The 137,236-nt window shown below is 41.2% G+C and overlaps 1 protein-coding gene across 1 annotated transcript; it reads left to right on the forward strand.

Moving 5' to 3' along the window:
* Nucleotides 1-7,065: 7,065 nt before the first annotated feature.
* myo15b (myosin XVB) lies at nt 7,066-116,727 on the forward strand. The gene is given in 67 exon segments (XM_061094468.1): nt 7,066-7,112; nt 8,247-9,875; nt 10,051-10,099; nt 10,562-10,626; nt 11,094-11,157; nt 13,090-13,199; nt 13,290-13,364; nt 25,226-25,319; nt 25,440-25,543; nt 25,667-25,730; nt 26,632-26,745; nt 26,877-27,038; nt 27,114-27,227; nt 28,573-28,631; nt 35,281-35,404; nt 35,497-35,592; nt 42,506-42,637; nt 43,751-43,876; nt 43,960-44,037; nt 45,900-46,048; nt 46,450-46,495; nt 46,606-46,730; nt 47,074-47,188; nt 47,268-47,443; nt 56,804-56,897; nt 59,111-59,170; nt 59,294-59,351; nt 59,457-59,581; nt 66,395-66,490; nt 66,578-66,813; nt 68,559-68,728; nt 70,327-70,399; nt 70,503-70,685; nt 70,799-70,908; nt 71,228-71,295; nt 71,513-71,597; nt 72,329-72,361; nt 72,502-72,582; nt 72,960-73,063; nt 73,204-73,443; nt 79,046-79,124; nt 79,362-79,490; nt 85,500-85,617; nt 86,468-86,555; nt 88,500-88,719; nt 88,860-88,966; nt 89,995-90,054; nt 90,132-90,207; nt 90,380-90,498; nt 90,972-91,087; nt 94,113-94,254; nt 94,405-94,516; nt 94,648-94,930; nt 95,035-95,098; nt 96,370-96,442; nt 96,528-96,604; nt 96,694-96,770; nt 98,035-98,165; nt 98,288-98,382; nt 98,473-98,550; nt 98,640-98,736; nt 100,774-100,922; nt 101,032-101,162; nt 110,428-110,561; nt 110,657-110,790; nt 115,619-115,759; nt 116,113-116,727. Coding segments are annotated over 67 exon segments (8,850 nt in total). The 3' UTR covers nt 116,200-116,727.
* The last annotated feature ends 20,509 nt before the right edge of the window (nt 116,728-137,236 follow it).

Raw genomic sequence — 137,236 nt, forward strand, 5'->3', positions numbered from 1 at the left:
TGCACAACAAACTAACAAAAAGTCGACATGACAATAGTACATGAAGCAGCACAGGAGAGACATAGAACGAGCTACAAAAAGCATACAAACAAGATAGCATACAAAGTAAGTTGCAGGACAAATTCACAGACACGCTGACACAAGGAGGCAAGAGCAGGCGGGTCAAGTTTAGTGCTGGCACTTTCTCGCTATCCCAAAGTTGCTGGCATGCTTTTCAGATGTACCAGTTAGCTTTGTAGTTAGCATGGCGGCTCCGTTTAGCTTAGCTCTCACCTTAACTCAGGGACTGTGCGCTCGTCTTCTCCGCCTCGACTAGTCCACACCGGGCCCGCGGCTCTGCTTACACACGCACTCATCTTCTCCTCCAGGGAAAAGTGTCGACTTCAGCAAGTTATTTACCCCGAAGACAGAGTCACTCGTACGGAACAAACTTAACACAAGCCGGAGTTACATGTCTGCGGGACACTCGACGCTGCACGGCGTTTACGAGGCTGTGATTGGACGAGCCCATCAGCTGATGACGCGAGCGGGTGACGTGAGGTTTTCACAGTTTCCTTATCTTAAAGCAGCGGTTACTTCATATGGGATGAGTATGTGACTGAGGCCCAGTTTATTTTTTCTGGTGTTTAGTAAATTTACACACATGATTCACGCTGTTCTGTGTTCGTAACCTTATAGTTGAATGCACTTATTGTAAGTCGCTTTGGATAAAAGTGTTGACTGTTTTAATGGAATACTGAGAAAGTTGAATAACAACAATTAGACAATTGAAGTTCAAATTATGAGGGAATTTCAGCTCTATATTGTGTCTTCTTTATATTTAAAATAATAATCAAACTGAGTGGAGATGTATGTTGTAGCCAAACAGCCGGCTGCTGTGTTTTGTCACTGTGCAGTCCATGGGGGATTAAATATTACACTGAAAAAATAAATCATTAAATCAATGAATGTTTCATAGCAATTTTGAAAGTAGTGGTGAAAAGGTACCATTTATAATTCATGGAAAACAGCTTAGTTTGCCGTTGACATGTGAATTTGATGCCAGTATTTTGGGAGGACAGATATTTTTATGGAAAGCCAGTAGAAGTTTGGAGCTTACAGGACACAGATGATCATACCCAGCATAATTTCTTTGCTGGTAGAGGTGTGGTTTACACTTCCTCTGTGCATTTAACCAGCACAATTGAAAAAGTGACTGTAATCATGCCACTCTGTACAGTTGTTGAGATTTAGGATTGTTTTGGATGACAATAAAAATGTGAAATAAAGTGCATTGTTTCATTTCTTTTGACTGCATTGACCTTTGTTCGTGGTATACAATATAATTCATTATAGCACACTTACTTACTTAAGAACAATTTAAAATTTCAGGTTTAATATTTATTTTAAGCCTGGTTTACTCAGCCAGATAGTTTGTTTGGTGCCTCTTACAAAAAGGTGTTATCTGCTCTCAGGGAAACTGATTTGCATTTGTGAAGCTCAGAGCATTGTCATTTGCATGTGAAAGCGTCCTCTAGGCGTTGGAGCAGGGGGGTCACCTCACAACAGCTCTCAGGCTTGACAACTGCAGGAAACTTGAGCGTTTCCTTTGCTGCCTGCAGATACGTGTGAAAGTCGTTAACCGAAGGATGTGCCAACACTTTCCTGTGACACAGATTGACACAAACGCTTCTTTCCATGCAGTGCCCAGTGTGGACGAGTCAAGGGGGAGAAGACGGGCGCACAGTACCAAAGTTACGGTAAGACCTATGCTACAGAGGGAAGCCATTGCTAACTGCTAAGCTAACTCTTAGATCTGAATAGCGTGTTAACAACTGTTGGATGAGCGAAAAAGTTGCTAAAAGAAGAACAGAGTATCGAGTGCTTGGGCAGAACTAGTGCATTTTTAAATATGTATGAACTGCTTTAAATGTAACAGTTTGCTCTCGTTAATTTTTTTCATAAACGTGACTTTTTGTTCTGTTGTATTTTGTAGGAAAATCTCTGTCTCTTCACACCTCTGATGCAATTGGCCGGCACCACGAAATGGGTCGAGGGTAAGATTAAAAAAGAGACGCTATGCTGTTTAAAATACATTCTCAAGGTTTACTTTATCTGATCCATTTCATCATTGTGTTTTCACAGCCTGAGTCAACACAACAAGGAAGTCACTGCACATTAGGCCGAGACTCTAGCTGCAAGTCCGGATTTGCAGTGCGGAAAATGACGCCATTGTATGTAAGAAACTGTTTTAGTGTAATTGTGTTTTTTTGCTGTGGATCTTCCAACGGGGATGCAGCGAGGGTATTTCCGTTTATTAATAATGTACTCATGTTGTTTTCCCGCTGCCTGTACTATGATGTACTAAGACACACTATGAGCCAGTATGAAGTAGGGACGGGAATCGGCAGGGACCTCCCGATACGATCACGATACTTAGGTGGCGATACGATATGTATTGCGATTCTGTAAGTATTGGGATTCGATATTACGATTTCTTGCAATTTCTTTTGGTTATTTTTTTTTTCAATACTGGACCATGGAAAACAGTTGAATCATACCTTCAAATACAACACAGTCAAATTCACTTAGAGCTTAACAAGCTTTATTTCAAATATTAACATTAACTTAATGACTACCGGGCAGCCAATAGAGAAAAAAAAATAAAAATGTGCCCTATTATTGTATAGCCCCTGTCAACTGCAAACAAACTGACATATTAAGAAATGTATGCCACTTAGGCTACTTTTAAACAATAAATAAAAGGTAAATTAAATAGAATGAATAAAAGTTTACTTAAAATATAAACTTCAAAATAAACAAAAAGGCTCTGCTTCACTGTTGTTTGCATGTAGGCTAAAGCTAGTGCTTGGGTATGTTTAGATTCTTGTGCAAAAACAAGAGCTGGTCAACATGCTCTCGGGTGAGGTTGCTCCTCTCCCCCCCTTTTTGTTGTTTAATAGCGGTCAGCGACTGCCGGTGTCGCTGACTCACTGATTGATTGACTGACTTGTGTGATCCTTTTTTTCTTTCATTTTTTGAAGTGGACTATTTGTCCACTAGCTGTGCTTCTAGCCGGAAGGAAATCATGAATGAAAAGATTGCATTACGCCTGTAAGCGGCAACGTTTTTTTCTGCCTTGAATAAAATAATAAAAAGTAGGCTACAGAAACTAGAATTGTATTTTCATTGTAATTTTTTTTCCTTCTTAAATTTATGTTTTAAGTATACCTTAGCCATTTATGTGATATTTTAATTATTTACTGTTATTTTATACTGCGAAATGTGTTCAGTTTGGGGAAGGTTCTTGTATGTATGTAAATTGATTTAAATGTATAAAAAAAAACAAAAAAACTCCTTTCCATTTGTTAAGAGTTCAGTTGCATAAACATCTTCACAGACACACACACACAGAGAAGCTAAAATTGAAAATCACAACAAACTGTGCTTATTGTACTGATTGTGTTTACTGCTGATTGAAGCGGGACAGGTGACATGGATCCATCCTTCCACAGCCAGGAGCTCACCGACCTGTGTGCCACACTTCAAATAAGACTGGAAGCTACACTGGATCTCACAGCTACACACCACAGACGTCTACACACTGGGGCAGATTAAATAATAATATATATTAATTTATCTATTATTAGTAACAACTTTATATTAATTATTATTATTGTGTGGGAGTGATTTACCTACGTGTGTACTGCAATGATCCAGGGTGACCAATAGCAGCAGATCTATCAGCCAACCACGAGTGACTTTTCGTTTCAAAGTTCTGTGGTTTCATCCAATGGTGAATTGAGAGAAGTTCTCACCAGCGGCTTCACTCCGACTCATATGCTAATTAGATCGCACCTTCGCTCCGCGACCCCCCGGTGGCTCTCCCCCTTCTCCAAGAAAAACAAAACTTGGGTGAAAAGAACGTAGAAACTTCGGAGAGAGCCACATGTGAGGGATCCCTCTCCAAGGAAGGACAGAAGTGCAGGATATGCCACTTGTAAAGGAGAACATCAGAAAGATAAGGGTATTTGCATCATTGATTAGAATAAACACTTTGTAGCATAATGGAAGGTCAATCAATTGATGGAATATTGTCAGTTATGGTCATGTTTGGTTTTGGTTTTGGTAAATGGTTTTGTATTTATATAGCGCTTTTCTAGTCTTGATGACCACTCAAAGCGCTTTACAGTACAGTTTTACATTCACCCATTCACACACACATTCATACAGTGCATCTATTCGCAGCACTTTGTTATTCTATTCTATGGAGCCACAGCCGCCCGAGTATCTGAGGAGAAATATTGTATATCAAGCAGTCTTGTTGTAATAATAGTCCATGGTCAGCAGCCACTATGATCATGATCCACCATGAAAATCGGATGCCATTATAGTCCACAGTCATTGTTCACTGCCGCCATTAGGATCCAACATCAGCTGTCACCTCAATCTTGGTCCACCACCATTATTATCACGATCAGCTAGCAAGATACCGGATTTTCCATTACGATCACAATCTCTGATACGTGATCCACAGATCATAATCCACGATGTGGCCGCAGCCCTGGATCTGCGGATAATAAAGTAAAGGGACTCCTGGGAAGAAGTCAAGTCAGTAACATGTATTGATAAGATATTAATTTCTTTGATGTGATAAAGATGGAGAAGAGGAAGAAGAAGCTGGGAAGAGTAGCTCTGTGTGTCAGGTACAAGTCTTAGGCTAGTGGGGTTAACTATCCATGGATGTCTCGGGCCCAAGCCATCAGGATCCAGGCATATCAGAATTGAGTTACACATTAACATTGTCCACAAACACAGTACATCACACATGACATTACATCAAGACAGTATTCCGAAAATGTCATCACTTTTTAATCCTTTCTTTTTATACTTTAAGAAGTCTAATGCTATACCTGCCGGGCTCTGGAAAACCAACATTTTTTAACAAAACATTTGACCTACAGATCTGGTACCATACTTTTTTTTCACGCAGTCAATATTTGGATTATCAGGATACTTATGATCCTTTTTCTTAAACTTTTTCTGGATTTAAACCCATCTTAACTTAATTAAATAAGATTTTATACATGTTATTTTATTCATTGTTGGTGTTGAGATAAAGGAAAGGGAGGGACAAATGAAATATATAAATACAGCCCACACACCCTGCATGATCATACACACCACAAAGAAACTCAACTGTCCAAAACGTGACACCAGCATCATGTTGCAGAGGGGGAAAAAAAGAGATCATACATACAGGGGCGGCTGAGGGTAGAGTATTCATTCCTCAGTCTTGCCCATCTGCATGACGAAGTGTCCTTGGGCAAGATACTGAACCCCTTAATGGCCGCTCATAGATGTTAAATGCACTAATTGTAAGTCGCTTTGGATAAAAGCGTCTGCCAAATGACATGTAATGTAATGTACATACTCACACCCTTGTGTCAGATAACACAAACTACAAAAAGCAGGCAAGCAATTAAGATGAGTAAATGTCTACTAATCAAATGATAATTTCAAAAGTAACCACAGACCTGCCATCTTACCAACAGATTGAGTTAATTCCCAATTCACTCCTGCACTTTATCAGACTCTCTTCTAAACAGATCCGCAGACAGCCAATTTAAATCATTTGGAAAGAGAAAACAACATTCAGTTACAATTTCCGCGCACTTAAATTATGCCAAATAATGTCTCCTTAATTATTTTAAAGTCAAAGTCATATCTATGTTTCCTGGAATAGGGCATCAAAAGCTTCTCTCAAAAGAGGTTGAGGTTTCTTAAATTGTCTATCAAGTGCCCTTGCTGGGAAATAATCACACTGTCCTTGAAACAGCCAGAGGTTAAGACCCTCCTAGTAATGTGCTGGTAATAATCTAGAATATATTGTATACAATGTATGGAAACAATCTTACCACAGTTAAGTCAGGCAAGCGTCTCGTTGAACAAAGGTTACATATTTCTTTTATAGCATTTGTGGAAGCCATGAACTAAAAAAGGGTCAGTCCAACACAAGAAATGTGTATTATGTATTTGACACAGAGACCCGTAACTGGACAGGTTGGTGCCGGGAGGCCCAAATACCAGAAAAGAAAAACTGTATCCATAGATCATGGTGAAATACATGTGGTAAAATGAAAGTCCGACCACAAAATCATGAAACCCAAAACCAATCAACCCATAAGTCATGCATTTCTTTACTATATACAAGTCTCAAATATACATTTGAATAGATTTCACTATTCATTTATCTAAAACATCTTAATTTTGCCTGTCATGCTAGATTGTACTCATCATCACGCCATCCACTACTCTTTAATCACCCACCTCAAATCTGTTACGTGCTTCGGTTCCCTAAAATCAATCAATCAATCAATCAAATTTTATATGTATAGCCCATATTCACAAATCACAATTTGTCTCATAGGGAAGGTGTGACATCCTCTGCCCTTAACCCCTCAACAAACTTTTTTTTTTTTTTTACAACTTTATTTATCATTTTTCCATATTGAAAACAGTGACATCATTAGTTAGGCATTTCTTACAAAAGTTGTGCACCTGCCCCCCACCCCAAAAGTACTTATTTAATGGGGTAAAGTTAACATTAAATTTTGCCGACGATATAGAGTCTGAGTCAAATTGATCAGTTGGACAGAGTGGAATTGATGTGAAGGTCAAATAGATTAATATTCCAGTACAAAAGGACAGACATTCACTCTCAGATTAAAAACAAGTCATTAAACCTCTTTCTCTCTCCTCCATCAGCACCCATTGTTGATCACTTGAAGCAGGACCTATCACCTTTCCTCCCAAGCATTCACCAGCTGGTCATATGAAGAATGGAGCAGTATGGCCTGACAGATAAAGCTGAATTATTTAGAGGGGACCTTGTGTATGTGTATGCGCATTGGTGCATGCCAGCTCACCTTTGTCAAGGGGGCATGGTGCATATTCATAACCACACTCAATCTTATTGGGTGTATGCATTTGTCACTTTATATCTACTTGATAATGGGGTGTAACTACCCCCCAGTTTGTTTGTTAGTATCAGTAAAACCAGCACTTGAGGACAAGCCAGAGCACATGGCGGCCCCCAGCCATGCCTTAGTTCACCCGAGAAGCCTGGTAAGGTATATTAAGTTGAACTGAGCTCTTACTGCTGTCCCCCCCAAGGCACATGGGCTACACAGTTATATTAAGGCAGACCGAAAGATAGCATCTCACTGCCATGTTTGTGGTTGCAATGGAAAAGGATAACCATTTTCAGCCAGAAGCAGTACGGAAAATCCATTTTGAATGAATTTTGCTTTCTTCCTGGTTTGTTTCAATATTTAAAATTTAAGATTATCTTAATCGAGAGCAACCCAGTCTAAATGCTGATGGTTTGATCAAGGGACCAATTTTCAATGAGCTTTACAAATGTGATCGCCAAACTATTCTGTACTTTTATTGAAAGGCCAATACAATTAAATCGGTTTGTGGGATGTGGTCAGATGTTTTCTGATATTTTAAAACCGAAGTTTACACAGTCTTTTTTCATTTTCTTAGTCAATATGGAAAATAACACCCCTAATACAAATTATAAAATTTTGTTATTCTGTCACCATCTTAAACTTAAGAATGAATTGTCATGTCCCCAGTCAAGTATTAAGGTCAGAAAAATAGCAAAGGGCACAGGCATCCAAAAAAGGAAATCAACATAAAAATGTGAAGCATAACAAAAGGAATGAAGCAAATGGTACATCACCACCTCATCATGAAAAAGATGCTAAAATACAGCTGGCATAAATAAGACTACCAAACTTGTTCAACCAATCAATAATCAATCAATAGTCAATAACAAGTTAACTGTCAAAGTGACAAGTGATGAGGAATCAGTGAGCATTGCAAAAGGTTCAGTAGATGCTACTGAGCAGGAAACCTGTAATAATTAGGAGGAGGGGCTGTGACGCAGTGCCACCTGAGAAAGGGGAGTAAAAGGGGTGGTGAGGAGACAGAGCCATCAGATACTCAAAGATATACAGAACAGACAACAAACGAGGAACGAGACAGTTTTCAGAAGAAGCAAGAATTGCGGAACCAGTGGCATCCATTGCAGAGGAAGAGGTAAATGAAGTTGACCTATTTAAGGACTTAATCAGTGATGGGGCTAAAGACAACGAGATAACCCTGGACTTATCTTACAAGCGAACACCTGATAAAACCTACAGAAGATGCGGACTGACTCCACATCCCTCCAAACATGTACAAGTGCCAACATACAGGATGGTTAAAAAAACTAAGATGGATAAGCAAGTCGAGAGAGAAGAAAAACAGAGGGTTGAAGTAGAAAAGAAAAGGTTAAAAAAGGAAGCAAATCATAAAGCCAGTAAACCAAAAAAGAAGACACGGAAAGAGGACAAATCCACTTCTGGAAGAGAGGATATAAAATCAGTAATATGTATTTCCCTCAACAAGGTTGACACAGAAAAGAGCAGGACATTGGTAGAAAAGAAAATAGAGAATGCCGACCTAGAACATGAGGAGAAGACTGAGCCGACGCTGACCAAAGACGAAATATTGCTGCTCAAGGGCAAAGATAAAGACCTGAGAGCCAGTCTGGAGCCTGAGGAGCAGCAGGATGCCCAAAGTTCTGTGAAAGGGCAGCGACAGCGTTTGCTTTTTCGCAATGTCAAGATGAAATCTCTCCAAGACAAAGCAAATAAGATGTTAGCAAATCCTGATATGGAAACATCAGCGAGTGAGACCATTGATGAGGGGTCCAGTAAACCCAAGGATGTTTTAAAAGCAGGAATAAATATTGTGGCATCTCCTCATCGTGTGTCTGGTTGGATTCAGAAGAAGCTCAACTTTAAAAAGAAGCTTTCTGTTTGGACTAAAGCCATTGGGGTCTCTCACTGGCTGTCTTTTCAGGCCATAAAACAAAAACAAAGCACCAGAAAATCTAAAGGAAATGTTCTGAATTACAGGATGGCCATGAGAGTTGCCAGTAACACCAGGCTGGTCAGAAAGAAAAACAAGAGCTCTCCTGAGGTTGAAATTGTTAAAGAGAAAACTGACCTGCAGAGAAAGGAAGTGGAGGGAGGCGAAGAAGTATTCCCAGCTGAGGTAGAAGCCAAATATGCTGTAGTACTCCCCAGGATGAACATTGTGGGCAGGAAAAAGACACTCATAGCACCCCTTCGAACTGCTGGACCTCCCACTTCATCATGTACCCCTGAGTCACCTGGAGAGCCCGTTACCTTAGAGTTCAAACCCAACAAAATTGGTGCCAGGCTTGTATTCCCTGTAAAACCAGATCCCACCTTGCTTAGGTCCACTCATAAAACCTTTCCAGCACTTACATTAGACGGGAATGTTGCTGGGAAGGTCCCTGGGTCCAGTGGTTCGATGAAAAGAACATCCAACACTGAGCATAAAGGCAGGACAGCTGCTCTAGACATTGAGGATGGAGTCACTGAGCAACAGGCTGCCAGGGGGAGACTGGACCAATTCCAGATCAACTTAACCAAGATGTCATTGTCAGGGGGAATGATAGGTGATGGATTGACATGGGCCCAAGGGCCAGAGCCAGAGAGAGAGGATACAGCTGCGATACCTAGTTCAACCACTCAGCTGTTATCAATTGGGGAGGCAAATGCAGTGATGTTCGGTGGCGGCTCCTTGTATGAAGAAGAGACAAACAAGGAAGTAGCCAAGCTGATGGATGTGGGTGGTATACATACTATCACCCAACCAGAGGTGCACTGGGCTGGGAACCTGCAGATGAGTGGGGACCCTCAGGTTTGTATTATATTTTATGTATTATATATATTTTTTCTGTTTAAATAAATGCTGAAGGGGGGGCGTATAGCTCACCTGGTAGACCTGCCACCCCAATGAGGCTACGTGCCTCCACAGCGGCCTGGGCTTGATTCTGTTCGGTGGCCTTTTGCTGCAGGTCCTCCCAACTCTCTCTAAACCCCCTTCACAGCCATTTCTCTGTCCTATCTGAAATAAGGCCCAATAAATTTACTTAAGACAAAAAGCTGAAGTAAAACCACCAGTAAGATAAAGTATGAAATACCATTGGAATTTAGAGTACCCGTCACAGGAGAGTCGAGTTGTCATCACACAGGTATTTTATTTATAACGTCCAGTTCGCTCCCTTCGCCATAAAACAGCTGAAGTGTGGTTTTGTATACACATGCACAACATATATATATGTTTTATATTTGTACTGGAACACAAAACAAGAGAACCTCAGTATTTGCCATTTCACAATTTTGTCTCTCCTCTCGTAGCCTTTTTCCATAAACTATAATTATTCTTTATCAAAAATATCATCGTGTAAATTGACTCTATTGTTGTAATTCGACTATCACACTGCTATACTATTCCACTCCTCTGCTTGATGAGAAGAGTAAAATATTTTGAATCAGATAAGTGCAGAATCGAAACACATAAAAGGCTCTAATTCACATTTTGAAAAAATCAAATTAAATTCAATGCTGGCTGTGGAGAGAAGAGAATAACTAAATTGTTGGAAATTGTTTGTCCTCAGGTAAGAAAGTAATGTAAATGTCGCTGTCTTTTTCAGGCGGTAATGCCAGGAAGCAGAATACCTGTAGAGGTGGATGAGGTGGAAGATCTATCTCATTTGAAGTGAGTTTAAACACACACACACACATCACAATACAAAGTTTTTTGGGATGTTTTAATTTACTTCAATAATCAAATAAAAAAGGTTACTCCACAAGCCATGTAAGAACCAGCTAATTATTTAATGTGTGAATAAATAGGTATCATTCTCATTCAGTAGAGCAAGCAAGGGATAACATTCCTTTTTAGAAGTGAAATTCTGCCTAGCCAGGAGGTAAAGTGAGAGGTCCAATTTTCCAGGTCCTGTTTGATTTGAAAAAATAAAGACATTAAATTGGCTTTGAACATCTGGTGAATCTCCTTTTAATCGATAATCCCACACACAAGTCCTGTGAAGATAGGAAAGGGAAAAGGAGAGCTGGGGACATAAAGCCACCCATCTAGAGGCACTTCAGATTTTGAAAAAATGTTTTTATATCCAGAGAAGGTACATTTATGCATAGTTTTAACCTGTTTCTCTATGTTCTTAGAGAGGTTTGTGAGAGCTCTGTGATTTTGAATTTGAAGAAGAGGTTCCACTGCGACTGTATTTATGTAAGTTTCATTACTGACCAAACACAATGATAATACATGTTTAATAGCTTCACACATGCCTTTTACAGAAGACTTAAAAAAACAATTTTTTCTTCAGCCTTTGACTAGATCTTACTCCTGCATGCTCATAATTTAGTTTTTGCTATTTCCTTCAAATGTCTTATGTCTTATAAAATCTGCTTAAAAAAAAACATTTAACATGTTTTTATTTTTAATCTATTTTGGATGTAAAGCCCTTTGAGTTTCATTTTTTGTATGAAAGGTGCTATACAAATAATCATTTCTAACGTGCCGGTATAGTCTGAGCTTCAAAGGCCCATAGTCAGCCTGATGCATGTTGTAAGCATTTTGAAGAGAATAGACATTCAAGCACACATGTTCCAGGCCAGGATGCTCTATCATGCAGTTTGTGGGGGACTGAACTTGGTTTATCCTCTTAAGAACCTGATGAGCAGAAAAAAACAAGACACTTTGGTACCACAACATAACGACTTTGTGCAGATTATTTGATAGTCTAACTTGTGTGTCTCCATGCAGCACACGTTCTGTCTATCGGCTGGCATCATGGCACAATTACCACAGGTGCACCTGTAGAGGAAAAAGCGACATTACTAGCGAAATAACGGCACGTGACCTTATTATAATATAAACTTTATGACAACAAAAGCAAAATGCAAATGTACCTACCACACGATTATACACTTAATGCGATACGCCTTATTTTTTCTCAAACATTTGCAAGCTGGGCCCCCCCCCAGAGCAAACTCTGCAGGGTGTCGTCTCAGTGAGGGTGAGCGCTGACCATCCCTGCAGTTCCTTTTATACGCGGAAGCATACGTGCAACTCGCGTTCAAATGATAACACTCCCCTTTTGATTGGTGGATCAGGAACGAAACAGTATTTGATTTGTTTGTGTCAGTCAAGCCCCTTGCATTTCGCCACTGAGGGAGCTTTCACTAACAAGTGACAGGTCGGCGGTCTTTTTTTTTTTTTTTCTCCGTCTGTGACATCACGCCCCCCCTGGAGAGTGTTCGCGCCCCCCCCAGCAGTCCATAATGTTGCGCTACGTGTTAATGGAGTGAACATTTGTGAGCAGATGGAATTGCCGGTCGGTTCAGGTTTGCTGCTAGCGTAGCCTGTAAATTTCCGCACTTTCTCTCACACCGCTTGCGGCGTCTCTTTACCCAGTCAGGGACAGCAGTCGGATCCGATGATGTTGGCATTCAGCAAAACAAACCAAGGTTGCGAAGTTTCTGATGAGCTGTAGGTTTTTCATAGTCTCTACCGATGTCTAGCAGAACACATGTGTACCTCGAAGTAGACATATATACTTGGAAACATTCAAATACATTGTGATGGTATGCAATTATTACCACAATCTTATTATTGTAATATAATGTGCAATATTCAATATGATGTTCAATATCTCATATTAATCCCTTTATCATTTCTGCTTGCTTTTAAAAAAAATTTGTTTCTCTCTTGTAAATTGCCTATTTTAAGTATATTTTATTCTCATTTCCATTCAAATAAGAATATTCTACATTACTCTGCATACACTTTATCTTTATACTTTATTATTTTTCATGGTATTCAGCCAGCCAGCATTTGGCATTCAGCCAACATGGTAAGGAACCAGCAAGAGAGATGACAAAATGTATTCATGCTAGATAAATTTGAAGCCAAAAAGCTGTTATTATGTTGGTATAAATAAATAAATCAAGTCAGATACAACCATAACTAAACTACTATTATCAGCGCCGATATTTTGCAACAATTTACCTACAAAGCTTGTCAAAATTGTTTTTAGAAATTTTCCTTGAAAATTACATGATTTGTTTGCGTCCTTGGGTCCCTTGAAAGGCGCTATATAAATGCAAGCTATCATTTTAATATGTAGATTCATTGAATGTTTTTCATCTTTTCCCCTAGACATACATTGGAAACATGCTACTTTCCATTAACCCCTATAAGCTTCTTAACATCTACACAGCTGAGCTGAGACAGCAATATCAGGGGAAACAGCAGCAGAAAAACCCACCGTAAGAAAATACTTCTCAGATTGCACAACATACTAAATCGTCTCTCTTGAAACACAACTATGTTTGCCTTTCTGTTGTTCTCTGCTTCAGCCATGTGTATGCCATAGCTGAGGACACCTTCACACAGTCTCAGGCCTCAACACAGGAGCAGTGCATCATTATAAGGTACTGACAGGAAACTCGATTATATTAGTTTGAAAGTATATTGATATGTAGTTTTGCCAAGTAGTTTTATCTTTCCAAAATGGAAAGAAGAAGGCCTGTGATATAGTGTTTCATTGACAACAAATCATGCAAATGGATAAAAAGCTGGCCTTGAACAAGTATGTGTATTCAAATCTTAATATATATTATTCCTCTAAGTCAGAGGTCTTCAACAGGGGGTCCGCGACCCCTAGGGGGTCCGCGGAGGTACTGCAGGGGGGTCGCGAAATCTTTGGTTGATAAGACAATTTTTTAAATTTTTTATAATATATATATATTTTTTTTTTTTCACGAATTTAAATGTCTTTCAAAACACATTAACATGCATCTTACATATTGTGAGGCTGATTTGAGCCTCTGCCTGACAACCTCCATCCATCCAAGATTAGATAAGTTGTGTGCTACCCATCAGGGTCCGACATCTCACTAATGTGGGAGTATGTGTGCCATCCACAGATAGCTTGAGGATTCACTGTCTCTTCTACATGTATGTTTAAAATAAAAACATGAATCTGTGAATTACTTTATTAGCTCAGTGTTGTATGCAAGATGTACAGTGGGTACGGAAAGTATTCAGACCCCTTTAAATATTTCACTCTTTGTTTCATTGCAGCAACTTGCAAAAATAAAAAGAGTTCATATTATTCCTCATTAATGTACACTCAGCACCCCATCTTGACAGAATATATATATATATATTAGGGCTGGGCAAGTTAACTCGTTTAATCGAGTTAACTCAAGTGATGAGTTAACTTGATTAATTATTTTATCTCGCATTAACTCAGGTTTGATTATTTATTGTTTTATTGTGAAAGTCAGGCTTTTATTTTGTGAAAGTCTGTTGCTGACTGCTGCAGAACAGGAACAAAGAAAATAATTGGCGGATAAACAATCGAGTTAACTCATCACTTGAGTTAACTCGATTAAAATGAGTTAACTTGCCCAGCCCTAATATATATCATAAGTATTCAGACCCTTTGCTGTGACACTCATATTGAACTCACATGCTGTCCATTTCTTCTGATCCTCCTTGAGATGGTTCTACTCCTTCATTGGAGTCCAGCTGTGTTTAATTAAACTGATTGGACTTGATTAGGAAAGGCACACACCTGTCTATATAAGACCTTACAGCTCACAGTGCATGTCAGAGCAAATGAGAATCATGAGGTCGAAGGAACTGCCCAAGGAGCTCAGAGACAGAATTGTGGCAAGGCACAGATCTGGCCATGGTAACAAAAGAATTTCTGCAGCACTCAAGGTTCCTAAGAGCACAGTGGCCTCCATAATCCTTAAATGGAAGAAGTTTGGGACGACCAGAACTCTTCCTAGACCTGGCCGTCCAGCCAAACTGGGCAATCGTGGGAGAAGTCAGTTGATATTGTGATATTTCAGTTTTTCTTTTTTAATAAATTTGCAAAAATTTCTACATTTCAGTTTTTTTCTGTCAAGATGGGGTGCTGAGTGTACATTGATGAGAAATAAAATGAACTTTTTTGATTTTAGCAAATGGCTGCAATGAAACAGAGTGAAAAATTTAAAGGGGTCTGAATACTTTCTGTACCCACTGTATGTTTATAAATGGCAGTGTCATGGCCACCCTGTACCATGCACATGTTTAAATTAAAAACATGAATATATGAACCCGTGTAATATTTGAATAGCTTAGTATTGAATGCACAATATCAGGGTAGTTATGTTTATACATGGCACTAGGCCCAGTTTAATATAAAACACAATTTTATACAATATATATAGTAGGGGGTCCCTGCTCAATCTCTCCACCCGTTTGGGGGTCCTTGGCCTGAAAAACGTTGAAGACCCCTGATCTAAACGATTAATTTTCCTCCAAAAAAATCATATTGACCATTTGATTTTCATAGCGCCGCGCCGCACCCCGCAGCGCCAAAGAAAGCCCGGCGCCTCCTCTCCGCCCCTCTGTTAAACCTTTGTGCGGTTCACATGGGCTGCGATGCACCTCGCGCCCTGCACTGATGGTTACGGTGTCGAGTTCGTTTAATAGAGTGTGTGAGACAGACTGTCTACTAATGCTGACATCTCTATTCGGGTCGTCACTTCCGTGTCTGACCCCGCCCCCCACATTCATTGCCTCCTCCTATTGGTCCACAACATCCAACACAAGGGCTTCCTATAAGCTAAACCTACATATCAATCAACTGTTGTGAATAACATTGAACGATACCAGTCTTTTTTTTTCTCTCGCCGCGAGCGTAACGCTCCAGGAAAGACATTGGAAAATGATTTTAAACGATATTAATATTTTATATGATATAAATGATCAAATATGCATTCCATACTTTGTATTCCCCTTCTGTTGTCCTGGAGTTTTTATTTCCCTGATCATAGAATTAAATGACCCCCTCTGCACATCCACTACCAGCACAGAAGCAGATAGACAGTGAGAGGAAGAGGGAAAGAGAGAGGGGGGGGGGGCTATGAAGACCATCATCATTAACCAGTACATTTAACGGGTTACATACAACAACAAGTGGAGGAAGCAGAATCGCGGGCTGACCGGCGCTGAGAAATGCGCTTCCCGTGTGAACAGCCGGGCGCCAGCGTGCTTCAGAATAGAGCTGCGCGGAGCTGCGCAGTGCTTTTGCGTCCGGTGTAAACCCGGCGTCACAAAGTGATATTGAAGAAGAACATTTGTTATAATGAATTGAAACGTAATCTAAAAGGTAAATTCATAATTTGTGTGGGTCCGATGCGTTGACTTAAAATATTGATGTCGAAGCATTTTCAGTGTCGATGTCATCGATGACGTCGACTAATCATGGCAGCCCTAGTTAAAGATTCACGATTCAAGATTCAAGATTTTTATTGTCAAATGCACAGAGATAAAATGAAGCAGTTGCTGCCAATGAAATACTTGAGTCACAGGCTCTCTTTAAGCAATGCTCAAGTAATTACAACCAAAACAAATAAAATAAAAATAGAAATAGTATGAAATAGAATAAAAAAGAATATCAAACATTTTAAATGGAAAATAAAATATATATATCTAAATATATATGTGAAGAGAAAAATAAAACAACAATAGTGCAATTTGTGCAGTAGTGCAAATACGCAAATATGCCACCTGTAGAAGTTGCAGAGGATCCTGGCATCCATGTGGAGCCTCCGCAGCCTGCGGAGGAAGAAGAGCCGCTGTCTGGCTGTCTTCCTGATGGAGTCTGTGTGATGGGTCCATGTCAGGTCGTCACTGATGTGGACCCCGAGGAACTTGAAGCTGCTGACTCGCTCCACCGTGGTCCCGTTGATGAAGAGGGGGGCGTGTTCCACTCCTTGTCCCTTCCTGTAGTCCACGATCAGCTCCTTCTTTTTGCCGACGTTGAGATGGAGGTTATTGTCCTGGCACCAAGATGTCAGGACTCTGACCTCCTCTCTGTAGGCCTTCTCATCGTCGCCGGTGATCAGGCCTATGACTGTGGTGTCGTCAGCGAACTTGACAATAGTGTTGGAGCTGTGGGTGGCCACGCAGTCATGCGTGAACAGGGAGTACAGGAGAGGACTGAGCACGCAGCCCTGGGGGGCACCGGTGTTGAGGGTCAGGGTGGAGGATGTGGAGCTGCCGATCTGCACCGCCTGTGGCCTGCCCGTCAGAAAGTTCAGTATCCACTCACAGAGGGCGATGTTGAGCCCAAGGTCTCTGAGCTTGGTGACGAGCTTCAGGGGCACAATGGTGTTGAATGATGAACTGTAGTCGATGAACAGCATTCTCACATATGTGTCCCTCTGGTCCAGGTGGGAGAGGGCAGTGTGGAGGGTGAGGGAGATGGCATCTGCAGTCGACCTATTTGGCTTGTAGGCAAACTGCAGAGGATCCAGAGAGTCAGGGAGGGAGGAGGTGATGAAGGGTTGGACTAGCCGCTCAAAGCGCTTCATTATGATGGAAGTAAGTGCTACTGGGCGGTAGTCATTCAGGCAGAGGATTTTAGTTTTCTTGTTAACAGGGACAATGATGGTCTTCTTGAAACATGCGGGGACTACAGACTGGAGCAGAGACATGTTGAAGATGTCTGTGAACACATCTGCCAGCTGATCTGCCCACAACTTGAGAGCTCGGCCAGGGATGCCATCAGGTCCAGGTGCCTTGCGTGTGTTGATCCGGTTGAGAGATCTCCACACGTCTGCCCTGGATATGACGGGGGGGCAGCGGTCCTCCTGGGCCTCTTCGATCTCCACAGCCGGGGGGCTGCTCTCAAAGTGGGCGTAATAAGTGTTCAGATCCTCTGGGAGAGATGCAGACACAACATCAGCATGGTCTAGGCTTTGTAGTCTGTGATGGTTCTCAGTCCAGCCCACATGCCCTTGTATTGGGACTCCACTTTGTCCCTGTACAGTCTCTTAGCACTGCTAATAGCACTCCGGAGCGAGTACCTGGACTTCCTGTATTCCTCCAGATCCCCTGAGACGTAGGCAACGGTCCTTGCTTTTAGTTTAGCATGGACGTCACAATTAATCCAGGGCTTCTGGTTTGGAAATGTTCGTACAGAATTCCTGGGTACGACGTCATCGATGCATTTGCTGATGTAGCAGATGACCGCGTCCGTGTACGTGTTGATGTCGTCATCCTGGAACACGCACCACTCCGTCTTCCTGAAGCAGTCCTGAAGAGCCGGGTCTGATTGGTTGGTCAACCGCTGAATGGTCCGAGTCACCGGTCTGTCACGCTTCAGTTTCTGCCTATAGGAAGGCAGCAGCAGAACTGAAACATGATCTGATTTGCCGAATGGGGGGGGGTGAGGGCCTTATACGCACCCCGGAAGGGAGTGTAAACATGGTCCAGCGTGTTTCGCGCCGCGCGTCAGACAGCTGATGTGCTGTTAGTATCTCGGCAGGACTTTCCTCATCTTGGCGTTGTTAAAATCCCCGGCCACAATAAACGCAGCCTCGGGCCGTGATGTCTCTGTCCTGTCGATAACCGCATGCAGCTCGTCCAGCGCCAGGTTGGTGTCTGCGTGTGGCGGGATGTACACAGCTGTTATGATGACCGATGTGAACTCCCGCGGGATGTAATAAGGCCGTCATCTGATCATGAGGTGCTCCAGGTCTGGAGGACAGCCCGAAGAAATAGTCTCCACATCCGAGCACCACAGATTGTTCACCATGAAGCAGACACCTCCTCCCTTGCTCTTCCCCGAGTTAATTGTCCAGTCCTGGCGGTGAATGGAGACCCCCTCGGGAACAATGGCGGAATCCGGGATCGAGGGGTCCAGCCAAGTCTCCGTGAAAACCATCACGTTACAAAACTTGATGTCCCGTTGAAAAGCCATCCTGCTACGAAGTTCATCCAGCTTGTCACCCTTAAGTCTAAAGATGTCTCCCACAGCATCCCGATATATCTCCCTCTACTTGCGTCACCCATTCCAACAGCACATCCATGAATGGCTACAATCGCTGTCACTCTCTTTTACATGTAGGTGTTTGCATCCATTTGGGCAGTTAAGCCTTAAGTAGTGTTAAACGCGTGTTCGTTTATCCTTTAAGAGAAGAAGAGCCGAATTCGGTTTGCTCAAAGTATTTATTTAGGAAACAATGAACAGGTTACAGCAAAGCAATGGGCCTCCAGTACACTAGTTGTATCAGAGCACCATGAACATCTGGCATCTGTTCATTTTATAACCGTAGTTCTTCGTTCCTCCTCCTCGGAAGTGCGCACGCGCAATCCATCCTCCTGACTTTTCGAATACGGAAGTAGACAGGGAGATACTGCCAATGACGTTCCTACTACTCTGATAGTTGCTAGGCACACTGACACTGTGCAATAACCCTGGATCTTTATAATAAACACTGTACAGTTTCTCCCGAAATTATATTATATTATATATAATATATATTAAAGTTATATTTAATTATGGTTATCTTATTTCACTTCACTGTATAACCGTTATTCACATACCGTGTTATACCTGCACTTCTTTTCTTAGACTGTCGCACTGTTTGTATTTTGTATTGTTTTTGTGACTGTTCGTATTGTAAATTCCCTGTTTGTGCGAACTTACTTGGCCAATAAACCTGATTCTGATTCTGAACTCTATCCTGATGTTGTTTCCTAACCTAGCCTTGAGTAGAAAATGTCCTGCTCCTTGCCATCTCGGCTGCACCAAATGAGCCATAACAAACTCTCTCTAGTCTCTCCTATCAGGACAGCTGTGAGACTGACCATCATTGTGACGCACACACATTTATAATTTGTAGATTAAACATAAGGAGAGGAAAAGGTTATTATAAAATCATTTGTACCAAGGCCTTATATCTAGCTAAAACTACTCATATCTTTTATGTTAAGAGTACAAATATAATTTGAAATGCTTATATCTTTATTTGGTTGGAGTTCAATCAGACACAGACTATAGTTAAAAATTTGCAATCCCAACAGTAGTCACTCCTGAATCACATTGTGTCCTTACGTCTTTCCACTGGTGAAATATGCAAAAGAGTTGAAGTTGGTGCCTCTCTTTCTGGCGCATCTGAGTAGATATGAAAGTCCCTCAACGTAGACACTTCAATGTACTGTTGGTTGGTCCTTTATCTATAACCTGACCTTTTGTAGTGATTTAAGAGAGAAGGGAGTATGTTTGGAGTTAGACAGGCACTATTCTCCTGTACAGATATAATGTGTAATATATACTATATACATAATTAGGGTTGGGTACCGAGAACCGGTTCCAATACAACCGGTACCTACCCGGACCGAAATGCAACGCAGATTTCGGTGCCTCATTTCGATGCCTGAGCCAATTGAAGACTGAGGTCTTTGTTCCTCCCGCCTCCTCACACTTCCACTCCTTCCTTCACGGGAAGGGGCGCCTCCCGTCGGGCCCTCGCATGAGTCGAGTGCGGCCGCCGGTGCACAAACAATTGTCTTCGCGCTGCTCGCGTTATGCGTGCGTCAGGGCTTCCGTGCAGGTGTGGGAGGATCTCCTTGGAAGACCTCTCCCCCGCGCTGGCTTTTCCCCGCCCGGGCGCATTTCCTCCATGGCGGTGCGCCGCGACTGGCTCTGGGTCGGCTTGGAAAGGCTGGGGGCAGGAGGAACGAAGACCACGCCGAGAAAGGTTTCACAAAAGCGTCTTAAGTATCGGTTCAGGCACCGGAAAGGAAGAAAAAAAACCCGATACCCATCCCTATACATTATATATGTGGCATAGACAGGATGGTCAAAAATTCCTCAACAATGGTTATAATTTTATTTGTAAAGAAGCTCACGAAACCATTGTTCCTGAGAGTTAGAGGAATAGATGGATCAGTAGAGGTGTGACTCTTTTTCAGCCTGGCTAAAGTGCTGAGGAGGAACATGGAGTTGTTCTTATTTTATTCTCTCAATAATGAATAATAGGAAGCATTCTTCAGGCATTTCTGAGAGCTTTCTTGTTATTTATATTGTTATCTCTCCAGACTTGGCGGAAATCATCCTGGGTGGTGGAAAGCCGCTTCCTCTCCAGCTTACTGTCTGTTATAAAACAGGTGTTTGAGAATTATACCATGGAGCTAATCTCCTCTGATTGGGGTTGTTTGTATTGAAGTTGCTGTACTATTATCAAAGTTGTCAACTAGTGTGGGAGTTAAGTTTTGATAACTTTCCTGTATTGAACTGATACATGGCTGTTAATTGTTTCCAGTATCTTCTGATAAACACAGACTGTAATATAATTGCTATCCAGAATCAGAGTAGTCAATAATCGTATATTCAAGTGTCATTTAAAAAGTGATAAGACAGAAGAGGGTTTTAGGGAAATATTATAAAATTTCAATGTCTATTCCAATAACCAGAGCTGGTTGCTCAGCGTGTGTGTCGTTCTATGTGGACAATCTATTGAAAACATACTTACCAATAAATTGTCCACATGAAGCGACAGTGGTGAATAGGGAGCTTCAGTTTAGGACTAAGACTAATTTTTGTACTGACTGGACTAAAGGCCGATATATGCTTCTCCGTTTTGACTGACAGGGACAGGGGAATGTCCTCTCCGAGCGCCTCGGAGAGCTTTTCGTGTACCTCTGATTTGTCTAACTATCCGTGGGCATTTTGGAGAGCCTAGGGCAGGGGTCACTAACTGGCGGACCGCGGTCCGGGTCCGGACCCAGAAGCCGTCCCCTACGGACCCGGACCTACAGCCAGAACAGAAGGCGCTTCTGTTTTTTAACCGGCGCAGCTTTTGTAGTCATTACGGTAGTGGTTTAGCGGAGCTTCCGTTTTTTCTAACAGGCGCAGCTTTTGTAGTTATTACGGTAGTGGTTTAGCGGATGAGGAAGCGCATTGACCAATTGCATGCGAGTAAAGCCATCCCACGTGATACTACTCAGCCAATCAAGTCTGTGCATTCACGGCGGTAAACATTGCGACGCTGCCGACAGATGACAGAGTTAGAGGCAAGTTAGACACGAAAAGACGGTAGAAAGAAAAGGAAAGATAGCGGTACGGGTAGAGAGAAACAGAGAAGTGAGCCGGAGAAAAGGAGAGAAGCAGGAGTGAGACGGAGAAAAGTAAAGACACAGGAGTGAGACGGAGAAAAGGAGAGAAGCAGGAGTGAGACGGAGAAAAGTAAAGACACAGGAGTGAGACGGAGAAAAGGAAAGAAGCAGGAGTGAGACGGAGAAAAGGAAAGAAGCAGGAGTGAGACGGAGAAAAGTAAAGACACAGGAGTGAGACGGAGAAAAGGAGAGAAGCAGGAGTGAGACGGAGAAAAGTATAGACACAGGAGTGAGACGGAGAAAAGGAAAGAAGCAGGAGTGAGACGGAGAAAAGGAAAGAAGCAGGAGTGAGAAGGAGAAAAGGAAAGAAGCAGGAGTGAGAAGGAGAGAAGCAGGAGTGAGACGGAGAAAAGGAAAGAAGCAGGAGTGAGACGGAGAGAAGGAGAGAAGCAGGAGTGAGACGGAGAAAAGGAAAATAAACAGGAGTGAGCCGGAAAGAAGGAGAGAAACAGGAGTGAGCCGGAGAAAACGTAAGATACACATGTCGCTCTCCAAAAAAAGAAAAGTGGACAGCGGAAATAGAGCATTCAATCCGGAATGGACAGACTAATTTCTGTTCATTCTTCCCACTGGGAGCACTAAACCAGTGTGTCTCATATGTTCAGAGACTGTGGCACTTATTAAAAGTGCCAATGTGAAACGCCATTATGAGACAAAACATAAAGGTTTTGAACAAACATACCCACCTAAATCTGAAGTGAGATCACAGAAAATAAGTGGTCTCAGAGCCCAATATGACCAGTCCACCAGGATCCTGAGCCACTCATTCACTGCCCAACAACGTGCTCATGAGTGTTCCCTCAAGAGTTGCTTGGATTTTGGGTCAACACAAAAAGCCATTTACTGATGGAGGGGTTATCAAAGAATGCATGAGTGCAGTTGCCGAAACACTTTTTGACGGAAAACAACAACAAGAGGTTGGTGATAAAATAAAGCAAATACCCATGTCAGCCTCATCTGCCACAAAGAGAAGTGAACTATTAACTGAGGATGTGCTAACCCAGCTAGATGAAGCCATGAAGAAGGCACCGTGTGTAGGCTTAGCCGTGGATGAGTCCATTGACGTGTGTGACAGTGCTCAGCTGTTGGTATATGTCAGGTTTTTCAGCACCGACCAGAAAGCGTTCTGTGAAGACCTGTTAGGTGTCACTCCCCTTCAGACCAGTACAAGAGGTGAAGACATCTACCTTGCTGTTAAGGAAATGTTAAAAAAGAGAGGGATACATCCACAACAAGTGGTTTCAATTACCACAGATGGAGCCCCTGCAATGACAGGGAGAGAGAAAGGAGCTGTAGCAAGACTGAAAGAGGACAATCCTGAGCTCATAGCTTACCATTGTATTATTCACCAATCTGTCCTCTGCGCCTCCCTGTCAGATGAGCATGCTGAGGGGATGAACACAATTATGAAAATGATCAATTTTCTCAGGGCATCCTCTTCCTACCAGCATCGCATGCTAAGGGAATTCCTTAGAGAAGTTGATGCCGATGCTGATGACCTTTTGCTGCACAATAATGTGAGATGGCTCAGTAAAGGCAGGGTGTTAGAGCGCTCTTGGTCCATCAGAAGGGAAGTTGCAGCTTTCTTGGCAGAGCTAAGAAGTCAGAAGGCAACACAGTTTTCTCTCTTTTTAGAAAATGAGAAACAGATGGATAATGTGGCCTTTTTGGTTGATATCACTTCGCATCTGAAGGAACTGAATTTGAGGCTACAGGGCAAGGACAATTCAATTTGTGAACTGATGACAGCTGTCCGCTCCTTTCAGAGGAAACTTGAGGTGTTCAAGGAAGACCTGCAGGGAGACTGTGCACACTTCCCAGCAGTGCAGGAACAGGTTCAGGGACAGAGAGATGTGTCTGCGTTTGTTGGCTTTATTGATAAGCTGATTGTAAACTTCAGCAACCGTTTTGACAGCTTCAGCTTTGGACAGCCGCTCACCATGTTCATTCAGAACCCATTTCTCATCACAGATGTCAGGGGGTTCTCAAAGGAGGTCACACAGCACTTTAACTGGGTAAACGCTGGGCCTCTCCAGATGCAATTGGTTGATCTCCAAGCAGATGTGGCCCTGAAAGAGCAGTTTGCAAGAACTGACCCTTCCACTTTCTGGCTCCAAATGGTCTCAGAGACAGCTTTCTCAGCTCTGAGGAAAGTAGCCCTGCACATCTTGACCATGTTTGGCTCAACATACAACTGCGAGGCAGCTTTCTCCACAATGAACATTATCAAAACTAAATATCGTTCAAGGCTCACTAATGAGCACCTCCACATATGTATGAGAATGGCCCTGACTCCATTCCGGCCCAGATTTAAAATCCTGGCAGGACAAGCTAGAGCTCAATTCTCTCACTGAGCAAAAAAGTGGAGGAGTGGGATATAGTAAGAGGGGAAGTCAGTCATTCTAAAACTGTTCAATTGTTATCATCTGTGAAATTGGTTGAGACTGTTAAGTCAAGTTGTGAAACAGAAAAAGGGAAATTCAAGCGTTTGCTTCCTTTATTTTATTTTTCTGAAGTTAAGCACTTTAGTTGCACATTTTTATTTATTATTTATTTATTATTTATTTTGAAATGCAGTCCTACTTTTATTTAGTTAATGATATATTCCTGCAATCATACATATATGTTCAGTTCTATGTTACGTGATAATAAATATTGTCAAAAAGTTTTATTATCGTACTGAATTCATTTGATTTGACTGTCAGGTATTGAGTACATGCAGTTGCTGATACAACTACTAGGCTACTTAAATATATATCACACTAAATAGTTAGAAATTATGATCTTCCGGACCTTTGCTTCAAGAAATTTTCTCAAACTGGACCTCTTTAAATTTTAGTTGAATACCCCTGGCCTAGGGTCTTTGGCTGTGATTGGTCCGCTAACAACATAATTTCCGTCTTTTCCGGAATTTCACATTTCCGGACCTCAAACTTCCTGTTTCATTCCGTATATCAGAATACCGCCACTTAAAAAGAAGGTAAATAAACAAACGTGGACTGCTTCTACTTATATATAGACATCATGAGGTAGGCTTCTCTAAGCTCGTCTTCCGTTGCGCCACCTACTGTTCTGGCGGTGAATTGTTTTCAGCACGGACAGCCTTTGGAGAAGCATTTATGAAAAAGATTCCGTGGGATCCTTGCATCCCTCCGTGCGCAACCTAGTGGGAGTAGCATATTTCAGCCTTTACTTTTCGTAAACCTTGCAATGTTACAATACGTGAAAACCCAATGACATTCCCATCAGCCCCAGCTTATTTGTGTTTATTAATAATTTGCTTACATGCTTACATGTTAAACAAATTCTTCATGTTCTTCTGTAGTGGCCAGAGTGGTTCAGGGAAAACAGAGGCAACCAAGCTGATAGTACATTACCTAAGCACCATGTACCAGGGCAGAAACAACAATCTACGACAGGTAAATATTGGTCAGAAATGCACAAAAACACTTGAGTTGGTAGCAATGCACATCATTATGTATATGTTACAGTCCTTCAAATCCCTAATTCACTTCCCTTATTTTCTCTTCTTTGACCAGCCCATGAAGGTCTTTCCAATTCTTGAGAGTTTTGGCAATGCCAAGACCATCCTCAACGACAACTCCAGTCGCTTTGGCAAGTACCTCCACATCCACATTCTCAAGTGAGTCCAGCTAATTTTAACCTTTGTATCATTTTATATTTCACATATTGTTTCTTTGTTGCTTCTCATCTAAATTGGTTTCAGCTTTTTTATTTGCTATCCATGTCTTATCTTTGTTAAAAGTGGTGTTGTTGTCGGGACCTCATTGTCCAGATATCTCCTGGAGAAATCTAGGGTTATATTTCAGGTGAGAATATTAAGTGTGGTGTGGTGTTTGTTCAAAATAGGAATCATGGAAGAGTCCATCATTTTACATTCACTGGGAAAGCAAATGTTCAACTAGGTTCACTGCTGTTGTATGCCTCTGCCAATCAGTAGTTTCAGTGTACATACTTTTTCATCAATTGATAAAATCAGTCAGACAAACATGAGACAGAGTCTTATAGCCTGTTAGTGTTATTACAATTTAAAATCTACAAAATAAGGTTTTCAATTCAAATATCAACATGCTGCACCTAAAGCTTATCAGGACAAACTCAAATTATAGCCTTTTCTGTATCAAGGTGGCCCCTTCTGGCTCCACTTAGCAGCGCCACTGCACTGAGGCCCATTACTCTGCTAGTCAACAAATGCTTCTGCTCCTTGGATGTTTTGCAATCACTAGAATTGATCGTTATAAAAAACGGCTGATTTCATATTTATGTTCCTAGATAAAAGGGCCTTGCTTCTTCTGCAAAAATGAACTTAAAACACAGTCTCACGAGGCAAGGCCTCAACCCGCAGAGGCCTGGGTTTGATTCCGACATGTGGCCATTTATGCATGTCCTCCCCACTCTCTCTCTGTCCCCCCTTCACAAGCTTGCTTTCCTATCCATTAAAGGCAATAAAAAGCCCCAAAAATATATATATAAAAAAACAACAACATCCTAATCTGCAGGAAAAACTTCTGTATGCAGGAGTGTGTGTGTGTTAATATTTACACATACAGAGAGACTCCAACAACTCAATGTAAACATTTGCTATCGTGTTGTTTTCAATGTTCTGTTAATTGCTATTATTTACTTGTATTGTTTATTTTTTTATTCATCGTTTCAGTTCATAAACTCCATTTATGCCAATGTCTAGTTCTGGTCTCATTTCCCTTAAAGGCCAATGAGGAGAGGAACTACCATGTATTTTATGAGATCCTAGCAGGGATGAACGACTGGGACAAGCAGGAGCTCTACCTACAGGGACCTGAGACCTATTACTACCTAAATCAAGTACAGCACACATAGTTAACACTGAATGATCATCTATGGCTTTTCTCTTACATGGTCTTGCTCCCTTGTCACTCATTAAATGTGTAACACGCATATATATATATATACATTCTTTATCTGTTCTTCACTAGGGTGTTGCCTGTAAGTTGAATGGGAAGCAGGACAAACAGGACTTCCAGCTTTTGGTTCATTGCTTTGAGACCATTGGACTCCATGCTAACCAGGTCTCCACAATTTGGGCAATTCTGTCCTCAATTCTGCAGCTAGGCAACATCTGCTTCAGCTCATATGAGGTGTGTGTGTGTGTGTGTTTTAGTGTTAGTCAAATCCAGTTTGGTGTGGTTTCATACATTAAGGTGTTGTTTCAGCATGAGTCCTTTGAGGTGTCCCACATCTTCAGCGATGCTGAGACCAGAAGAGTTGGCTCCTTGTTGCAGATTTCCTCAGAAGCCCTGCAGACCATCATCACTCACAGAGTCACAGTCAGTAGCGCCTCATGCACCAGTCATGCTTTTTCTGGCTTAATTGTTCATGTATCTGTAAATGTGCACACTGATCAGCAGTGTTGGGGAGTAACGGAATACATGTAACGGCGTTACGTATTTAGAATACAAATTATGAGTAACTGTATTCCGTTACAGTTACAAATTAAATAGATGGCATTCAGAATACAGTTACATTGTTGAAATCAGTGGATTACATGACGGTACTTCTCGAGTTTATTCACTCTCTCGTAAATCCACCGGCGGCAAAGCCCCCAGGAAGCAGCTGGAGACCAGGGCTGCCGTAAGAGCGCCCGGGCCCCCGGCGGCGTGAAGGAGCCTCACCGCTACCGGCCCGGGACCGTTACAGGCCCGGGACCGAGGCTCTGAGAGAGTTCCGTCGCTACCAGAAATCTACGGAGCTGCTGATCCGCAAGCTGCCCTTCCAGCACCTGGTGAGAGAAGACCGACCTGCGCTTCCAGAGCTCCGCTGTCATGGCTCTGCAGGAGGCCAGCGAGGCACGCCGGGTTCACACCGGACGCTGAAGCGCCGGGCAGCGCTGATAATATCACCCGTTGACCCAGTAGCATAAAAGCATATGGTCACTTGTTTCTCCAACATTAACTGCAACAGCGTCGCAATTTAATTTCATCCATCTTCAAGAGCTTCTCCGCTGTTTGCTCCGTTCAATGTCGGGTGTCGAGGGTAAATTACGTATTCTCCGCCCCCCCCCCCCTCTCTTTTTATCTTTATGACTGCTTGTGTGGCTGTAGTGGATGGGCAGAGGGGGGCATTTAATAATGTGATCGGTAAAATTGGTAAAATTAAAACTCCAGGACAACAGAAGGGGATAACAAACTATGGGATGCATACTTTATCATTTATATCATATAATATGTCATCAATATCGTTTAAAATAATTTTTCAGTGTGTTTCATGGAGAGATACGCTCGCGTCAAGCGCAAAAAATAGACTCGACGCCGAAACGATCGCTGCACGGCGCGAGGCAGCCTTGGCGCAGGGGGGGGGGGTTCAGCCTCCGGTGGGGCCGGCACAGAGGTGGGAGTGGATGGGAGCCGGACATCCAGCTGCCCCGCCGCATCTTGCGGAGAGAGAGTTTAAACTGCTGCTGCTCCACTGACTATAACAACGCCGCAATCATACACTTCAAAAATGCAATACAAACCGGAAGTATTCCAAGTATTCAGAATACGTTACTCAGATTAGTTAATGTAATGGAATATGTTACAGATTACATTTTTGGGCATGTATTCTGTATTCTGTAATGGAATACGTTTTGAAAGTATCCTTCCCAACACTGCTGATCAGTACTGTCATCTACAGGAGACAACCTATGAAAAGATCTACTGCCCCCTGTCTGTGGAACGTGCCATAGAATCCCGGTAAGTACAGTTCATCTAATGGTGTTGCAGACTGGAGGTAACCACAATTTTTCTTGGCTTCTATCCATTCAACCATTAATTTCCTCACATTTCTTTTAGACCTTTCAGTGGCAACAGGCCAAGGATGGTATCCCGTGTCCTTCTCTCGATCCATGTCCTGCAGATCTTCCTGGATTATTCCAAGGCCTACCTTGTTTAAATTATATAGTATAGGTAATCACTCAGGTGTGGGGTTGCCTTATTGTCTTCTTCAAGGTGGATGTGCCTGGACCACTCCACAAGGAGGAATTCAGGAGGCACTCTAATTAGATGTTCAAACCATCTCAAATGGTTCCTTTTAACACCAGTGATGGCACACTGGTGGTTGTGTTAATTATTGTTACAAGACATATTGATGCACCCACCCTCACATAGTATGATTGTTGCCATTGGTATTATATATATATTATGTTGGTAAGCCTTAGGAACACTATTGCTTTGTTATTACATTTAATTTATATTTACAATATATAAAAACTATAGTTTTAGTTATTATTTTGACCTCTTATGAAGAGGAGAACAAAATACAATGGCATGTGTAGGCTTACTTTGAATAAATAACTTTAATAAAACTTTAGGTTACTGTCAGAGCTCAGTTTGTGCGTCCCATTCAAGAGGCGAAGAGACATGTTTCAGATGTGGGATTGTTCAACACCACACCAATGTCTCACAAGCACTCACACACAGTTTGTGTCAATAAAGAGTTTTTCACTGACGCATCCAGGCTCACAGCCGAGGGCGCAGGGTTACAAAAACAAAAAAACTTAAAAACGACACACAGAGGTGCAGAGCACACTGTTGTCCCCCCTAACAAGGGGTAAGAAGCGTCCCACCTGTGGTGAAACGTCCCATTCCGCTCATCCCGAGCCTATCAGACCGCGCATGCGCAGTGATACTCGGAGGTGTACAGCTGGTGCGGGCCCCCAGAGATCGTCTGTGTCAGACAGAGCTTCACTCCACCCTCACTTTGAGGCTAGAGAGTTGGAAAGCATGCACAGTGTCAGAGTGGATATTGAAAACACTGGCCAAAGGCTACAGGCTTCAATTCGCCACAATGCCTCCCCGTTTCCGCGGCCTCATCGCTTCCCGTGCGCAGGGAGAGTCGGCCCGGGTGTTATGGGAAGAAATATCAGCTCTATTAAACAAAAATGCCATACGAATAGTGAATACAAGTTTCGCATGCTGACACATTCAACGCTGATACGTTTGATCCGGCCGGGGACTGGTTCACATCAATCGATCTGAAAGACGCATATTTTCACATTCCCATTTATCCTCCGCACAGGAGATATCTGAGGTTCGCTTTCCAGGACACAGTGTACGAGTACCTGGTACTCCCATTCAGCATGTCACTGAGCCCGAGGGTGTTTGTGAAATGTGTCGACGCCGCTATAGCCCCCCTCAGGGAGCGGGGCATACGCGTGGCCACTTATCTGGACGACTGGCTGCTGCTGGCGGGCTCAGAGCAAGAGGCGGCGGCGCACACAGGCATTGTGCTGGCACACCTAGCCGATCTGGGGTTTGTGGTGAACAGGGAAAAGAGCATGTTAACACCGAGACAGGACATTGCCTTTCTGGGTCTCACGTTAAATTCACTGACCTACACGGCTCGCCTATCAGCCGAGAGAGTGCATACTTTCAGGTCCACTCTCTCTCATTTTGCCGTAACACGTCTGGTCACGTACGGACTGTGTCTCCGGTTACTGGGACTGATGGCCTCAACCATATTGGTGGTGAGGCTGGGCAGGCTGTTCATGAGAGATTTCCAGCGTTGGGTGGCTTCTCTCAGACTGGATCCTGTGCGCCACAGACGCCGCAGTGTCACGGTTTGCGCGTCCTGCGTCAGCGCGCTGCGACCATGGCAACAGCCGTCTCTGTTGACAGCGGGTGTGCGCATGGGCGCAATATCTGCCAGAAAAGTGGTGACAACAGACGCCAGCCTGTCAGGCTGGGGCGGTGTGTTCGAGGGCAGATCCGTGAATGGGATGTGGAGCACAGATCTCAAACATGCCCATATAAATTATCTGGAGTTAATGGCAGTGTTTCTGACGCTGAAATATTTTCTGCCGTTCCTCCGGGGGCATCATGTGTTGGTGAGGACGGACAATACGACCACGGTGACGTATATAAATCGCCAGGGGGGTCTACGTTCTCTACAGTTACACACTCTTGCACGCAGACTGATATAATGGGGCGAGGTGCATCTCCTAGTGATGGGAAGTTCGGATCTTTTTACCGACCCGGTTCAGATTCGTTCAGTAAAAGGAACGAATCTTTTTTCGAGTCACTCGTTCATTTCAACAGGGGGGGGGGGGGGGGGGGGGGCTGCGCAACGGGATTGTTCCATAGGCTCAGTCAAGGAAGCAGAATTGATTCGTTCACTTCCCTACTGGGTCTTTCGGGTACGAGTCTTTGGATCATTTTTCACGTGACCTGCATTGGTTCAGTAGAGGAGCGCTGGAGCTGGAGTGAAGGGCGTTCACTGTCTCCCGGAGAAATGAACACTCTGTGTTTTTAGTATAGAAAGACGTGAATTATATTCGTTCACAAGTCATAATGACTGGTTTTGTTATTTACACTTACAGTTTACTACAGATCATATTTTTTAAAGTAAACCTATTAAATACAGTACAACATTACAGTTTGTATGGTTTGAAATTGTCATTTATTATCATACTGGCATTTAATTATCACGGCAAACAATTACACTGCACTAAACTGTAAGTGTTAATGTAAAGTGAAAATAACAAAACCAGATTGTTTGAGGATTGGTGTGCTTGGGCACAGGAAATCCCTTTTCAGTGACCAGTTGGTACAAACCTGTCCTTCCTGCAGGACTTGATTGATTAAAAGAGGGCATTTTCTACTGTCAAAGTTTACTTGGCAGCTATTTCCGCTTGCCATGTTGGATTTGATTGAAAACCAGTGGGCCAACACCCCCTGGTTTGTCCTTTTATGAAGGGTGTACGGAGGTTGCTGCCCATCTCTAAGACTATGTCACCATCTTGGGATCTAGCAGTGGTGCTTGGTGCCCTCTCTAGTCATCCTTTTGAACCACTGGATAACGTGGACATGAAAACGTTATCCCTGAAGGTGGCTCTGTTATTGGCTTTGGCTACAGCTAAATGAGTGAGTGATATTCACGCTTTATCTGTACATCCAGCATGTATGCGGTTCACCCCCGGGAACCTTGGGGTGACACTGAGGCCGAATCCTGCTTTTGTTCCAAAGTTTGTTGCTCCCCAGTGGAACTGGCAGCTTTTCAACCACCTCCCTATGGTTCTGCAGAGCAGCAGCGGTTACACATGCTGTGCCCTGTCCGTGCCTTACACACTTATGTGGAAAGGACAAGGAACTTTAAGAAAGGGGATCAGTTGTTTGTGTCCTGGGCTAAGCCCCACTCCTAAGTGAGGGGGGGACTGGTGGTCAGTCACCGAGATAAGCTTGTCTGGCAATACGGGAGTCTCCATATCCCATAGTGAGACATCGAAAGGAATGCTAAGAAAGAGAACTTTAGGTTACTGTCGTAACCCCGGTTCTCTGAGTAGCATGAGTGAGATGTCTCACCAGACCGCCCTTCTTGCTGCTGGGGTGAAGCGAGAAGAGGTGTGCTTGTTTTGAATGACGTGTGACGCCGCGTCCACCGTATTTAAGGTGCGGCACCTTGACGCGGACGTCACGACTGCCAGCCTATCAGGGCTGGCGAATTGTTATAAGTGCTTCTGTGAATACGCGCGAGGGGCGTATCCCATAATGAGATTTCTCACTCATGCTACTCAGAGAACCGGGGTTACAACAGTAACCTAAAGTTTTTTGCTCATCTCCAGCGTACTTTCCAGCAAATGCTTTGTGCTTGCTCTTGAAATGTCTTTCAACATTACATTTTTTGTTGTTTGCTAATTCCTCGCCACACATCAAGCATACAGGTAAGCCAGCATCGTTGGCAGTGAAATCAAATGAATCTGTCCACGCAGAATTAAACTCTCTATTTTCCTCTCAGACTTTTCTTTTTGGGGATTTTCTCCATGGTTAGTTTACTGAGGCCGGTGGTCGGAAACTCTAGATTAGCCACTTGCAGGGAAGAGCGCCGGGCCGTAGACGTAATAAGATGTGTCACATATTTAAGTTGACCAGATATTAAATCAAAAAGTGAGCGCAGGTCAGACTGGAGCGGACACAGAAACTGAAGCTTGATACAAACCAACTGCAGCTTCTGCTCTGACCAAGAAGCTGCAGTGCTGATCTCTGAGCAGCTGAGACCAGATAAACTCTGTGGACTTTCCATTGAGAGTCTCTCTGAGCGAGTGAGCGGGGCGGGTCTGATTTGGATTGTGCATAATGTTAAAAAAAAGTGATGATCCTCCTGTGAATGACAGTATGAATCCCAAATATACAGCACAAGTTTCAAGTCCATTGCCTACTATATTAAGCTGCTGAAACCCAGCAAGTGCACTACGTAGAACAAAACTCATGACTCTGAAAGAGAAAATGCCAAAATGGTGGTGATATTTCAAGAGGTCTTGGCGTTAAAGGGACCTGACTGTACCCCTTTAATAGATCAGATTTACTCATATACTTTGCTACACCAACTTAGTGAATACAGTGCTCAACACAAGGGAATGGATAGGAGTCTGGCTTTGTTACTTCATTTACTTTGCGGTAATCCGTTTGTGGTGACTTGTTGGATTTCTCAAATAGCAAACAGGGAGAAGCCCATCTAGAGGAGGGAAAAGCAATGTTTTGAAACAGTTTTTTCTGACTATCCATTTACCTCTCACCTGTCCTCTAAAGGCCGGCGCATGCTTCTGCAACGGCGTCTGCGGCTTTTCGCGCAGTTGTGACACAGGACTCATTGAACACCTGTCCATTGTACCAATCACAGCCTTGCCGGCTACGTGATGCTTGCGGAGCTTTGCCATCTAGTTAGAAAAATTGGGCTTACGTAAGCACGTAAGCACGTAAGAAGGGATACATAAGTACTTAAGGGGCCCGGAAGGGCTCTTACGCTTCCGGGCCCGTGAAAACGCAGAAGGATGCGCCGGCCTTTAGACAAGACAAAATCTTGCCCACATGATACTTCAAAAGACCTCGCAGTAAGGCATCATCAGGCGCTCTCCCTCTCTAAATGCACTACAGAACAGGCAGTCAAAACTGGACACTCTTCTGAGGAAGCAGGGTCTGAAAATCAGACTTACCCTGAGATGATCCATGAACATATGGTTTAAACAAGTTTTTGTGACAAAGTAGATTCTTCTTCCTGTAGTCTGGGGTAGCAATAAGATACTTTTCGGCAGGCAGTTGACGTACCACTGTGTATGGCCCAACTCATTTTGATTGAAATGTTGGCCCCACAATTGTCAATAAAGCTAGTATTTGGTCAATCTCACTAAACTAAACTAACTTGAAGCTTGCGGGGGTTGGCTCAAAGAACTCGACAAGACACAGGTGAACAAGTCAGGCAAACACTCAGGGTGATGATAGGGAACAGGTGAGGGGGAAAAAGAGCGGGAAGCAGCAGAGGGCGGAGTCTCCAGACAATAACAGAAAACACATGGCCTGACAACGTAAACACAACAAGCACATGACAACCTAAATACACACGGGGAAAACAAATGGAATAACAAAACACATGCAGGAGGCACAAAGTAAAAAGTCTTAGATCGCCGTGATCTTAACAACCGCAGTATTTATTTATTTAAGCAAACAGGCTGATTACTTCACATATCAGTAGATCCTAACTTCCACTCTGGGATATTATTTGGAAATAGAAGTGTGAAAGGGAATAGTTTTTATATATTTTTGTGAGTGATCTCCAGTGTGCCCTGTGCACCTGATGGCACAGTCACGTTCAATGCAGCGATTTTACAAACAATTGTCCTTAATGATACACTCAAAGTGTTTGAAGACATTATTAAAAACTATTAATCACTCTCCTATTTAATAGATTTGAATGTTATTAGCTGTTAGTAATTTTCTATCTTTTTCAATTGAAAGTTCTTAAGGAACAGATATGTCACACAAGCCCAATGAACTCTGTTGGTTTTAATGTTAATGATGAAAGGATCGATAATCTGGCTTCAATTCACCTCCTCATGTCTGCATCATCAATTTCCACTCTCCAAAATGTTTGTATGCTTGGGTCAGAGTTTTTGTGGAAATGTGGAAATTATCCCGTCAAATTGTTTTTTATAAATCCCAACGTTTGTGTGAGAAGTGGCGTGCGCACGTTTCAGGTTATAAATGAGGCCCCTGCCCATGATGACATGACATGTATTTCATTGCATGTTGTTACGCTCCAGCTAGTGGCAACAGGAAGTGTTGCTAAATGTGCTAAAAATTATGTCAACTGCTACATACTCCATACTGGAAATAACATCTCACTCTTTCACAGTGTCACAGTGGTTGCTGAATTACATCAATCAGCATTGAATATCACTGACATCTTCAGGGCTATATCTTCAGACAGTAGTACTACCCAAGACAACTGAATTGATGTTGTGTAAAAATGCTGGAGCAGCCTGGAAATTATTGTGTATCAAACTTTTAACTTGTGAGTTTGTACTTTTAAACTTGAAAGGTGCATGTGCCTCTCTCTTTCCCTCTCTTATAGAGATGCCATTGCCAAAGCCTTGTATTTGGTTTTGTTTGACTGGTTGTTGGAGCAGATCAATGACTGGCTGAGTCCCTCAAAGATGGACAGCACAGTGGGGGTTCTGGACATTTATGGGTTTGAGGTCAGTATCCTGGACTGACATCTGGAGACATAAAGTAAAGAATATTTTGTGGTGTTGGATACAACATCAAAGATTCTCTGTTATTTTTGTAGGACTTGGAAGTCAACAGCTTCGAGCAGCTGTGTATCAACTTTGCCAATGAGCAGCTGCAGCACTTTGTCAACAAGGCATTGATCTCTCAGGAGCAGGTAAATTGGATTAAGGCTATGTGAATGTTCAACTGACCCTCTGGGACCTTCTTAAATAAGGCAGACCTTGTAAATGGATTATTACTAAAAACATTACTGATGTAGATCAGTTAAGCTGCTCATAATACAATTGCTTTTGGGTTGAGAGTTAAAAAAAACATGAATTAAATCCTTCTATTAATTGTTTACTTCCTGAACGATTTTGTGATGTAACCTGACCAAAATCCATCTATTAACATTTACCATCCTGAATCCAGCCATATAATAAAATATACATATACTTATATATTAGGGATGAGCGAGTACAGCATTAACTGTATCTGTATCTGTTAACATATGAATTATCCGTATACGTACTCGGAGTGTGCGTGTGTGTGCGTGCGTGCGTGGCGCGCGTGCGTGTGTGTGCGTGTGTGTGTGCGTGCGTGTGTGTGTGAGTGTGTGTATGAGTGAGTAAGAGAGAGACAGAGAGAGAGAGGGGGGCGGGGAGACTGTGTTCTATGGATCAAATAGTCCCATGCTGTTTGCTATTTCCCGGGGACAAGATTGACAGGAGACGCGGATCTCTCCTGCTTTTGATTAGGATAATTAAAACAAACACGGTATAATCACATTCATGTGAACAAGAGCGATGCAGCGAAAAAAAAAAAAAAAATCTCCGACAGGCAGAGACGCAACGCGAGTCGCTTTCTACCAGCACCATGTCTGAACGAACCCACGTTTAACAGAACTCTACTGGTTAATAAGTAAGTGCAAACTGAAATAAAAACAAACTTCAAGCTGTAGAAACCCTAAACGTTAACGGAAAAGACCCGCGAACCTGAGTGACTGAGAGCTGTTCTGTGAGCGAGAGAGCAGAGCGGTGTGTGAAGGGGAGGAGCGCTGTGACGCTGTGTGAGGATTTTCATTCAGTCCGAGCACAGATATTGACTCGTATTACTCGTATAATACTCGTGCTCGGCAAAAGTGCTTTATCCGTACCGGATACTCGTTTCAGCCGAGTATCCGGCTCATCTCTAATATATATACCTTCATAACAACATGACTTTTAATGACTCACTGGCCAAAGCGATTATATACAACCTGGTTTATCAAGAGAAGATTCCTGGTGGGCTGGGCTGTTTGTTTGGCTGCAATTGCTGGTTACAGGGTCACTTAAGACAATAACTTTATAAATGAATGAATGAATCACACATCAGCATTTTTTTTCATTGTAATATTTTATAACAGTAGGTATAATTTGATTGGTCAATAATGAAGTGGAGTAGAGACTTGGTTCTTCCTCGATGGTGCGCATGTGTAGTCCTCCCTCTTGGCATTGGAATAAGGATATGACGAGCAGCCGCTCCCAATCTCACTCCTTCTCTGATAGTTGCTGGACAAAATGTTCACTTCACTACAAGCCTTGACACAGCTGACGCCTTGTGGGTCGAAGATGTTGTTCATTGAAGTAAAGAATATTGTGTTCCTGCTCTATTGGCTGAATGTTCTGTTTGTCTAAACATTTGCATACTCCGAACCAAAACAACGCAACTCTGTCCCGCAGAACCTGGGGCAGCTGCTTGAACTCTGTGTGATGTTGAATATGCTAAGGGAGATATGCTTTAATTAAAAAAGATAAGTATGAGAACAAGTTCAAGACAGCGGCTCTTATCAGACCTTTTATCAAGACAGGTGTGAGACTGACCAGCGTTGTGACGCACACACATTTCTAGCTAACCTCAAGATAATTACTAAGCAGCAAAGGTTATTATAAATCATTTGTGTGAAGGCTATATATCTGGCCCAAACTGCTCCTGCCCCACCCTCCTGCTTTATTGTTTAGAGTAACGTTCCATAAACATTTTCACAGACACACACACACAGAGAAGCTAAAATTTAAAATCCAAACAGTAGCTTGTTTGAACATGTCTCATACTTTAGAGTGAATCAAACACTAATTAAATGTCAAGTACTGTACTTATCCTAATAACTTCTGATTAGTGTTGAACTTTATTGTCAAACTGTAAAGTGAGGAAAGGTCAGTGGGGGAGTGAAGAGGAAGCAGAATCCAACAGGTGACGCTGACACAGAACAGGCAGCCAGACATTTAATGTGCGTCTGTCCTAGTTCTGAAGCAGCGGTGGTAATGCAGCTGCAGGACATGGTATGTAGTACTAAAGAATGAACATAGCAGAAAGCATGAATCGATTATGTTCTGTCACTGCATTGCAGTGTTAATTTTGGCAGCTATTTTTGATTCAGTCTTAGGCTTAGGGTTTAGACCAGGGGTCTTCAACGTTTTTCAGGCCAAGGACCCCCAAACAGGTGGAGAGATAGAGCAGGGACCCCCTACTATATATATTGTATAAAATTGTGCCATGTATAAACATAACTACCCTGATATTGTGCATTCAATACTAAGCTAATCAAATATTACACGGGTTCATATATTCATGTTTTTAATTTAAACATGTGCAAGGTACAGGGTGGCCATGACACTGCCATTTATAAACATACAGTGAGTACGGAAAGTATTCAGACCCCTTTAAATTTGTCACTCTGTTTCATTGCAGCCGTTTGCTAAAATCAAAAAAGTTCATTTTATTTCTCATCAATGTACACTCAGCAGCCCATCTTGACAGAAAAAAACAGAGATGAAGAAATTTTTCCAAATTTATTAAAAAAGAAAAACTGAAATATCACATCATATTCAGACCCTTTGCTCAGTATTGAGTAGAAGCACCCTTTTGAGCTAGTACAGCCATGAGTCTTCTTGGGAATATTGCAACAAGTTTTTCACACCTGGATTTGGGGATCCTCTGCCATTCTTCCTTGGAGGTCCTCTCCAGTTCCGTCAGGTTGGATGGTGAACGTTGGTGGACAGCCATGTTCAGGTCTCTGGCTGGGCCAGTCTGTTTAGGGTCATTGCCTTGTTGGAAGGTGAACCTTCGGCCCAGTCTGAGGTCCAGAGCACTCTGGAAGAGGTTTTCTTCCAGGATATCTCTGTACTTGGCCGCATTCATCTTTCCTTCAATTGCAACCAGTCGTACCCGGTCACACTGGTTGAAAATCACTGGGCTATATGACTTCACTCCCAGAGACGCAAGAATAAATCAAATATATATTTTACTATTGTTACGTCCCCCAAGCTGTCTAGGATGGGGGGACAAACAATTAGTAAATAATAACCGGGCACCAGGGGTTAATTTGTCATGCCGGAACAGGATCCGGCACCTCTTGGTTTTGGCCTGCCCGTGTTCCGGGACTTATTTGTGCTGATCCGGTACCTCTCGTATAGAAACAAATATTAATACAGAGCTGACAACTCTCACGCTTTCGGCGTGTGACACACATCCAATTTGTCACGCCAAAAAAAAAAGTGATTTCTTACAAGTGGCCAATACGTCGATCGCGAATGCTGTGTGGGCCGGCGCCGCCACGCCCACCCCCCTGACAAGAGGTCCGCCGCGGACGAGGTTCGCTAGATCGTCCAGGGCGGGGGTGCGGTGGCGGCTAAAGACACACCGCCGCTGATGTGACGTTTTGTAATAAATCTCTCATTTGATTTTTGTGTTTGCAACTTGTACAACAAGTTTTTAAAATCCTCTAATAACATTAACTCCCGCATTGAGGACAGATCTTGGACTTTGCAGGCTGTACACCACCGGTCAAAAAGCATCCCCTTTTCTCTAGCAAAGTCCAGATACGTTTGGTTGGTCATTTTTTTTAAATTTCGAAAACGCTGCCTGTAAGCCTCTGGTACAAGCTCATACGCCCCCAAAATAGCACTTTTGACTTTATCATATTCTAATCAATCTTCCACCGACAGAGAAGAACAAGCCTCCTGAGCTTTACCAGTTAATTTACACTGCAACAAGATCGCCCACACATTTTCAGGCCAGTGCAAAGCCGCAGCAATCCGCTCAAATGCACTGAAGTACCCCTCAATTTCAGCCTCACAGAACGCCGGAACCAACGAAATGTGTCTGCTCACATCAAACGCCATCGTGGAACTCGCAAACTCCGTGTCCCCTGTGGGAACATGTCGGGACCCTCCCGCCTGCAGATCCAACTGCCGCATCTTTATTGCCGTCTCTGCCTCAAGTTTTTTTAATTCTAGCTCCGAACGAATCTAACCGTTTCAAATCCAGCTCCCTGCTCCGCAAGTGAAACTCCCGTTCTCGCTCCTCCTTCTCCAGCTGGAGGCGAGCTAAACGAAGCTTTACCAGGACATCTAATTTAGATCCCGGAGACGACTCTACAGATAACGGGTCATATGGCGGCATTGTGAAGGGCTTTGGTGTTGTTCCCTTAGGGTGGACAACAGGGGTTTCACTTACAGGCTGCCCCGTCCCCTCACTTAATTCTGCCTCGTGGGACGCGGACAAACTGATAATCCCCTTGGTAATGAGGACATCCAGTAACACAGCTTTCAGCTCCGCTTTGGCCAAAGAAATAGGTACAGTTATCTCATAAAACTCACTCAAAGTCACTCTTTTTGCATCGGTCAAATTGACCCAATGTCGGGGTGGATATAAACTCCTCCACATCAAACGCCGCCATCTCGAAGACGCACAGCAAATCAAAACTTCAGAAACAAAAAATAGAAATGTCTGATATCACCCTCAGTGACCACCAACCTTACACAGAAACCAAAACTTCCCCGGCACCTGCCTAGTAAATCTTGTCCCTCACTTGTCTTCGGGAGCAGTGCCGGGCTCGAGGCGATTTAAAGGCTCTTATCAGCGGCCGAAACCCTGACACGCCTGCCCCCTTTGGAGAACGCCGTCTCCGCCCAGGATTGACTCCTAAAAATAATAAACGGAAAACAATAAATGAGTGCCCGCAGGAAAAGCTGCACCAGCTCAACTGGACACTCCCCTAGCTACACCGAGACTACCTGTTCACACGTTACGGAAGGCTACACACTGGGCAATATTTGACATCAATTTTTATCACTTCACACTGTGAGAGAGGGGGAGAGAGAAAAGGAAAACACGGCACGTAACAACTATAAATGACAAAATAGTAACGCACAGTGACTTGGACAAGTAACTTTAATCTGATTACTGATTTGGAAAGAGTAACGCGTTAGATCACTCGTTACTGAAAAAAAGTTGTCAGATTAGAGTAACGCGTTACTAAGTAATGTGTTACCGGCATCACTGGTTACAACTATTGAACCTTTAACCTACAGCTATTTAGACCTGCAGATGAAAACATTTAAATGTCAAAATTTAGACCACCTACAGGCATGTAGTACTAAAATCAATGGTCTTGTAGTCTGTGTTTTCATCTAAGTGTAGCCCTGTATAAAAATCATTAGGATACAGTACATAAAATTAATCTCAAAATAGCATAACAAATGTTGTATTAAAAGAGAAAGTTCATGATAATTAGATAAGTTCTTATTATTAAAAATACTAGTTAGAATAAGGATAAATACAGGATAAAATGTAATAAATATAATAGGTACAGTTAATAAGTTTAGCTATTTACAGTTTAAAAGTAAATCAATAAATAGATGTATGGTTAAAAGGCTCTGTGATTGAGAAGACGAGAGACTTATTGATTTGAGTGCTTTTAATGTGAAATCTAACTTTTTCTCAGTTGTGTGTCAGTCATTCAGTTTCTGCATTTCTCATTGGGTAGTAGCAAAGTCACAGCCAATCCAAGTCATCCGTCTTGGTATGGGGCGGGACTTGAAGTGCAGGTGGTGGTTTAGCATGCCTTGAGCAGGTGGGTTAGAGAGAGAGATAGTGTCCAGAGTCCTGAGGAAAAGTGTAGTGCTGTGGGAAACATTTAAGAGGTGTCGTGCAGGTCGGCTACTCGTGGTCCTGATATTAACTCTTCTATGTAACCTGCCAAAGGTAAATATAATGTGTATGCCTTAAATTGTGAGCTGTAACTTAATGTTGTAGTGGAAAAGACCGAAGTGTAATGCAATTAGCCACCCGCTAGCTTAGCATCACGTGTTGGATATCATAGCTTTAGCACTGTTGTTGTTTTCAATGCTAAAACGGGCTAACATTAAGTCAGTACGATTTAGTGTGATGATATTATGGCTCAACAGAGTTCATGTAATCAAAGGAGACGGACGTCTGTGAAGAGAGAGAGAAACTGAGATTGCTGGTGGATGGACCCTGCTATTTTCTTCTTCCCTGGATTTTCATTGCTGTGTGTGCTGCCTGTGTTTGGATTGTGACTGCCATCATCACCCCTATCTGTGACATTACCCTATTGCTCCTCGTTTGGACCTGTGAGTATTGAACTGATATGACAATGCACGTGCTTTTTATTTTCTGCTCTTGGCTGAGTGAAGTGGCCATAACAGTTTTCAGGCCTCACCGCACCCGAGCATCACTACAGGCCTGCAACTGAGTCTACAGTTTATAATTTCTGGAGTAGGCCCACATGTGATGTTTGTGAGTTAATTTAAAGTTGATAGGAATTGTTTTGTTTTGATTCAGAGACCTGTGAAAGGTAAATATTTTATTTAACTTTGTCAGTGAGTTAAAGGGTACATTGAGAATCCATAGGAACGGTTTAAACAATTTAAAGAGACCCTGCATTTGAGAATATTTCTCAGTTAAATTTCATATAACTGTTTTATTTTGTAAATATTTTACTTCCTGAGAGAGGAGCTCACAACAATTTCATTTATTTCATATTGTAAATAAACACCTGTGAAGGTTTTGACTTTTAAAATACAGTTGTGGTGGTCTTTAATATTAATTAGAGGAATTTAAACAAAAGATAAGATTCGTTTCAAATATTCTTCTGAGATCATATTCATTTTATTGTGTTTACGAACTCAGGCCCAGGAGATCTGGGTTACATAAGTAATAGGTAAACTGGTAAATGAAAACAAGAACTAGCATTCTTTAAACCAAAGAGCACCCACTGCAGTTTAACTGTGTGTGTCCTATAGGAAGAATACAGTGCAGAACAGATCCAGTGGAACTTCATGCATCTCAAGCACTTCAACTCCTGTCTGGAGCTGATTTCCTCTAGGCCACAAGGCATCCTGCATATATTGGACGAGCAGACTTGCCTCCCCCAGGTACAGATATGCACACAAGCACACACACATTCATAAATATACATATATCCCTCTTGGAATCCTTCGGGTTTTCACCTTATTCAATGTTTAAAATCTCTAACAAATGGGTTTGATCACTTTTCCAAATGTATTGGGGACAACTGGGTAAACATATCATTAACATATTATATGTTTTCAATGTGAACGCATTTGTGTTCTTTGGGATCTGTAGGGTCAGCTACAACAGCCTGACCCAAGGATGTATCAAACATGTTTGAGGTTTCAATATTATTCTACACAGTTTTGTTGTGGCTGTTTAGATGATATTGAGGTCATCTTAACATGCAACTTTATAAACTTCTAATAATCTAAAAACACTTAATCTACTCAATCATATAAGATGCCGGCCCTATATCTGCCACGATAGTTTACAGGCTTTATTGCTATGGCTGTAAATATTCCACCTAGTGCCAACACCAAGCTTCAACTGGACGCCCTGCTAACCACCATCGGTAAATCACTGAATGCTTACCCTGATGGCATTTTAACATGTGACATATGCCACGAGAGGTCCTAACACACTGGACCATGTCTATAGCAATGCTAAGGAAGGATACAGAGTCTCCAGCCTTCCCCATCTGAGCCTGTGTCCTTCATCCGATCCCTAACAGATGATGGACTGTGGATTTTGGTGGCCCCTAATTGTGGTGGTGGATCCTGATCGTGGTGGCAGCTGATCGTGGACTATTATTTTTAACGAGACTGATGATATACAATAGGCCTACTCACATGCTCTGTCATAACTTACAATAACTCCTCAATTCATATACTTTATATTATGTTACAAACTGTTTATTCTAATCAATGCTGTTAATTCTCCATTACACGTGGCATCTATCACACTTCTGTCCCTCCTGGGAGTGGGATCCCTCACGTGGCTCTATCTGAGGTTTCTTGTTTTTTTCCACTGTTTAAAAGTTTTTTTGTTTTTCTTGTTTAAGGGCAGAGGATGTCACACCTTGTTAAGCTCTATTAGACAAATTGTGATTTGTGAATGTAGGCTATGCAAATAAAATTTCAATGATAGATTGAACATTAAGGGCTTTCTTTTTTTTCCATTTTTTTATTTTTCAGGCCACTGACCACACCTTCCTCCAAAAATGCCACTACCACCATGGGAACAGCCCCCACTATGCCAAGCCCAAAAGCCCACTTCCAGTTTTTACTATTTATCACTATGCTGGAGCTGTCACTTATCAGGTACCAGGCAAAGCACAACAATTTATAGCAGCTGATGCAGTGACAACAATTCTACTTACAATAATGCTCTTTTCTTTTGTTAGGTTCAGAATTTCCTGAATAAGAACCATGACCAGTTCAAGACAGAAGTGGTGGAACTTTTTGCCAGGAGTCAGTTAAAGGTAAAATCTAGAAACTTACACAAGTTCTCAATGTGGGCCCATTTGCTTAGCATAGCATAGCAAAGCTGAATGTTTGGAATTGGTTAACAGGCAAAATATTGAAAGTATCATGAATTAAAAAGACAACAATTTCAGTAGCTCTTCTCCACCCATTTCAATTTTAATACATACATACATTTCTTCATAGCAACACCATTACCCTAAGGATGATTAATTATTTTAAATACATAACAACCCAGTCACAGTAGACTGACCTAGAGTGAAGGACACAGGTTCAGTTAAACAGTGGGGAGAGGGGAGTGATCCGACTGTGTGCAAATATAGGCATGATCAGTTGGTACAAACATTGTAATGCAATGTCACCTGGGTCAAAAGGAGGGAAAAACAGGGGATTTACATTGACCCTTTTCAGACCTGGTATGAACAATCTTCCTGAGTGATCCGTTAGCAAGTGGTCAGCGCTCAGCCCAGGTCTAGACGCACCCCAATTTTTTCATCTGAGTCTTGAGATCTGATCACTCATACCACATTCTGGTGTGATCTGAGTGATGAAAGCGTCAGGCAAGGGCAATGGGTGAGATGGGAAGGTGTGGAAAAAAGAAAGATCTCCTGGATAGACCAATGGACGATAGGGACATTCACAAGTTTCTACCTTCACCTTGATGTCTTTCCATCTCCCAATAATCTCAGCAAGTAGTGGGGACAGGATCCGACATATCCTCTATTCCCAACTTCAACAACACTAAAGGACATCCCGGTGGGATAAAAGACCAGACTCACTCAAGGCCAAAACACATATTAACAGGTCCTACAGCCCTGGAAATATGGAAAACATATGTCAACACAGGCAAACAAAGCTGCCACCGGGGTCTCCCAACAGCAGCCAGAGACAAACTATTCAGGTCTCAACATGCCTCATTAGAGGAGAACGGCAAACACAAATTGTCCAGTAGTCTCAGTTGGCATCGTGGCAGCTCACCTCAGCTCTGTCCATGTGTCTTTCACTGTCTCATGTGGGAGGATGCAGTGTAGGAGGCTTATTAGCGTGAATCTGTGGAGCTGGCTAATGCTCAACAATATGGCTGGAAAAAAAAGGTCTAGCCAGTTGAGGAAGGTTGCTGAGGGTTTGTACCCAGATCAACTACAAGACTGCTTAAGATAGGAGTACATAGGAAGACCAACCATCTGCTATAGACTTCTCCAGAGTGCTGAGGAGAGCAGTCAGAGGGCTTGGATGAAGATGATTGGGCACCAACTGAGTGGATGGCATCTAGGGACCCTAAGATTCACTGATTAACCATTTGGAGGTATAAAAACATTCTGTAGAGAAAGTGTCCAGTACTGAGTATCTTACTCAAGGATCTCAGGTGTGTGATAAGTATGTCACCTGAGACATATACTTCTATGTAACAGATGTCATAATGACAAAGAGAAGTTCTTTTGTTTTTTTGACATGCATGGGAGTGAAGTTTACTTAAGCAAATTGTACGTACAGAAATGTCAGACAGATCAACAATTTAGTTATTCTCTGCTGATAATTAAGAGATAAAAAAGTCTGACCTTTCATGAAAATGAATTCTTATTAATTAATTAATTTGTTTTGTTGAAAATGGTGTCTTTATGTCTTGTACAGTAAAAATGATCAACAAGCTACGCACAAAAAATGTTTTAAAGTGTAAATGATTTATAGCTGGTATCATGACCAGCAGTAGTCTAAAGACTAAAAATATTTAGGGAAATACATTGTACAATGATTTTAAATATGAGAAACCAGTTATTTCAAAAACATCCATAGGAACCAAAGAACACACTAACACCCAACAAAGAAATTTTTTTTTACTTCATATGGCCGTGTTCAGCAGATGGTGTCAGAGATGTTCCAGAAGGTTCACGATGATTACATTCAGCAGAGAGAGCTTGGCTGGAGAAGGAAAGGCCTTCGCCAGCAGCACTTTACTGCTGCCTCACACTTCCTCCAGTCCTTGAATGAACTCATCAACCGCCTGGAGAGGTACCAACACACAAATAATTCTATCAGTAAAAACCTTTGAAGGGGATACAGTTTGACTACATGCATTTAGCAGCTGTAGTTTCTTGGGGTCATTTATTTAAATATATGTAATGGAATATAAAGTTCCATGACAAATATATCCAACAAATTAATTTGGTGTGAATCATCACTCTACAAGAGATTTCGCAAGATTGACTGGATGGCTCTGATGAGGATGTTTCTTGAATATGTGTTAATCATGTGTACTGCTGCTGGTTAATACTCATACGATGTGCCAAACATTTTTCGTGGCTTTTAAGATAATGAAATACTAAACAGCTCTCAGTTGCAGGCATGTCTAAAGAGGAAACAACTTCTTGATAAGTAATATTTGTCTTTGCTTTTTCTCACTTTATAACCAGATGCAAAACTACGTTTATTCGTTGTCTGAAGCCAAACTATGTTAAGGTGACCTCAATTGATTAATTTAAATGTCATCTAGTATTATGATATCAGGTACCGACAGTATTTTCCTGGACAAACAATGCATGCATTGGTTCTCACATATCTTCTATCAGCTTCCAGGTATCTTTGATGTGGACTATATGTCAGCCCAGCTGAGGCATGGAGGGATGTTGGAGACTATCCACATTCGGAAAGAGGGTTTTCCCATCCGGCTTCAATACTCCAACTTCATAGAAAGGTGTTGCAAATATACAAAGCCTCCCTGCCTACATCATTAATAGAGTACTTGTTACTTAAAGATGTATAGCACTTCACAACAACTGATTTATTCTAATTGTGGGAATATTTAAAACATTTGCAAGCAGCAACAGTGTAAAGCAAAGAGTTTCCCACAGTGGATCTGTTATTTCTTAGAGGCTTCTTTTATTTAGAGAACCCTCCACAACAAAAGTAATTAATTTGTATGGAGGAACAGAGATGATCTGTCGAAGTTGTGTTATGGTGCTGACGCTCTCAAATTATTTGCATCATTGGGGTATAAGGGCTTCCAAGATGAGCTTGCCATATGATCCTTTTCACAGGTATGGGCTTCTGTTGACCCAGCAATTGAGTGAGGTGTCAGACAAAGAACAGACAATGGCTTTGCTGTACATGGTTGGTGCAGAGGAAGAACACTACAGACTGGGTCTCACCAAGGTACCTATTTGCTTATTAATGAGTTTCATTGGAAGATTTACTATACATATCAACATTTACAGACTTATATTTGTGTTAGCTGTTCCTCAAGGAGCTTCTGTACAAGCAGCTGGAGGAGAAGTGGAACAGCACTCAGACCTGGGCTGCCATCACCATCCAGAGGAACATCAGGGGCTTCCTCTGCAGAAGGAACTTCAAGTTCTTCAGACAGAAAGCCATTGTCATTCAGAGCCACATTCGAGGACACCAGGCCAGGTATAGAGAGCAGAGAGACCAGTGAGGAATAGAAGGTTGATAAAAGCTGTGACAAAATCTCTGGATTTTCAGGAGATGATGTCAATAAAATACATATTGTACTTGTGATTCTTGGTTTTGAGTCTTTGACTGTGGTAAGCTGACTGATGGTACAAAGGAGCCCCCTAAGTGCTTTGAGCCAAGTAGCTGGATGAGTCTGATGCTGAATGTGCTCCTTACTTACTTCAGTTTGGTACAGAGGTGATGAGAAGGGTCGTTGATAGCTTTCAGCTTTCCTCTCATCTTGTTATCTGTTACTGGCTCCACATTGTATTACAATGAAAATGATTCAAAAGCACATAATCTGATCTTTGACCTCATGAATTCTATTGTTTTTTTCAAAATAAAATATCAATTTGGATTCTTGTAACCTATTTCCTAAAAGTTGGGACAGTAAGACATTTTCCACTTTGTAATATTGCCATTCCTTTTCACAACACTTAAAAGACATTTAGGGACTGAAGACACCAAGTGATGAAGCGTTTTAGGTGTAATTTTGTCCCATTCTTCTAGCAAACAAGTCTTACGGTGTGCAGCAGTAAGGGGTCTCCGTTGTCGCATTTTGAAATGCAGAATGTGGCATAAACTCTATATGGGACAAGTCGGGACTGCATACAGGCCAGTCGAGCACCCGCACCTCTTCTTCCGCAGCTATGCTTTTTGTGTGTGAAGAATGTGGTTATACATTGTCTTGTTGAAAAATTTCCCTAGAAAATGAGAATCTTGAAGGCAGCATATGCTTTTTTTTTTTAAATCTCGATGTACCTTTCGGCATTAATGGTGCCATCACATCACAGACGCTGGCTTTTGGACTTGTTGCTGGTAACAGTCTGGATGTTCCTTTCCATCTTTGGTCCGTTGCACACGGCATCCGTTTCTTTAAAAAAAGACGTGAAATACTGACTCGTCTGACCACAATACACATTACTACTGTGTTATGGTTTATTCCACATGCCTTCTGTTATGGAAGTTTTCTGTAAGCTGGTGAAAAGAGAACTCAGGGAGTTTACTTTAATGTAGACTTTATGCATCAAGGAGACTAGAAGGTAGGGCTGGGCGATATGGGAAAAAATGTTATCACGATATGTTTTTCCATATTGATCGATCTCGATTCTTAACATGATATGTAGTTTTTGATCAGTTTCCTGAAGCCGTCCCTCTCCACTGTGCTCAGCGGCATCATATCTGTAGCTAAGCAATAAGTAATAGCGCTCGTTATATTTTTTCCCCGCTTCGATTGTTTTCATATGGGGCAATGGCTGCAAAACACGACTGGATGGACTGTTGTTTTGCTAACATAGCATCGCTAACGTTAGCGATGCTAAGGGGAGACGTAGTGGTCTTGCCTGTCTCTTTGTTTGGTGTCGTGCAAACTTGAGCCCGCAGAGTCAAACTCTCTGTTTAATCACTGGGATGGTGCCGTCTCAGGTGATTGAAAAGGTTTGTGGTGTTTCCCGTCCTGGCTGGTACCGACCGCCGGCATATTTTGCAGACCGGCTTCGTATGCTCCTCGTCCTTTTAGCCGTATCCAAACCACGTCCTCACAACTGACGTCGAGTTACGCTTTTTTTCGAAAATGTCTTCGGTTCCGGGTGATGTAGGGATGTCGCTCTCACATTCGGCATTATTTTCGCTGTCCCCGACTTCAGTTTCACTCATTTTTTCAACTTCGTTCTCTCATGTTCTCTCTCTCGCAACTGCAGCAGCTCTCACGATGGGAAGTGGGCGTGTCGTGTCCTAACTGCAGACGGCAGCCGGCAGACTCCAACACTGTTGTTGCGCTTACTTTTGCCACGTGAGATCGAATACATGTCACGAGGAGATAATCGAAATCGATCAAAATTTTATCGCGATCCCGAATCGGGATCGAAAAATCGCCCAGCCCTACTAGAAGGTGGGGCAATATACAAACGCTGACAGAGTAACATGAACAATTGTCTCCACCAAGTCTTAAAATGTCTCCCACAGCATCCCCATTTACTGTATCTTCCTCTACTTCTGTCACCCATTCCAACAGCACATCCATGAATGGTGAGAAAAGCTGACACTCTATGTTAGATGTAGGTGTTCGCATCCTATTGGATTGTTAAGTCTAAATATGCATTCCTAAATCACATTGAATCCTTACGTCTTGCTACTGGTGAAATACGCAAAAGAGTCAAAGTTGGTGAGAGTTGAAGTTGGTGTCTCTCTGTCTGGAGCATCTGAGTTAGATATGAAAGTCACCCAGCGTAGACACTACAATTTACTGTTGGTTGGCTCTTTATCTATAAGCTGACCTTGGGTACTGCTTGGAGAGAGAAGGTGGCAGGATCAGGGAATTAGAATGGTTGCGACAACTCCACCAAAGGGAATTTCAGCCCCAGAAATTATAAGGCTGTGTTTTAAAAAAAAAACCTTTTCACAAAGGTTTGAAACATCCAACAGGTCATTGAGAAAGTTTCATTAACTAAATGCATTTATGAAAAAAAAAATTACTAGGGGCACCAGCTTCTATATTAATAATCAGTCTCAGATCATGAAGTCATGAATTTGATTCAATGGATCTTGTTCTCTACTTAAACAAATGCAATAACCAGATACAAACGGCTCATAATGCAAAGAAAATACAAAATGGAATAAATTAAACATCTTGATATCTGGCAATGAAATTGAAAGGTGACTATTTGGGTGATTGTGGCAGATTATGTGATAAAAGGGATTCTGCTGTAATAACGTTATCGACAATTTATCAATTGATAAGAATAAGCTTAACTTCGTCATACAAATACTGGGAAAAATTGGGGATGGTCATATGATATAAGTATATGATTCACTGGTCTTCTGATAAGCTGGCTGATCTCTCGCAGGGAAGTAACTTAAACACGCACATAACTTTAAGTAAATCCAAAGGGTAACTTTAACTGTGAGACACTAAAAAAGGAAAAACGGTAAACTAAATAAGTAGTAGAAGTAAGGTAAAAGTAAGGAAAAAGAGTCTTTGTCTGACCACTGTTTAATGGGGGCGGTCACACTAAAGACTCTTCACTTTTGGAAGATAAGTAATGATTTTTAATATTTAGGATTGATTTGAAGGTTCTTGTAATAACTCGAGGCTCAGCATAGGCTGGCCATTTGTTACATTTCGCAGCTCTGACTCCCTACTATCCCAGTAGTGGTCCCTAGGTCAAGGCTGACTACTCAGGGTGACAGGGCTTTCTCTGTCAGGGCCTAGAGGCTCTGTAACTCCCTGCCTGACAAGATTAGGCGCGCCAACTCATTGCCTATCTTCAAATCACTGCTCAAATCTAATTTTTATAGGATAGCATTTATTAACATCCGATTTGTAAATCTGGTACCACTGTGTCGTTGGAAGTCCTTTATTCCTTTTATATTTTATCGCAGCCACATGTGATGTTGTTTCTTAAATAGGTAAGCTTTTGACTCTACTGCCTATAAGTGTTTGTGTGTAGTTTAGGTTTATCTTGTAAAGGCTTAGAGGTAGTGATGTCTTATCTACTGAGCTTGGCTCTCACATGGCTTTCATAGACCTGCCATTCAATCCACTAGCCCTGTTTTCCTGGACCAGCTGTAAGCCTGTTTAGTGTGTATTTTATTTGTATTTTCTGAATGGCCCCACCTTAGAGTCGTTATTTTAATCCTTGCATGAGCTGTGACACTAAAGAAAACAATAATTTTAGTTAGCAAAAATAGGTCAAATAAAAAAACATAAAAAGTATTTTAACAAAGTAGAAAATAATTTTCGTCTGAACTTAATAAAACCAATTATCAGCACACTGTTACATCATTGTCAAGTGGACAACAGCGTAGCGTACTTCTGACGATTTAACCATCTGTCTGTAGTCAGAGGTGAGAGTTTAAAGGAGACATATTATGCCCATTTAACCACAGTTGATATGGTTCCTTGGGGTCTTAATGAAATGTCTGTAACATATTTTGGTCAAAATACCTCAAGGATCATTTAAAACCGCACCCTTTTTACCCTGTCTAAAACAGTCCTCCTCAGATTGAGCTGTTTTGAGGGCCCCGCCCCCACTTTACCCCGCCCCTTCACCCCTCCCCCTTCTCCCCCCTCCCCCTCCCATGGAGGTGTAGGACATAAAGTTTTTTACCTCCATTAATTAGTCTGTGTTTGAATGTGTTCTCACTACAGAATGCATTCAACATCTATAGGGCAGATTATGGGCATTTACGTCTAAGAGGAATAGAGCAGTAAGTTCAGTTTTTTTTATGCATGAGATATCAGTCATTTCTGCAATACAAATATGACTGAGGAATAAACTACAATAAATTACTCTTCCCTCTGTATTACTTTGCTAACTGCTCATCTTACACGTGTCAATTGTTGACATGTAACATATAAAACACTAAAAGCACACAACTGTGTCTATACACTTTTATTGTCAGAAAGATTGCTAGACAGAATGACACAGAGCTTTTCAAACATAGTTATTAAATGTACTGGCTGGGACAGAGGTAATAAATACAAAAAATACCAAGTATAATAAAAACATTGATTATAAAAATACACTTTGTGCCATCAGTAGCCATACTGTAAACAAAGGAACACTTTATATTTGTGTGTCACCTTTTATTCTTTATTATGTTGCTTGGCGACACCCAGCATTTTCATTGAAATGCAGGGCTGCCAGGTAGAGACTTTGGGGAGAAAATAATATTAATAAGAGCATGTGTGTATGCGTGTATAATAGTTTGTATAATAAATAATAAGTATACATTTCTTTGAAAAAATAATCGTACTGTTACCTGCATAACATTCCAAGAAAAGGAAAGACAACGTTTTTGGGTGCAAAACGCAGAATGACGCCATGGAAAGACTCCAACGACGAGGTCTGGTAGTGAGGGCTCAGCTTCTCCACATCTTTCAGAACCCTCTTGTTAGTCAACACCTTCTTTAATCTGCAGAAGGCTGGTGTCCCTGTAAAAAAAGGGGGGAAAACATAACTATAGATTCAAAGTGATTATGGCATTTGTTATTTGAAATGTTTATTTTTTTATATATATATATATATATATATATATATATATATATATATATATATATTATATCAACACAAGCCTTACATTTGCAATGCAAATTTGGTGAACATACCTGCTGTCAACCATCTGCTCTTGTTCCTAGAAGTGTGTTGCGGATGCAAACACTGGGGGAAAACAGGGTGTTCATGGGAGTGGATGTCTTGGACATGGTTAAGGATGGAGGTCCACTTTGCCACTCTCTCTGGCCCTGATGTTGACATAGCGGCTGTCCAGTAGATGTGGTTATTTATGCTGCGAAGCCACTTCTTCAGTTTCACACATTCTTTGTCCTGGGAAATCTTGACCAGTTTCTTGTACAGTCCTAAAACTGAGCAGACGGCTCTTTTGCAGCAATGCCTTGATTGAGGGTACATAATACAGATGAACAATAAATAAACAAACCATAACAAAACAGACAAAATAAATAAACAGAACACATTATACAACTCAGAAATGAAGTATTAAAACATATATTATATATATAAAAAACAAAATTAATCCCCATATAAGGTCTAAATAATGTTCCAAACAGGGCATGCTTTCAATGTATTGTGTGAGTGAGTGAATTAATTACAAAATTGCCAATTAGTTGAACTTTCTGCTCTGGTTTTAGAATAAGGAAATCACCAGTTTATGCTAATTATTGATGTGCTCCACGACTTTGATAATGAACAAACTCCAACACCAGTTCTCAGCCAGTGACTCTGCCTCTGTCTGGAGAAGGCTGAGGCTGACTACACATCTAACGACTCACTTCTGACCCTACAGACAGACTCCTGTGGATAATCTTTTATGTCATTGTTTAGATGCGCTAATTCTCCAGCCCTGTAAGTAGTTATAGGATCTGTAAGCTAGTGCTGTGTTGTACATTTTCAACAACATCTTGTTGAAGCAATATTGCTATGCACTTTCAGCTGCATGACCTAACCTACTGAGACTCTCAAGTTGGCAGTTCTGAATAAACAGGTTATCATCACCAGTCGTAATGAGTTCCCTGCATACTCTTGAATCAAGACATTCTGCTTTTCCATCTGAAATTTGCCATGGAAATGTGACACATTTTCAATAACTTTGTTTAGTTTACACATTGGAGTTTATGTTACTCACCTGAACCAGCTGCAGATCAATAATAGTGTTGGTCCTTAGGTCCATCACCGTGTAACTTGGCACAATGTCCTTCAAAAATAGATGTAATTAGTTATTATTTTACTTTATAAGTCATTTCACATGGCATTGTATGATTTGTTGTTCCACAAATTCAGATGATAATATTCTATGTTCAATTAATTACTACTAGTGAATTAAGTTGTGAATTAAGGTAAAGTCAATTAACAATAACCTTCTCCAGTATGAATAAAGATTGAACTCACAATGTGGGCACTTTTGTTCTACAGAGAGGAATGTCCCAACCCTTCTTGTTTGCACATCTGTCCCCCTCCGACACACAGGACACACCTCAAACAGCTCCAGGAGGCAGTTTTCATAGACAATATATTTGGGTGTCTTATGAACAGGGTTGCAAGATTCCATTCTATTAGAAAGACAAAGATTTCACCAAAAGGCTGCAACAGCTAAAATAAGTGTGGATGGTAATCCATCTGATTATTAAAATCTTTAGATTAAATATTGAGTCACTCACGTCACATCTGCTGACTCAGTCAAGACTGTGACAGAGTCATCAGGATCATAGGTAGCATCCTGTGGATCTCCGAAGTCCATACTTGAACAACTTGGGTTGTCCTCTCCCTCCTCCAAGCGAGGTCTCTTACAGCAGAGGTCCCAACACCGACATCACTGCAGGGCACAGTTTTCTGTGTGCCTGTGATAAAACACACATTCAGTATCCGTGGAGTCACAACAAATGAGATGCGGTTACAACTTTAACACGGAGACACAATCAATGACATGACGAAGTAACTGAGGGTAAACAAACCTATACTTTTGTAGTGAGGTCGCAGTGTTTTCATAAAAAGCTGCGTGCCATGTGTGCATCTTGGCTGGGTCCGTCTTAATGCTACGCGATGTAGCCTAGCACCGTGAACAGATGTGCCTGCCTAAACACCAAAATCAGCAATGTTATTCATGTTTGTACAACTGTCATGTATACAAGGATACAAGGACACATTTTCCCCAACTAGGGCTGGTAGTGATTAATCGTTCTAGTCCCGCATATTATGACAACAACATCTTCTAAAGTGTAACGGAGGCAGGAGGCTAAGGCGCATGCTAACGTAGCTGCAAGTTAGCTCCAGCCCGGCATATGTAGCAGGAGTTGGTACATGTGCCGGAGCTAACGTAGCCGCGCTGGGCTGGGAGTTAGCTACGGCACATGTAGCAGGAGCACACTTTCAGCCCAGTGCTGCCGTGGAAAAAATCGGCGCCACAGTACTCACGGGAAGAGACGATGGAGGAGAGGCAAACCAGCGTGGAGAACACAACACACATGAACCTGCCGTGCGAACACCGTTTACCGTGGACTCCGACGCCGTCTTCTCGCTAAGACTCGCCAGCCATCTGCGATGAATTGTTCAATAAAGTTATTAATAGTCCAACATGAAAACTCCTGTAAAGTCTCATCCCTGTCCCCAACCACTACATACTAGCCCCCCACCCCCACACAACGCCACAACATGCTAACGTCGCTAGCCTCCACACAAAATGTCTAAAAGAAGCAAATACCAGAATTATAAAAAAAAATACTTACATTTCCCTCGTCTTTAGTGTTGCGACGGAATGATGGCACCGACCCCTCTTTCAAGAACAACCTGGTCGCGTATCCGGCGTTATATTGGCCCAGGTTGGTAAAACAGTCCGATGAAAAGTGGTTAGAGCACACTAACAGATATTTGCCAACTCTTGCAGGAACGTTGCCGTCATATATGAACTCGATCCATCTCAATCTTGTGTCTTCTGAAGCTGGAGTCACATGAAGAGCTTTGTGCGGATTTGTGCAGCCCAGCACTGAGCATCTCAGTGGTCGAATTCGTTTCATGCTGCTAGATAGCTTATCCAAGTGTTTCCAAGGCCCGCAAGAATGCAATGGCGGCGCAAACCGATGGACCGTCAATAAATGGGTGGGTCGAGTGGTGGTGGGGGAGTGCATAGATCTATGGGGGAGTGTTCTACAATGGGTATTGGGCTAAAATGACGTAGAAAAAGCCAATAATTCCATTGGACGCACTCTAGCATACAGTTTCTGACATAGAGGAACCACAACAAATCGTGGGAGTTGTTTTTTTCCAGAGTTTTCGGGACGGTAGACATGCCAGATACCCAAATTAACGTGTAGAAGCACTGCAAAAATGGCATTTTCATAATATGGGCCCTTTAAAAAAAAATCTTGTTTGGTTGGTGAAACGAGTGAGGAAAAGACCATCTTCTAGATTCTAGCTTGTGTCATTGTGTGTTCGTTTATCCTATATATGAGAAGAGCCGGTTTGGTCTAATTCAAGTATTTATTTACAAAGCAATGAAAAGGTGTGAACAGCAAAGCAATGGGCATCCAACACACTACACCGGCACTCTAGCAGCACCGGGTAAGTCACGAGTCACCTCAAACAGATGGCGTCTGTAATATATTGTAACAGTAGGTAGAACAGGAATCGGTCAATAATGAGGGGACGTCTTCCATGGTTCTTCCTCGATAGTGGGCAGGCGTAGTCCACCCTTTTGCCATTGGAAAAAAGATATGACGAGCAGCTCCGTTTCGCTCCTCCTCTGATGGTTGATAGGCTAAATGTTCACTTCTTGACAGCCTTGACACTGACACCATGTGGGCCAGTGGTGTTGTCCACCCTCCTTTCTTTTATTGTTTAGAGTGCAGTTGCATAAACATCTTCACAGACTCAGGCACACAGACAAGCTTAAATTTAAAATCCCAACACTTGCATGATGCAAATTTTGTGTAATGGGCCCCATCCTATCTTTGGATTTGGATTTTAAGCAGACCTGTCCAAGAAAAATTGAGAGCAGCGCATCAGTTTTGACATATAGGAAGCCAGTTCTCAAGTTCAACTTTGTTATTTCCACCTAAAGTCATGAGTGTAGTGTAATGAGAACACAATTCTTAATTTCAAATGAGCAGCAATAAAAACACAATTATAAATATAATATTCAATTAATGGTGATGAAGAGGTGAATTAGAAAAGAATAGAAAACTTAAAGATGAGGCAGAAATTAGAGCTGAGAGGGAGTTACGTTTCACCTGAAGCCTAAAATGAGGTCAGAGAGTGATATACTAACATTGAAAACTTTGTGTTGCCGCCCCCTCCCTTCCTCTAGGAAGTACTACAAGCGTCTGAAGCAGTCCATCACCCAGTTCTGGGCAGTTATACTGGTAACAAGAGACACCATTAAGAGACGTCATTGGAGGAAGGTAAATAGTAAAGAGAGCTGTTGCACAGCAAAGTCCCTGATTGGGTTTCCTGGCAACCACATGTTTGTTTAGTTTATTATGCTGTAAACCTTTGCTCTTACAAACCATCTTTGGCCAAAAAGTACTTTTGGTCACCTTTCTTTTTTAATTGTCTCTGAGATTGCTTTTTCAATTCATAATGGAATCTATGGAATTATGATTATTGTTAAATTACGTTTTTCATTGTACATTGATATCAATTATTATTATAAGAAATCTCATCCCTTTCCTTTAACCAACTTTCCTATCTTGCATTAGTCATGTCCTTTTGACAAACACGCCCTGCGTACACACTCTGGACATGGACTTCAACCTCGCGCAGTGAAATTTGAAACAACACTAAACCTCTTGTTCCACCTTCTGTAACCTGTTCCTTAGACTTCTAGTTCTAGCTATAACAGGAGGCTTCTTTTTCCTAAAATAGTGCAAACCCAGGGGATAGTTACAGAGGAAGCTGTCTTTTAATCAACCTAAAGATTCTTCTATCAGGTACTGCTTGGGTTTAATCTATTTTTCTTATTCTCTCTTAACTTACAATTATTATTTTTCTTCTTATCTTGCTGTTGTTTTTTTTCGGGGCTTTGACCATGAAAAGTTGTGCTACGAGGTGTCTACTCACAGACTGCTGTTCACTTGTTCATAATCTTAACCTTAGAATTAAGTTTAAAAGACCAGATTCATATTGGAGCTTTACAGATCTTACTGTAACTTCTGACACAATATAAGCACATGTTTTTATGTAAATGATTAGATTTCACCTTTTCTGTGACATAAATTTTAATTGCGATTTCATTGCACTCTAGGTCAGAAACCTAGGAAGGAAATGTGTAAAATAATTCTAAGGAGTGGTCCTATAGAAATTATAGAAATTAACTAATTAACTGTTAGGCAGAAAATGCAAGTGTGTCAAATGTATTTTGAGTGTGCTTGTGAAGACAAGCATACAATTCAAACATGAAAAGTAGTAATGCATAATATTAACTTGATTTTACAACATGTGACCAATGTTACACACAAAGATCAAGTTACTTATTAGTTGTACAGTGTCTTCTAGATCTCTGAAGGAGCAAGACAAAATAAACAAGAGAAAAACTAAATTATTTCAGCTAGGTTGAAATGGAAGTTCATAACTTGTTCATCTTCTCTTTCTAGTTCATTTTGTTGTATTATTTTCCTATGATTAATGCCAGATCTCATTGTTAAATCACTTTGATATCAAGACATTTCCTGCTGTGATTTATGATACACTCATTTGCTTTGGGAAGGGCAGTCATTGTAAATATCATGTGGTGCTAGGGCAGGGTTAGGCTGCCTGTGTATTTATAGAAAACAGTTACAGTGAGTTACTTGATAACTTCGAAATTAGTGAAATGAAGCCATGATATAAAAGGAATATTTGCACTTGAAAATGTTTGTACACCAAGTTAAATCTGTATTGCGTATTTATTTTAGGTCTTTATCTGAAGACCTGTATCCAGTATAATCAAGAGAATAATCAACTAACAATGGAATATAAATCTAATAATTTAAACTAGAAAGGAAGGTTTTTTTCAATCATATTGGAGTGATACTGCTGTGCTTTATTGAAGTAATATTTTACTACTACTGTAAACCTTCTGAAGAAAACCAAACCTGGATTTTTGTTTGGCCAATTATACGAGCAGGACAGCAAGACCAAATGGGTTGCAGATGTATATAACTGGTTGTTAAATAATAAATACCTCATAGATATGAGGAAGCATTGAATTCTAAGACGTACCTGGATAACAAGCTAATAATTCACCTGAGGTCTGAGGAATACACAGTGGTTCTACAAACAGCTTGAGGTGAAGGATGCTTAATTAAGCATAAACAGTCCAAAGTGTAAGATTTAGGAGAAAGGGATCTATGGCATAAATTAAATATTGTTTCACAGGTGTTAATATCTAAACTGTACGAATTGTTGTTATATTGTTATGTTTACATCGGAATCGGATCTCTCCATGGAGGCCACCATGTTTGTTACAGTAGACCAAAATTGAAGGCTACCACAGGTACCACAACTTCACCACTAGATATCACTAAATTCTACACACTGAACCTTGACCATAACTTTTAGATTATGAGATAAAATTATACTTAACACACAAGGACAAGATGTTATATTGACTGGCTTTGTATGTCTTTCATTTCAGGAATTTCACAAGGAGAACAAAAAAACTGTAACAAAGACAGAGTCTGTCTTTGCAGGAATGGTAAGACAACAAGCTAAGTGATCTAATGCTTTCATCATGGAGATCAATAACAGTGAAAAATAATACAGATTTTAACCTGTGAAAAAGAACTAAGCCTGTTTCCCTTCTGATAACCATTGTTAGGATGTGGGCAAGTTGGAGATCCCTGCTGAGCTGTCAGCCAGACTCTTCAGTGCTGCAGGTCAGCTTCATAAGCTCAAGTGGAAGACTGACTGTATTCAGACTACAGTCTGCACATATATAGGGCTCTCTCCTTCTTGATTCCACTTCCATTATCTTTCACCAGGGTTGCAGCATTTGCTGCGGGTAATAGAGGTTGCACCTCCACAGGTGAAGGCAGAACACAAGCTCACATTGCCTCTGGATATAGACAGATATCCATTCTCTCGCTACGCCAAGTCCATATTAAAGGTGAGTATTACTGGGACATGCACATACATCAATGCTTTCCTGGTTCTCTAGACTGTAAACACACACTGCATATATATATATATAAATGCTGTTTCATGGCTGTTTCATGGCAACTTGGCCACAGGCATGCCGTTGAAGGACAACTTACTACGATTAGCACAGCTTTTCATTGTCGAGGTTGTTTGTTTACACTGACCAAATTTGAAGTTGATGTGATTCATTCTGGAGGAAGAGTTCATTAAATGTTCAATTCAGGATATGGGTCCATAGTCCAGGCAAAGTAACTCAATTTGGAAAATTGTAAAATAAATTTTTCAGCATAGATCATTTCTATGAGGTGTCCAGAACAACATACTAAAAGTCCTAAGAAATTCTAGTTGAGGAAATATGTTTAATTCTCATCAATGTGTGCCAATATTACAAGTTTCTTTTGAAATGAATTTGAATATGCACATGAGCTCTCTACTTGAATATGTCCTTATTTGCAAAGGCAGAAACAGCATTCATATGTATGACAAATACATCGGCCCAATCTTCATTCAATCATCCTACTGCCAATGGGTGATGGCAATGCTGCTTTTAGCCTGGCATCTAACCTGAAAACTACATTTTGATAGGAGTAAAGGAAAAAAAAAGCCCCATTGGGGTGTATTTTTGCCTGGCCTTATTGGCACACATTGATGAGAATTAAACATATTTCCTCAAATAGGATTTCTTAGGACTTTAAGTATGTTGTTCTAGACACCTCAAAGAAATGATCTATGCTGAAAAAAATTATTTAAAAATTAGTCGGTCGTACAACGCTACTTTGCCTGGACTACCAAGACACTTTTTTGTAAGTCTGGACATCGAACATGTACCTACCAATTTTCATCCATGTCATTGAAAGGTCACCTCAATTAATTGTGTTGCCTCACACTGGCTGGTTGTTCACAGTTTCCAGGTTGACCTCATTTATCGCTCGCCTAAAGCCTCAACTACCTTCATATCGGTACTTTCTTAGCTACTCACTTATGTCTAGACCACATCTCTATCTCCATCTATACTTCTGCTTGGAGACTTCAACATTCATGTGGAGTCCAGCAGCTGCTCATTGGCTGATGAATTCCTGTCTCTCCTGGACTGCTTCAACATTATACATGTAGAAAGTCCAACCCACACTAAAGATCAAAGACTGAATCTGGTGTGCCCCACTTGCACAACACCCTCTCAACCGCAGCACCTGGACTTAACGGTATCTGAACATCATCCCATTCATGGAAATTCATAACTTGTTCATTTCTTTTTGTTTTCCTATGATTAATGCCAGATTACATAGTTAAATCAATTCGATAATCAAGACATTTCCTGCTATGATTTATGATACACTTATTTATATACAAAAGGGCAGTCATTGTAAATATCATGTATTGCTTGGACAGGGTTGGGCTGCCTTTGTATTTATAGAAAACAGTTGTGAGTTACTTGATAAGTTTGAAATTAGTGAAATGAAGCCATGATAAAAAAGGAATATTTGCACTTGAAAATGTTTGTACACCAAGTTAAATCTGTATTGCGTATCACATATATGTTTATATTTTAGGTCTTTATCTGCAGACCTGTATCCAGTATAATCAAGAGAATAATCAACTTACAATGGAATTTAAATCAAAAAATCCTGTTTTTGCTCACCTGTTCAGGCAAGGCATCAAACTCACCATTAGTTAATCTAAGACGTCACTTTAGAGAGCTTTGAGTGCATCACAGTCCCGGGGAGAACACAGGTAAGTGGTTCAGTTGGCCACAAGGTTCCATTCTTGGTCCCCTCCTATTTTTGCTCTACATGCTCCCTTTAGGAAACTTCATCAGCCATTTAATGGGATATCATATCATTACTAAGCTGATGACACCAGAATATACTTGTCCTCGAAGAGTTTGTTACCCGGGTGGGAAGGATCGGCCATAATCTTGCCTGCACGCCTCAGGGTCCTCGAGGCAAACAGGTCCTGTAGAGATGGAAGATTGCAGCAAATCACCTTCTCAGCAAAACGGATGATACGCTGCAGTCTGCCTTTGTCGTTGGCAGTGGCAGCAGCGAACCAGATGGAGATCAAGGAGGTGAGGATGGACTCAATGATGCAGGTGTAGAAGTGCACCATCATTGTCCTTGGCAGGTTGAACTTCGTCAGCTGCCGCAGGAAGTACATCCTCTGTTGACCTCTCCCACTTGAGGTCCTGGGAGATGATGGTGCCCAGGAAGTGGAAGGACTCCGCACTGACGACTGGGGAGTCTCTCAGGGTGATGGGGGTGGGTGGGGCTGGCTTCCTTCTAAAGTCGACAACCATCTCCACTATTTTCAGAGCATTGAGCACCAGGTTGTTCTGATCACACCAGGTCACCAGATGGTCAATCTCCCACCTGTAGGCTGACTCATCCCCACCAGAGATGAGCCCAATGAGGGTGGTGTTGTCCGCAAACTTAAGGAGTTTGACAGACTGGTGACTGGAGGTGCAGCTGTTGGTATACAGGGAGAAGAGAAGAGGGGAAAGAACACAGCCTTGAGGGGAACCGGTGCTTATGGTCCTGGAGTCAGAGACATGCTTCCCCAGCCTCACATGTTGCCTCTTGTCAGACAGGAAGTCTGTAATCCACCTGTAGGTGGAGTCAGGCACACTCAGCTGGGAGAGCTTGTAGCAGGTCTGGAATGATGGTGTTGAAGGCAGAGCTGAAGTCCACAAACAGGATCCTGGCGTAGGTTCCTGAGGAGTCCAGGTGCTTAAGGATGAAGTGAAGGGCCAGGTTTACTGCATTGTCTACAGACCTGTTGGCTCTGTAGGCAAACTGCAGGGGGTCCAGGAGAGGATCAGTGATGGCTTTGAGGTGACACAGCACATGGCGCTCAAATGCCTTCATCCCCACAGAGGTCAGGGCGACAGGTCTGTAATCATTGAGACCAGTGATCTTTGTTTTTTTAGGGACAGGGATGATGGTGGAGGTATTGAAACAGGCTGGTATGTGGCATGTGTCCAGTGAGGTGTTAAAAATGTCTGTGAACACCGGAGACAGCTGATCAGCACAGTGCTTCAGGATTGATGGAGAGACAGAGTCTGGCCCGGCTGCTTTGCGGTGTTTGTTTATCCTAAATATCAGAAGAGACAGACTGGAATAATATAAGTATTTATTAAGAAGCAATGAAAATGTATGAAAAGTTTACAGCAAAACAATGGGCATTCAACACACTACCCCGGCACTCTAGCAGTCCTGAGTCGCATCAAAACGCCTCAAACAGCCAGCGTATGTCATATTTTATAACAGTAGGTAGAACCTGATAGGTTAAGAAGGAAGCAAAGTCTTCCTTGGTTCTTCCTCGATAGTGCGCAGGCGTAGTCCACCCTTTCGGCATTGGAATAAGAAAGTGAACAGGAGCCACTCCCAATCTCACGCCTCCTCTGATAGTTGCCAGGCAAAATGTTCATTTCTTGACCAGCCTTGACACAACTGACACATTGTAGGTCGACGTGTTGTTGTTGGAGTAAAGAATATTGTGTTCCTGCAGAGAATATAGTTCCTGGTCTGTGTGTCAGTCAGACAAAATGTAAAATCCCATCAGTCACACTTTTAAACACACCTTGCGTTCCCCTGCGACACACAACACAAAATGTAACGTGACGGGCACAGCACACATGTTCCTGCAGACAGGATAGAAGTTCTTCCCGAGGATTATCACACAAGGTGTTTTAACTTCATGTTGCAGAAGAAGCAATGCACCGTTTATCCAGGAACATGAGTATGAATTCAGCAGGTTTTTAAAGATCTATAGATCTATATAAGATCTGTTCTATGCTGGAGTGATTGGAAAAGCAGAATCACTTGTTTAACTGCGCGGAGTAATTCATCCAATTGCAGTGGCACTGCCAAGGGAGGGCCAGAAGGGGCAACCTTGATACAGTAAAGACTATAAAATAAGTTTGTCGTTTGAAGCCTTAGGTGCATGAACTGAATGTCAAATCAATCTGCAGAGCACTGACCACTGTCATAGACCTACTATTGTAGTCGGATTTTTTAATTGAAAATCTTTATTTGGTCAATTAGAGCACACTTGTAAGAACAGAAACAGTCTGTAATAAATTATAATTTTTAAAGCACTGAAACACTTTATAGTTTTTATCTCATGCACAACCGACAAAACCTCAACATAGCCTGAAAGTAGCATGTTAACATTAACTGTGAGGACTGCTAACAATGCTCGGGTTAAATAGTTATCTAGAACACTGTAAATTTGATTAAGTCTAGGATACCAAAACCCTACAGGAACTGTTAAGAGGTTCAGCAATTTATACTAAATATCGATGGAGAGCTGGTAACCAACAAATTTCTCAACTTGTTATTAGATTACTAGGTAGACACCAATGAGAGGCTGCAAAGATCAATTAACATTTTTATGACATCATCTCGTAGATGTACACTACCATTCAAAATTTTGGGCTCACCAAGACAATTACGTGTTTTCCATGAAAACTCACACTTTTATTTTTCAAATGAGTTGCAAAATGAATAGAAGATATAGTCAAGACATTGACAAGGTTATAAATAAGGATTTTTATTTGAAATATTAATTATGTTCTTCAAACTTTGCTTTCGTAAAAGAATGCTCCATTTGCAGCAATTACAGCTTCCTGAAGCACCTCCCACAAGTTAGATTGGCTTGATGGGCAATTCTTGCTCACCATACGGTCAAGCTGCTCCCACAAAAATTCAATGGGGTTGGTCCAATCAAGCGCTGTCCACAGGGTATTGCATGGCGTTGCAAAATGGAGTGATAGCCTTCCCTATTAAAAATCCCTTTTACCTTGTACAAATCTCCCACTTTACCAGCACCAAAGCAGCCCCAGACCATCACATTACCTCCACCATGCTTGACAGATGGTATCAGGCACTCTTCCAGCATCTTTTCACCTGTTCTGCGTCTCACAAATGTTGTTCTGTGTGATCCAAACACCTCATACTTTGATCGGTCTGTCCATAACAATTTCTTCCAATCTTCCTCTGTCCAATGTCTGTGTTATTTTGCATATATCAATCTTTTCTTTTTATTGGCCAGTCTCAGATATGGCTTTTCTTTCCCCCGCTGCCTAGAAGGCCAGCATCCTGGAGTCGCCTCTTCACTGTAGACGTTGACACTGGCGTTTTTCGGGTACCATTTAAAAAAGCTGCCAGTTGAGGACCTGTGAGGCGTCTATTTCTCAATATAGAGACTCTAATATACTTGTCTTCTTGCTGAGTTGTGCACCAGGGCCTCCCACTTCTCTTTCTACTCTGGTTAGAGCCCGTTTGTGCTTTTCTCTGAAGGAAGGTGGTACACACCCTTGTAGGAAATTTTCAGTTTCTTCGCAATTTCTCGCATGGAATAGCCTTCATTTCTAAGTACAAGAATAGACTGGCAAGTTTTACATGAAAGTTCTCTTTTTCTAGCCATTTTGAGAGTATAATCAAACCCACAAATGTGATGCTTCAGATTCTCAACTAGCTCAAAGGAAGTCCTGTTTTATAGCCTCTCTCACCAACAGTTTTCAGCTGTGCTAACATAATTGCACAAGGGTTTTCTAATCATCCATTAGTCTTCTAAGGCGATTAGCAAACACAATGTACCATTAGAACACTGGAGTTATAGTATACGTATAGAGGCCCATATGTAGATATTTCATTAAAAACCAGACGTTTCCACCTAGAATAGTCATTCACCACATTAACAATGTATAGAGTGTATTTCTAATTAATTTAATGTTATCTTCATTGAAAAAAACAGTGCTTTTCTTTGAAAAATAAGGACATTTCTAAGTGACCCCAAACTTTTGAACGGTAGTGTTCGTCTCACAGAAAGTGTTTTAGTTAATTTAAAAAACAATAAAGTACTTAAGTACAGATTATAAATCAATTTTCATCAAACCTATCACATTACAGAATACTATCATGTAGAATACATATTTTAAATACATGTTTCATAAATGCTGCCCTTCTCTGAGTACAGGGCTATGGTGGGCAACTTACTGGCGGGTTCAGCAGCTCCAAAATTTTTACTGTCACTGCTTCAGGTTTAGGGAAGATAAACATTATAGGTCTGGTAACCTTATACTGTGATGGAGTGTCCTGTCGGAGAGTCCTCCCTCCCCACTGCTCAGCTAGCCTGCGCTTACTTTGCACTCTTACAATAAACACCAACACTAATCAGAATTTATTAAGACAGGTACAGAACTTTTAGTTTTATTTGATTTATTCTAGGGATAGACACATTGAAATTGAATCCAACAATGTGTGCAAACAAAGCTCACTTGCCACACACAACAGGAGATTAGACAAGACGTGCAATGGTGGATTACAATTATAAAATATGTTTTACATGCTCTATACAATTAATGTTGGCCTACATTTCGAGTCTGGTAGCAGGCCACAATTTTGACTAATTTAAGATGACTTTACAATGTCAAATATGTCTATGAATTTAGACAGTGGGTATAAAAGTTTGAATTTAAGCCTGTTTAGTTGAACACCATGCAAAACATCTTTTAGCATGAATGCTATTATGTTCCTTTAATGACCGGAGAATGTTTCCATGTTATTTCAGCTATAAACTTCTGGAGGGGGCTGTATCAGAGATCCTCTTAGTCTTTGTTACATTTCTGTTATTTTCTCAAGGAAAAGGGTGACTACACTAATTTTACACCTACTTTTGCTTGGTGCTATCTGACTCATTCCTAGGTTGAAATATGTTGTAATGGATGTATTCTTTTTAAGTGGCTGAACAAGCTTTTATTTCATGATTTCATGTTTCACAGGATACATGGTGCCAGCCTCAGGGATACTCCCTTCAAAGGCCACTCACCTCTTTGGAGCCAGAAGATGCAAAAACTGCCCTTGAAATTTACAAACTGGTATATTGTAGTGTTTTATTGACTTACGTTACGTCAAATTAGAGTTTGTCGCAGTCAACTCATGATTTTCATTCCTTTCCTCCTCAGATCTTACGTTTTACAGGGGAGTCAGACCTCAGCAGCTGGCAGGAGCAGATGCTGGGTAACTACATCGTTGAGAAGGGGCAGAGCCGACCAGCTTTGAGGGATGAGATCCTTGCTCAGCTAGCTCACCACACATTGGGCCTGCAAGAGGAGCAAGACATTATGAGGGGCTGGCTACTGCTGGCTTGCTGCCTCAGTGCCTTTGTCCCATCACCCACACTGGACAAACCCCTTCTCAAGTAGGTGCAACACTTTGGCTAGCCCTTTATTGCTATTAAAATAATTGGGATTCGTGCAGAAAGTATTGTACACTTTATTGACTAGCCTAATTGAGCACTATCTTATTACGTCCCGGAAATAAATGTTTGAGGGCCTGTGGATGTTAGAGAACTTGGTACAGTGGTGGTGCTTTTGATGTATAGTACTTGAAGTCTACTTTTTGTGTGTTTGATTAACTCTAGAGTTTGACACATTTATTTAACACTTTAACACAAAAGACGGGTGGCTATATATATAATACACCTCAGATAAACAGGTCACAATATCAGTCCCAGGGCTAACAGAAAGTCCAAGAATTATATTTTCAAATTAACTAGTCCATTGAAAGATTGTCCCAACTAAGGCAAAAATAATATTGACAGGTGAAAGTGTGGCAAGAAGCCCAATTCGAACGCAATGGAATCCGTACAGCCTGACCACAGTCTGTGCAGAATCCGGGATTCCCAGTGAAATAATCCAACATCCGGGTTCCCTGGTTGTTGTTTCACAATTAGAACTTGCGGTATCCCCCGAACAAAGACTGGCCTTTTCCCCCATCTGAGCGCATCACACTCACAAAACAACCCACATGATTATAGCAACATTTGGTTCACACTAGAGAAGGCAGGCGATCATTAGAAAGAACTTCAAAATGTTTTTTGTATTGGGCCTCATCAACTGACAAAGACGCATAAAAGTCCCTAAGTTGGTCATTGATGGTTTAAGGATTAATAGTGATTCCTTTAGCAGTATTGATTTGGGTAATTTTGTGCTATGAAGATGATTGTCGACAATTTTGTGCTATGAAGATGATTGTCGACATTGTACAATAGCTATCTAGGAGAAAATCTAGAACAATGAAATGCCATCCAAAACATCAAATGCAGTTCAAAGGACAACATTTGTCCGAGAAGGGGAATAGGAGAGAGCTTCCTCAGCTGACCAGGAGTGGTCAGATGGAGCAAGTGCTCCAGACTGGGAGAGGAGGGTGGACGTTGGCCTACCACTCTAAGACCAGACGTGATACTCTGGTCCAACACCCTGCGCGTCGTCTACTTCATTTAATTGACAGTACCCTGGGAGGATCATTTTGATGAGGCGAATAAGTGGAAAAGGCTGCGATATGCAGAAATGGTATTTGGGGCAGAGCAACATGCCTGTAACGCTATAGGAGCAGGTAGCTCTGCCAGGAGGGAGTTACAATAGTCTAGGCGTGAGATGACCAGGGCGTGGACTAGAACCTGCGCCACCTTCTGAGTGAGAAGGGGGCGTAGACTCCTGCTGTTGTGCAGCATGAATCTACAGGAACGTGTTGTTGCAGTAATGTTGGCAGTAAGGGAGAGTTGACTATCGAGGGTCACACCCAGGTTCCTAGCAGTCTGGGTGAGGGTTTACACGGAGTTGTCAAAGGCACTAATGTGCACACTGTTGATTTAGGATAAACTCATAATCAAGGTTAATCACTTTTTTTTAATGAGCATAGTGTCTCAAAGTTCTGCACTTTATTTGATCACTAAAGCCACCACCTGTCTGACTGCTATATTTTCAACGATCTGGCCAATCAATTTACATCAGTCGTCATCAGGAAAAAAACTGCCTTGGATAAATTAATTTATAAATTGAAAAGCACAGTGTATATATACAGCCAAAAGCCTATGGTGAAATTCCTTATTTCCTGTCTGAAAAACACCACTTAATATGTCATAACTCAGTATTTCTCTTGTAGGTATGTGTCAGACCATGGTCCAAGGGAGTACCGTTCGCTGTGCCAGCACAAAATGCTGACAAGTCGACAGCTACCAGCTCTCACTTCGCGGATCTACCCACCTACCCAGCTAGAGTGGATGGCCAGCCAGAGGAAGGGCACAATGCAGGTGGAAGTCCTAACCTTCAATGGTGAGAATGCCAAATTCTACAAAAACCAAACTAAATATTTATCAGATGTGAAGGCCAGGGAGTCACATAACTTTAACGAAAGCAAGAAGCTTTTTCTTTTTGCTTCACAGCCAAGTACTCCACTACCCTCTGTCACTGCTCTGTCAGTACAGTTGATTCTCGCAATTAAAATGATATCTTACCAGAAAGGAACCTCTTTCCCATTAATAATGTAGCAGAAACCTTAGACCTCACAAATCTACCTTTCAAAATTAAAAATAAAAGTTCTCCTAACTGGGCAACGCAGTCACAAGGAAATACAAAAATCTATTTAAAGAAAATGTTACCACTTTGTTAAATCAGATTAAGCAAGCACTGGCACATTTGTCACCTCTGACCCAGTTCAAATGACCACCTCATCTAAAATTCTTGTACCTTTCTAGATTGTACCACTATTTATCCCTAGATCCTTCTTTGACCAACTTGATTAGACCATTTCCTTCTCTTTATGGCAGGGTAACCTTCGTCCTAATGAGACCCACCTTCAAAGACCCAAAGCTAATAGCAGCTTGGCTCTTCCAAATTGCTGGATCTATTATTGGACTGCTAATTTGCGTTGTCTAGCATTTTTAACAGCCAGCCAGACTGTCCTGACTGGGTGGCCATGGAACTGCACTCTGACTGTTTTTATCGTACATTGCTTGGATCCTCACTTCTGCTCTACACAACAAAATCTATCAGGACCCTTTGGTAAAAAAAAGGAATAGAGTATTGGCCCAACTTAAAGGGGACATATTATGAAAATTCCACTTTTGTAGTGCTTCTACACGTTAATTTGGGTATCTGTCTACCGACCCAAAAACTCTGGAAAAAAACAACTCCTGCGATTTGTTATGGTTCCTCTGTCAGAAACGTAATGCTTGAGTGACTGCGAATGACGTTCAGTATGCTTCCCTGGTCACAGGCCAAATGGGAGTCTCTCTTACATGGCCTTGAGACTTTGTGAAGTCTCAAGGATTTATTTTAATTCAATTTGGCTGAAGTAATCTTTATGAATGATACATTTGTTAAATATACTTTTACACATTCAGTCTCTGAATATTCAAATGATTGTCCACAACTTCTCTTTAAATGCCAATTTTAAAATGTATTTAAGTGTAGATACTGATTTACAAGGTCAGTGTAAATAGTCCAGTCATTTTAAAATTGAATAAATGCTGATTAGTAATTTGATTGGAAAATAGGAAATATCTTAAATATAAAGAACTGACATTGTGACAAATCAAAACCTTCCAAGGTGGAGCCGAGCCTCGTACAAATTCCGGTAATCCACATGAAGATCCCATGCCCATGACAGTCTTGTGAGCACAAAGAACTTTGAGAACAAATTGTAATGTAAAACAGTTTGGTAAAAATGGTTACTCCTCTACTTCTATGCTCAGACATGTCCCCTATTATGACTAACACTGTCAAAGGAGTCTTTGACAGTGATCAGGCATAGATATCTTAACCCTTCTTGACATATGTTAAGGAGATTTTGCGTATTAAAGCTAACTAACAGACAAAAAGTTAAATACAAACATTGGGCATAAAATAACCATCCTCTAACATTTTTACAGATGAGAAGCTGACAACTGAAGTTGAGTCATGGACCACTGGCGAGCAGCTAGCAGCGTGGCTTCTTCATTTCAGGTACTCATCTAATGCAGAATCTCCAAAGAATTCCAAGTGTCTCTAATAAAGCTTGAACATTCTCCTAGATTTATTTGCTCTATGTGTCGTTGGTGTGTCATAGAGGTGTGTCTGAGGCAGTACAAGGCTGGTCAGTGTCTCTGCTGAGTGATGAAGGCTGGTCAGATCTAGCTGGCTCTGATTTTGTCATGGATCTGCTGGCTGGAGCAGAGGCTGACGTGCTGCAACCAATAGAATCAGCCTCCTCTACAAACTCTGACTACCTGTTCAGCAGTCACGGAGACAGGTGAAGCAGTTAAAGAGCAACTCTTTTTTTTGGGGGCGATCCAGAATGACCAATGTGAGCATCTCCGTGTCTCCTTCAAACTCCTCCATCTCCCTCTCTCTATTTTTCTCCAGAATGCCGGCTAAAGATATAGATGACCTCATCCCTCCGGCACCACCAGTGCAAGCTCCTGGGCTTCCCCCTTATGAGAGAAGCCCCTGGGAATCAGATTATCCACGTGAAAGTAGGTGACAGATTTAGATTTACATCTAAATATACAACTGTAGAATTAAAAGTAAAATAACTGACAACACACAAACACCCCCCCCCCCCCCACACACACACACACACACACACACACACATATACAGTACACAAACACAAACGGGTGCTGTTTGGTAGTTGAAATATATTCAAGATTCTATATTTTGTTCACACAGTGCATTTCAAAATTATTCCATTTTACCTCATTTGGCTGAAGGTGAAACAGATATATATGTACTTAATGAAGATGATGGCCATGGCCTATTTTGTAAAAGGTCTCATAAGCTGTCTGTTTGCAGGGCACGGTCAACAGATAGATGCCTACGTTGATGACTTGTTCGATCCTGTCCTCGACCAAGGACCTCCAGTCAGTGAATTCATTATATATATTTCTAATATATAACACTAACCTGTGATTGATGTTTCTTTGTTCATCAGAAACACTTCAGTTTTATATTGTGGGGTGTACACAGTGTGTTCACTGGCTGCTCTGTCACTCACAATTGAATGTATTATGTAATTGTGTGTGTGTGTGTGTGTGTGTGTGTGTGTGTGTGTGTGTGTGTGTGTGTGCGTGTGCGTAGGATACGGAAAGAGTAGCAATGTTAAACCACAGGATGAGAGGAGGAGGAGGCATCGGACCAATGTATCCAGGTATGTATGGATCTGGTAAAAAAGCTAGTCATATGGTTGCATTATAAACAGTCTCAAATGTCAATTTCCATCCTCATGTTTTTATTTTGTTCTTATAACTGTTAATGTGATGAGAGCACAGGATGTTAAGTTATTTTATGCAATAAGATTTGTGCTTAATTTGCATACTAGGGTTGTAAAATTGTCTCTCGCTCTCTCTGTGTTGAGAGAGAGACAGTGTTTTCTTGGGATTGGCTGGTTTACTGCCCCCATCTCAGTAGAACTTGCCACTGTTTGCTATTATTTTATTATAGTATATTATTATATAATATTAATATAATATAATATTTTGCAAATTAACATTCAGCAGGGCTTTGCAATCTGGAAAGCATAAACCACCATCTGTCTTAGACAGTGATTTCAAATAAGAATAAACTTGATGCACAAAAACAATATTAATCTGGAAGAGTAACAGAGGAGACAGATACAGGTACAATGGGTTTCAAATGAAAACAATAGAAGTACCAGTAAAACTGGGTACATGAAGGGCTTCTTGGATTTTATTAAAAACGTAAATGAGCAATCCATCCATATTATGCCCAGACACATGAATAAATAAATTATATTAACATTAAGTATGTAAAAAATGGAAATCTAGAATATCAGAAAACTGGTAGCAGAATTTGCATATATCACTGCCTGTCTGTTCCAAGTGAAGTTTATTAAGAAATATAACTTACATTGCAATAAGGTTACTTGTATTCCAGGTGTTCCTATGTCGATGCCAGGCTATTCTATGGGTATGTAGAAAGCTCATGCATGCCAATTTTTTTTGTCCCGTAATAAAACCTTTTATTTCCTGTTCTGTAATATTTTCTCATGCCTTGATTATTCTGTTTTATTTGAGTATCTTTCAATTTTCTCTTCAACTTCTCTGCAGGAATGCCAGTTAACCCCTCAATGCACAGTTATTATCCATCTCCTATGATGCCTACCATGACAGCCATGCCAAACATGCCAGGTAATCCCCTGACATTAACTTTTCATCCAGTTTATGAGAAATGCAGAGAAAATAAAACATTTTACAGGGACCTTAACACTATGTAAATTGGAGAAAATATAATTGTGTACTTATTGTATGCACATATACTTACTGAATACACATTATCTACCCTAATGTGAAGAAGTAGTCTCAACATTTTTTTAGAAAACGCACTATTATAATATGTAAAGCTAGCTTAAAGATACATGAACAAACAGTGGGTTCAATGAATGTAACTTGATGTCATTGTCTGTTCGTGAAAATATTAATGAATACAATAAAGTAAATGCAGTGTTTCTTTGATATGTAATTAAAACGTAGCCGACTTCTATCTGACCCTATATGTCCCTACACAGCAATGATGATGCCTCAGGCTCCCATGCCTGCTCCTCCTGTCATTGACCAAATTCAGACAGCAGCAGCACAGCAGGCACTCATCAACCAGCAGGCACATCTCATGGTGAGGAGAAGCACCAATAGCATTTTTTTTTTTTTTTTTTACAGCACAATGGTTAATGATTCAATACTACATTTGCCCCTCAACTGTTTTCTTGCCTCCCTAATTTGTATTTCCTTATCCTCACTTTTCCCTTTCTTTAGGCCCAACAAATGACCTTGCAAGCAATGAGTCTGTCCCAACAGCAGATACAAGAACAGCAGAAGGAACAGAGGCAGAGACAGAAAGAGCAGGACAGAAAGCAAGAGGAGGAGCAAGAGGAGGCGAGGAAGTGGAGCAGGCGGTCTGATCAACGGATCAGTGAAGCTCACTCAGCCCCACCTGTCCAGTCCAAAACACAGACAACTAAAAGCACCTCTACCTTTAGGCAACTTGAGCCAGAAGTATGTAATATATATTTTCACACATCTTAATCTTACACTTCCTGATTTTTTTTTACTGCTTTCCTTTCAACATTTTATTCTACAACTTATTTTTATTCTATTTATGTTCAGGTTTATAACCTCCCAATATTAAAACCTTTTTTTGAGTTTCATTGTTTTTCCACTTGCTACAGAAGTGGTCCAATATTCCCCTTTATTTATGTTTTGTCCAATCTTTATGCACAAGTTGTATGCTTATTGGTTCAAATTTGCTTTCACAGCATTTTTGCATGACACTGTATTAATGAGTGAAATATATTTCCTCCTGTCAAGACACATGAAAAGGCAAAAAAACGTGGTATTAAAGCAGTTTCCAGTTACATAACTTGATCAAAATACTCCACAAATACATGCATGATTTGCATGATATTGTAGTCTGGTGGTATGTACCCCTCTAATTTACCTACTACACTTACTCCTATATTGCGCTTGATGCCTACATTTATTTGTGGGTTATGTTTTACGAGTAACATAACTTCAAATTTGTATGTAAAAAAATATGAGATTGTTTTAATGCTGTAAAAACAATAGTGGATCTTTCAGGACCTTCTGTCTTCCCTTAACTTTCTCTGAAATGTCAGTCAAACAGGAGGACAAAGTATGTCTGTTTAATACATGTTTGGTGCTCTAGTGATTATTTCCAGCAACAGGATGATGTGTGTTTCAGATACTATTCCAAATAAACTACAGTATTCCTGATAGTGAAGGATTGACACCCAGCGCGACTCCTAGTTGCTAAGGTGAAGGCCCTTGCTGTTGTATGTACTTATGCACCAACAGCAAGGACAATTTCGCCTGAGGACTCTAGTTCTGCTGGGGTCTTCAATGCTCATGTGGTTAAGTATGGAGAAAGTAGAGTGACATAATTAAGAGGAACGGCCTGCGCATTTATGTGCAGCCCTTCTGTATCATACATCACTCATTCACCTTTGGCACGGCTGCCAGGAGCAACTTGGGGTTCAGTATCTTACTCAAGAACACTTGAGTAAAGGCTCCATTATGCTACTACGAATCCGTTACGGACGAACAGACAGATCGGACGGACACTTTTTCATTTATACCTCTACGTGTTGAAAACAATTCACCGCCAGAACAGTAGGTGGCGCAACGGAAGACAAGCTTGGAGAAGCCTACCTCACGAGTTATCAGAAGAAGTCCACGCTGTCTATTAGGGATGCACCGATCCGATATTTGTATCGGTATCGGTACCGATATTGAAGAAATTTCTAGATCGGGTATCGGTGACAATGGGCCGATCCATATCGGCGGTATATTCAGTGTAATTCTATGCTGTGCGCTGTGAGTGACGTCATACGCAAGCAACACGCAGGGCCGGCCCTGCCAATGTTGGCGCCCTTGGCGAGATTTCAGAATGGCGCCCCCCCCAACATACACACGCAAATTGTCATGCATCCCCAAGAACTTTTGGACTGTATACAGATGCACACACAGGCAGACAAAATTCTAAGCTATAAAAAATAATAAAAATATATAATAAAAATATAAAAAGTCTGAAATCAGCTGAACTGACAGCATATCATGTCATGTCGACAAAAATAAACATCAATGATGTCCGCAATCGGGGTGATTCTACCTCTATATTGTTCTCCCCCCACACACACACACAAGAGAGTATATGCTTGTGTGTTTCTGTCTGTTTAGACACAACTGACAAATGTGTGGATTAAGCAGTGTTTGGCAATTTACTGAAAATTAGTAATTAGTTACAGTTACTAGTCACTTCTTTTAAAAGTAATGGAATCACCTCACCAGTTACTGTATATCAAAAGTAATTAGTTACTAGGGAAAGTACTTTTATGTCTGCTTTTTAAATCTAATGAATATGAACAGTAAGGAACAGTCAAACACAATAAACATATTTTTTAGACCTATTTATTGTAATCAACAGGGCAACAGGCCCATTTGTGGGTCATTTGGTACCGGGCTGCACAGAAAGAATAAACATTTTACATGTTTTCTGTTTTTTATCTAATATCCGGTAATTTTTCAAAATAAGACTTTTTATTTTGAAAAATTACCGGATCCTCTGCGTTATGACTCATGCTTTATGCATGTCAAGACGCTTGTCTCGGTCACGTCACTTTTTCGCTAAACTATATTGTATGTATATGTATGTGTATTCAATCATGTATTTAATATATCACTTATATCGTTTAAAATATATACATTTTCAGGGTGTTTTCCGGCCCGATTTGCTCGCGGCGAGCGAAATAGAACAGACCCCGAAACCATCGCTGCAGATCGGGAGCGGCCGAGGCGCTTCCCGCAGCTTCCCGCCACGACGCTGCCGGTGCGAACAGCCCGATTATTTAACATGGGCGCGGAAAGGAGGCGGACAGCTTTCGTGGCGCTTCTATCTCCGGTGCGTCCCCGGGTTTAGAAGATGATGTTGTGATGTGAATGTATTGGTTTATATTGCATGTGTCACGTCATGATAAATCAGTCCCTTGTGCCGCCCTCTCTGCATTTTGCGCCCTAGGCAACCGCCTACTTCGCCTATGCCAGGAGCCGCCCCTGGCAACACGCCGTGTTTACAAAATGCAGCGAGCGAAAGGATCAGCTCCCCCGTGTCACTTATGAGTTTAACAGCACACTGGGGGGGGGGGGGGGGGGCGGTGGCGCCTCACGGCGTCGCTGGTGCGGGGGGCTTTTTCTCATTTTCTTGGGACCGCGGGGTGGTGTCCGCCGCCCGCCTTCCGCACCGGCGACAACTCTGGACGCGTGTCGGGCCCTTCTCGGGGATCACCTCAGCTACGTCGCCCGCTGGGGGAACCCTCCGGTCTGGGGGGCCCCCTCCGGTCGCGCGGGGGGGGCCCTCCGGCGGTGCGCCTCGGCTAGCGCCTAGCAGCTGACTCAGAACTGGTGCGGACCAGGGGAATTTACTGTTTAAGAAGTATCGGTAATCGATCGGTATCGGCCGATACTAAACCTCAGATATCGGTATCGGAGGTGAAAAAAGCGGATCGGTGCATCCCTACTGTCTATTTACTTACTCCCCACTTACACACAGTGTAGGCTACTATGGTAAATGGTAAATGGATTTGTATTTATATAGCGCTTTTCTAGTCTGATGAAGACCACTCAGAGCGCTTTACAGTACAGTTTCACATTCACCCATTCACACACACATTCATACAGTGCATCTACTTGCAGCACTTTGTTATTCTATGGGGGGCCATTTAGGGTTCAGTATCTTGCCCAAGGACACTTCGGCATGCAGATGGTTCAGACTGGGGGTCAAGCCCCGACCTTCAGGTTGGAGGACGACCACTCTACCCCTCAGCCACAGCTGCCCTGTAATGTACTATGGCAACTAAATAAAATAAAGTGACACCCAGCAGGTCAAAATGCTGATGTAGTCGTTTCTTAGCGCAGCGGTTCCCAGGTCTTGTTTCCGAACTGTGTTCCTAATTCCACAGCTTGAAGCTCCGTGTAGCTTGAAGCTAGACGGAGCTAGCTAGCTCCGCTCCCAGCTAGCGTCAACCCCAGCTACCACACACAGTCAGCAGGGACTCCCGACACTAACTACTACCCAGTGTTACCACCGCAGTTAGCATGGTGGCTAGCCCGCTAGCCTACCCCGCTAGCACCGGTTTGAAAGCTCGTTATAACCGTATGTGACCGTGCACACATGCCCTCAGTGCTCTAACGAGCCACCGGTAGCCGGACAACTCCGCTGGCTTAACACTAGGGCTGCAACTAACGACTATTCTGATAGTCGATTAGTCACCGATTATTGAAACGATTAATCGACTAATCGGATTATGAATGACACAAATTCTCAATTGCTATTATTTAGCAAGCAGCTTTTAAATTTAGCTTGAGGTTGTTCAAGGCATGTGATGACTGAAAATAAAGACAATAAAGATAGATACTTCATTATAAAAAATGTCTTTTTATAAACGTTGCTGCATATAAGGGTACTGTTGACACAAAAGCAAAGACAAATCAAGTTTTTGTCCATTTTATTAATAAAAACATCAACAAACGAAACTACAGTCGTAGTTTATATATAACATCTGACAGAGGCGAGTCCGCATCGTCTCCGTTACGATGTCACACGTGCCTCCTCCTCAAATGCACGTGTCCTGCTTCCATGGAGAGCAGGTCCGCTGTACAGATACTGCAGGTAGTTTTTCTCGGGCTATGTTAAGAGTGAAGTTCTCCCGAACTTTTTACTTCCTGGTGTGCGACTGCGCGCGGCAGCGGACGCCGACATTGGTCCATGTTTTGTCGCTATTGCACATGCGCGACAGAGATAGGAAGGGAGCGAGATGGCTCACTCCTCAGCTGCTTTCATCAGCACCTCCGGTAAAACAACATTAAGTTCCGCTGCGCGGCACGAGAAACACGCGCTATGACGTCACCAACGATTCATCGACGAGTAAATTCGTCGGCGACTATTTTGGTCATCGATTTTTGTCGACAACGTCGACTAATCGTTGCACCCCTACTTAACACACACGTCACATTAATCATAGAATCGTAGTTGTGTTTGTGTTTATTGTGAAGCAGGAAGTTTGAGGTCTGGAAATGTGAAATCCGGAAATTATGTCGTTCGCGGACCAATCACAGCCTAGGGCTGTCCGTGGGGTCTCCGAAATAAACACGGACAGTTAGAAAAATCAGAGGTGCACGAAAAGCTCTCCGAGGCACTCGGAGAGGGAGTTCCACGGCGGATAGGGCTGTCCTATCTGTCCGTATCCGAAAAAACAGACAAGCATAAAGGAGCCTTAAGAAGCTGAATGGGGGCAGGGGGGCTTTCTGATTAGTAGAAATCCTGCTCTACCTTCTGAATTACAGAAGCCTCCATGGATTGATTGACCATACATATTGGGTGTCTTTAAAAATAAGGTGGTTCATAAGTGTACCAAAAAACCTTAAACCGGTGATCAACAATCAATTTTGTGGTCGTAATATCAGATCTGCAGCTGTATGTCTTGTCTTGGATTAATTTGTGAAGAGAGGAAAGGAGCTATCAACTGAACACTACTTGGTGATGAGGTGGATCAAATCGCTGTGCTCAGAAGGCTGCTGGGCAGACTGGGTAGAAACCAAATAACTAGTGTGGGTGAACAGGGAACTTCTGGTAGGGACCACTGTCTGCGAGGTCTTAAACTCCCCTCTTTAAGAATTTATCCTGCATCTCCATGGAGGCTGGGGACATGGGATTCCAAATTGCCATGTTCAGGGCCCCCATTGCAATGTTGTTCTGGTGGTTTCATCAGATAGTGACCTACAGTGCTTACTGGGATGGTTTGCATGGTCTGGCAGACCCAAGCTTGCTGTAGGACATATCCCATCTAGTCGCTAACACCTCATTAGGAGAAGCCTGAAAATGTGGGTGGGGAGGGGGATATCTTGATCATCCTTCTACTGCCACAACCCAAAGATGAAAGGATGTTAGCATGATATATTCATTGTTAGTTTAGCTCAGAACATGTGGTTTATTTGAAATAATGCAACCTTATGCTGGTATTCCCTTAATGTGAAAATGTGATGTTACTGAGTGTGTTTACGTGTGTATCTATTTGTACCACAGCCACAGATAAAAGTGGAGTCAACGGTTCCAGATAACCTGCCGTCCTTTACACACAAGAGACAATACTTCCAAAAGATTGGTGAGTGGAGCTGACAAAGTAAAACATTTGAATACACAGTTTTCTCATTGAAAGCATACGGTGTTAGTAAGTCAGAAGATTAATATTATTCGTTAAATTACACAGGAGGCAGATGCTGCTAAGATTTCTAATTGACTGTCTCAATGTCTCAAAGCTAAATAAGGTGTTCTTAAATGTTATACTTAACACTTTTCCAATTTTCATTCTTCATCATCTCTCTCCCCCACTGTTCTGAAGGCACTCAGTCCCAAGAGGAATTAAAAACCCCAAAGCCTCATCTGGTCGTCTCCAGCCCAGTTACACAGCAGCCACCTCCCTTGCCATTAGATCGTCCATCACCCCCACCTACAGCACCTAAGCCTGATGGTAAATAACAATGGGCCTCATGCAAGAACATTTTTGTATTTTTTTCCCAAATGTCTCTTACATGTGTCCATGTGAGTTTATTAGAACATGACACGTCAGATTCAGCAAATTCTAACTTCGGACAAAGGTCCTAATGACCTTTGCGAATATGATGAATACTACCTGTACGTATATTAGTAAACGTGCATGACAATAGCAAATTAGCCCTATTATATGGCTTCGCTTCCTGCCCTGTATTTCAGGAAGTGTTCATTAACGAAAAGGACATCAAGGAGTAAAAGAGGAACAATCTGAGTTTCGAGATTGAGTTCCTGCTTTCAGAGATACAGAAAGGAAAGTTTGGTATTTTTAGCAGTGTCAGCAGGGCAATTAAGACACTATTAATGCTATGTCACCTGTGGGTTGCAGAGTCACAAAATAAAGAACTGAATCAATCTGACAGAATATCCCTGACAATTTGATGACTGCAATCATAGGAGGCATCATAGAAGTATATGGCGGAAAAAACAAGTGATAGGTGATATAACACTGGCATATTTTCCACTGGTTCTGGTAACGAGCAGTGGTGGAGAAAGTACTGAAGTTTAGTACTTAAGTAAAAGTGCAAGTACCCAGGAAAATGTATACTTAAGTAAAAGTAAAAAGTACTTACTTTTAAATTTACTTTAAGTATTAAAAGTAAAAGTACTCACGCAATGGGTTGTCTCTCAATGTCTAGGCTGTGCCATTTTGATAAAGAATGCAGATATAGCTACTGGTAATACTCATGCCTCTACAGATGTCACTACTAGTAATAATTATGAGCAACAACATTTGCAGGTATGGCCTGCCCCTTTAAGGAACGGGCCCAGAGAGTGACGTAGTGCACCTGGGTAACTTGCGCAAGAAGTGTGTGAATACCAGAAGTGAACGAGCACCTAGAGGTGATGAGAGAGTTGCTCCGGTGGACAGTCAATAAATAAAGTGGCGGCGTTAAAACTAAAGAAGACTGTGTGTGTGCGTGCGTGCGTGCGTGCGTGTGTGTGTGTCACCCAGATGCGGAGCTGACGAGTGACCCTCCGTCGGCCCAGCGCTAAACAGAGTAGCTGAAGGTTAGATAGTGATCAACTGCGAACTTTAACAGGAAGAGTGGACATGTTTGTTGGCGTGTGTGTGGCTGCGTGTGCGCGTGTGTGACTGTGTGTGCGCGTGTGGAGCGCTGGCGGTCAGTGGAGCTGCTTCTCCGTCACAGCAACATTTTGGCGAAACTGTGTTCATGAAATGTAACGAGTAACGACTCATATTGTAGAAATGTAGCGGAGTAAAAGTATAGATAATAGCTGCAAAATGTAACGGAGTAAAAGTTAAAAGTATGCACTATTGTTTTTACTTAAGTAAAGTACAGATACGTTAAAATTTACAGTACAAGTACAGTAACAAAGTAAAAATACTTCGTTACATTCCACCACTGGTAACGAGGTAACCACTTGGTTGGTTGCAATATTCGGCAATATGTAGCAAGCTAAAATTCCTTCTCCGGTGTGTAGATCCACCACCAGCTATGTGCCACAACTATGGATGGGTATCTTTTTTTTTTTTTTTTAATACCGGTGGTTAACCGATACTTTTAAAACGATACCGGTGCCTAAACGGTATGGAGGACCATACATGACTTAAGTATAAATAAATAAATACAGAAATAAATAAATACAGAAATAAATAAATACAGAAATAAATAAATAAATAAAAAGGGAAATAAATTAATTAATACAGAAATAAATACATAAATACGTTAATAACAACAGAAATGTCTAAATAAATGTTATAAATATATTTGCACATTTATTTATTCCCTGATTTATATTTTTCACGTTTTCAATCACCTTATGCTAATGAGAAAGGCGGGCCTAACCGCAGTCTCATGCAGGATTGGTCACAGGAGTGTAATTATCCAGCCTTTCAATGCTGACTGGTGTCCAGTAGCTGTTTGCAGTGTTGAGCCAGTTCACACTTAAATTAAACTAGTTCAAGTTCAGAGGGTTAGTTCAGGTTATTTTTTATTGGGATGATTAAGGTGTCAGTAATCCTGACTGTGAGCGTCACGTCTCGTGTTCTACTGAGCACAAGGAGAAAGCAGAGAGGAGGAAACAGAAGCTCCAACTCGGTACATATCAGCTGCAGCTTCTGCTCTGCCCATGAAGCAGCTGATCTCTGAGCAGATGTGACCAGAGAAACTCGGTGTTTTTACTGTTTCCACTGTTTTACTAAGTCACTCTGCAGCTGCTTCGCGGTGACGAGCTCAAGTCTCAGTCACTGCTTCTGTCTCTGTGCGAGTGTGTGGTACTGAGGGGGGCGGAGCCACGGGGCCTGTGTGCGTGTGTGTGTATAGCTCAGTTGACCAATCCTGCATGAGACTGCGGTTAGGCCCGCCTTTCTCATTAGCATAAGGTGATTGAAAACGTGAAAAAATATAAATCAGGGAATAAATAAATGTGCAAATATATTTAAGAGATTTATTTAGACATTTCTGTTATTAACGTATTTATTTATTTATTTCTGTATTAATTAATTTATTTCCTTTTTTATTTATTCATTTATTTATTTATTTCTGTATTTATTTATTTATACTTAAGTCATGTATGGTCCTCCATAAAACGGTGCCTGAACTAATATTTTAAATTTTTTTTAAAAAGTGCACAAAACGACATTTAGGAAAGGATTTTTTTTTGCCAAATATATGAACTGATTAAAGTAGATTATAAATATAAATAAATACAAAACACTTTTTAACTTAAAACTATGAATAATATATGAACTGTTAACAAAAGTTTACACTATACTTAAATAAATAAAATAAATACAAAACACACACACTCTGATTCGTGACTCTGGGCTGTCGCAGGCAGGCTTCGGCCCGCCTTCGTCTATTGTGAAACCTTTCTCGTCGTGGTCTTCGTTCCTCCCTACCCCAGCCTTTCCAATCCGACCCAGAGCCGGTCGCAGCGCACCGCCATGGAGGAAATGCGCCCGGCGGGGGCCAGCCAGCGCCGGGGAGAGGTCTCGCGAGGAGATCCTCCCACACCTGCACGGAAGCCCTGACGCACACGTAACGTGGGCAGTGCGGAGACAAGACTTTGTCCACCTGTAGCTGCGCCCAACTCATGCGGGGGCCCGACGGGAGGCGCCCCTTCTCGTGAAGGAAGGAGTGAAAGTGTGACGAGGCGGGAGGAACGAAGTCTTCAATTGGCTCAGGCACTGAAATGAAGCACCGAAATCTGTGTTGCATATCGGTCCGGGGAGGTACTGGTTGTATTGGAACCGGTGCCATATTGGAACAGGTTCTCGGTAACCAACCCTAGCCACAACACGTCAACGGGGCGGCTGCGGCTGAGGGGTAGAGCGGTCGTCCTCCAACCTGAAGGTCGGCAGTTCTATGAGGGGCAAGTCGGGGTTAAGCATCTTGCCCAAGGACACTTCGACATGCAGACTGGGGATCGAACAAAAAAGTGCTGCTAATAGATGCCCAATGTGTGTGTGAATGGTTGAATGTAAAACTGTGCTATAAAGCTTTGAGTGGTCTTCAAGACTAGAAAACCATTTACCATCCACCTGGCTCATCAAATGCACTTACCATAGCATAACTGCATATGACAGCTATTGTATGGGCACTCCTGTCTTACAGGTTGACTAAAGGTGTCATGAGATTGTCATCACCCAGTCACGTAGAGAAGATACAGTACATTCTACATTTCTGTAAAAGATCTAAAAATACATTACATGTTGACATATAACCATAGTCAAGCCAGCTATCTCCATTCCGGGAAAGATGCAAGCTAGCTGCACAAATTGCACATTTAACAGAACAGAGAAGTTGTGCACTCTAAGCAGCTGAAAAATTAAATAAAAATAGAATTGCAGAGTTAAACAGAATAATGTCAACATAATTATGAGTTGTAAATTAAATAAAGTATTGTTGAGTGAAACTAACCTTGTATTGCAGGCTGAACCCAGAACATGTCAAACTGTATCCTGTACTGTAACCACAGTGTGTGGTGGTTGTTCCAGGGGTGGAGAGATAGAGGATGATTCTGATGCAGCTGGGGGCATGGGGGAGGTGTTGGGTGTCATGGCTGTGGCAGTTGTGTCAAAGCTGGTGAAGGTGGATGAGGGGGTCGTGGGGGAGATGGGGTAGAGAGGTAAGTTGGGTCCCACCAGTGACCACCTTTTCATGTGGTCAGTGAACTCCAAGATTTGGGAGGAGGGGGAAAGGTTTATTAGATAGATACATAGATTACTTTATTCATCCCCGTGGGGAAATTAAGACATGAAGGTGAATCTTCATAGGCAGTTGTTGATGTGAGGTGTGTCACATCCTCTTGTTCTTTTGCTCTGATGTTCCCCATGATTAATGCTCATATCTGGGCATGAGGTGGATCCCCTTCAGGGTATCAGCGGTTTTTTATTTTGACTTCCTTCTTGATGGATGATGCGAGAAGAAAAATAGGTTGTGGGGAAAAAGTTTTCCTGCTCTGTTGAGGGGTCCATCTGCCTTAAAAATATGTCTGCGATCCCAGAAAAAGTTGAAGTTAGCAATAGTTAAAGGGCACTAAAGGGGCAATACATGCAGTTGAAAGCCAAATGTTCAATGCCAAAGATCTAGAGTGTCTCAGCTCCTCTTCTTACTGGTGGTAGAGGGCCACTGATAAACACTTCAACTGACTGTGCTCAACAGATCAATAAAATCTTGATTCAGAATTTCAGATTGTTGCTTTATGACATTATTTGATCCAGTATGCAGTATGATGCCTTTTACAGTGGGATGTGCAGCTACAATATGTTAGCTTCTTCCTGCCATATCTTTGGGGAAATACAATTTTTTGGTGCTTTTACTGCACATGCTTCTCATGTATTTCATATCAGTCAAATGTTAAGGCCCAGTTATTAACTTTCTCTGTAGCCTTTTCATTTCTAAATTACTCAAAGTTCTTACTCTTGGCTGTGAGTGTGATAAGTTATGTAGGTCAATAGATTCTGATCCAGTTCTCCCTGGTCCTTCCATGTTGCAGATATTTCATACTGTTCAGTTTTTCACTAAGAGAGTTCCAGGGAGGACTGCCACTTGAAGATTTTGTATCTAGTACACAGCACTCCCGTTTGTTGGCAGTCTTGTTGGTGCACGTTAGCTGTGTATTAGCTGTATGCTCCTGCCCACTGTTTTGAGTTCATGGTAACTTAGTGTCCTTTCAACCTGGTCTACTTACCTCTACATTTGAAGAAGAGAAGGCGGGCATCTTGCTGCCAATTAGCTTTGGCTAAGTAAAGACTGTGGAATCACTGCAGTGCATGCTTGTGTTGTTGGTAGGCCACACTCACACCACTGAGAAGCTGAAAAAATGGCAAAAGCCTTCTCTATTCACAAAATTTTCATCCAAGTTATTTTTCCTATCAAGAAGCCACTGGTTTTACTGTCTTACGTCAGAAAAACACAAATATCAGTAGAAAAATGCAAGCAAAAGCGAGAGTAAGCAAAAAAGTGTCTGCACTGTTAAAGCAGTGGGAGAGAAAGCAGGAGATGTTTCTATCAGAAAAAGCATACTTTTTAAACAGTGATTACTCATTAACTATACAAGATATAAAAAATAGATAAATATCTGCAAAGCTAGAAATATCCAGACCCATTTAAAGTTTGAATAATGTATGTAGAATGTGAGAGAAGAAGAAAGATTTCAAAGACATGAAGTTTTTGAAGAGTTGCAGATTTTCCTCATTCTTTTGGATGAGAAATATATTTAAAAAAAACGTAATAGTAGGTATCAATTGTATCATAAAAATTAATAGTAGAAGTGTTCTGAATGCACTAAATGTTATGACATTTAAATGGTTGAAATTGGTCAAAGTATGTGGGAGTAGTAGAAGTAATAGTAGAAGAAATAAAGGAAAGAACAGGAACACTGAAGAGCTTGAAATATATTTCTGTTTGTCTTTTCTGTACAGTGAAGTGTCCCTTGGTCCCTTCTTCTATGGAATCAGATCCTCCGATCGAAATGCCTACAGAGTCTCGGCTCACACCCACATCCAACATCAGAGAAATCATCAAACTTTACAACAGCCGAGCCCTACCAGAGCCCAAACCCTTTGAGCCTGTCAGGTCAATTTCACTGTTTCATCTGTTGTGTGCACTCTTCCCAAATGTTCATCATGTCTACTATCCTATATCCAAAATGTGCAGCTCTTTGAAGTATAACTTCTGAATTGGATTTAACTTTATTCTGCAGTTAAAACCTGGGATGTCTCTGAAACTTGTCTCACTGTTCTTGCATTGGCAAGATTGAAGCTTATATGAGATGAAAACATACTCACAATTCATGACATTAAAAATATGTTTTTAAACTTTGAAATCAAAATTTGAAAGGTTTAACTGCAGTTTGGCCATCACAGATTTCAGGTATCTGGAAGCACATCATATCTATTCTGTCAAGGCACTAATTCTGGAAGTAGCTGTAGGTGTTGGCAAAGGAGGAATAGGAAGTTTTGTGTGATGGGTAGTTGTTTCTAAATCATTGTGTTTGTAAAGATACTGATCACCTACCTACTCTCTCTCATTGTAAATCACCTACCTACTCTCTCACTTAGGCCTCTTCTGTTATAAACCAATAAGGTAAAATCTTGGGTGTTCTTACAGTGATGTAATTTCCAATGAGAGATGTCAAAATACTCATGCACAGAACAAAGACATTCTCTGTTCAGGTAAAAGTAAATTGATGATGAGCGTGTGTTGTTATTCCTCTGTTAACTATACTTAAATCACTAAGCACTATATAAATCAGTTATCGTATTAAACATGCCCCATTTTAGATAATCTACAATATTAATATCCCATAGGTGCAAACCCATGCTCCAAACAAATAAATATGATCTTGCGGTTTGATCTGGTTTCCTGGCTATGAAACAATTCTTTATTTATTGTTGGTAATATACTGTTTTTATTCTCTTCACAGACCCTGTGCACGGCATTTTCTAAAGAAGGGTGACCCCAAAGAGGAAGCTTTGGCCAAACTCAAAAACAGCTCACCAATGCCAGAACAGGTCAGTGAGGTCTAGAAAGTACAAACAGAAATAAAAGCTGCTATAAGCAGCAAAAGGTTGGGGCCGGGCATTTTGAGGAAGTACAGGAGGAAGAGGAAAATTAGCTTTTCATGATGCATTTTTCTTAAATAGACATAAGTGACTTCACTTCACTCATTATGTAACTTGACACTTTGACTAAAGACAGTATGCATGGCTGCTGACTATTGCTACTGTTGTGGCAATTTCCACAATAACCTCACTACCAACGAGGAAACGAGACTCAAAACTCTCTTACAGTATTGTCACACTTTAATGCTCAGAGCATGGTACATACCACAGGGTTGAGTCTGTAATATGCACATCAGATAGGAAACAGTTCACTGTCTTTATATATTGGCTAACCACTCCCAGGTGGTGTGTTAATCAGTCAAAGGTTGAGATCCTTCGGTCACATGAATACTTCACAATGGCTACAGGAGGGCAATCAAGGCAATATGCATTTAGTGGCTACAGGAAACACATGATCAAAGAGAGGAAGCAGACTAATAAATTGAGTTACTACAGGAGTCATAGCATAATCAAAGAACAGTCAGACGAGTAAAACATTCAGTTTCTGCAGGAAAGGCAGGATCAAAGATACATTGTCTAGAGGAAATTACGGTTACAGTGGCTATGGTAATCAAGTCAATACACATTCAATAGTAAAGGAGACAGCATGATAAAGGTTACATTAACATAGAGAAAACCAGGTTACTGTCTACAGATTCAATTATGATCAAACAGACGGGAAATACATGATTATTATGGTCAACTGTTATATTTCCCTTACACTACTGAAATAGTTACAGTTATCATATATAATTTTGATCATTATTAAGATCTTGACCTATGTAAAGTGCCTTGAACTCCACAAATACAATTTTATTGTTCTTCATCTAGACACTATAGAGATGTCTGTGATTTATTTTCACAAAGTTTGATTGCTCCATGATTGAGAAACTGATGTTTAGAGAGGATGTATTTCCATTGACTGCAATGGGTGACATAATGATACATTTCCAAATATTTTCAAAGATTCTGTTATCGAGATAAAATTCAGAAATCTTTCACGTCACATCTACAAAGATATGAAAATGTTGTTATTAATTTTTCTGAACATTGGGAATTTATTAAGTGTTAATTTCCAGAATTTTTTACTCTAAACAATGTTGATGCACTGTCGCCTCAATTTTTGATAAATCTGGTTAGAATGTTTGTGGAAGACAGTCTGATGATGCGGTGCAGCAAATTTGGTGTCAATTTATCCAAAATTATAGGAGGATATAGGTTCATTATTATAGTTATTGTAGTAGTTCTAGCACTTACAGTTGATTTGCTATGAATTTTAATTTTTTTTAACTTCAGACGGTTGTTGTAGCACCACCATCAGGACGATTGACCCGTAAAGCCAGTTAAGGACTATTGACATAGGACTGGACCTATATGCTGAGTTTGTTTTATTCATGCATGGGAAGGTGGATTTCCTCAGAAGAAGAATAACATTGAGAGAACAGCCTGGCCCCTAATTAAAATGGACATAATTGTGGCAATGGATGATGCCAATGGGATCCTAACACAGTTTTGCTGGACAATCAACTGTAGCAGGAGTCCTGGTTGTTTTAAATGTTATTAATGATTTTAGCAGGAAAGGCTGTGAATACTTTTGTAAATAAGTTCAGTTTTAACTTTTATTAAACTTGCAAAAAAATTCCAAGAACTTTACTTTGTCATTAGGTTATTGAGTGTAGATTGCGAAAAAGCTTGATTTATCCATTTATAGTTAAGTCTACAACAAAATAAAGTGTAACAAAAGTAAATGGGTTTAAATGTTTTTGAAGCCTCTGTCTATTGGATAATGCACATAATATTTTCTGGCCCTACTGCGTGTAGAAAAAGTGCCTGCCTCCTTCACCGCCAGTCAAGCCTCTTCCAAGAACCCCACCTTCGCCTCCTTCCGGGGTGGGTTCCCACATCATCTCCAGCAACATGAAGCAGAAGCAGCGCTCCCTGGAAAGCCTGTTTGGTTCACAGCGTTCGCAGCGGACTCCACCTATCCCAACTGACTTGCCACCAGCTCCTCCACATCCAACATCCACCTTGCAGGACATCCCTGACCCACCATCCATGGCTGCCCCATCTCTCAGTGAGTATTGCTTTTATCATATTTTCTGGACGTTGTGTTTGCAAGGAGATTAAGATCTGAATCTGTATGATACTATGTTTCAGCTGTCAAATGTTGCCAGCTAACTGAAGAATTTTTCATTTATTGTTTATTACCTGAAGACATGATGCCTGAAGAGGATAGCATTCAGTCTGAGTTTCAGCGATTTTCAGCAGGGGTCTACTTCTCTTACTCCAACATGCTGGGAAAACTGTTCATGCGAAAAGAAGTAAGAAATAAAAATACACAATCACACTCAGGACTTTATCAGGTGTTGTATATTAGCAATAGGATCAGATGTTTATTATCAAAGGCGTTGCTCATAGTGACATATCCAACATATCCAAACAGATAAAGTGCAAAAACTCTATGAAATATTGGACAAGTATTCATCAAGAGGCTTAGCCAGGAACAACTTCATTAATGCTAATTTATTAATTTTGAGTCCCTGCTCACATAACCTTAAAGGTGACATCGAGTCAGTGTCATGTTTTATACGTTTGATTGTCCCACTATAAAATCAGGGTAATTATAAATTATACCTTCGAGAATGGTCTTCACACAAAGCAGTGGCTTGGGACAACACATAAAGTGCATCAATACACAGCAAAAAACACATGTTTCCTAGAAAATGAAGTATCCAAGATCCTATGGTAGAATAAGTTGTTAATATCCTAGACGGTTGAAGGGTATGGAGAAATAGGACAGTGAAGTATCCAGAAAATTTGCCTTCTGGTGTTTGGCCTCTCAGGTCTGTACATAAAGTTTCCTAAATAAATTTGCTTAGCTCTTTCTTTTAACTTGTGTATACTACCACTCCTTTTTTTGTTGTCTCCGTTTCAAATCCACCAAGAGTCAAATCAAGCAGCTTGCTAGATGTGCATGTCCATTCAATGTGTAGGAGAGATTTTGGAGGAGTTTACACAGGCTCCTATGTGACTTACATTTACCCATAACAATCCTGTCAATTCAAAATATCAAGAAAAAAACTAAAAAAACTAAATATATAATACCAACATTTACATTATTTTTCTTCCTTTCTGCTCCTTTTCAAAGAAAAATTGTTTGTTATCACAATATATATTCTGTGTGAGGTTACTTATTATTATGACTTTTATATTATACATAAATTAATATTTATGGCATCTTTTTATCTGCCTGTAAAAATAATGCTTTTTTACTCCTAATGGCTTTTGAACACTGTACTCCTATCAAAGCTTGCTTCTCTAACCATTATTATTATGTATTTGTCTTCAGGTGTTTTACCCTAGAGAGATGTTCAACCATCCGTACATTCTCAACCTGTTATGTGAACAGGTTGGTGCAGTTTACTAAGAAATTATTCTACAGTACCATTCAATTCAAAACTAATGATCTCCCTTGCACTTGCACAGATCATGAGGGACACATACTCTGACAGTTGTGTGAGGATCAGCAGAGAGGAAAAGAGGAAGATGAAGGACTTGCTCTGTGAGAGTTATGGAGTTTTGACAGATTAGTATTGAGTCGGATACAGTTTTTAAAATGTTGATTAAAATGTTGGTTTTACAAGTTAACCGAAACTATTTGCCTTGAGTTAGTCAGAGGCGGCACACAAAATATCTGTGTACGTGCAGTGGATCACATCTATTTTGTTTTGTAGCAAATTTCAGTGTGGGAATGACCATAAGCACCATCCAGGATGACAACATGAAAAAAAGGATCGTCATTGCTGCTCGAGACAACTGGGAAAACTACTTTAGTCGACTATTCCCTGTGATGGTGAGTTATGGCAAAGCTTGGGATAATATGGGATTGGGAATGTGGGATGTGGATGTGTTAAGCATCTCAGTATCTATCATTTCATAGATGATTTCAATATACGGTAACAATTCAAAAGCTTTAAATGGGTAAAAAAAACATGAACATACTTTGTGAGGCGACCGTGACCTTGACTTTTGACCTTTGGCTATCAAAATCGAATCATTAAATGTTTGTGCCAAATTTGAAAGGATTATTGGATGGTGTTTCAGAGATATCAACCCTAAAAAATGTGCCAAAGGTCAAAGTGGCCCAATAGTGACAAACAGATTATTTTAGTTTTTTTTACTTATTTCATTATTTCCCAAAAACTAGCAGGAGTAGTAGAAGTAGCGGAATTGTGTTTAAGAAGTGGTGAAAAAATGACCATTGACTTATATTAAACTGTATGGTAAATGGTAAAATACTAATATCTATGTATGTTGTTGTTGCAGTCAGACAATGGGGATGCTGAGCTTTTGGGTGTGTCTCATCGTCGGATTCATCTCTTGAAGGTAGCCAGAGCATCAGGCATCAACCCAAAACATCTCTGTCTGCTTAGAAGCTACAGGTAAAAAAGCTGCTAACATATCAGAAGACAACAGAAACTAAACAATATTAAAGTAATGTATAATGTATAATCCATGTTCTCTGAGTGGAGAGATCTCTTCACCCGACATATTCCATGTGTACAGGGCTTGGCAAGTGGTTATATTTTAAAATAGGGTAGCTCCCAAAGGTACACATTTCTGGGGGCTTCCAAATTTCCTGCATTTCTACACCATCTGACTTTTTGCTTTCATTAAAGAACGATATATATTCACCAGTCCAGATTAGTTTGATTGAGGATGCTATGAAAACCAAGAATCAATCAAGAACATTACTTCATTATTTGGATATGGATAGAAAATTATTATTAGAAGAATAGCTGATGCAAATCCTCCCTTTACAGAAAACTTGCACCTTTGATTTGCCCTTAATGAGAAAATTAGGTAATAATCATAATTAACTACTGAAAACAGAAGCTGAATCACAGGAGAGTTCAGTACATTACATATATCCTGCTATTTAAAAATAATGTCATCCAGAGTCTGACAAACTGAACAAAAAAAAATACGAATAAGTTACTTTCCAATGTTGAACATCTTACTTTTTATTAGGCAATTTTAAGCCGTAAGAAATTATTCAGGTTTATAAAACCGTGCGCATACACCTATAGGACATGTTTCTTTTATAAATCTGGAAACGTGCATATGTGGATCTGCCTCATAGTCCCCGCTCTACATGCCCACAATCATAAAGGGTAAATGCAAAGCAACTCATAAATATTGAATTGTTCTGCTGACCAATGGGTTTTTCTGGTGAATCACAGCATCAAGCGATGAGAAGAAGAAGCAGGACTTTCTGACAGCGACATTGAGGAGTTGAAGAAAAACAGATTGATATCAGTGATATAATTAATAAAAGAAAATACAAGGAGTGATTATGTGTTGATGCTCCTGCTGTTAATTCAGCAGTAGGACACAGAGCACAGTGCCTTAAATAAAAAAGTGGACAGTTTTTAAGGTGGAGGCAAAATAAAATGTTTCTCACCGTCGGAATGTGAGGGGACATATTGTATCGCCTGTAAGTATTTTAATCATCCAAAACTGTAGGATTATTAAATTCAGAGACAGCTGCGATGTCGGCAATCTATCAAATTTAAATGAATTATATTTTTCCCAAAAGGGGGTTTAAGAAGAAGGGTAAACATTGAACAGTGTTAATGATATCACACACATACCTGTCTGCTAAGTAAAACCCAGAGTGGTGATAACTCGTGCTTGTACTGGGATGGGGCGGTTCCGTCAGGCAGTTTGTGTAATACTGGACTCATTTCAGCACAAAGATCCAAGATCACAGCTCTATAGAATCTTTATCAGTGGATGAGCCAGTCATCATGATAGGCTAGGAAATCATCATACTGTAGGAGTCGAGAGAATAATGTAATCCGGAGATCTTCTAGTTTGTGCGCCTCTCGGCGTGCGTTTATTTTTACAAACAATTCAACCACAGAGGCTCCCGGGCACCACCAAAACATCTGCCTTTAACCACCCCCAGTGGGCTACCTTGGTAACCCCACAGCTCCTTACCGGGTGTGTAAGTGTGCAAACCACATTAGTGTAAACCGTCTTTGGTGAATTCTGTATTATCACCTGTCGCCTACAATACTCTAATTTCCTCCTCATCCTTCTCTCCGCATACTCCTCTATGAGTTCCAGTGCATCCATCACGCAGCATTATGCACTAGTGTACTTCAATAGTACTTTTTCCGATGACATCCCTCCCTTTTCCAAAACTACCGTGGCCTGTGTAACTAACTAAGCCTATCCCCCTCACCTGACAGCCATGCCGAACAGCCAATCAGGAGACTGTGTGTACCGTGACATTTTCTCCCCCGGGAAAAATAATCGAAACACCCTGGCATTTGCACATCCAAATTTAGCCAGAAACACCAAAGGATTGAGGTCGGATTGCACCACGACCCTTTCACTGCTGGGAACATAGATCTCAAATTGTCTCACAGCAAGTACAAATGCTAGGGCCTCTTCCTCAATGGTTGAATTCACTTGCTGATGTTTATTGAGGTTCTTTGAGAAGTAGGCCACTGGTCTATCACAACCGTTCTCACTTGCTTCAAGCAAAATGGCTCTGATTGGGCTGCCGGTATAGCCTCATGCTACCAGTAGTGACAAGAACACTAGCAGAACACAGAACTAGAGAAGAATCAGTCAGTGGCCTCCACATGTAAAACCAGTCACTTTTTTGGGGGTGACTTGCTTTTGTCTCTATTGCACTTGTCCCATTCATTTGCACCCAAGCAGGTGAAATTGATTCACAATCAGTTGGGCCTCCCCAAATGGACAAATTGATATCCCTGAAGGTTAACTGACTTGGTGTTATACTGTTACGAATAAGTGTTCCCTTTTTTTTGAGCAGTGTATTATAACATCACAAAGATAGAGATGTTAGCAAACAGTTCCAATAATAACATTCATTTGTAGTTGTGTTTCTATTCCACTGATTCATTTTAGTAAAATATTCATCCTCCAGTTCTGTTTTTGGTTTCCGTTTGAGAGAAATACCTGAAATAAATTGTTTGTGTTAATGTAAGCATCTTGATTAGTGCAACTTAAATTCTAAAACTGTTACACGTGTTAGGACTGGTCAGAGAACCGACAAGCAGCACACATAGAGAGAGACAGGTAGTGGCTGCATCCCTGAGATGAGGCAGGAGGGAGCAGTCAGGCAGAGGAACTGCAGGTACAGAGAAACACAGGACTACTGGCTGGCAAAAACAACACAAGAATATATTTCAAAGAATGGCTGGAAATGCACCTGACTACAACAGCCTAAGATTGTTGAGGGAGGAACCAGGTATTTGTAGTTGAGCAGGACGATGGTGATGACTGGCAGTTGGTGGTCTCCTGCACACCTGACTCGACTCCAGTAATCAACACACACACACACACACACAGTGCAGCTTGGCAGAGTTGGAGGCCATGACAACAGGCATTGTCTTATATATATCTTCTGCTGTATTCTCCCCAATGTAGTTTTGCAGAAGTTATCTCAGTTGACCAACAAGGTGCAAGCAGAGTGAAACTGGAGCTGAAGAATGAAAACTTGGTGCTGCAGTCCAACAGAGCCCCTCAGATCACTGCCATGATCCAATTATTCCTTCAGGAGCTCATCAAGGTGGAATTAATTTATCATCGTACATTTATTTATCTGTCCTTTTGATGCTTTGTAGCATTGTTTGGCAATGTGACCCCATGCATGTATTTTAGCCACAAAACTTTTAATCCATATACTATCCTTCTGGACATCCTTCTCCATGCTCTGTAGGACTCAGGTCATGTCATTGCCCTGAAGAGTTTTGTGACAGATGACAAGAGTCTGCTCAGCTTCTGCAAGGGTGACATCATCAAAGTTCTACCAATGGAAGGAATCCAGACAGGTGAGATAATTTAATGGCTCCTTGAAATGTTTGATTAAAGTAGGGCACAACAAACCCTTGAAACTACCACATTGTTGGATGCATATACACATCTCCTAATCCAAATAATTACTTTTTTGGGGTTCCACTAGGCTGGTGTTTTGGGACCTTGGGAGGGCGGTCTGGTCTTTTTCCAGAAGATGTTACTCAGCCATCTGCAGTCCCGGACTACCACTCTCTCCAACCTGACCAAACAGATCCAAAGAGAAAAAGTATAAGAAGCACAAAAATTGTCAGTCCAGCCAAGGATGCTGATTCAGAATGGCCTAGAAGAGAGGCTTTGCTCCAGGGATCAGTCCAGAGCTCAATTCAGGGCTCAGTCAATGATTTGGAGATCCTCTCAGTTATGGCTAAGTTTGCCATTAAATACTTCAGGTATAATAAAAAACGCAAATTATATAATTCATTCTGCTGAGGTAATTCCGATTCCTAAATTGTGACATAGCTAATTCTGTGCTACCATTATTTGTTTGTTAAAGAGTGGGGAATATGGGTCTGCCAGCCAGTGGAAGGAACTTTTCAGAGGTGGTTCAGCACACAAAGGTAAGACAATATAACTCAGATATAATAATTTTTTTGTAGATTAACAAATCTGTGCATGACTTTAATATCCCTTTGTCTAAGCTGGGCTGTCTGTTTAAAATGCTTGAATCACTGCTTGACTAAGGTACATGCCTCTCAGGAGAAAAAATTCTTATTGAAGAGCGATTTTATGGGACAGCAGCGATGTCACGAAGAAAATACACTGATACTCTGCTGCTGCTGTGGATAACACAGTGAGTTAGAGTGAGGACGATAGAAAGAACAGATCCTGAAATAAAAAAAGATCCAATTCAAAGTTGGATGCAAAAAAAATACACACTCAGAATTTGAGAGAACGTTTTGTATCTCATGTTCGTATATTTTAAACATCCAAAAATGCAGGATTATTAAATTCAGAGAGAGCTGTGATGTCCTCAATCTTTAGAATTTAACAATTATTATTATATGCTTGTGTTTGTACTGGGATGGTTCGGTTCCGTTGGTCGATCTGTGTCATACTGGACTCAGTACAGCACAAGATCACAGATCAATGGAATCTATATTAACTCATCAGACATCGCTGAGCCCTCACATCCTTCTCATCTTTCCATCGTGTGCATCCATCACGCACCAGTGTCACCATAGTATTTATTTATTTCGAGCAATTGGAACGATTACCTCACATCACTTGATCCTAACCTCCACTCTAGGATAATATTTGGAAAGTGAATAGTTTTTCTTCATTTCTTGTAAGCGATCACCAGTGCGCTCTGTTTGCTCTGTGTGCCTGATTACAGTCACGTTCACTGTTTTATATATTTTTCAAATAAAAAGGTTTGTGTGGAACAGATGTGTCGCGTGAGCACAAGCTTTTGGTTTTTACTGTAAATTATGAAGAGAACTAATAATCTGGTCACCACCTCACGTCTGCATCGTCATTTTCCCATCTCCAAAACATTCGTACACATGGGTCAGAGTTTGCTTGGAAATGTGCACATTTTCCCGTCAAGTTTGTTTTTATAAATCCCTACGTTTCCGTGAGCAGTGGCGTACGTACGTTTTAGGCACCTGTTTTGTGCATATTTAACGGTTATAAATGAGACCCCTGCCCTGCCCATTGTTTTTCTTGCTCATATATCTTCTATGCTGCATACATTTCATGTGGGGCAGAGCATTACAGGAATCCACAGCAACACACAATTTCCTCATGTAAATCTGCAAAGTGGTCAACCATGTCAATGAAATATCCTAAGTAGGTACAACTAACTTCACTTTTTTCTTGTTTTATCCAGATCCCCACTCAAGAGTCCCTCATTCTCTACAATGGTCCTGAAATCAATAAATTATCTGTCCAGTGCTTCATGAGTGAGTGTACTCACACCAACCATGCTAATATACACTAAGATCATTGATGTTCATCTGTCATGCTTCCAATTGTTTGTCTTTCTAGACTTGATGCAGTTCATGGGTGACATGCCATTGAAAAAGGATAAAACCCAGTCAGACTGCCTTAGCCATATATTATTGGTCAGTCTGCATCAAACTGTGTATATGCAAGATTTATTGGTATTAATCAGACTTAAGGATTTAAAGAAGTGTTTCTCTGTTATTTTCAGCTAGGAAAAGAAAAGGAGCTGCTGCAAGATGAACTTTACTGCCAGGTCATCAAGCAAACCACCAACAACCCAACCAAGTGAGTCTGTGGAATTTAAGAAGAAGAATAAAGTTTGGACCTAAATTCACATTTAAATAAATTAAAGTGCTACATAAATTCAGGTAATTTTTATAACCGTCCAGTTCGAGTCTGACAATGCAACAAGAGTGAAACATTAAATCAGTAATGGTTACGAGTTATACTTACTATCGTATAATTTCTCGGTCCAGCTAAAAATCTAGGTTTTTCCCCATCTGAATTTTTAAACACACGTTAATGAGGTCATTAAATCCTGCTACTTCAATGTACGAAATATTTCCTAATTAAATTAAATTAATTAAATCAATTCCATCTCTCCCTGACTTAGAAAAGCTAATACATAGTTTTTCCCGTCTGGACTATTGCAATGCAATTTTCTACATGCCGTAGTCAAACCTCAGAAACTTGTTTGCAGCTTGTACAAAATACTGCTGTTCGTACTGTAAGTAAAACCAACTGTAGGTCTCATATCACACCAATCCTTGCATCCCTTCACTGGTTACCAGGTTGGTTTTATGATTCTTTTGGTATCTTAAAGCTCAACATGGGCTCGCCCCTCCGACATTTCGCAGCTCTGACTCCCTACAATCACAGTTGCAACCTGTCCTTGTAAGCGGTCCCTAGGTCGAGGCTGGCTTCTCAGGGTGACCGAGCTTTCTCTGTCAGGGCACCCCGAGGATCTGGAAGTCCCTGTCTGACGAGATAAGCTCACAAACTCACTATCTTAAAGCACTGCTCCAAATTTTTAACATGTGATTTGTAATTCTACAAACAGTACTACTGTATTGTTTTCACTCCTTTGTTTATTTTATCTTACTGTTATTGCAACCAAATTTTATGTATGTAAATATGACAGCTTTTGACTCTTTGCCTATGCCAGTAGCCAGTCAGATTTACATTTAGCCTCAGCTTACCCTCAGGTTCGGGTTTTAAACAATATTGCGATTAAAAGGCTGAAACACCTGATGATGAAAGGTACAATTGAAGATTATTATTATTAGCCTTTCAGAGTTCAAATGTGATGGTTACACAACTCTTCCTGGTCTCTCTCTCCTAATCTCCCTACCTTTTTATTATAATTCATTCTTCTTTTTCCATGAATTTTCTTTCTTGAAGCACTTTGTAACCTCGTTTAGGTAAGTGCTGTACAAAGAAAGTTATTATTGTTATTATTATTTAAACTTTGCAACAAAGAAAAATAAATCCACCATTGCTATGTTTTTTGTTACAACTGTTTTCTGATTGTTGTGTGTTGTCTCCACAGATCCAGTTGTACCCTTGGTTGGCGGCTACTCAGCCTGATGACGGGGTTCTTCCCTTGCTCTGGTACTCTGCAGCCATACATCACACATCACCTACACAACATCTCTCAGGACTATGAACATCCATACCAAGGTAAGAGACACGCAACATAGTACATACACACAGATATCAGTAATTAAAACAACCTGCCACGTGTGTTTAAAAAAAGACATTTAATGTTAAGGTAGCTAATTAAATGCACATCTTGTTCTCAGAGCTGGCATATGTGTGTATGGATAACCTTCAACGATCTCTCGATTTCGGTGGTCGCCGAAATATCCCCTCACAGATGGAGACAGAAGCCATACTGGTAATTTAACCAATGCACTGGTGCATATAAAAGCAAATCCTTATCATTCCATCATTATCTGCCTGAGAACTGTGCAATGGTTTTCTGCAGGCTGGCAAAACTTTTCGACGCATTCCCATCCAGCTACCAGGAGGCGGTGATTTCCCTATGAAGATACACAGCTTCAGTGTAAGATGTATTTTATACATACTCATAAAAAAACAGTACTCTTTTTTTTTTCAATTAACATTCTTTGTGGTTTGTTAATCTTCATCAAGATGGCAGCAGATTTGGTAAAAGAGTTCTGTAAGGAAATGGGCATCTCAAATCTCACAGAAATCAAAGACTTCGCCATCTTCTGCAACAAACTTAAAGGTAAATTAGATTATGATGTATTATAATATACATAATGACAAGTCATAAATTGTGTAGTATAATAAGACTGACAACAAGCTGAACAACTTACTTGTTGTTCAGCTTGTTGTTCTGTATAACAAGCCATTATGCTGTGTTAAACATGATCCTTTTTTGAATCTATGCCCTTTCTCTTCTCTGCCTCTGCAATTTGTACTTCTTTCTCTGCTTCTGCAGGTTCAATGCTTTGACAAAGGGGGATTTTTGGTATAACACACTAAAACAGATGCTCAAAGGATCAGATCACTCAAATTACATGATTAATGCATTTTCTCATCTAACTCACGTCATGGGAAGGGTGTGAGGCCCTGTGCAAAATTGGTGGTGTGACCAAGCACACTCACAAACCACAGCATAATACACATACTGTAGCCATTTGAGATTAAATGTTTTCATACAGCACAGTTTCTGAGAAATGTTTTCTATATACAGTGTAGTTGAATGCTTGAAAAAACCCCACAAACAAGTGAATGTTTTATTAGCAGTAAGGTGTAAATGCTTTTCTACTTAGTTCACAATGTACTGTACGATTTGACCACAGCACTAAGTACAGCGAACAACATGACGCATCTCCGACAGCAGCAACTATTACTTATAAAGGCTGCAACATCCTCTGCCCAAAACCGTCAAGAAGAGTAAGGAAGAACTACAAACTACATCACTTTTAAAATGTTGGCACCTGGAGGCCAAAGGTCGAGGAGTCATCTCAGGTTCCTGTAAATGTGATATCTGGCCTGCCAGTATAGGGAATTCCATTATAACTGGCACAAGTCACTTTGACTCATGGTTGACCTGAATTGGTTCTGGCATCTTGAATGTGTTATCAGAACACTGATTTGAGGGTATTTCTTTTACTTTGGATCAGTTGTCACTTGGACTCAAAAATAAAGTGATTGCATTTCAGTGGTCAACATTATCATTCATTAAGGGCAGGAGATGATCAATTTTGATTTGAATAATTAGAATTTGATGATGAAACAAATGCATAAAGTCATTGCTGTTAAGCAGTGGTTTTGTGGTGCCTGGAGAAGTGGTAATAATAAATAATTTATTTAAAGCAATGCAACTGGCAAAGGATAAATGTTGCATGTTATATACAGTGACATGTAAGACTACTCTTGTATATTTTGTTCACCCAAGAATGGGCCAAAAGTATTTTCATATCAGCTGTTCCAATAGTTACTTTAAGTAGTGCAGTTTTAGTTCTTGAGCCTTCCCCACATTCTGATCGAGTTCCTCTCTTCACATGAGTGACTTCCAGGTTTCTACAATACAATTATACTATTGTCATCATTTTCATACCCCTGATATTATGATAATAATATAGCATAATAATAATAACCCATATGTTTAAATAGAATCTTAATCCCCTATTAGAGGGCAGAAGTTAGTATTCTCTGTTTAAAACATGGTTGGAGGATATATTCTGAGCAAGCCTGAGCATGCTCTTATTGTGGGCTGCTTGAAAAAAGTGAGCCACAGGCTGGCAAATAATATTTGCGCAGTTTTAGTTTTTGAGCACAATAGACAGGCAGTTTAACCAGGCTAAGCTGCATTAAAACATGACACTATAGATCACTGATTTAAAAAACAGAAGATAAGTATCTGACTAATGTATAATAAATGGGATTTAGATTAAGTTTTACTGGATCATTTTAGAGAGTTGTACACCGGCCTGAATTGTATTAAATACACATACTAATTCAAGAAAAGTTTTTTTGGTTGGTTGAGGTTCTTGGTTTATAGAGGCACAAGTGTGACAACTACATCTTCTGTGCTGCGACCTCTCCTTTTCAATTTGTAGGCAAACTTTCAAGAGCTTGACTGACTGGTGACTGGAGGTGCAGCTATTCGTGTACATGGAGTTTAAATTATAGCCGGAAAGATAGGTTTGAGTTTAATTAGTAGTGGGCAACCGAGGTTGTTACGTTAAGTCAAGCTGGAAGTAATTAATCTGGATCTGATTTGATTGATATTTTTTTGCCCCTCCACTGTCAGATGGAGTTGTGCGTCCCCTCCATGCTAAGGAGTATCTCTTTGACTTTCCGCTGGATGACAACTCCATCTTCTTGTCTCTGAGGAGAGTGATGTGGAGAACCCCTCTGTCCTTCAAGAGTGACCTCTATATGAATTTCCACTATCAGCAGGTAACAAGATGAGTTCACAGTAGCCAGATATAAAAGTACTTTTCTAGCCATTGGTCCAGTTTTGGTGTCGTTATTTATATACTAACTTTCTGTGTGTGTGTAACTCAAGCTCCTGGGCGACTATCTGAATGGGCGACTGATCCTTCCTCCTGCTTCAGGGGGTTCCTCATCAATCCAGCACATGGCAGAGCTCTCAGCTTTGCAGCATCTGGCTCAAGGTCAAGGAAATCAGCCCTCACTGTGAGTCACACACACTGATCTTTCTCATATATGTTTATTAGTTTTCCAACAGATAATACAACACAAAACAAAACAAAAACAAGACAAACATTTGGCTCACACACATATTCAAATCCATACAGGCAGAAGATTCAGGGGTCAAGTCCTATACAAGTAAGAAAAAATTTAAAAACAGATAAGTAAAATAAAAGTATACAGAAATAAAAGTAAATCGATTAAATGGTAAAACAGAGTGCCTCTTTTGAGGCAGAGCATTCTGAGCTATGATACAAACCCTCTTGTGAGAATGGTGGAAACATTCAGACCAACATATGATAGAAAGGGCTCCCATGTTTTATGAAAGGCGTCATCATTGCTGTGAAGTTTACATGTCAAATGGTCCAACACAACATATTCAAATACAACCCTTTGCCACTGAGCCTTAGATGGAGCTTTATCTGTGATCCATTTCAAATTTTTTTAAATTTGTAAGTGATGGACATGTCAGATATACCAAATAGCTCTCACTCGGTTACAGACATTCAGTATTTTAGCACTTTTCCAAGCATCATTCCAGTCATCATCTGTTATCCTAACATTAAGTTCCCTTTCCCATAAGCCCTTCAGAGAGGAGGTGTTTGTGATGTTATACTCCTTAAGGATATTATAGAATAGGCTAATAGAACTTACAGATGTGAATCGAGATCTGCCCTCTAATTTTCTAATGGCATACCATGCCTTAACTGTGGAGGTTGTAATAGGGTTAGTACAAGCCGACTTCAAAAATGTATTTTTCCTAATAAACAGAAGATTAACCAAAGGGTGTTTAGACATTGAACTTTCTACATCCAACCAGAGAGACGTGGACTTATTATGCACCCAGTCAGCTATGATACGCAAATGAACACTAAGCTGAAATTTTCTAATGTCCGGGAGATCGAGACCCCCCTCTGAGGATGGAAGACATAGCGTAGCTATTTTCAGGCGTGCTTTCTTCTTAGACCATATAAAGGAGCTAAACCAACTATTTAACTGTTTGATAGTCTTATGGAGGAACATAACTGGGATCATTTGTATGGGGTAAAGTAGCCTAGGGAGAACGTTAATTTTTAGAAGTGCGACACGGCCTAACCAGGAAATTGGGAGGGTATTCCATCTTTCTAGGTCTAGCCTTATACGCTCAAATATGGGTGGGAAATTTGCTTTGTATAGCTGTTCAAACGAGGGTGTTACACGTATTCCCAAATAGACAAAACCTTCTGGCGACCATTTAAACGGGAAGGGAGATGGGGTTTTAGGTATTTGTTTCAGACAGCCTAATGGCATCACTTCCGATTTATTAAAATTTATTCTGTAACCAGAAAAAGTACTGAACATATTAATGGTCTCAATAAGGGTTGGAATAGATACCTCAGGTTCAGTCAAAACATTCAAGACGTCGTCAGCATAAAGAGTAATCTTGTGTTGTCTAGTGGCCAAGGTGAGACCATGTATGTTTTAATTTATCCTGATAGCCTCAGCAAGTGGCTCAATTGCTAAGGCAAAGAGCAGGGGTGACAGAGGACACCCTTGCCTTGTACCTCTAAAAATGTGAAAGTTAGAAGATTGCAACCCATTGGTAAACACTGCAGACAGGGGATTTGTATAAAGTAACCTTATCCAGTTTATCAAATTTTCACTCAGGCCAAATTTGTGTAGTGTAAAAAAACAGGTATGGCATCTCTACGCGATCAAACGCCTTCTCAGCGTCCAGAGAAAGCACTACACCATTCAAAGACTGCTGTTGAAAAACCTGAATTGTGTTACATAATCTGCGCATATTAGTGTATGAATTACGACCTTTAATGAATCCAGTTTGGTCATCATTTATAAGAATAGGGAGTAAGCCTTCTAGTCCTGTATGACGCACAGTCTTCAGGGATTTTACCTTTTTTTAAAATTAGAGAGATGTGCGCTTCTCTCAAGGACTGTGGCAAAACGCCTCTCTTAAAAGAGTCATTAAACATATTTAGAAGTGGGTCAATCAGTAAATCACAGAACTCTTTGTAGAATTCACTACTGAATCCGTCTGGACCTGGGGCTTTACCAGACTGTAACCCTTTAATAGCATAGAGTACCTCCTTCTTAGATATAGGAGCTTCAAGAGATGCTTTCTGGTCCTCAGATAAGCTAGGAAGGTTAAGAGAGGTGAAAAAATTGTTCATTTTTTCAGTTGTATCAGTTTGTAGTTCAGATTTATACAAACTTTCATAGTAAGTTCTAAATGCATCGTTAATGGCTACAGTGTTAAATGTCTGTTCACCCCGACTGTCTATGATTGAAGAGATAACTCGGGAGTCAGCCTTCTTCTTCGTCAAATATGACAGATATTTCCCAGCTTTATCTCCATGTTCCTACATTTTTTTTGCCTTCGCCTCCTAGTGGACGTATAGGATATAATAATACCTCTGGATAAAGCTTTAGATGTTTCCCACAACAATGAGGAGTCATTAGTGGAGGCTGAATTAACAGAAAAAAATGACTGAAATTCTTCTCTAAAGTAAGATAAGAAATTGCTGTCTGTTAGGATAGAAGGGTTGAACTTCCAATGTCTGGTTTGGTTGACTGGGTTCTCTAAATTATATTGTATGAACACAGCAGCATGATCAGAAATAACTATATTTCCTATAGAGCTGGAGATAACTGACGGCAGTAGAGTTCTCGGGAGAAAGAAATAGTCAATCCTGGTATAGGATTTGTGAACATTTGAGAAAAATGTATATTCTTTCTCAGCAACATGTTGGGCTCTCCACACATCTGCATAGTCTAGGTCCTCACAAAGTGCTGATATCGTTTAAGCTTGAGGTAAAAGTGATAATTTACCAGGTGGAGATTTGTCCATGATAGGATTTAAATGGCAATTAAAATCTCCTCCAATAAACGTGTTTCTGACATTAAGATCTATCACTTTAGAGAAAGAAGTAAGAAGGTCACTTGGGTATCCAGGTGGGTTGTAAATATTCATTATAGCAATTTCTTCCCCATGTAGTATGCCTCTCACAATCACATAACAACCTGCTGTGTCTTTTGTACAGTCTAGAAGTTTAAATGGTACATTCCTCTGGATTAAAATGGCCACGCCTCGACTCCTTGAAGTAAAAGATGAAAAATAAACCTGTCCAATACCTCCTTGTTGCAAATTTAAGATGTTCACTGTCGTTTAAATGTGTCTCTTGCAATAGCGCTATGTCAACGCATTCCTTTTTAAGATAAGTTAGAACCTTTTTCCGTTTGACAGGTGTACCATTTACATTCCAAGTGCATAGCTTCAAAGCTGACGTGATCATGGGCTATGGACTAATATATTGCCTGAACAGATTGCCTGTAATGTAATCCATAATGATGTGATCCGAACAGAACAAAACCAAAAACAGAACATTATAAAGGTTATAACAAAAAATAGTGCATCTAAGGCAACCTCTGCCTAACACTGGCATAAAATGTACACACTGTCCTTCTCCTAAACTTGGAGGAGCTCGAGCGAAAGGCTTCTCTAGCAACAAAAGAAAGATACCTATCCGGGAAATCCGAAGGCATTGCTTATAGTGATCCTACAAAGCTAAAAAGACATCAGTGCTCCAAATCAAGTGTAATGCATATACAACTGCAAAACTTACTAAAGGTCCGACAGATCCGCTGCTCAGCACGAAAACTTAGATTAATGTTCACACATCATCACGGGGGGCATCCTTCAGTGACTGGATGTATTTCTCCACCGCGGCTGGGTCAGGAAACATCTTGGTGGATCCTCGACAGGTGACTCTCAGTGACGCGGGGTACACCTGCCTGTAATCAGCACCGAGCGCTCTCAGCTGTTTCTTCACTCCGTCGTATCCCTTTCTCCTGCGTAGAACGGAAGCTGAAAAGTCCTGAAATATCATCACCGTTGCGTCCTCATGTTTCAGCGCTCGATTTCTCTTTCCCATCTCCCACGACGCATTCATCACACTCTGTTTATTCTGATAGTTGTGGAACCTGACCAGCACCGGCCGCGGTCTCTGGGTGAAGGGGGGCTCCGGGGCCAGCGAGCGGTGTGCTCTCTCCAACTTCACGCGGCCCAACTTCGTTTCAATGTGAAGGATTTTAGGGAGCCAAGCCTCAAAGAACTCAGTCGGCTCATCTCCTTCAGCCTCCTCTGGGATTCCGATGATACGGATGTTTTTGCGTCGTCCTCTGTTCTCCAGGTCGTCGGACCGCTCACTTAATTCACAAACCAACTTCTCCAGAGCTTTCAACTTTCCGTCCACCAGGTCTGTGACGTCCTCCAGTGCTGAAATACTCTGCTCGGCCTCGGTTATCCGCTTCTCATGGCTGTCCAGTTCTTCTCTGTGTATTTTTAAAAGCTCTGACAGTGGGCCGAGTTTTTCGTCGATGACTCTAGAGATGTTGGCTGTGTAATTTCGCCCACCGCTTCGCGAAGCGCCCGTAAGCTAGCCTCGGCTCCGGTGTCGGCTATGATGCTAGCTCCCGCATGGACATCGCCAGCCTGCTGGCTGTGCTCAGCATCATCGGGAGCTTGATTTATTTTACGTGGCATGTTGTCGGATTGCCTCAGAAAGTAGCTGTCAATGTTCATGTTAGGCTAATGAACCATTAAGAGGTTGGAGTGCTATTTTTGTAGGTTTAAGTGAATAAATTAGCTAATAAGCGCAGCAGCTCTCCCAAACGTGACCTTCCCTCACAACGCCATCTTGAAAACCACACACACTGATCTAAAAAAATCCTATTCAGGTCAATGTAGGAATGTGACATTGTGGGAAACCAGCTCATTGTTCAATTACATCCAATCCATAGTCGGACTAATGAACAGAATTAAAAACAATCGTATTGCAGAGTTAAAGAATAAACAAACCCCTTACTAGCCAGTAAGGGGTTTGTTTACGCCCAGAACTCTTAAAGTATGAAATATCTGGACATTTTGGTCTTAAGGCCCCCTTCACATTAAATATATATTAGTTTTAATTTTAAAAAGTATTTCAACTGACTATATTTATCTAAGTAAAGTCATAAGTTACAGAGAGTGCCACCTATACATTAAACAAGGTTTTCATTACCTGACTTTGTCTAGTCTGAAAAGATAGGTGCAAAATTGGTAGTCAGCGACACTTATTGTCAGTGAGAGTTCCACCATGTTGTGGGTCCAAGAAAAGATATCCTTGCTTTTCCTTTTCACCATTGATGTTTTTGTTACAATGAGATGAGTGGAAATTCTGCTTCCTGTTTACGCACACACATACCCAGTGTACGTGAATGGTCACATGACATGACATCTGTTTTCTGGTGTGTTATGGATGGTAATTATTACTGATAAAGTAAATACGTGTTACAACTGATAGCAAATAAGGAATCGAATGCAAGACCCACAGAACACTCACAAACAGTTACGAGAAACAGTTTTTAATAAGACATATGGGTTTATTACATCGATAGGCCATCAAATCAGGCCAAAGGCAAGGTCAATAAACAAGGCTGGGTCATACACATCATTAAAACATCTGTTTCAAGTCATTGCTATTAGTGAGATTTGAGGAACAAATGGATAAAAAGCTTGGCATTCAAGTGCAACCAATGTAAAAAGTTAGACTGGAGCCCTGCTTACTCCTGGCTGAAATGCCATCTGGAAAACACACAGCAATGCGTGCAAATCAATGACACACAATTTAGGATGGTCACTTGTAGAGTACCTCGGGATCTGTGATTGGTCCATAACTTTATATTAATAATATTTGTAATGTTACAGTGTTGTTAAAGTTTGCTACTTTTGCAGAATGTACTAATATATTTTGTCCTGGAAATCCTAATAGCTTAGTTTGATGAAAAACAGTCCAAATTTAAAGGGCACATATTATGAAAATTCCACTTTTGTAGTGCTTCTACAGGTTAATTTGGGTATCTAGCATGTCTACTGTCCCAAAAATGTTTTGTGGTTCCTCTATGTCAGAAACAATATGCTAGATGGCGTCGAATGGGATTTCGACCAGAATTTACGTCATAGGCTCGCTACACGGGCCGGCGGTTAGCTTGGTTAGTCTCTCCCTGGAGCCCGGCTTCGGCCCACCTGACTCTGGTTCAAAACGATATGGTTGCAAGATTGTATCTTTGTCTCCAGTAGCCATATTTCTACAGATTTAATGGATAGCTAAAAATCTGGGCGCTTGTATCTCGTGAAGGAGGGAGGAGGGGTGGGGGGCACTCAAAACAGGTCAATCTGAGGAGGGCTGTTTATACAGGGTAAAAAGGGTGCTGTTTTAAATTATCCTTGTGGTATTTTGACCAAAATATGGCAGACATTTTATTAAGACCCCAAGGAACCATATCAACTGTGTTAAAATGGGCATAATATGTCTCCTTTAAATAATTTAATAATAAATTAACATGGAAACAACAAATTGAGGACATTGAAGAAAATATTTCAAAGTGAATAGCAAGCCGGTACAAATCTAGACACAATAAATCATAACGTTTTGCATAGTATTTATGTGTTCACTAACACTTCCTTATCTATAGGTGAAACTGCGGAAGTCCACATTCCAATTTTAATTCAAATTGTATTACTAAAGGAAAAAGGCATACATATTATCAATAAGGCAGGTTATTATGATCACACAAAATGAACTATTTATAAAAATCCGATATGATGAAATTACATGATTTGATATACTATGAAATAATGCAATAAATGTTTAGACTTAAATCAAAGTCACTCCCAAGTTGTGTCCAAAGTTAGTTTCAATTCAGGAGAGTAAATGTGATTTAAGAGACATTTGTAAATTGGTGGTACCAAAAGCAAAACAGGGGATCACAAGGTCAATCTGAAGTATTGTAGGACAACTTTCCATAGCAAAGGATTGCACCTATATCTAGGGCTGCCGCGATTCGTCGACGTCATCGATTACGTCGACGCTGAAAATGCGTTGACGCATTTTTTTTTTAAACCGCTGGTCACATGCCGCTGCTGGGGGAGCAGTCGCCCCGGCGCCCTCCCCTCCGCCCTCCACGCAGCCGGAGGCTCGGTGTTCGGCCCGCCTCACGTTGTTTTTTTTTTCTGGGGGGGGGTGGTCCTCGTCCAGGGCGTCGCTGGTGCGGGGGCTTCCTTTCTCTTGGACCGCGGGGCGGTGTCCGGCGCATGTGCGTCACCTCAGCTACGGCGCCCGCTGGGGGAACGCTCCATTCCCGCGGGGGGCGGCGGCGCTAGACTGAGTCCAGAATATGTGGACATGCTGACATTCTTACATTACAACACACATGTCTAACTGACGTTTGAGTCAGATTTTGAGCTGGACACCATTGTTTCTTATACTTTAAACATGTTGCACTTTGTTTAATATGCAGACCTAACTTTTTTATTTTGATAAGGGGTTAAATAGAAACTTTGATATCTTTTTGAGTTGCACTGCTGACTTAACTTATTAGCCCTCTTTTTGATTTATTTTTATCACGTTGGAGTTGCTAGTTTAAACCTACAGTTTTGCACTTTAATATTTGAGCCTTTGTTTACATCTTGTTTTGTGCTGCATTATACGATGACATACAGTTTGTTGTTGTCAAAATAAAATTAACTGAAATAAATGGTAAATTTAATTTTTTTGGAGGAAAATTAGTCGTTTAGATTAATCGACTAATCGATAAAATAGTCGTCCGATTAATCGATAAAAAAATAGTCGTTAGTGGCAGCCCTACCTATATCATCATCTTATTCTGCACAGTAATCAAGTCAGAAACCTTGGTGTCACTATCAATTTATTTTAATTTGTATAGCGCCAAATCATATTATGTATTATCTCCTTTAAAATTATAATTGAACCCAAAAGTTCCCACGATGAGCAAGCCATTAGGTGACTGTGCAGAAAAAAACTCCCTCATTAACTGAAAGAAACCTCTGGCATAACCAGACTCAGTGTGGGCGGCCATCTGCCTAGACTGATTTGGATGACAGAGAAAAATGCGAAAGAGAGGAGAGATTGGTGGAAATGAGGGCTGAGATAGGGGGGAGGAGAGAGAGGCAAGATAGGATTCAATTCTTAACTTCCAGCATCAAATCACCACTATCATGAAAACAGCTTTGTAACATTTTAAACAACATCCCCAAACTGAGGAACTTACTGTCCCATTCTGCCTCAGAGAAATTGGTCCATGCATCCATCTCCTTCAGATTAGATTACTGCATTGCCTTTCTTACAGGGCTTCCTAAAAAGACAGCAGGCAGGCTCCAATTCATTCAAAACTCTGCAGTCAGAGTGCTAACTAGGTAACACATTACACCTGAATTTACAACAGTCCATTAGCTGCATGTACAGTATAGAATTGATTTAAAAATATGAATCCTCCTTTACAAAACTCTAAATGCTATGCCTTTGAAACATATTTCTGACTTCCCAACTGGCTGCAGCTTAATCAGACCTCTCAGATCATCAGGCATGTGTCTCCATAATGTACCTAGAACTACAACTAAATCAGGCGAAGGTGCATTAAGTCACTATGGTTCTGGTCTCTGGAAGAAACTGCCTGAGGACCTGAGATCTGCTTCAACTGTATCTTCTTTTAAGAGCAGTTCATTTATTTTCTCTCAGGCTTGTATGCTCACAAGACTCAAAGCTCATGACTGAATAGATGAACTAACAAAGAACAAGGGAAAAAAACCTGACTCAATACAAAACTGAAAATTGACATAGATTAAACAAATCCAAGGTGGGGCAGGTAATCACAAAAGGTCACAAGGTAGACATCGACAGTAAGTGAAATTTAAAAAAAAAAACGAAAAACAAGTAATAAATCGGGGACTAGATAAAACAAAATGCTCATGTGGACACAGTTTAGTTTAAAAACAAAAGCATATGACTGTGGAAGTAGCCTCTATCTAAAGTAAAATAACACATATACCAACACAATACACATACAACTTTTTGTGGTTTGAGGTCATGTTAGGAGCTGGTTATATTTCTTGATTAACATCAGTTTATCCATCCACTGCCCACATATAGGCATAGATATGGTTTTCATCTGTGATTAGTTACAATAGTAGTAGAATTGGCAACCTCATGGGAAGCTGCACACAGTTACTTTATCATATTATAGTAACAACACATACCCAATACGGAGAAACATATGGAATGAAACTGGTTTACTTATACACCAAACTTTGGGTTTAGGTCATGTAAAAGTCATCCAAAAGTCAAATTGGTCTTAAACTTTTATAACCCACATTTATTTTATGCAGTTAATACAATTAATGATTGTATTTCCATAGGCTAGAGATGAAGCAGTACCTGCCCTCACAGGATGGATTCAGCAGTAAAGCTGAGGCGATTCATTCCTTCTGTCTGGGTCAAATAGCTGCAATGCAGTCTCTCAGACCTCAAGATGCCAAAACAGGCTTCATTGGTAAGTAGTACTTCATCTGAGCTACTCTATTCTATTCTCTCCTTTAAAATGATAATTGATGACAATTATATTTGCCTGAACCTTCTGTCTTTCAGAGTTTATGAGCAGTCTGCCTTTGTTTGGTTCCAACACTTTCTTGGCCCAGAAGGTGAGCCAGAGTGGCTGTCCCTCGCCCTGTGTGGTCAGCATAAGCCAGGAGGGCGTGCTTTTTCTTGACCCTAAAACACAGGTACATGTATAAACCACAGTAAGGACGAGGGATTTGACGATTCCCAAAATGTAGTAGTCAATATCATACAATGACATTATCACAATTCTCAATACCCCATCTGATACCAAAGCAAATACACTGAAAGAAAACGATAAATCCAATGAACACCATAATATATGGCTTATGGTACTGATATAATATAATATAATACTCTTTATAAATAGAGCAGTAACATAGGTTACAAAGTGCTTTAGAAAGGCTGCCTCGTGTGTTGGTGCGCGATGTTTTGTCTTGTTTTGTTAGTTAATTCTGTTTTCTGCTTTAAAACCGGGAGCTCTTTCATGTTCATGAGAGATGCTCATGAACATCAGTGACACAACTCTGGATAATTTATTTCCGACTTTCATTGCCTCATCTATCGAAATTTTGCACATTCTGGTAAGAGGTGCGCTCACCTTTGTTCACACGGTGAAGCGATGGAGGAGAGGTAAACGGGCCGGCGAGCTAGCGTCACCCGCCCGCAAGGGCTGTGATTGGTCTGCTAACTACATCATTTCCGGAGTCGCATTTCCGGTTCATGCCCGGAAACCACGGAAGATTTAGAAGAACGAATATGGACCAAATAGAAGAGCACTTGGCAGAAGAGATCCGAAACTATGACCACTAGTATAACCCGTCACTGACCGGCGGATTTTTCCGCCAGAAAAAGGCTCTGTGGAGCCGCCGTGGCGATGTAAATAAATCGCTCTTCTTCGTGCCACACGCGAAGAAGAGCCGACTTCGACAAAAAACAGCTGCGTGCTTGCGGGCCCCTGACAACGCAGAAGCATGCGCCGGCCTTTAGGCAGATTACAAGCTGCAAGCCTAGAGCCCCCTACTCCACTAACGACTCACGCCTGGTCAACAACTTGAACGTGTTTTACTGTCGCTTTGATAGACAATGAGACAGTCCTGACACCATCCCCCGTGACACCATCCTCCAGCCCATCTACTGCACCTCCCCCACCACAGCAAAGGCCTGCACCTTTCCTCAACTTCCCACCTGAGAGCCCCCCCTCCTTCCCTACCACAGTGACGACTCTCTCCATCCTGGAGAGGGACGTCTTCTGACTCTTCAGGAGACAGAACCCCCGCAAAGCAGCCGGGCCAGACTCTGTCTCTCCGTCAATGCTGAAGCACTGTGCTGATCAGCTTTCTCCGGTGTTCACAGACATTTTTAACACCTCACTGGAGACCTGCCACGTACTGTTAAAGCGTGTTCGTTTATCCTTTAAGAGAAGAAGAGCCAAACTCAGTTTGGTCAATCAAAGTATTTATTGAGGAGACAATGAACAGGTTACAGCAAAGCAATGGGCTTCCAGTACACTAGTTGTATCAGAGCGCCACGAACATCCGGCGTCTGTCCATTTTATAGCAGTAGATCTTCGTTCCTCCTCCTCGGAAGTACGCAGGCGCAGTCCATCCTCCAGGCATTTGAAATACGGAAGTAGAACAGGGAGACACTCCCAATGACGCTATAGTTGCTCGGCAACCTGTTTACTTCATGAAAGGCCTTGATTCAGCATATGCCATGACGGGCAAAAGGTGTTAACAGTTGGAGAAAAGATTATTATGTTTTCTGCTTCATCAAAACAATCCTGACTGTGTAAATATTCGCATCCTCGAAACTAAACAATGTCACAAAATTTAGTCAACAGAGTCGCCCTGTCCGACCTCCAGAACTTTTCAGACAGCTGTGAGACTGACCATCGTCGTGACCCACACACATTTCTAATTTGTAGATTAAACATTAGGAAGGATGAAGTTGTATGAATGCATAATATCTTGCTAAAACTGTTCCTATCTTTATTGTTAAGAGTTCAGTCAGACACAGACTATAGTTAAAAATTTGAAGTCCTAACAGTACCAGCCTGCTTCAAGACCTCCACCATCATCCCTGTCCCCAAAAAAACTAAGATTACGGGACTAAATGATTACAAACCTGTCGCCCTGACCTCTGTGGTGATGAAGGCATTTGAGCGCCTTGTGCTGTGTCACCTCAAAGCCATCACTGACCCTCTCCTGGACCCCCTGCAGTTTGCCTACAGAGCCAACAGGTCTGTAGATGATGCAGTCAACATGGCCCTTCACTTCATCCTCCAGCACCTGGACTCCTCAGGAACCTACGCCAGGATCCTGTTTGTGGACTTCAGCTCTGCCTTCAACACCATCATTCCGGACCTGCTACAGGTCAAGCTGTCCCAGCTGAGTGTGCCTGACTCCACCTACAGGTGGATCACAGACTTCCTGTCTGACAGGAGACAACACGTGAGGTGTAAAGGTGTGAAGCATGTATCTGACTCCAGGTCCATTAGCACCAGTTCCCCTCAAGGCTGTGTTCTTTCCCCTCTACTATTCTCCCTGTATTCCAACAGCTGCACCTCCAGTCACCGGTCTGTCAAACTCCTTAAGTTTGCGGACGACACCACCCTCATTGGGCTCATCTCTGGTGGGGATGAGTCCGCCTACAAGTGGGAGATTGACCATCTGGTGACTTTAGAAGGAACCCAGCCCCACCAGCCCCCATCACCCTAAGAGACTCCCATCGAGTCGTCACTGCGGAGTCCTTCCACTTCCTGGGCACCATCATCTCCCAGGACCTCAAGTGGGAGCTGAACATGATGGTGCCCAGGAAGCTCCCTCACCAAAGGCTCAACAGAGGATGTACTTCCTGCGGCAGCTGAAGAAGTTCAACCTGCCAAAGACAATGATGGTGCACTTCTACCCCTGCATCACCTCCTCAATCCTCACCTCCTCCATCCCCATCTGGTTCGCTGCTGCCACTGCCAACGACAAAGGCAGACTGCAGCGTATCATCCATTCTGCTGAGAAGGTGATTGGCTGCAATCTGCCATCTCTACAGGACCTGTTTGCCTCGAGGACCCTGAGGCGTGCAAGCAAGATTGTAGTCGATCCCTCCCACCCGGGTCACAAACTCTTTGAGGTTCTTCCCTACGGCAGGAGGCCGCGGTCCATCAGGACCAAAACCGCCCGCCACAAGACCAGCTTCTTCCCGGCTGCAGTTGGCCTTATCAACAAGTCCCTGGACCCCCATCTGACTTGGACTTTTATTCTGCCCCCACACTTTAAGGATGTGTTAAATTAACACATATTATATTATACTGCATTACATTGCATATTGCAATTTGACACTGTTCACTGTTTTGCATTTCACTCTTTACTTCACTTTTTATATCTTTTATATATTTTTATATAGATAAGTATATGTCTAAATAAATGTTACTTTGTATAAATATTAGAAAAAGTTAGTAAATAAGAAGTAAATAGTGAGTAAATATATATTGTTTTTTAATTGTTTTCTTATGTGTGTTGTATTGATTGTGTCTTTATGTTTCTTTGTTCATTGTATGCACCAATAACCAGAGCAAATTCAAGGTAGGTGTAAACCTAGATCAGGTTCAGACGACACAGGTAAAATACGTTAGTGTATTAATACAAGTGCCGTTTAAAATGCTCAATAAATAAAATAAAAGACAGTTATAAACAAAGTTAAGACTCAGTTAAAATTAGGAAAGGCTCTCAGATGAAAGTATGTTTTAAGAAGGGACTTAAAATAGCTGGTCAGCTGACTTGATCTCAGGTAGGTGGTTCCAGAGCCTCGGGGACCAGACCGCAAATGCTCTCCCCCCCTTATTTTTTAGCAGAGCATTTGGAACAGAGAAGAGACCTCTTGCTAAGGATCTCAACATGCCTACGGGTGTGTATGATACTAAAAGGTCAACAATGTTTATATTATAAAGAAAGTTAAGACTCCGGAAAGGCTGAGTAAAATTAGGAAACCCTCTGATAAAAAAGTATGTTTGAAGTAAGGAATTGAGGAGTAAATGTGGATGCTCCAATTATATCTTTACAACAAAGGAGAGTTACAGAGAGCAATTAATCATATGTGTACATTCTGTGAAAATAAAGGTTAGCGGTGATACAATAAAGTCACAGTCTTTGGTTGTAAAAAAGTTGATATTATTAAACTAATGTGTGTTTGAAATGGTGAAAATCTAGAGATTGTGCATTGTTTTGTCGATTGTCAGCATTAACTAAAAGGGTTCATTTGACATTGCCATTAAGGAGATGCATGCGAAATGTTTTCCATTTTTTTTGCAAATGTGGAAAATTTGACTTACCTGTAGATATTTTCTTTGTAGCTATTGGAAAAATTGTAAAAAATTGTGTGGCCACATCAAGCATTTTGATCATGGATTGTGGTAGCAGCTGATCATTTATTGTGATAACAACTAGATTGCTTAGATATAGAATATGCCTTATCACATATACTTCAATCACTGGTAATCATTACAATTGTCATAGCTGCTCCATTCATCTCCGTCAGACATTTTCTTCTGTATAAAAACTTGATACACCTCTCCATTTCACCTAGAAACTTTCTTTTTACATGAATGGTGTAAATATTGTTATTGATTGAGAAGATTCCAGTTGTTCAATATCAAAGAAACAGTCCTAAGGATAACACACTGATGGATAACTGGCTAGCGGGCAGGTGTATTGGCGGGATCATGATCACTACTGCAGAAACTCTGGCTTGAAATGAAAGCACCCGTATATAGTGAATTACTTTTTGGAAAGTGGGAGGAAGTGGAGATGTGTTGTCCATCTTTATTACAATCCTTGATTCGAAGTAGCATTTGACTTTTGTTGGGACACAGATCTTTCTACTAATAAAAATTCCAGCAAATGGTTAGAATCCCTGGTGAGTAACAGAACAATGACACTGACTGCGGAAAAAGGCCAATATCACCCATCTGATGATTCATGTTTCTTTCCTATGTAGGCGCAGGTGTTTATGGTGTCTTTGGCTGATGTACAGTCCATGCACACCATCCGCCCAAAGAGACATGGCAAAGTGCCAGCAGTCAACATCCATTATGGCAATTCAGCTTATCCCAAAAAAGTCACCATTCATCTCAAACAGGTAATGACTACAGTTATGATTACAAATGAAATTTTTGTGTAAAACTTGCCATCAATCATATATATCCACTTGTGGAATGTGAACAAGACCTGAGAGAAACCCTGACATAATGTGATGATGTAAAATTGAATCTAGCATCACATAGCTTTTCAAAATAAAAAGGAATGTCTTGGTTTTATAGGCAAAAGGTAGGTTTACCACATTATTCTTTTAGAAAGGTAATGCCTACACAACACCAAAGTATCTGTCAGCTAAATTGCTGTGAAATCTGGTAAACAGTGCAATTTCAAATAGACTGGTCAGAATTCTTGAGATTTGTGCATACATGTTTGATCTCTCCATCTCTCTTTCAGGCCAAGGAGTTGTGCCACATCCTTGTTGTGATTATTGAAGAGTTGATCCAGCTTTAAGTTACCAGTTCCATTTCAAATCACCTGTAAACACTCTTAATCACACACACAAAAACACACACTTTTGTACATGTGTCTTAGAGCGGACACTCATTGACCTAATACATTCCCTAACCCCTTACCCCTACCTTCACCATCAAGACTAATGCCTCACCCTAATTATAATCTGATACATGCTGCACTACACATGCTGCACACATCGGGAGAATACGTCCCCTTCTCACTCAGAAGGATGCACAGGTTCTGGTCCAGGCTCTGGTCATCTCACAGCTAGACTATTGTAACTCCCTCTTGGCAGGTCTAGTGCCATCTGACCTCTGCAGCTCGAATGGTTTTTAACCTAAAGTCACTCACACTACTCCACTCCTTCACTGGTTACCAGTGACTGCCCGCATCCGTTTCAAAACATTAGTACTTGCGTACCATGCTGCAAAGGATGGGGTCCAGCCTACATCTATGGTCATGACATGGTCAAACATTACAACCCTGCCCTTTCACTCCGCTCTGCATCTGCCAATCGGCTTGTTGCACCCTCACTGCCAGCTTAACACTCAACAAAATCACGACTGTTTGCTGTCCTGGCTCCTAAATGGTGGAATGAGCTCCCCATGACATCAGGACAGCAGAAAGTATATACATCTCCTGCCGCAAACTAAAAACACACCTCTTCCAACTAAACCTTGGATAAAAGTTTAAACTAACAATTTAGTAGCACTAAAATGGCAGCCACTTATAGCACTTTGTAGTTTGGCTTTCTTGAAGAAAATTGTACTTTCTTGATTCTTGTTGTTCGGGGTTCGTACCCTCATGGTTGAATGCACTTATTGTATGGTGCTTTTGATAAAAGCATCAGCTAAATGTAATGTAATGTAATGTTATATAATATAATATAAACCCTAACCCTTAAAATGATAATCAGCCTATTAAAGCTGGGCCAGAAAGTGAGGACCGGACAAAATGTTCTCATTTTCCAAAATACTCTTTACTCTTTAGGGTGTAAGCTCAAAATAGTCCTCACAAAGAAACTGTAGAAGTACACACACACAGACATATATTAACTGTCCTAGCTTACATCAGGGGACATTACATGGACTTGTAATTGTATGCTGAAAAACATACCTTAAGCAGAACCCTAATCACACAACTCACACACCCAATTTATACCAAAGGTGAGTTTTTTTTTTTTTCTTAATTGATCTATTTAGGTATAACTCTTTGTGTTATTGCTGAAATTAACTGAATACAAACATGACTATGCACACATAAGATACTATTCTCTTCAGTATTCTGTTATCTGAGGTGAAGTAATACAGAATTGACACATGTAGTACTAATAATATTACAGAATTTGGAATGCGTTAATTTGCTAGCTGTATGAATATGAATGCCCTGATTATATTCCTCTGGTGGTTTAAAATCCAATAATATCATTACGTAAATTTAAACATCCTCATTATTGGAATTATTTAAATAATATCTTGTAATTTTAGTACGTATCATTTATATGTATTAAAGAAATATGTTGATTCAATTGATTTCACGTGAACTTTTAATCATATTTTCCAAAGAGGGCAGTATACTGGGGTTGCATACGAAGGGGGTCGTAGCAGGGCTGGCAGGGTGGGACCAGTTGCCTGATCAAACCTGTTGAACAACAGGTTCAAAACATTTGCCCATTTCTAGTTATCTGCAGCCTGGGAGTCAGCTTTCTTTGGCAAGAGACGGTTTTCAGGCCTCTCCAGACCAAGTGGCCACCTAGCGTGACATCACCCATTGGTTTGTGGACTGCTGTTTTGAAGCCAAGAGTTTCAAATTTGATCAACTTCATCTTGACGGTTTGGAGCTAGCAATGCTACCATATTTGGACAAAAAGGAGGAGCTGTAGAGGTGGGTCTGAACTCTCAACCCAAGGACTATAAACACGCCCACCCTACACCAGCTACTGACCAATCCGAGCTCCCGACTGCGCTGAGATCTAGCTATTAGCATTCATCATCGATGTAAAGCTCGTAATGTTTAATTAATCTAAAAAGCCAGTGCTGCTCATGTCCACATAATTCATAGGAGTAAAGAGTTGTAGTTGCAGTTAGTGCTAACATTAAATAGTGTTATTACATTATATTTTTAATATGCAGAACAAAAAGGGACATCAGAACGGATGTGAGCTTCTACACGAATTCTGATAAATAATGGCTCCTGGACTGTTTCCATCACCATCAGTAGTTAAACTACACCCTGTTAAACTTTGTAAATGTAAGAGCAGCTTGTGTTCCTCCAGGCTTTGGACTGTACTCTTACCATGAACAGACGACTGCATCAAGTGCTTTAAGGTTTATATGAAATATTACTTTTCGATTATGCTTTTGCAATCATAATATATCTACTGTAAATTATATTGGAAAAATATTAAGCACTAGAGATTATTTTCTTACAGTGACACAACTCTATTACATTTTTTGTTGGATTATAAATTCATTAATGTAGTTTAATTAGCAATAAAGGTAACAGCAGCGATATGCACATCATTATTATCATGTAAGAACATTTTGATGACTGTTTTGTTGGAATATGGAATTAATTTCAGGCCTTTTACATTTTGGTTTCAATCAAATCATTGTCAATTAAGATATGGGTTAATACTTTGTGTGTCTAATGACAAATATTTATGAAAAATAAAACATTGAATCACCAAAGTGTCCTGTTTGATTTATTATATGCAAAAGGGAAAATGTGCAAAAACCAGGCACGTCATCTGTATTCAATGGAAAATGTACTCAGTACAGTTTACTCATATTGGGTACATGTGTCGACACAATAGACCATCACATTTTATAACAGAGACTAAAACAGTTAATAAACATTATAGGAACTGCCCTAAACTGGTTTAAATCGTATTTTTCTGAACGCTGCAAATTAATGATGAGTCATTTGTGCGCACCGAAGTTAGCCATGGTGTTCCACAGGGCTCTTTGATCGGCCCAATTTTATTCTCATTATATATGCTTCCACTAGGAAACATTATCAGGACACACTCTGTAAATCCACAGCTATGCGGATGACACCCAGTTATGCTTGTCAATAAAACCTGAACAAAGTAATCAATAAACTAAACTTTGAGCATGTCTCAAGGACATACAAACATGGATGACCTGCAATTTTCTGTTATTAAACTCAGATAAAACATAGGTTATAAAACTTGGCCCTAAACACCTTAGCGATACATTATCTAATGATATAGCTGCGCTAGATGACATTGCTCTTGCTTCCAATGAAACAGTCAGGAACTTGGGAGTGATCTTCGATCCTGATTTGTCCTTTAATTCTCACTTAAAACAAATTTCTAGGACGGCCTTTTTCCACTTGCGTAATATTTCAAAAATCAGACATGTCCTTTCGCAAAAAGATGCAGAAAAAGTAGTCCACGCCTTTGTTTCATCCAGACTGGACTATTGTAATTCATTATTATCAGGCTCCAGCAGTAGGTTGTTAAGGACCCTGCAGCTTGTTCAAAATGCCGCAGCACGTGTCCTGACAAGAACCAAGAAAAGAGAGCTGGCTGGTTAGAGCACTAACAGCATGTGTGTACGGTCACCCACGGCTATAACGAACTTTCATTACGGCGCTAGTGTGCTAGCCACCATGCTTACTGCGGTGGTAACAGCGCAAAAACCCGCTGTCACGACATTAATTCCACACCTATCATAACACTGTTTCTCAAATACCATCAGGTTAGAAGCAAACACTGGGTAGTAGTTAGTATCGGGAATCCCTGCTGACTGTGTGTGGAAACTGGGGGGGAAGCTACCTGCCTGCTAGTAGCAGAAACAAGGCCGGGGAACCGCTGCGCTAAGAAACGATAACATAAGCATTTTGACCTGCTGGGTGTCACTTTATTTTATTTAGTTGCCATCGTACACTGTGTGTGAGGAAAAACAAGAGGAGGTAAATAAACAACGTGGACTTCTTCTGAGAACTCATGAGGTAGGCTTCTTTAAGCTCGTCTTCCGTTGCGCCACCTACTGTTCTGGCGGTGAATTGTGTTCAGCACCCCAGGCTCGGAGAAGCATAAATGAAAAAGAGTCCGTCAAGGCGGATCCGTCCGTCTGTCAGTAATGGATTCGGAGTAGCATACTGGTGCCTTTACTTGTTGTCCCTCAAGTCTCTAAAAGTGGAGTAGGAGCCAGAGCTTTCAGCCATCAAGCCCCTCTCCTGTTGAATAATCTCTCGCTTTCAGTTTGGGAGGCAGACCATCTGTACGTTTAAGAGTAGGCTTAAAACCTCCCTTTTTGATAAAGCTTATAGTTAGAGCTGGTCCAGGCTTGTCTTAGACCTGCTCTTAATTTTGCTGCTATAGGTCTAGAAGGTCGACAACATCGACTGGCGGTATGCATTAATTAGTGCGGCAGAACGTAACTTCAATCAATCAATCAAGTTTTATTTGTATAGCCCACATTCACAAATGACAATTCGTCTCATAGGGCTTTAACATGGTGTGACATCCTCTGTCCTTAACCCTCAACAAGAGAAAGGAAAAACTACTAAAAACCCTTTTCACAGGTAAAAATATGTAGAAACCTCAGAGAGAGCCACATGTGAGGGATCCCTCTCTCAGGACGGACAGAAGTGCAATAGATGTCAAGTGTAAGAAAACATCACCAGGATTTTTAGCAGCATCGATGAGGGTAAACATTTTTCAATACTATGTGTCAGGCAGTCCCGCTGCAATCATAGTCTCTGGCCAGCAGCCAGCAAGACCACGATCCAGCATCAGGATGGGATCCACTATAATCCACAGTCATTGTCCACCGCCGCCAGTTAGAATCCATTATCAGCTGCCGCCTCGGTCGTGGTCCCTCATCATCCGATGCCAACGCGACAAAGGATCCTCCATTACAACGACGATCAGCTGGCATGATACAGAATCCACCGAACTGGATCCACCATTGCGACCTCCGACACGCGATCCACAATCATAATCCATGGTGCGGCCACAGCTGTGGCCCTGCATCCGCGGGCGCTAAGGCACAGAAACTCCGGGAAAGGGGTCAAGTTAGTAACATGTACTGATCAGATAAGAATTATCTTGATGTGATAAATATGGAGAAAAGGAAGGAGAAGCAGGAAAGAGAAGCTCCGTGTGTCTTGTGTCATAAATTCCCTGTGCGTCTTAGCATCATCAGGGGTTTTTGCCATTTAATCAATTTTGGAACATCGCACTAATTAGCTCTAACTATAAGCTTTATCAAAAAGGAAGGCTTTGAGTCTACTTTTAAACGAACAGAGCGTGTCTGCTTCCCTAACTGAAAGTGAGAGATTATTCCACAGCAGTGGGGCTTGATGGCTAAAAGCTCTGGCTCCTACTCTACTTTTAGAGACTTTAGGGACAACAAGTAAACCTGAGTTCTGGGATCGGAGTGCTCTAGTAGGTTGATATGGAACTAACATCTCTTTAAGGTAAAGAGGTGCCATATCATTAAGGGCCTTGAAGGTGAGGAGGAGAATTTTAAATTCTATTCTAGATTTAACAGGAAGCCAGTGTAGCGATGCTAATACTGGAGAAATGTGCTCTCTTTTCTTAGTTCTCGTCAGGACACGTGCTGCGGCATTTTGGACCAGCTGCAGAGTCTTTAACGACTTGCTGCTGGAGCCTGATAATAATGAATTACAATAGTCCAGTCTCGATGTAACAACAACATAAACATAAACTTGTCCTATGTTCTAAAATAGGAAGCGTTTAGTTTAAAAAGGCATAGAGGTATTAATGTCTGAACTACTGAGTGGGCCACATGGTTTTCATAGCCCTGCCATACAAACCAGTAGCCAGTCAGATTTATCTTCAGCATACCCTCAGGTTCAACTTTTAACGTTATTGCGATTGAAAGGTTGAAACACCGGATGACGCCAAGGTACAAATGCAGATTATGATTTTCATTACAACAACCAGTCCAACAGAGTTCAAAAGTTATGTTCCCTATTATGGCAGGTCTCCAGGTCTTACCTTTGTTTTAAGTAATTTATTAATAATCCTATTGTTATACATCACTCTACATTGTGTGTATTAACAAACTTTTTGCTGATCATGTTTGAAAACGCTTTAACTGTATTAAATGGCAAATAGTCTATTTATATAGCACTTTCCTAGTCTTGATGACTACTAAATGTGCTTTGCATTAGTTTTGCCATTTACCCCCACAAACATTTGTACAGTGCATCGGTGCATCGGTGGGACGGAGGTGGTACCTGCATACAAGTACCTGGGTGTCACACTGGACAATAAACTGGACTGGTCCACCAACACACAGGCCGTCCACAAGAAGGGCCTGAGCCGGCTTTACTTCCTGAGGAGGCTCAGGTCCTTCCACGTCTGCAACAAGATGCTGCAGATGTTCTACCAGTCTGTTGTGGCGAGCACCATCTTCCATGATGTGGTGTCCTGGGGTGCGGGCATCAAGACAAAGGACGCCAACAGACTGAAAAAACTCATCAGGAAGGCAGAGTCTGTGGTTGGCTCTGCTTGTCACCCTGGAGGAGTAGGTGGAGGACAGGATGCTGGCAAAGCTGCTGGCAATCATGGACAATCCCTCTCACCCCCTCCACAAAACACTGGACAACCTAAGGAGCAGCTTCAGCCACAGACTCATTCAACCCCGCTGCTCTAAGGAACGATACAGGAAATCGTTCCTCCCAACCGCAATAAGACTGTAAATGGTAAATGGATTTGTATTTATATAGCGCTTTTCTAGTCTGATGAAGACCACTCAAAGCGCTTTACAGTACAGTTTCACATTCACCCATTCATACACACATTCATACAGTGCATCTATTTGCAGCACTTAGTTATTCTATGGGGGGCCATTCAGGGTTCAGCATCTTGCCCAAGGACACTTCGGCATGCAGATGGTTCAGACTGGGGATCGAACCGCCGACCTTCAGGTTGGAGGACGACCACTCTACCCCTCAGCCACAGCCGCCCTGTACAGCTCCTCTCCCTCTGTCAGAGCCACCATCACAGAACTACACTAAATATACCTGTCTCCTTGCACTGTGTACCCTGTACAACACTCTGCTCCATATACTGGAACACTTACTTCACATCATATGTGATATTTGTTAATATAAACCATATTGATATTATATATATTATTTTATACAATAATATTGTCTTGTGCACGCTCTGTCTACATATTCTTACACTCATAGTATATTATCTATTGTATAGTCAAATACTTATATTTATACCTCTACTATATATCATACTCTTTGTATATTCTTGTATATACACATATTTATACATGTGTCGTGTTATTATTATTATATTTACTATTATTATATATACTGTTGCTGCCATTATTACTATATACTGCTATTATATTGGTATAATTACTATCATATATAAATATATATATTATGTTATATTATATACTATATATACTGTACTATTTTTATATACTGTCTAACAATAACATTACCATCATAGCATCAGTACTATTACCATCATATTGCTACTGCACCTTATCTACCTATTTATCTTGTGTTTCTGTTTTTATTCTTTCTACCTCAATATTTTTTATTTTATTCTATTGTATTGTATTTTCTTGTATTCAAATATACCGGCTGCTATGACGACTTAATTTCCCTTCGGGGATGAATTAAGTAATCTATCTATCTATCTATCTATCTATCTATCTATCTATCTATCTATCTATCTATCTATCTATCTATCTATCTATCTATCTATCTATCTATCTATCTATCTATCTATGTGTAGCACTTTCTCTATCACACATCTCTTATACACTCAGCCATCAGGGGCAATTGGTGGTTCAGTATCTTACCCAATAACAGCATCAACAGTACTAATTGTGCAAATAAATGTTTATTAATAATAATCACTGTACTGATATTTGTAATAATAACTGTGATAATAAAACAGTCTTGTTTTCTTTAGCCACATTTCGAGCATATATATATAAAAGCCAGAGAGAAAATATCCAAAATGATCAAACCATGTATGGTCAAGCCAATAACATACAAAATACACATTTTCTATTTCACTTCTGTGTTTCAGATTTTACTTTGACCAACTGTACTCAATAATCCATAATGATAAAGTGAAACCTGGTTAAGTAAATAAAAGTATTTGGACCCTTTGTTTGTAGCACACTAAATTTTGGTGCTTCCAGTTTGTGTATTGATTTTTCTTGAAATTTACAAGATATACACCTGTAGTCCTGTATGTAAGGCCCCACAATTCAGACTGCTGACGAAGTGTATTTTGCAAAGTTTGAATAAAAGAGGGATTTTAGTTTTTGATTTTAAACCATTTCAAACATAGCTAAAAACTAATTTTCTCAGACCAGGGATGGTAAAGAATAAAACAAATATTTTCCCCACCATGGTGAAACTTCAGACGGTCACCAGGGAGCAAACACCTTTGGTGGGGGAAACATTAGTGACTCTGGGGTTGGGGAAGAGGTTTGACCGCTATCCAGTGTGGGTGGCGAACCTCGAAGATTGCATACTGGGGCTGGATGTTCTTGGGGCATTGGACTGTGTCATTAGTACAAGGAGGGGGACCCTCACTTTTCCAGATGGAGACACTATCCAGATGTTTCGGGGACCGCCCCAGCCAGGCTGTCTTGTGACTCACAACATGATAACAGGGACAACTGAGACCGGGACAGACATGCCTGGGTGCTACAGTCCCACAGGGATGCTCCCTGCGCCATCTTCCTTCCCGCCAACCACTGGCGTGCATCGACGACCAGCCCCTGCTACAAAGCCGGAGGGAGAAGAGAGAGCACTGGCGGTGAGGGGGGTCGGGCAGAACAACTGTGAGGGACTAAACCAAAATGAAAAGAGTTTACTTCTACAGCTTCTGCTGGAGTTCAAGGACTGTTTTTCTTTGTCAGAGAACGATGTTGGTCTGACTGATCTCATCAAACACAACATCAACACTGGAGAGGCACAGCCCATTAGGATGAGACCACGACGCCTTCCCCTGGCCAGACCAGTAGACGCAGACAAAACTCTGCGGGAGTTGCAACAGGCTGGACTCATTGAGCCCTCCTCCAGCTCATGGGCCTCCCCAGTAGTTATGGTCCCCAAAAAGCAGAAGGACGACTTTCGATTCTGCGTTGACTTCAGGCCCCTCAACAAAGTGACCAAAATGGATTCCTATCCCCTTCCGCGCATTGATGAGGCCCTTGATGCAGTGGCGGGGTCTACGTGGTTCTCCTCGCTGGATCTGCGCAGCAGATATTGGCAGGTCCCCCTCGCCCTGATGCCAGACCCAAAGCTGCCTTCATCACTAACGGAGGTTTGTGGCAGTTTAAGGTTCTCCCATTTGGCCACTGCAATGCCACCGCCACGTTCGAGAGGCTGACGGACAAGGTGCTGGCTGATATTCCCCGCCGAGAGTGTGTCGTATATCTGGTACACGGAGAATTCTTTGAGTATGCCCTCAGGTCCCTCAAACGTGTGTTGGAGAGGGTGACAGCAGCAGGACTGAAACTGCATCCCCAGAAGAGCTGCTTCATGAGACGGGAAGTGACTTTCCTTGGTCACAAAGTTGGTGAGGGCGGTTTTGGCACCAGGGAAGAAAAAGTACAAGCAGTGAAGAACTGGCCCACCCCCAGTTCTGTCCAGGACCTAAAGAGTTTCCTCTGCCTGTCCTCCTATTACAAAAGGTTTCTGAAGGGTTGTCCTGCATAGCTGCTCCCTTGTTCTGCCTGCTGAAGAAAGGGGAGGCGTTCTTATGGACAGAGAAGTGTCAGACAGCGTTTACTTCGCTACACAAACCCCTACTGGAGGCAACCATCCTCTCCCCGTCTGACCTCACTCTCCCTTACATTCTGGAAACGGATGCCAGCAACGTCGGCTCAGGTGCTGTATTGACCCAGTTGACACCTGGGGGAGAAAGAGTGGTGGCATACTACAGCAGGACATTCAACAAGGCTGAACGTTGCGACTGTGTCACCAGGCAACTGCGATAAAAGGGAGGAACAGGAGTGTGAGTGCGTAAAGACTGAGGTGAAATGTGCAGCTCTGGGATTTGGGGGTCAATCTGCCGATCAGCGACTAGAGGCTGTGAATGCAGGGGAGTGGAAGAATAATCACGAGGAAGATGGTGACATCAAGCCAGTATGAATGTGGGTAGAGGCACGACACAAACCGCGGTGGGAATAAACCGCAGTGGCTCTGAAGGAGACTGTGCTCCGGGTGGTGCATGGAACTCCTGGATGGTCACTTTGGGATCTCTAAGACTCTCCGCCGGCTCCGACAGGGATTTTATTGGGGCCAACACAGGCGAGATGTGGAAGACTATTGTCGCCGCTGCAACAGCTGCACCGCACGCAAAGGCCCCACAGACAGATCCCATTCCGAACTCCAACAGTTTCCAACAGGGGGTCCCATGCTCAGAAAGGGGTAACCGATAAGTCCTCACCGTCATGGGCTACTTCACCAAGTGGCCAGAGGCATACAGCCTGCCTGACCAGGAAGCGGAGACCATCGTAGATGCTTTGGGGGAAGGAATGTTCAGCCGGTTTGGGGCACCCGAGGTCATCCACAACGACCAGGGCAGGAACTTTGAGTCCCGTGTGTTCGCAACCATGTGCGAAAAGCTTGGCTCCCATAAGACACACACCACATCTCTCCAACCACAGAGCCACGGCCTGGTCGAGCGGTTTAACCGCACACTGGCGCAACAATGTGCCATAGTGACGGCTAAACAACAAAAGGACTGGGACACCCATGTTCCCCTAGTGCTGATGGCATACAGGTCTGCTGCCCAAGACTCCACATACTGCTCCCCCACCCTACTCATGCTAGGCAGAGAAATCCGGACTCCGGCTGATATGATGATGGGCAGACCTCCAGACACCCCGCTGGATCCTCCGGGGCCTGAATATGCCAGGAAATTACAGGATAGTCTGGAGTCCGCTCACAAGTTTGCCAGGGGACAGCTGCAGAGTGCAGGAGCAAGGCAGAAGAGGAACTACGACGTACACCCCAGAGTTCCGTGTCCTCTGTTAGTGGGGACGCCACAGTATCTTGCCCAAGGACGCTTCGGCATTCAGATGGGGAAGACCGGGATCGAACCGCTGACCTTCGGGTTAGAGGACGACGAACGCTCATTCCCCCTCAGCCACAGCCTTTTGATTGCACAGATTATATACATTTATATATTCTATAATACTTTACAGCTTTTATGTTTGATGCATGGTACTTATATTTGTGCTGAGTGAGTGATCTCACTTGATTAAAATACCATAATACCTATTTAAAACTAAGCTTAATAAGCTTCATTTGAAAAAAAAAATGAAAGTTTAAAAACAAATGCAGTGTTGTTATGGAAAGCAGGACCCTCACTTCCAATTTAACATGAAGATTCAACATTTTCAAAACAAATTTAGGAAGACATTTTACTGCTGCTATGATGCTCAAATACTAGATAGTATAATCTAATAATAGATCAACTGCTGGTGAATCAACAATTAAGAAGGACTTGGGAAGAACCTGAGCAAACCTGCCAAAATCTGTCTTTGCCGCAAGTATACTGTTGTCTTTATGGTGGAGGTCACCAGGTTAGCAGGGGAGGTAGGCGTGGTTTTGGCTTGTGGCTTTGAACAAGTCTACACTAAGTGGATACAGGGGTAGGTGGGTGAATGAGGTTTGGCTGCCAGGAGGTTTCAGTGAACAATAACTGCTTTAAGATTGTATCTGAGGTATATACAATATCGAAAATGGGTAACATTTAGCAGAGGGCCCACATGGGTTTTGGTAGGAAGCTCAAGGATTTTCACATTGTACATGCACTGTAGAACACATGAAAGGGGTTGGGTCTATGGTATGGTTACATTGTTTAATTAAAGGTAGGGCTTCCTAGAGGGAGTGCAGATGGAAGGTCTAAGGGTACAAGGTATAGGACATGTTAGTTTCAACAGAAGGATTTCTCAGGGTTAAAGTTATCAGTCATAGAGAATACCAGAGATTTAATCAAAGATGCTTAACACTTTTAATCTCTCCAACCAGTAATGGATGGACAGCATTTAAAGTACATATAAACAAGATGAAAGTCTTAAACGAACAACAGAAAGAACAAAAGCTTAAGAAGAATCAGAAGAAAATGGCAGAGATCAGAGGGTACCTGGATCTCTGCTAAGATTGACATCGTTGGTTGTTTTTTTTATTTGTTTTTTGCTTGGCTGTTTGTTTGTTTTCTGCAATGTCCCAGTCTTTATTTCGTTTGTCTTCAGTCATTTGCGTTCCATCTCATTTTCCTGAGCCCACTGCAGGTGTGTAGTCTCAGATAAGCAGCTCAGTATTGGGGATGGTGGTGAAGCATTTTTTAATAAGTCCATCAACTAGAAGCATCCACACACACATATTTAGTCTCTTTGAACTTTGAAGTAGCCTTGAGACATCAATCCAGATATGCATCCACATTGGTGTATAAACCCACCATCTGTTCAAAATACAACGTTTACTCTGAACAATTGAAAGAGAAATAAATGCAGCAACATGGCAGAGACAATTGGATCTTTTCACATAGGATCAACATGACAAACATCAGAGCAGTGAGTGCTTATACATTTGGGAAGCTGAACTGAAGGAGAAAGAAAAAGAAGAGTAGAGGCAGGAGCAAGATTAGATTGTGCATTCTCCCTCAAAACCTTTTTTTTTTTAAATTTGGTCTCCAGACTGCTGTTCCTCAGTCAAGTTAGCTCTTGGGTCACTTCACTTTTAATATTATACATTTTGCTCTACATGAAGTGGACAGGAATAATTGAAACACACCATAGCAAAGGTACATCAGTATAATTGAACCACAATTGTGAAAGGCCAGACAAAAAATGTAAAAAAGGCCTAAATTAAAAACAGCTATTGCTATATTTTAAATAGTTTGCAGTACACTACAAACTATGATGTGATATTAGTAGAAAAATATAAGAGCTGAAACGAAGGCTGCCATGTTTCCAACCTTGCTCAGCACCTGCTTGTGCTGCTTTAGTTTAGCTATACTGAGACACATTCATCTGGCTAGCATGTCACGACTGGAAGATAATTGTTATAATAGCTCACCATCAAACACAAAGCACCTGAAAAAGTTAGGTCTGAAAAGAGTTAATGACTGCAGAAAACAGCAGAGAGCCAAGGGAAATGATGGGAAGTATCAGTGTAACCTTTAAGGTGGAATGCATTTTCTGTTTAACATGTAACACATATTCATTCTTCATTTGACTATATCACCACTCTTATTTGTGGGTCATTTGTGCTGGAGCCAATCCCAGCTGACATAGGCCATGAGATGGAGTACACTCTGGACAGGTCCCCTATCAGAGGGCTGACCCATTCACGCTCACATTCACACCTACAGGCAATTTAGAGTCACCAATTAACCTGTAGGTCTTTTGACTGATGGACTGATGGTCCCTAACACTTAGAAATTGAGTGTGCCATGTGTAAAAGAGTTCCTTCATGGGGTTCCAGAAACATCTTATTCACAAGGCAAAAAAATTGCTCGCAGGATCCACTGTGAATTATACCTCTCACCACCAAAATCTATTCAGTTTATCATTGAATCCAAGGTACTGTTTATACCAAATTTGAAGAAATTCCCTCGGGACAGACGGAAAGACAACCCAAAAACATAATAGCTCTAGCCACCTGTGTTGAGGCAAAACAACCCTCATATAATTTCCTCATTTCTTCATGTTTTGGGTATGGCCTATTGTCCATTACTGATAATAAAGGGGAATTTCTTAATCAATGTAAAAATGTAAGATGCCTGTTTTTATCCAGTTTATATGCAAAATTGCCTGTTCAAAGGCATGAATATCTTGGGTGAGAAACAACAAAATGTTGGCATTTAAACAGGTTATATTGAGGAAATGATAATGATATCACAATTTACTATTGGAGGATTCCTTCATTTTGTCCACTCCATGTGTCTCAGGGGAAACAATATCCACTTCCTCCCTTACTCTCCCTTTCTTCCTCCTATCCCTAGCTTCCCACAAAGCACTTAGCCCAAGCACCTTGATAACGATACAATTCAAGCGAGAAACACAAAAAAAGAGATAAAATATAGCAACAAAAACTGGTAGAAAAATCAATCAGTGTTTCAAAGAATACATTTTAGTATGTGCATACACCTTCTGTCATTCTCTCTAACAAGAGAGGATCCCTTCAGCTTCTAGTTTTTATCAAATTTGAAAAACATTGCTGAGTATTACCTAAAAAGGTTTGGATGTTACAGTAAGTGGAACAAACCAAATAAAAATAAACAGAATAGAACTTCACACTAATCGTAACACCATCTTAAGTCCAAGAGTTGCAGCTCACAAATAGATATATCTTTAGTCATTTATAAATTATTTTTTCCCCTTACTGGTAATACAATAAATACAACATTAGTAAATGGCTACAATTTACTCTCCATCCCTGCCTGACAGCATGTTATTAGTACAATGTGTAAATATTGAAGAACATCACTTATGTAGAGATCCATATAAATAGAATGGTCTAAAGCAGGGGTGTCAAACATACGGCACCAGGGGGTCCAGCTCAGCCCGCCAGATGCAAGGCATGCTCTAATTAAAAAAAAAAAAAAGAAATTTGAAATTAAAAAAAAGAAAGAAAGTAAAACCGCCATCTCACTCTATGCCAGTGATTCTCAAATTGGTTGGGCGCAGAGGCATAAAAAGTGGGGCCCGCGACGGGGAGGGGAAAATGTCTTGTCTTGCTCTTGGGTTCACAGTGAATGAAGGAGGACATGGGGAGAGACTAGCATGTATGTTAGGTCTGAAAACTCTGGCAGCTATGGGTATGAGAGCCAACAAATTAAGAAAACACTTAGAAACATTACACCCCAGTTACATGCATGTGTTCTTTTTGGTTGAGCTTTATCATCGTTGTAACAAAGTGATTATAATATAATTGATTTTTTCTCTATTTTTGAAAAAGTACAGACTGATGGAGGAATGTAGTGATAAATGTCACCAAAAGTACTTCAATTAAGTTGAATTTAAGCAAAGTTGAAACAGATTAACAGAAATTAATGTTGCATGTTTTAATATATCTGTTTCCTACCATCATTGTTGTGGAAATCATTGTTAATAATTATTGACATTGACATTGTTTTGACACATAATTAACATTGATGTGATCAGACATCTCTTGACATATATTATTATCATTATTAAAAGGTGATCTTTGCAACTTTGTTATTCAGGAAGTTTGTATCAAACAAGTAGCCCTTCGTACTACTCAGTACCTTTGAAGTAGCTCTCAGTTTCAAAAAGGTTGGTGACCCCTGCCCTATGGGCTACGCAAAGTGGTTCAGGTACGCAGTGGTGTGCACAGAGCAGGCTGGAATCCCAACTCAGCCGGAGGGCGCCGGCCCTCACCTTCACTTTCAATGCGTGCGTCAGACTCCTAGGTCCGTGTTCCAAAAATCGGACCCCTCTGTTATGTTGTTTTTATGTTGGTTCCGCCGCTGCCACGCCCCCCCCCCCCCCCCCCCGTGGCGGTGGTGAAAAAAAACACGGGGGTACAAACCTATTATGCTATGATTTTACTGGTCTGGCCCACTTGAGATCAAAGTGGGCAGTATGTGGCCCCATAACTAAAATGAGTTTGACACCCCATGTCTAAAGAGACTCTTAGTAAAACCTTGTTTGCCTGTGACTATTTTTTCTAACTTAAAATAGTATTTTTTATCCCATTTCTACTCCCCCTCTCATCCTAGCATCCCACCTGGTGTAGTGGAAGCCAAGGGTTGTATTCAAAGATGGATAGGAGTTTCCTGTGCTGTTCCAAAGCAGACATTTATCATGTTTCAAATTGTACCCTCCTTCAGACTGCCTGTTGAACATTCTCCTGAATCTTACCCAACACGATTTACTCACCTCAAACCACAGCAGAGCAATGACATGTATGGTAGAGATATCAGGGGTAGCCAGACCTACTAGAAACATTTCAGCTCTCACAGTGGAGTTCAGCTAAGCTTGTGCGCTGATCCACTAACTATGTTGTATCCATTCTTTACCTTAACTACACTTTACAAAGTGCAGACAATGTCACAAAACCAGCCAGTAAAGTTAAAACCACGCTACTGTAGTTCATTAGTGGAAGACAGGCTCAAAAAGATTGTTACTATCTGAAGATTACTTCATAATTTCATAACATTCATGTAGTGATATATCTGCTGGACCAGCACCCCCTCCCCCCAACACACACACACACAAACCCCCTAGGTTTGGTGTTGGGGGCAGGGGTCGAGGTGGTGAAACACGTTCCACTAGACAAGGTGGAGGTAAGGGTACAGCTGGCTTTACCTCCCCCCCTTCTTTTTTTAAACATACAATATTACACACATATACTAAATGATAGGTACATATGTACGTATGTTTTGTTAGCTTTTTTGGAAAACATTAACTAAATAAAGTTTACAAAAATAAAATGTTTTATGACGACCTCTCTAATTGGTCTACGCGGCTTGTTTTTCAGGGGTCCACAGGCTCCCCTCCCCTTGGACTACAGGCTCAATGGTTCAGGCCCTGGCTTCAGAGCAGTCCCAAAAACATTGTCCGTCCATCTTTCCTGATCCCTTTCATTCTTGGTAGAAGTGTTCCTTTACAAATCTGCTCTTTACCTTTAGGTCATCTGTTTTTAGTGTCCTGAGTCCGTGATGTTCTTCTCTCTTTTTTTAGTTGATGTCCATTTGAAATCACCCTGAAGTCTTTCTTTTATTTACTAAAAAAGAAAGAACAATCAAGTCAGTGTAAAACATGAATCTACTCAGGTGAAGTTGAATTTGCTTTTGTAGTATCACTATAAAAAATATGTTTTGTTTAATTTCTTCTTACAGTAAAATGTAAATACAGGGTTACCATATGCACTATCTATAGTAATGAAAGTAAAACTGCTGCACCATCATCACCAACCTAATGACTTTATGCTGCAAGAATCTCATTTGCTTGTCAAACAATGTCACAAGATCACATTGCACATTTAAAAAAATTATCTTCATCTTCAGCAGCCAGCGGTAGGATATGACTTCCAGGCTGATTTACTTCATCCGTGAGAAAGTGATCTTGTTGAATAAGTGTGGTGCATCTGTTCTGTAAAAATATAATACATTGTAATTATGTACTTATTTTAATGCTGGTCAACAATTGACTGGGTGTTTATTGGTGTGTGTGGGAGTGTGTACAAAAAGACATACATCTCCATCTAGACATTAAAGACAAATTAAAAACCAAACGTATTGTCCCCCAAAATATTTTTTATTATCTTAATGAGTAGAAGCTTTTAATCAGGTAGAGCGGCCCACGACTACTGAGCAGGCAGGCAAAGATGGCACTGGAAAACAGCCTGGCCTGGTGATTTTTGTGAAATTATTGCATAGCTCAGGGTGGATGAGGGTTTTAGGTTTATGGGAGAAACTAGCACATTATGCGGTGATGATGGCAGATGAGTGAGGTGGGTTGTATAACAACCAGTAGAAATTGTTTGTATGAGACACAGGCACAGATAACAGGTGAAACTAGTAATGCGTGGTGTGAACAGGCTAAGGAAGCTGAGATATTTGGCGAAGAGGCAGGTTGGAAAACTACTCCATCTAAATGTGAAGCAGAAGGTCACACCATGGATTATGAGAATGGATCGCGTATCAGAGATTGTGATCGTGATGGTGGATCCAGTATGGCAGACTCTGTATTGTGCTGTGTGATCGTGATAATAATGGCCATAGATTCCCACTGAAAAATGAGATTCCTAGGATTGCAGCTGATTCAACAGCTCTGTATTTCCATTTATTGGCTTAAAGATTGCATTGTTTGAAAGCTTTAATTATTTCTGACAATATTTTGGGGAAATCACACTTGTTATTTTGTCAATTAGAGGAATAGTTAACACAGATCTACTATTTGCAACCAGATGATGAAATAAAATTAAATATTTATATTTTTAAAATAAAATGGAAACAATTATTTGTGCCGGCTCTTTCTTCAGAAAGATCTGTGAATTCAACATCATCCTGAGATGGACTTGTTCATCTCACTCGTTTTAGGATGTTGGTCCTGCTGGGGATGCTAGCACTTCATCTGAGGACCGTATTGGGATCCTGTTGACCCTGAGCAGTTGTTAAATAGCCTAAACTACTATAGTTTTGTGTAATTGGCTGATGTAGTTGGAGAGCTCAGAAATATCTACCTCTTTCTAAAAAAATAATAGACATAGGGGGCTTTAGGGGACATTTAGCATATGTAAAAGGTGCATCGGACAAATAACTATGGACCAAAATTGGGTCCAAACAAAATAGGTGGTCTTGGTCATCATGTCAACGTGTTTTTTTAGGATCTTTCATACCAATTGCAGGAAATTGACGTGGCATTAAACTATAGAAGAAGAAAAATAAGTGAAAGCAGCTCACAGGATTGCCTGTACTCTTTGCCTCTGACGATATGATGTTTGCTGGTAGTAACACCATAATGACATTATAGTGGTAAAAGTATTGATGAAATCAACTGGTTTATTCATTATCGCCATTCAAATAGAAAGAAAAAGTTAGCGAACACAATAGCCAAATTGACAACACAGCAACATCAGAAGCACACCTGTCTACAAACTAATCAATGTCAAGTATACGAAGATGTAGCCAATAGGGATAACAGGACAAATTTATATCAAAAGTCTTCAATCTGCTCCCTCAACTGCAATGTGAAACCAAAATTTGTATACCATGTTACGAAGATATGAATCCCAGTTAGACCATTGTTCTGACTTTCAGGTGTGAAGATGCCCTTAGTCACTTTTTGCTGTGTAATATTTGCCTTCCCTGCATTATGGTCAACGCTCTGCCGAGGCCCATCAAAGGGCATGAAACCACTATATGATGCGACTGCAGAACTTTATCCCTACTGTGACTATCACTAAGACAAATAAACTGATGTACACTACAGCAGCAAGAATCTAAGAGCTTCTTGGCTACAAGATGAACATCATGAACAATAAGGATCAATACTCCACGGATTAGACTGCTTGAGGCCAAGATCAAGGCAACACAACAAGAAGTTACTGCAGAAAGACGTAGTGAAGTAAGGGTTACCCAAGAAGTACAACACACTCTTAAGGCCGGCGCATGCTTCTGCGTTTTCAAGAGCCCCTTGCGTACCCCTTCTTGCATGCTTGCCTGCGCCGCCCAATTTTCTCTTAGGTTGTCTTCAACAAAAACGTTACTCCGCCTAGTGTTCTGGCGGTGAATTGCTTTGCAACACGCGCAACCCTTGGAGAACCATAAATTCAAACGAGTCCGTCGACACAACTGCGTGAAAAGCCTCAGCCGCAGTTGTAGAAGCATGCGCCAGCCTTTAATACCTGAGGCACTAGAGACTACCAAACGAAGACTGATGGCTCTGGCCACCCGCCTAAAGAGGTACACCATAGAAGAAGACAGGATAATTAACAGGATGTTCTCTAACGAACAGTCCGAAGAAACGATTACATCAGCATTTTGACCTGCTGGGTGCTGGGAGAAAGTGGAGGCTGCAACACGGAAGGCTCTGTCTCCAAAAGTTGTTAGTTTGGTGCTAGGGATGGAGATTTAACCTGTGATTGAGGATCGCAACCATCTGAGTGGAGTGTTGGATTGGAGGAGGTCGATTAAATTTGGTGGGGCTAGAGCATGGAGGGGTTTTTAGGTGAGCAGGAGGAGTTTGTAGTTGATGCAGGCCTTTATCGGGAGCCAGTGGAGGTGAATAAGGGTCGGGTTGATGTGCTGCTAAGGGGGGATAAGAACCCTGGCAGCGGAGTTCTGTACATATTCCTCGTTTAAGATGTTGTCTGGTAAACCGGACAGGAATTCATTACAGTATTACAGGCGGGAGGTGATGAAGGCATGAGGGACAGTTTCTGGAGATGTTTTTGAGGTGAAAGAAGGCGGATTTGGTGACAGATTTGATGTGGGATTGGAAGGGGAGGGTGGAGTCAAGAATGAAACCCAGGTTGCTGACCTCTGGGGATGGGAAGATGATTGTTAAAAGAATTGTTGATCCAAAAATGAAAATTATCTCATTATGTACTCACCCCTTTGCCGATGGGTAGATGGGTGAGTCTCAGGAGTAAACTTTGTCAGAGCAGAATCCAATACAATTTGAATCAATGGTGAGTCCTTTTTGGACTTTTAAACTAAAAACACCATGTAAATAATCTTGTTTTGAGTCGAATATGAATGATGGGGATTCCGAACAATTGGATGACACCTTAGGAGCAGTATGGTGTCATGTTATGTTTTGTCTATTGTTTTATTTCATCTAAAGATAGGTCAATAATCAGCTACACTGTTTAACCCCCCATCGGCTTCGGGGTGAGTAAATAATGAGCGAATGTTCATTTCTAGGTGAACTATCCCTTTAAGTGCTTTGTATGTGAGGAACAACAGAGCTAAGATCCTGTCGGTTGAAATCCAATGTGATCCTATACTATGATCCTATTTTTTATACCTAAATTATAAGCTCAGAATTATTGATTCATTGATTCATTATTATGAATATGAATAATAAAACTATTATATCGACCATAGCCATTGTTTGCTGTGTTTACATAAAAGAGGGCACACAGCTAATTTAACATCAGCAGTCACACCCTGGTTTTTAGTTAATAGTAAAAAATTTAATTTTCTGTTTATTCATTGTATTCAATTCAATACTGGGAGGCTCTCATCCCAGAACCTCTTTAAATACTGTTTTTTGAGATGAAGGAAGTAGTCTGTGTGTGTAAATGTGTTAAGAGGAAGTTGGATCTTCAGAGGCAAGAACACACAACTGAATTACTGCACTGCAGAAATAGGGCCTCAGAGGGAAAATGAGTAAAGGTTAGATAGACGAAAGAAGTAGAGATCAGCACAGGCTGAAGGGAGGGGGAGTGACGGGGTTGTGGTGTTACAAATGTCAGAGTCCTGAGCTGATGTGACAAATATGTTATTCATGCTGGACAAATACAGTTCCTCCCACAGAAGTAACTGGGTTGAAAAACATCTGCTTCCTCAACCCTTCGACCA

This window comes from Limanda limanda, chromosome 21 (genome assembly GCF_963576545.1).
Source record: "Limanda limanda chromosome 21, fLimLim1.1, whole genome shotgun sequence".
NCBI classification, from domain to species: domain Eukaryota; kingdom Metazoa; phylum Chordata; class Actinopteri; order Pleuronectiformes; family Pleuronectidae; genus Limanda; species Limanda limanda.